Raw genomic sequence first — 141,313 nt, 5'->3', positions numbered from 1 at the left:
GAATCTTAGTAGATCATCTGCATTAATTGCATCTGCAATTTCATAGTCTGTAAAAGCAATTTAAAGCAACATCTTTAGCACCTCAGTAGATCAAGCCTTTAGTTTATATTGTATTCATTCAATAAAGTGCCTTCAAAAGGAGCAATGTTTATTAAACACTTTTCTCTTTTCCATCAATCCATCTTCTTCCCCGTATTCGGGATCAGGTCGCAGCAGTAGCAGCTTCAGTAGGGAGGCCTAGAAGTCCCTCCCCCCAGCCACTTAGGTCAGCTTCTGCGCTCTCAGGCCAGGCGAGAAACATACAAACATAGTCCCTCCAGGATATAATTGTCCGAGGTTTTGGCTCAACGACCAGCCGAGCCACCTGCCGCTTTGACTGCCGATACAAATCAGCTGTTTCTGGAGTCCCACAGGTCAATAAAGCCTGACAGGACTCCTTCTTCAGCTTGACAGCTTCACTCACCACTGGTGTCCACCAGCGTGTTCGAGGGTTGCCGCTGCAACATACACGGACAACCTTGCAGCCACAGAATCGGAGCCAACTCACCACCAGGTAGTGGTCAGTGGAGAGCTCCGCCCCTCTCTTCGCCCAAGAGTCCAAGACATGTGGCCGCAGGTTGGATAAAACAACAACAAAGTCGATCATCAAACTACGGCCTAGGGCAGGGGTGGGCAATTCCAGTTCCCGTGGGCCGGTATCCTGCAGCTTTTAGATGTGTCTTTGGTCAAACACACCTGAATCAAATGGCTGAATTACCACCTCAGTATGCTGTCAGTTACTTCAGTCCTCTTAATCATCTATTTACTTGATTCAGGTGTTTTGGACCAAGGACACATCTAAAAGTTGCAGGATAGTGGCCCCCAGGAGCTGGAATTGCCCACCCCTGTCCTAGGGTGTCCTGGTGCCAAGAACAGATATGGACACCCTTATGCTTGATCAGGGTGTTTGTTATGGACTATCTGTCCATAAGCACGACCAAAGAAGTGCAACAACAGAACACCATTAGAGTTCAGGTCAGGTGGGCCATTCTTCCCAGCCACGCCTCCCCAGGTCTCGCTGTCATTGCCCATTGAAGCTTTGAAGTCCCCTAGAAGAACAACAGGATTCCCTGTAGGGGCACTCTCCAGCACCCTTCCTAAGGACTCCAAAAAGGGTTGGTAATCTGAACTGCTGTTTGGCACATATGCACAAACAACAGTCAGAACCCTTCCCCCCCACACATATGCGCATGGAGGCCACCCTCTCATTCACCGGGGTGAACCCCAACATACATTCACCCACTCATGCTCGGCGCTGCAGAGCTATTCATTGGCTATTAATGGTTAAATTGAATCATTTAGCTATTTCTGCTTACTTTCTGTCTTTCTATTTATTGACCCTCACACTTCATATTTGCACATGCATTATCAATCTTTAGATGTAATTTGGGTCTCAAACAATTCAAAGATATGAAAGCCATTTGTTTTCATTAAATATTTCTCCCAAAGGACGTTACTTAAAGGGGATGAGAGAGCTTGATGAAACACAATAAGTGGGAATAATTAAGAGTGAAACTAAGCAAAAAAACTTATCAAAACAGCACACATCTGCCAACCAGCTGTTGACTTGTTTCTGCATGTCAGAAATGTGAGTCCTAGACTCTGAAGTAAAAACAAACAAACAAGTAAACCATCTTTATTTCCAGTCCTCTCTTATGCAAGACCCAGAAAAATTAAGGATTCTTTTAATCTTTCTGTAGCAATTGTATAGAAACAGCATTGTCCCAATGCTAACCTATGCTACAGGTGCTTTACATTTAGCAGGACACAATTTCAAACTTTGTAAAGCCCATAATCATCTTTAGCTTAGCATCTGTCTGCAGATGGCTGTGACAGTACAACATGTGCATATTGGAGTTTACTTGGAATTAGTTGTCATTTGAAATGTACAAACTATGTTTTTCCAGTTTGTCTATGGTTAATTCTACTTTTATGTGCAAAGAAAATTGATTTGCATCATTTGACTGCCACTCATTAAACATTACAAATTAGGAAAAAAGAGAAACTACTTTTAAAATCTAGATAGATACACCGTAGTAAAACGAAACAGAACCAAACAACCAATCGAGATCAAAATACACAGCATACAACATCTATACACAGCATGGTTTCACTTTACGAAGCGTAACAATAGCAGCAGGCACAATAGAGGCTATAGTTCTTGGTATACACTGTAGGCACTATAATGAGCTCAGAGAAGGAGGTAGAAATCTTTAAGGACAGGATGCTATAAACATTACGTGATAGGGTGGCCTTTCTTAGAACCTGTTTTCAAAAAAGCCCCTTTTTCTTTCAGAAGCCAGGGCTGTGTTTCAGTGCAAATTGTCTTAACTATGTATTGTATTCTTACGACCGAGGGGATTTACCTGGAGAGGAAGGTGGGCACTGACGTGGGACAAAACGGAGACGGCAGGGAGGGAGACCAACACGGCCCCGATCAGGTGACGGGACACCCAGCCAGAGACCAGTAAGGCCAGGGAGCGAGTAGACCTCTTCAGCTCTTTCAGGTAGAAGGTCATTCTGCAAAAACAGTTGATGTACAAATCGAGGATTTAATAAAGGTGATTGAAAAAAAAAAGTTGTAAAAATGTTGAGGTTTTCTTCTAATCTCAGTATTTATATTGGTATTTAGCGAAAGCAGCAACAGCTGACCCTCACTACACACACTAGGACAACAGTCCTGCTGTCTCACCAAGGGAAAACAGTTTATATAAAAATAGGAATGAGGGAAACCCGATTTCTCATGAATCAAGAGCAGTTTTAATAACCATATTATAATTTTTTGTTATTGGAAAATTCCACCACAATTTATCTTTGTGTTTTTCCTCCCAGAGATTTGAATTTAAACCTAGCGCCAACGATTCTTCATAACATTTCTGCCTATGAACTGATTTTTCTCCAGAAACTAGACTACACCCCAACTTAGCATGGTCCAAACCAGGGCCGTCACTAGGTTTGAGAGACATGGGTGGCTTAGCCCCTAGGTAAGATATTGCGCGCGCATAGCGCGCGCCGAAATTTTTTCAGTGCACTTTCTAAGGCGCTGTCTATAAATTCATTATTTTAAGAGCAACATACCTGGGAAACACTTCCCTCACTAATGCTACTTCACCAACTAAACTACACCAGTTAAAATGTGCTAAATTACAAAGAGTAAATGGTAGGTGCCATGCATTACTGCATAAATGGAAGAAGGCAAGTGGTTCGCCACTCATCATAATGGAAACCTTCTACAGAAGACAGTTGTCTAACCAACAGACTCCCAACATCTTCATAAACCCTTAACCTGGCCATTCATCTTTCCCCATCTCCCCTGCACCCACAACCTGTCAGGAACCCCTGTCTGCTTTGCAATAACCCTGTTTCTGTGTGTGTGCTTGGTGTGTGTGTGTGACCTGGACTTTGGCATGTCTTTCTCTACACCTGGCACAGAGAGAAACACATATATGTGAGGAACTTAACAATAAATGCAGCATTATCTTTGATAGATTTCTGCTTAATCTAAAGTTTAACCACAAAATACAAGTTGCATAAATGGACAGTAGGCAATAGGCAATAGCATCATTGCAAAGAAGGATATCCTTGAGACTTTTTCACATCAGTCTGACAAAGTTTTAATGCAAATAAAGGAAGTATTTTTAAGTACAATGTATTAATGAAAACACAAAATCAACAGTATATGAAACGTACAACTTAGAACTATAGTCAACCCAAGGAAGCACTACCATATCACACAGTGTCGCCCTATCAGACTGGTGGCACATAGATATGGGAGAATTATCCTGCCATAATGCAAGAGCACATAACTTCAATTAGAGAAAAGAATTTCATCTTCTTGCACTCAAAACTTATAATGCTCACACTCAAAACATGCGCTCTCTCTCAAATATTTTCTCTTCTCTCAAAAATCTTTGTTTCTTCTCTCAGATTTAAACAGATATTTTCTATATTATCACAGATATTTTTTCCTCTCGCTTGCCTCCATCTCCGCTCTGCACGGGTCTCAGTTACGCTCTGCTTGCGGATTTGTTTTGCTCTCTCAGACTGCAGTTGGATCGTTGCCTAGCAACCTTTCCAGCCAATAGAACGACAGCCTCGGAAAAGGTGCGCTTGTTTAACCCTACGGAGTGTGCCTGTGCTACTACGCCACTTATAAAGCGTCAGCTGAAACTGCTATTTACAGTAGTTTTGTGGCTGATTGTTGTTTAGAAATAGAAAACCTGGTTTCATTTCTTAGTTTTGCCCTGGATTTTGTAGCGTTTGTGGACGCTACGTCGCTACTTGATCAAAACAATAACGTCGCTACAGGAAAGTTACTTGATAAATAAAGCAGCGACGCTACGGTCAAGCTACTTGAAAATGTAGTTAAACTAATAGCTTCGCTACATGTAGCGGCGCTACTGCCCATCACTGCTCCTGTGACAAAACTATTATAATGATGCTAGTAGGCTACAACAACATCGTGTTTTCCCACACCACTGACTTTGTTCACCATGGTAACGTAATTCCTACTGAATCAGACAAGCTATTAGGCCTATATTGTCTCTTTCCTCACTCCAGGTAAAGTGAAGAAAATGTAAACCGCTGACATCAAATGGCAAACTCACCGTATGTATCTGCACGCAACCATAACTTTCCTAATCAAGCTCGATGACTGTGTGGAGATTCAAAGGGCGCGCTGTTGCTGCACTGCACAGCTGCTATGGTCCAGTTGATGGCCGTGTACCACGTGACGTGACGCTGGACGCGGAGCCAATGAAGGAAATGAATATCCTAACGATATTAATAATTGTATAAATAATTGTGTTTGTAAATAAACTAACAGGAACTTATCTTCAGATTAACTTGCCTTCTTGGTGGCTCGTTTTCAGTGCTTTACTGCAATTGTTTGGGGTTATATGGAAAAAAAATCAATAAATAAAAAAATAACAATAAAAATCGCAAAATAATTATGGGGTGGCTAATACCAACGAAGGGATGACTTCAGCCACCCTAAAATAGGTCTAGCCACGTCCCTGGTCCAAACAATGCAAATGTATTCACTGTGAGCTGGGACGCTAAAAACACTGATGTAAACATTGTGATTGACTTGCTAACCGTTTCACAGATAAAAGAAACAGCAGATTTCCAGACATCCAAACTACTGTTATGTTAACATAATCTGTCATTCAAGATTACACGGAAAACAAAAATAACAGCTTTTATTTGAGCTTATGTCTTCATTTCCTCTATTGACCTCGCTTAATGGGGTTTCTTCAAGATTTTGATCTGAGGAGACAGATGGCCATGGAAAGAGCATGTATCTGATGAACACTTTGTGTTGATTGGGCTCCATGTTTTAGATTAATAACCTAACAGCAGACCCAGTGATAAACACTATTTAAAGTGTCCACATATTTCACTGAGCGGGATGTTTGAAGAAAAACAAACTAAAACCATCAGGAGATGCTTTCTGCTGTTTACTTCCTATTTTTCACATCAGACCTTTTTACAGTCAGGTTCTCGGAAATAAAACCAACTAAGAAAATCATAAATTTAGTTTAATTTTTTTTTTTTTTTAGGGACGCCAATAATAAAATCGGCTATAAGGAAAAGTAACCCAGGATGATCTCAGCTCAAGCAAAGCAAGATAGTTGTGATGGAGTAGATAGGGAAGCTTATGGCTTTATCTGAGGCATAACAGCCTTTCTGGCCAATATTACAGGTAAAGATGACAAGTAGACAAATTACAGTTGCTGATCTGTTAGTCATAGACAACCCTACATGACAGATTGAAAACTTTTAAATTCAATTCTAATTAAAGCAAAGGGACATTTTCTGTTATTCAAATAATCTTAAATTCCAATATTAGATTATTTTATATAAAAAAATGTATGGATTTAAATGTATTTTATTATGCTGCTGAAATTAAAGATTTTTAAAAGGGTTTCTAAAAATTTTTATCAGACCAAGGAAAATTAATTTCTATCATCTGTTACTTAAAGTCGTAGGGAAGTGGCGGTTCCAACCGTCGCTTTTCCGAACTCTCCCGAGTGGTGCCCGACTTTACACGAGCGAATAAAGTGAATGTGATTTGTCGTTTATCAAGGGGGCGGGATTGTTGTGGCAGAAGGTTCGAAAGCAGGTTTGGTTCTGGCCAATTAGCAACTTAGTGCTAGTAGGTTCCCAATGGGAAATTACACTGGGACCAAGTAGGACTTGGAGGACCATCTGACACCGTGCATCTCTTCCTCCCAGACAGAGGAAGAGATGCACCAGAGATAGCGAGGCGGCAGAGGGGAGCTAACTAGCCAAAGAGAGATCCCCACAGACCACCGCTTCCATCAATCCTGCTCTCCAACATACACTCATAAAAAAGGAGATATGCAACTGCTGCACCATCATTCTGACGGGGTCTTGGCTGCATCCAGCAGTACCGAACGGTGCTGTTGGCCTGTGGGGGCTGATGCTGTCCCGCGACGATAAACACAAAGAGCTGTGCTTGAATGGAGGCTCCTCTGAGACTGTTTCCAGGCAATCTTTGGCATCTAGAGGGGAAGCACAGCCCTCTGCAGGTGAAAATGAGGAGAGCACTCTAGATGCTTCCCCAACAAATACTGAAACATCCCCAGCCGGCTCCTCCCGGCCCCCTCCGGCTTCCAAACCTTCTCTAGCATTGTCTGTTTCAACCACGTCAGCCTCTTCAACCCATAGGGCTACCAGCCTCACAGCATCATCATCATTGTCCTCTCCTCCCCTGAGCCAGGAGAAGCAAGTGCTTCAGGAGCTGGAGGCAGTAGTAGCAGCTCAACAACAACTGCTGCTGCTTACCTTATCAAGGCTGCACTTTAAAAAATGAAACTGTCTGGAGAGCTGTTCTAAATGAAATTTCTTTTTGTTTACACTTGTGTATACAAAATGAAAGTAAAACTGTCTAAGTCTACTTAGCGATGACACTGTCAAGGAACGCTATGGACAGCGGAAACATGCAAGAGGAAGAGAGTTTTGTGTTGGAGGTCTTGGATGAGTCTCCTCCTTCATGCATTATTTATTTAGAGGAGAAAGGCGGGGACGAAGTTGTTGTGGAAGAGGACACCAGGGCGGCAGAAGCTTGGTTTGGTGTAGAAGGCTTACAGCCGTACGTGTTTGAGCCCTTGCCTCGCAACACTGCCAGTTCTGTTAGCTCTACGCCTGCTGAAGACACAGACATCCATCCCCGTGAACACTGGGACGGAACTCAATGGGAAAGGAAATTTTTCTTATTTCTTATTTCAACCATTGCGTATATTAGCTTCGACATATGAATCAAGATGCTGTAACTGAAAAAATCTGATTGACAGATAACCGTTGATATATGATCGGCCAAATTTAGGTGTACAAGCTGACGTATAACTAACAGGCCCGCATAAGATAATGAAATAAAAAAAACACACAGATTTTAAGACAGGATTTAGAAATCTCCTAAATTTTTGAACAATATGGTCTGATAAAGAGTACATTTATATATATGTTTAAGCCAGAATGATTTGAAATTAAAATATGACTCCCCTACGACTTCAAAATGCTTCAAGACGAAACTCTGCTGGTGGCAGCAAGGAAAGCCATCATCAGGAACATGGAAAAGGAAACAATACCCACAGAATGGACTAAAACTGTAGAAGAAATTTTCCTGCCCGAAAAATGTACAGATAACAAGATAAAAATATAAGTAAATGGAAAATATGGACAATCTAAGAGATTCTAGGAAAAAATAACTAGAAAGAACAATTAGTTAATATGTTGATAACAGTGCTACAGATGCACTGAGCTTGACCTGGGCAGCTATTTGTTTAGATTATTTGGTGACTGTTGTTTTTCTTTAAAAAAAAAAAAGATTTAGGTGGGAAATAAAATGCTTGGAACAGGAGGTGCTTGAATTATTAATGATGTCAAGTTTATGAGCAGTCTGACCCCCATAAAACCACATCCACACCATCTGCTTAAACTGGCCTCACCGTACGGAGAACAGCAGCGAGGCCAGCTCCAACAAACCAGCCAGAGGCGCCAGGATCAGGGCAGCGAGCGCCGGGGGGCCCACCGTAGACTGGTTGACCAGAAACGGAAGGAAACAAGCCACGGTCAAGGCCAGGAAGACAAAGCAGCTGAGGAGAACATCCAGGAAGGAACTGAATGTGGGGCTGGCAAACGTCTGCACTGGAACCCGGTTCTTCACCTGGAGAGGAGATGAGACAGATTACGTTTCCCCCTGAGATGAAGGGAAGCAGGGATTTTACCCCAATGTTTCTGTGTAAGGATAGATGTCATCACATTTAAAAAAGTTTAAGAGGCCACACTATACATAAACAACATTTTAAAAATCGGCTATGAAATCAATGGGAAGGTGATAAGGAGATCATGTTGGTGAATTCTTGCATTTTGAGGCTGTAGTAACACTTATGTAACAGCAGAGGGCTGAAGACCTCCAGGGTCAGCAGAGGCCGCCTGGAAGAGCTCTACAGAAAGGGTGTCATGAAGTCATGACTTATTACAAAGAAACCATTTAAATGTTTATTCCCTTTTCTATTAGTGAAACATTCAGGTATCCGCAAAACAAGAGAAAAAACATGTAAAAGGAAAAAGGAAAGGTCCTGACAGGGACAAAAAAAGCAGAGAAAGTGCTTGATTTAAGGTGGTGGGGGTACATTTTTCTTTTTACCTCTACTTTGTAGCTGCTGCGATAAGCCTTCTCCAGTGGTCTCTCCAAAAAGTTCAAGCTGATCTTATTGATGGGTGGTTTGAAAAAGTAGTCCTTCATCAGGCTGGAAAGAAGTCAAATAAAGCAAATAAAGAGGTTTAAGGGGTAATAAAGGTTGGAGATGTTCATTGGTACAATAAATCTAGAGTAATTTGGCTCAATAATCTTATTTGTTTGAACCACGCTAGGAGCAAAAACACATTTGCAGAACCCCCCCCCCCCCCATGACAAATAATTTACACAGTAGATTAAGATCTGAGACGCTTGCCTTTAAGGTTATTATCCCACACCGTTCTGTGTAAGGTCAAATTACAACCAAAGGTTTTTATCTTCTTGTGTTATGTTATGTAACTAAATTTGGGTATCTTTTGTTTTGTGTGTGAAAATAAAAAAACAAAAAACTCAGACATCCCTGAATGAAAAAATAAATCAAATGCAACTTGTTTTTCTTTTAAGTGTATTATAATTTACGAATATGGAAAAGCCCCCACAAGCCACAAACATCAGACTGGATTAAAATGATGACAGAAACTGCTTCATATGAGAGACTGTTATCAAAAATTCACGACACTCAGGATAAAACAAGCCGGATTTGGACATATTTTTTTGAATTTGTAAAAGGATCTAACTCTGCTGAACTTACTGTAATCTAATTACAATGTGCCACTTTTATATTTTTGTTGTATTGTTCCTGAAAAAATAACAATAAAAACTTAAATGACAAAAAAGTGTATTATCATTATTATTAGAAAATAAATTCTATAGAAAAATCTGAGTTTAATTTAGAAATGTTTTACTATCAAATCCAAATAAGCGAAAATAAAAAGCAACAACAAGGAGTTTGCAGCTATTGGAGTATTGCAGCAAAGGGAGGTTTAAAGTTGTGTCAGTAAGATGAGAAAATATGAAAAAGTTAAAGGAAGTTGCTATATGACTTTTTTTTTTTTTACTGCTCGTCAGTTTGAAGGTTTTTAACTACCGGACCAGTTTATGAAAACCCTTATGATAGAATAGATTGCTTTATTACAAATAACAGTGTAATAAGGTCATAAACTTCACATTAAACCCTCCGGCTCACCTGTCCTCCCTGATAACCTCCACGAAGTGGGCGTCGCTCTTCTGTTTAAAGTTCTTGGCACGCAGCCGGATGAGGGCAGAGTGATCCATGCCCGTACCTGCCGCCGCCACCGAAGCAGCCATGCCGATGCTGGTGCCGGTCCCTGTGCTGGTGCTGGTCTTGTTTTCTTTCTGGGGGATGTCACACAGGGAACTCTGGCTGGCACGCACGGCGTCCTCCAGTGGGGGGCTCAGGAGACCGTTGACCGCAGCTCTGTGGCCTGGGAGAAACTTTGGGAGGAGAAAGAAGAAAAAAAAAAAAAGAAGTGGGAGGATTGTCGGGATTGGATGTTGAGTAGATTAAGTGGGAAATGCTTGGAGAAGGAGGCGATAAGAGTGGTGTTAATGTGGGATGTACCTTGGCAGAGCTTAGCTTGTGTTCCTCCTGGCAGCCGTTCAAAACAGCCACATCGTCGCCCTGCTCGGCCATGGATGGTCGCGCAGCTCCATGGAAAACACAGGGAGGCTGGAGAGAGGGAGAGAGAGTGGAGTTTCACCAGCTGTAACACACACATATAAGCTTGAGCACCAGAAGTACATATTTACAACTCACTGATATCTATGTACACTTTTGTAAAAATCAAGGCCATCCAAGGTTTTGTCCAAACAGACAAGCAAAAAGACACAAATAACAGTGAATCATAACCTTGGATGACAACATATCTTCAGCATTTCGCTGTAAAAAAAAATGATCTAATGCGTTTTTCTTTTGTGATAAATTTAAGAAAACTTGTCTCTCTTCTTTTCTTACCCAAACTTGACAGACTGCTGCACCCTAAATGCACCAGGGAGCGTTGTAACAGATCCTTCCTCCCAGCAGCTGTAAGACCTTATAACCATCACTGTTCCCAACAACCTCAATAAGTTGTTACATTCATGCTAATTTTTGCACCGTTTCTGTCTTAGTTAAGTAACTGTTGCTGCTGTCATTTTTTGCACATCTCTGTTGTTGCTCTGTGTCAGAGTATCATATTGTACTTTACAGTACAATACTTTGTTTTATTTTCTTGTCTTTTATTTGTATACTCTTGCTAAGGTGCACATTGTGTGATCACTTCTACTATAACCTTTTGCTGCTGTAAACACCACAATTTCCGCATTATGGGACAATAAAGGGATTTTCTATTTTATTCTATAGATTTTAAATATAGATGAGTGAGGAAATGAACCCCCACCCCTGACACTGATGCTGTACACTGTCTATCAGCTGTCTTAAAGAAACTTTTTATATTTGTTTGTTTCCATGTTCATGGGAAAGACCAAGACAACTGTAGAAACCACTCAAGTTTTCCTTATAACGGAGGTTTACAAAATTATGGCTATAGTAATCCTACAATACATTTTATTGTCATATGTTTACTACAATGAAAACCCCCCCAAAAAATCAGAGAATGTTGTGGATTTAGTGGATTTTCTGTAGTTGTAAATATCAGGGATCGGAGTTTTTTTTCTGATGACATAAAGCAGAGGACTCCTCCTGTTGCTGAGCACTGCTGGTCAGCTGGTTAAAAAAATAAATAAAATAAAATAAAGACCAGTAAGCAATGCAAAAAAAAAAAGGATGCAAACCAAGATATGATGGTTTTAAAACCAGGGTTTGTAGACCAATTTGAAGAACTACAGTTGATATATATTAAGCACCTTTATAATACTTGCAGGAATCGACATATTTAGCAGCAGTAGTATTTTTTCTAGCTCTGTTGATTAAATATGCTTGATTAGATCATATAAAACATTTTTATTATAATTTTTTGGTGTAAATACAGAAAACTCTTGTACTTGTACCTGTAGCTGTCATAAAGCCAGCTCCCCATGTTTCTAACTGAATAGCAAAGATCCTCTTGGAATGCTACATTTATTGGCTTTTATATTTAGTGTCACAAATTCATTTTTTGGATGCCATTAATAGTCATTCTATAAAATGGAGGCTCACTGTTGTAGAATCCAGACCTGACACAGATGAGGTTTAAAATTCATGAAAGTCCCAAATATTGCGTTGATGCGAATGGAAAAAATATTCTCACCACAGCTTTGTCCGATGGTTTTTGAGGCAGCAGGGATTCAGTAGCCTGCGCCGCTCCGTGGATGAGGTCAGGTGTACAAGGCTGAGGGCAGGAGGGAACATTGACGCCTACGAATTCCCCACCCTGAGAGCAGGCACATGGGACATCATGATCCAGCTTCCGTCCTGAGATCAGGTAGGTTTTCATTCCTGGGGAAAAGAAAAGCCGACAAACATTTCATTTTTTTAGTAATTCCCCCATAAGATAAAAATAAAAAAGCATTCAAGATTCAGCATCATACAAAAATAAAACGGATATGCATTCAAATAAATCCTACTCAGAAAGGGGCTAGGGGTGTCTTGATCCGATATCAATATTGGCTATATCGGTCAGATATTGGCTAAATAACTGATATCGGATTTAATCGGCCAGCATCTCAAACCTCTGGAATGTTTTTATTTTTTTCCCTGCGATTTATTCTCATTTCATTGTCACCACTACAGAGCAACAAAATGAACTCTCTGCATTTAACCCATCCCCTTTGGGAGCAGTGGGAGTGAGGCTCAAACTCAGAACCTCAGGATTCCAAGCACAATGCCCTACCCAATAGGCAGTGTTGTGCCTGAACACGTTCATTGAACGAAAGTTCATGAACTCGTTCATATTTTGGGCGAACGTGAACCGAACGTACTGTATTACTGCCTGATGAACGTTATTGTGAACTCGTTCATTCTGGTGTCTGTGAACGGCACGCTCTCTCAGTTCAACTCCGTTCAATAGGTTGCCAGATTTCTATAGAGCCCTCCAGGCGAAACCCCGGCTAAATCACACCGTGAACAGGCGTTAATATGTAGTGGGGAAAAGCAGCAGTATGATCACTTAAAAGAGGTTTATGACCAGGTGGTCGGTGAGGATGATGGCAACAATCTTACATTTCTCTGCAGACTTTGCCCGCCGGCTTTCAGTAAAAAAATCCGCACTTAAATCTTCCTGGTATAATTTTCCAGGATTCCAGTATTCCTTTTTAGTATGTACTGAAATGGGATTTCAAATGGAAAAATAATAATAATAAAAAAAAACATTTATACCTTAAAGACTACTTTCCTGTTTTTCTTTTAATAATTCCTCATAAAAAAGACCATTCAAGCAGCACATTTTTCCTGATGTTTTTGAGAATATACTGTAGGGGTGAAAGCTGCAGCTGCTACTAGTGTGAAGTGAATGGACAGCAACAAAGCGTTAAAGCAACAATGGGAAATGCTGTCCCCTCAATGCTAATGTAAATCCTGGTTGGATAAGGATTCAAAACTGGATATGAAGATGAAATCTGACGCACAGTTTCAGTGTTACAACTGATCAAATAATTGCTGTCTGTGGTTCTACAGTAGGCTATTGTGTAATGTGCAATATATGAAAAAAAAAAAAGAACTATGAACTAGTTAATTTTTTGGAACTGTGAACTTAGTTCAAAATTTTGAATTATGAACTATGAACTGAACTAGTTCATTTTAAAATGTGTGAACTGAACTTTGAACTAGTTCACGTAGAAAAAGAACTTTCCCAACACTGCCAATAGGCCACCACGCCACAAAGAGTCTACTGTCGCCAGAGGTGGAAAGTAACGAAATACATTTACTCAAGTTACTGTATTGAGTAGGTTTTTTGTGTATTTTGTATTTTTCAAGTAGTTTTTAAAATTGGTAATTAAAATTTTACTTGATTACGTTTTGAGTGAAGTACAGGTGCTGGTCATAAAATTAGAATATCATGAAAAAGTAGATTGATTTCAGTAATTCCATTTAAAAAGTGAAACTTGTATATTATATTCATACATTACATACAAACTCATATATTTCAGATGTTTATTTTGTTTAATTTTGATGATTACAAATGACAACAAATGAAAATCTCAAATTCATCATATCAGAAAATTAGAATATTACTGAAGACCAATAAAAACAAAGGATTTATAGAAATGTTGGCCAACTGAAAAGTATGAACATGAAAAGTATGAGCATGTACAGCACTCAGTATTTAGTTGGGCCTCCTTTGGCCTGTATTACTGCAGCAATGCGGCGTGGCATGGAGTCGATCAGTCTGTGGCACTGCTCAGGTGTTATGATAGCCCAGGTTGCTCTAATAGTGGCTTTTAGCTCTTCTGAATTGTTGGGTCTGGTGTATTGCATCTTCTTCTTCACAATACCCCATAGATTTTCTATGGGGTTAAGTTCAGGAGAGTTTGCTGGCCAATTAAGAACAGGGATACCATGGTCCTTCAACCAGGTACTGGTAGCTTTGGCACTGTGTGCAGGTGCCAAGTCCTGTTGGAAAATGAAATCTGCATCTCCAAAAAGTTGGTCAGCTGCAGGAAGCATGAAGTGCTCTAAAACTTCCTGGTATGTGGCTGCGTTGACCCTGGACCTCAGAAAACACAATGGACCAACACCAGCAGATGACATGGCACCCCAAACCATCACTGACTGTGGAAACTTTACACTGGACTTCAAGCAACGTGGATGAAGTGCCTCTCTTCTTTTCCTCCAGACTCTGGGACCTTGATTTCCAAAGGAAATGCAAAATTTACTTTCATCAGAGAACATGACTTTGGACCACTCACCAGCAGTCCAGTCCTGTTTCTCTTTAGCCCAGGCAAGACGCTTCTGACGCTGTCTGTGGTTCAAGAGTGGCTTGACACAAGGAATGCGACAGCAGAAACCCATGTCTTTCATACGTCTGTGTGTGGTGGTTCTTGAAGCACTCACTCCAGCTGCAGTCCACTCTTTGTGAATCTCCCCCACATTTTTGAATGGGTTTTGTTTCACAATCCTCTCCAGGGTGCGGTTATCTCTCTTGCTTGTACACTTTTTTCGACCACATCTTTTCCTTCCCTTCGCCTCTCTATTAATGTGCTTGGACACTGAGCTCTGTGAACAGCCAGCCTCTTAGCGATGACCTTTTGTGTCTTGCCCTCCTTGTGCAAGGTGTCGATGGTCGTCTTTTGGACAACTGTCAAGTCAGCAGTCTTCCCCATGATTGTGTAGCCTATAGAACTAGACTGAAAGACCATTTAAAGGCTTTTGCAGGTGGTTTGAGTTAATTAGCTGATTAGAGTGTGGCACCAGGGGCCATCAATTTTGAACCTTTTCACAATATTCTAATTTTCTGATATGATGAATTTGAGATTTTCATTTGTTGTCATTTGTAATCATCAAAATTAAACAAAATAAACATCTGAAATATATGAGTTTGTATGTAATGTATGAATATAATATACAAGTTTCACTTTTTAAATGGAATTACTGAAATCAATCTACTTTTTCATGATATTCTAATTTTATGACCAGCACCTGTATTGTATTTCGTTACATTACAAATCCCATCCGTTACCGAGTAAAAAAAAAAGGAAGACAAAAAATCGGGCCCGGAAGCACTACAGAGAACGTTTCATTAGAAATGCTAGCTAAAACATCGAATTCTGCTGCTCAAAATGACGAAAATCCTTGGCCACATTTGAAAGACTGCTTTTCATTTAAATTCAAGAGGGCCAACAGTATCATCATGCAATGCCAGATGTGTCTGCCAAAGGTGACTGAACTGACAGCATTCAATAACTCCACATCTAATCTGCGGAAGCATGTTTTGGTAAGTATTTAGTGCATATACATTTGTATAGATTTTTCTTTAATTAAAAACTAAATAGTTTTGGATTTATGACTCCTTGTCCTATTTTCACTACATGGGAGAGATCCCCTGCCCCGTTCAACATTTTTTTTATTTTTTAAATGTAACTAAGTAACTTTTACTTAAAATACATTTTAAATTAGATACTTATTACTTTTACTCGAGTAATTTTTCTGATGGGTAATTTTACTAGTACTTGAGTAATATTTCATCCAAGTATTGGTACTTTTACTTGAGTATGATATTTTAGTACTTTTTCCACCTCTGACTGTCGCTAATAGAAACTCTGCTTATGTTAAATGTTTCTGTAACTCATTAGTTCATTTTTACATGGGTCAGTTGTTTTCATTCTTTTTTTTGATGACTTTTGTTCCCCGTTTTAGTAACACTATTTCATAAATCATTTTCTATCAATCTACTGTATAAAATAAGTAATAAAAGCTGGTATGATTCATCCTGATATATCAGGACAATACGTCATCGGTCAATTCCCCAAGCTGTAATATTGGTATAATATCGAACCCTCATACTTCAGACATTAAGCTGATGTTACACATAAGTTGTTGGTCTTTAAATGAAATAAGAAAAGAACTTCTCTCTGTAACTCACATGGTGTGACGTCCCCTTTGGTCAAAATCTAATTGATTCATATTAAAACTTGGTTCATACGGCCCAAAAATATGCGGTTGGGCTGTGTTTGAATTTCCGCAGAAGAATTTGTAACTACGTGGACGGATCCATGAGGACACAGGGTGAGCGGGCAGCAAATGAAAACATCTAGAGACATCCAGTGATTTAGTTCAGAAATGTTTCCATAAACCGGATTCTTAAGATTTGTAGGTAAATATGATAAATAAGATGAATGATTTATTCAACAAGCAGGCAAAACAGCGACCCTATCAAGTACTAAGATTGATAAAACTGAAATATCTAGGGTGGCGTATCTACTACAATTTGGAAAGGAATCCAAGAAAGAATCACATCTCTTTTATAAAAGCATATGTCTTCTTGGTGGGGTTTCCTTTTAACAGGATTCACACGTCTGTTCTACAACATTTTACAAACAATTTTATATTTATGGTGAGAGCGATTTTCCAATGATGCTGCACTTGGTGCCATCTCTTTTTTTTTTTAACAGTGAGTGTTATCTTTCTTTTTTTTTTATCCAGGAAGTAGTTGATATAGAATTTTTATAATGGGAAATTCTCCACAAAATCTCTCTAGTTAATGGCTGGCAAGCTTGCTCGGTTAATATGTTACTCTAAACTCAAAAGAAGGCGAGAGATTAAAGTCTAATCCAAATGTGCTAAAAAGATAAGTCAATAAATAACTCACAAGTGTACTTTTATGAGTGGACATACTTCACCAGCTCCCATTTACTGCTGTTATTTTATTGAGCCATAATGATCAATGATTTACACTCAGTGACAAAAAGATTACAGTAGGATCCAAACTAAAATCGAATCTAACCATTGACTTATGGCTCCTTTAAAGGCCTTTAACACTATGGTCAGCTTGTTTCTCTTTTCATCTTAATAGTTTTGACCTTACCAAAACTGCACAAATATTCACTAAACAAAAAAAATAACATAGAGGCTGTTTGTTATATCAGTGATTAAAGTTTATATGTAGGACAGCAGGGCAGAAGTGAAAATGCAGCACTGTCCCACTCATGAGTGTACCAACTTCTGCTCAAATTGGACAAACTTCTCATGCCTAATTAAGTGCAAATTTTTGTACATTGTAGCAAAAAATAAAAGAAAAAAAAAGGTGCTATAACCATTTTAATTATACCTACATTTTTTTGTTTTTTTTTAATAAGTCTACCAGATGTCAGCTTTGATTCATTCTGGTGTGTTTTTCATCTAAGAATTTTAACTCACTTGCTTTATATCACCAGGTTTGTCACATTTGCAGTCCCCCCCCCCCCCCCCCCCCCCCCAAAGTGAATTTTGAAAGAAGACAGCCCCCCCCCCCTCTCTAAAAAAAAACACCCAGAAAAAAAAAAAGAGAAAAGCACTCTGAGCGCTCAGACCTTTTGCCCCTCATTTTTGATTTCAACTTACGGCTAAAACTCACACAATACCTTCATTACTGAACTTTAATTAATTGCTCCTTGGCATGAGGCACACCTCTGATAATATCCTTAAAATCCTTTTATAACTTTCTAAATAAGGCATTAAGGCACAGCGTGTGTCTGCAGCCTCTGGTGTCTGTTCTGCTCTCACCTTCATTCACTCTGCTTTCTACTTTGATCAGCAATCCGACACTTCGAGCGAGGCATGGCTCACCTTTGTATTCATTATAATACTTCTGGACTTTTTTGAATGTTGAAGCTGTCAATAGTCACTGTGCTGCCACTCTCTGGTTTAGGGGGGAACTGCTTGTTCCGTAAAATCTTTTTTTTTAATTCCTGCATCTGGATTCTTATGCGAATCATCACCAAACTTTAATGGATTGTTCCTTCGACTGAGGTGCACCTTTGCTAAAAGATTCATTAAAATCCGTTGATAGTTTTTCAAATGAACAAAACAGACAAACAAACAGACACAAACTTAACTAAAAACATAACATTTTGACACAGTCAGACTAAGCTTTCACCATGACTACATGCGTGCATATTCTCTGCAGGTCCTTTGGTTTCATATTCTTTTAATTTCCCATGAAGGCTTTGTTGTTCATCCACCGGCAACCTGTCCAGGGTGTTTCCCAATGACCAATGGAGAAAAAAGGCACTAGCCTTTACTTTAATCAGGAAGCCATGGTGATGCAGACGCATGCTGACAAGAAGACAGTAATGCAACACTGGGTGTTTCACCAACACTGTTTGCATATCAGCCCAAAGCTTTGGCCTGTTCACACTAGTGTAGAGCCAACAAGGAAATACACAAACAGAGGATTAGAGAGGTGGCACTAAGCCAGCTGTTATCAGCCTGTCCAAACACACAGTAACCCGGCTAGCTGGCCTCGGCTAACATATCTGTCCCTGACAGCTTATAGACAACCGGAGGAGCATCAGGAAAATATGGTGCAACCTTGATCAAAAATGTGAAAGGACAATACATCTAAAAAGGCTTATTCATTCATCCAGTCTCCCCTAAGATGAGCTTGTCAAAAAGAAAATGAAAATAAATGCAATTTGATTCAACAAGGTAACATTTTTATCACTTTTACTTTTAATTATTACCCCTAGCTTAGATAGCTTGAGTTTTCCTTACAAAATATTTAGGAACATAATTAAAGGGAAACTATGTTATTGGTGACACAATCATGGGTAAGACTGCTTATTTGACTGCAGTTTCGCTCACTGACATACTCCACATGGAGGGTAAATGTGGAGGTGGTAGAAAAACGAATATACATGCAGGACAGTGAATGGATATTTAGGAGTTGTATAGGTTTTTAAAATAGTAGGAAATTCCTTATATTCTGAAGTGTTGAGCCGAAGTCTGTTATTTAGCAGGATTATTATACAGAGTTATAACACAGGGTATACACATGGGGATTTATATAGATGGATATTTATATACATAGCTATTGCACTGGGTATTAAATATAAAAAACTGGTTATTGCACAGTGTATTAAGTAGTAATTGCATATTAGATAATGCACAAGTTATCATTATTGTGGTGTTGCTTTGCGGAGTCTGATGGCAGCAGGGATGAATGACCTGAGGTAGCGCTCCTTTTTTTTATTTGTGAATATTTTTATAATAATTTCATTTATAAATAGATGCCAAGTGACAAACAGCACTGCAACATAAAAGCAAAACCCTTTAGGGTTAGGATTGTTGTTCTGTTGCCCAAGAACAGCAAGAAAGCCACAGCAGCTCCAGGCATGCAGACACCAGGCAACCACACAGAGCAGCAAAAAGCTCGACATGGAGGCGTTTGGGCTGAAACACAGGATTAGCAACTCCCAGCTATCATAAGCTATCAGACGGCCTAAAGGGAGGTCAAGGCAGCAGGCCCCCCCAACAGAACAGGGAAGGAAGGAAGGAAGAGCAGGAACTCACCATAGTCCAACCCCAGGCAAACACCACTGACTGAATGAAATGACAAAATCTTTCTTTGCAAGATTTTGCCAGATTCTGCTGATTGTTTGGAGTTTATTTCTAAACAAGAGAATATTTCAAAATGCAGTAATGTTAAAGCATCTTTAGGAGCAACCAATAACCACCCCAACCTACGTGTATGTAAAACATTTGTGCGTCAATCTGACGCTTGCTGGGTGTATTTATATGTTAGTTTGTGTACTACAGAATATTTGCAGCATTTTTTGGACGGATCAAACACACACGCATCACATATTTTTCATTCCTTCACCGTCTGGTGGGTGAATACCTTCTAAATGTTGAGTAATAACAGAGTTACCTCTTCAATAAACACAGGGGCCCAAAATGCACAACTGTATTGGTGATAATGTTCCCCTCATAGAACTTAGTCTTGAAAACCTATCCAAATAGCATTATTGAGAGAAAAACTAGGATAAGTTGATGTAAAAAACCCCAGCAACTAGAATTTCCCACCCCTGATCTAGAGGCTAACTGCTGGACATTGATAGAGGATCACTGAGGATCAGGACATGGTTCATGTCACTGAAGTCTGACCATTAGATGTCCCTTAAAATTGCACAATGTAGATTTCAGCATAAAGTGAATCTTGTATTTTATTTTGAAATCAAGATCCCAGAGTTTCAATGATGTGATCCAGTGAGTCTCCACAGTCAGTAAGGATTATTTTTTATACTTTTGTATTAAAATGCTCTTTATTGATCTGGAGTAATTTCCTAGACTTCGAAAAAACAAAAAACAAAACAAAAAGTTTTATGCTTTAAAGAGAAAGAACATACCAAAACTTATACCTAAACACTTTCATGGGTAGAACATAAGCAGTTCAATTATTTAAAAAATAGGTAAACCAACAAGGGGCTTATCTGTGCTCTCGTTTCTTGATCTCTTGTAAAAATTATTGTAGAATATAAAATATAGAAACCTATAGCAAACCTTTTTCATAATGATTAACATTAAAGCAGCATTAAAGAGCAAAAGTGCTCTTACAGAGGGAGATTTATTCTATTTAATACCAAGTATGGCATCATTATTATGTAAATGTGCTGGAGGAATAGCCAGAGAGATGTTGATTTACTCTGGAAAGAAGAGGAATGAAGGTAAAGAGCAAGACAGAATACATGTGAGAACAAAAGCGGAGGGACCGTGGTCAACAGCGAAAAGCAAAGGAGACTTTGAAAAAGAAGTAAAGGAGTGGCTATCAGGGGTTTTGTATGATAAAACAAGTATTAGAGAAAATTCAAGGAAATGTGTACAGGACGAAGGTTAGACAGGCAATGTATCATGGTTTAGAGACAATGGTACTGATGAGGAGACAGGAGAGGCAGACAGGAGGTTGAAGAGATAAAGATGTTGGGGGTCTCTTAAGGAGTGATGAGAGGATAGCATCAGGAATGAGTAACTCAGAGGGTAGGCTTGTGTTACATGCTTTGAAGATAAAGCCAGAGAGGCCAGACTCAGTTTTTACAGGTACAAACTGGGGGTAATGAGTACATTAGTAGAAGGAGGCTGAGGCAGAAACTGCCAGACAGGTCTAGAGATAGACAAGGAGGAAATTTAAGGGTGGAACTGAATAGGGTATTAAGGGGGTTTGTGTGGCAGAGAAAGACGTAGATGACAGGTTTAGATGGGGATGGATGACTCGCTGTGGTGACCCCTGAAACGGGGAACCCAAAAGACAAAGATCCGACATAGCATCAAGGTATGCATGGTTTATGTACCAAAGCAGATAATTTCAGACTGCTTTCATCGTGTAAAACCAGAGAAAAGACCAGCAAGTTGTAGATACAAAGACAAGACAGTGGAAAGAAGCAGTGCAAAAAGGTTAACTGTTTGCAAAAGTGCATCTGTGCTTTAAAGGCCTTGGATTTCCTGCATGTCTTTTCATCTAGGTCTACTTCAACTTTCTTTATCAGCCATAAGTTTGGAAAACAAACCTTGACATGTGAAGGCATTTAACAGCTTCACAGAGCATGCAATAAAATGCCTTTCCAACAGTAAAGTGCAAGAAAAATTATTTTAGTTTGTCAAACATTAGTAACTATTACGTCTAAATTGTTTCTTTCGTCTCTATGACAGAACAAAGCTAGTACCTGTAGTTAGGAATTATCTCATCTATTTTAATGAAACTCCAATTTAATGTCCAACTAGACAAAATATTGATTTTGCATGTAGATTACATTCCACCTTTTTTGGTAAAACGGTAAATGGCCTGTAGACTTGACCAAAGTGCCTTAGGCTACGTTCACACAGCTCCCTGAAGTGACCCAAATCCGGGTTTTTTTTTGCCCATATTCGACCTGGATCTGATTTTTTCATGGCAGTCTGAACAACACAGATCCGATTTTTTCCAATGCGACCCAGGCCACTGGGATATGTGGTCCTAAATCCGATACGAATCTGACCTTTTCCAAATGAGACCTGTGTCTGAATGGCCAGGTTGCAATTATCCGACCTGAACGCAATTAATACCCAAAAAAAGGTCCCTATTCTGGGTCTTGCTATGAAGAAGCGGCAAGAAAAACAACAACCATGGCAGACGATGATGCGAAGAGCAATATTTATGGTTAACCATCTTGAAAAGATTGCGTGTTTATAGTTGGGAAAGATCGCTAGATGCTCTCCAGCACTACCATCCATGTTTACTTCCGTAAACAGAGAGCACGCTGACCTGTGATGTACGGTAATTGCGTCCCCTACAGCGCATGTCGGGCACTTGAGTTGCATGAATGGAGTTCACACAGGATATCACATAAAACTCGCATATATTTGGAAATATGAACGGCAAGGCAAAAAAATCGGATTTCACAAAAAAAATTGGAATTTAGGATCAAGGCCTGCAGTGTGAACGTAGGCTTAAACCACATTCAGTCATTCACCCATTCCCGCATACACTGATGATGGCAAACTACACTGTAGCAACAGCTAGTCTGGGGCTCACTGACAGAAGGGCCAACAGTAGGCAATGCAGGCGTATGTCTTGCTCAAGGACAAAATGACACTGAAATCCGGAGCTGGGCCTCAAACCGACAACTCTCCGATTGCAGGGCAAATTCCTGCACCCGACGCCACTTTTCCCCTTTGCTTTCTTAAAGGAGACTTGCTGTTTTACTGTGTTCCTCAATGCAAATGGTAGAAACACAAACTTGGATCATTGTCCGTCGTCTTTGTCACAATTCCAGTTTAAAACATTTTCATTGTTGATATGAATGTATATAGGTAAACATTTGAGAAAGAAGCGAGGCAAAGCTAGGCAAGGCTCCTGGTGTTAAGGTACACCGAGGCTTTAGGAAGTGAACAGAGACTTATGACACTGGATTTTTTAACAATAACTTGTAAAAAATGCAGTTTAGGCTGACGATAAAAAGTTACCCATGTCGAATTGATCCCTTTTCAAGTCACATTTTGCTTCCTCTTAGATCATTTAGGGAATCTACCACTCTAATGTCCACTTGATTGGAAAGTCTCCCATCACACAATATATTAGAATGGCATTCTTTCTTTCTAATGTTTTATATTCTCTAGAAAAGGAATTGATGTTGACATGAACAATACTTGGTAAGATCAAAAACATTAGTGATCACAAAAGCCAAACATGAACCAACCCTGACAACATTTTCTTGAATGCCACATGAGACTTTTACATCACAGTAACTTTTAGGGACTGCTGGCTGACATTTTACACCAGTACATTTCTTTTCTCTGATTCAGTGTGTGCAAATTAGTACAGTGAGCTCTGTCTAACAAGCTGAGCATCGATCTGTCATCCATGACTGTAGAGGCAGATTGGAAACTATGCAGAGGCATAACTTTTGTGCTGACCAAGGGACCCCAACAAGCCATCTTGTAATGGGTGACGGCATCAGCATTCGTTCTCTGGTTTTCTAGTTCTGTTATTTAAATAAGGGGAAAATAACAATACAATTTCTAACATAGACTTAGCCATTTTATTTTATTATCTTTTTTTGTGCTCCATCTTTTCTTCGCTATTTAAAGTTTCACTTGTTGCTGCTTTTTTGGATCAGCATCCTGCTCAATAGCACTTAAGCTTAAGGTCACAATGTGATACTTGAGCCTTTCTCTACTGTTCTTGCTGTCACACAGCATGATTTTTGGGACAATCACTAGGCAACAGTCATCCAGGCCCTGGCACAATAAAGCAGCCCCAGACCATCATACTATCACCACCTGTTTTACTCTCAGCAAACAGCTATGTTAATTTTACAGCAGAAATAAGAGGACACCCTCCCATCAGTTAGACATTTTTATTTGTAAAATATTTTACAAATTATAAATCTTGATTTACCCTCAGGATGTTTTTTTAGTAAAGGTTAGACATTTGTGTTCTTTTTTTCCCCAACAGCATTTTTTTCCCCCTTGAAATTCTCCCATGGATGTCATGTTTGCCCAGTCATTGCTGCAAGGTCTGTAGTTTAGTTTAGATGTTGCTCTAAGTTCTGTTCATCTCCTGGATAAATAAATCCACTCCTGGAGTCATTTTCTCAGACAGCCTACTTGTGGAAAGCTATCAAATGTGTCCTTAAAATGTAGAAAATGTTTTCTCTTATAATGTAGTTTAAACTACTTTGTGTTGTCCGACAGTCTCTAAGACATTTATCTATACTACAGATGTGTCAGTAATTATACCTGGATTATATTAATAAAAACAAACTAATAAAAGTTTTACAACAATTCATTTAAAATTTCTATCTATTAAGTTATATTTTAATGCAAAGTCAAGTTGTAGAGCCATTTTCATCTCCGAAAATTAATAATCTGAAAACTACTTGAACTAAGTCATCTTTGTCCAATGGCACTCGTGTGATACTGTATTGTCAGTAACAAAGGTGTACAAATACTATTCTCATAGGGTTATCCCTCTTTCTAATGGATTATATTACACAAGTCTTTCTGATTTGGGTCTACAATAGCTCTAAGATCTATCTGGGGTTTGATGACTACCACAAGAAATTGGGATACAATCATTTAAGCAGATGGACACTATGCATATTTTTCTACCTGCAGTAGGGGGAGTAGGAGAAGGTGGGTACTCAATATATCAATCCATCTATCTGTGTAAAAACTGAGAGGGAATGAGGAGGAAGTGCAGCTGAGTCGTCACATTCCACATGTACACTCAAAGACCATCCACTTACTGAACACAAACAGAGCAGAATAATGCTCCTCCACAACCACACTCCAAACTATCTATATATTTGTATAAAGCTTTGCTCAACTTTGACTACCTATGAGCATACGTAAACCAGGATAATGGCATTTGGAATAATTGTTTACTAAATCATACATTGTGTTTTTGAGATATACACAGCTCAAAAATGAGAGAAATGCTCAAAGCACTGCTTGAGGAGTAAATGCTTTCAGCTAAAAACTGATGTTTTAGCCGATCCCAAGAGGGTCATCCCATCTCCGACTACACTTCCGGAAAAATATCCCTTCACCGAGTGGCTGCTTACAATCCCAAGATCAAACCCATTCACAGTAATCCAGAGATCGCCGTCTCCCTTCTGGTCCCACAAAAAGAAATGTGAACTTGCATGTGAATATGAATAGAGGATAACCTCACCAACAGGAGCAAGGCAGTACTGGGTGTTATTTAAAAAGCCAACCTTTAGTTTAAGGAAAATTAGTTCATCCCCTAAAGCTGGAGAAAACTCAGCGGCTGAAAAATTGTTGGTGAAACAAATAATCCATCTAAAATCAAAATAATTCAGTCAATTTGGAATTTATCTACAAGTATTTATCTTTATCAAGGAACATTTTTCCATGTCTCCCTGTTTATCTTGGTAATAAAGATGGCGTAAGAGAGACCTAATTCGTTTTGACCCTGCCCACTAGGCAGTACAAAGAAATGCTTAGGCATAGTTAAGGAGATTGTAAGGATGTAATAAAATCTCCCAAGAGTCAAGAATGCTATCTCAGGATCATAACCATTAGACACTATTCATAACATGAATAACATGTAACTGTCAATTTTAGTGGAACTATGTATTTTGAATCAGTTAAGACAAAGAATGAGCTGTTTTGCAACAGACGTAGGTGTGTTTATATGAAACAAGGAATGAATATGAGGAAAAGTGTTAAGTAGAGGATCTGTGATCATGTGGGCTTATATTTCTTTTCCGCTATTTTTGAGCATCTTGCTGCAATGCATGGGGCCTTTCTAATTGTTGGACATTTTAAAGACCATAAACTTAAATATTGTTAAAACTCTATGAACATTGTTGGATTTTGTTGTTTGGCTAAGAGTGTACACCTGAGGATCCATTGACATAAAGGAAAGTTAATATGAAACCTCCCCAAGTGCCCAAAAGTGGTCAGATAATGATTAGTTGAATAATCAATAAGTTGGTGAAACTACCAACTTAAGTAATTTTCAAGCATTGGACATGACCTAGTAATGAGCAACATATGGATGAGGCTAGCCCAAATGCCTCAATGGTGTTAATTAAATCCAAATGTCATGTATTCCTTTAAAAAAGTTGAAACACATAAAGAGGATCAATGCAATGGGTGAGAATAGCCGCTGTTAACTGCTCAGAAACCAAGGCCAACATACAGCACAAGATGTTCCGACTGAATCATCAGTTTGTCCTCTCAAATCATGAGGAAACCTCCTCGTTGTGCGGCCACCGTCACTGAAAGGTCCTTAAATCTGTTTACCATTCAGCATTGAGCAGCCAGCTTCATGACCCCGCCCCTTCTCCATGGACCCCTAAGAGGTTTAGCTTCACAGGAGGTGATGTATTTTGTGGTGTCATCCAATCTTAGACACTTAGACAACTTTTATTGTAATTTGGTAGACAAAACAAAATTTAGTTTTGTCCAGCTTTCTGACATTTCCATTTCTTATAGTGCAGCAGTGATCAAGGGCTCTTTCTCTCTGCTTACCTCAATAAACTGATGATCAAACTTCAACGGGGATTTTTCATAGAGGCTGACAGGCATCGTCCTGCTGCTCAGTAGAGGGAAGCTCACGTCGGAGAGTGGAACAATGATGCGCGACACACTTAGGAAATTAGGTGCATTTTAGCGTATATATTTAATGCAGTTTAATGATGACAGTTATGAAGTTTGACAATGCATATTTTACGAATCATTTTACGAAATTTACTTGCAATCTATGAGAAATTGTCACTGGCTCAGGGTGAATGTTAAATACCCACCCTGTCAATCAGATCCTTTTCCAAATACTGCTCTGGTTGCATAGAGCAGTAGTTAGAAACTGAACTGATGGTTTCTCTTAACAACATCTTTGAGTCAATAGAATTCAAGTCAGTTTATGTATATAGCCCAAATTTATAAACACATATAATTTATAGAAACAACTTGATCAAATCATAAAGTCAGATTGGTTAAAGATTTCAATCTAAGGAGTCCCAGCTAACTGCATCGAGTCATAAACTTAGCAGCTAAGCAACACCTGATTTGTGTGAAATTAATCTGCTGATCCTGGACCATCTTTTTCAGTTAGATTACCTATAGATTATAAGTTCCCCTCACAATACAGAAATATGTGCATTTAAATTACCGAAACAAAAGAATATTTACAATAAATATCACTGTATAAGGCTAACTGGGTCCATTTTCATCACTCAGGGATAAATGACAAAAGCCCAAACTCATGGGGGAAAAAAATCAGGTTCAATGTTCCTTGGGTTTAAATAAACCAAATAGATTTCAATATATTTAAGTATTAGTACTTTTTAGTTTTTTTTTATTGTTGATTTAAAAAGCCACATACTTAATTTGTTTATTTTTGTACATCCTGCCTTATGCGTAAAAGATTGCCTGAAAGGCAGTGGTGTCAAAAGTACACACATTTGTTTCTTAAGTAGACGTATAGATACTCTGGTTTAAAAACACTCTGGTAAAAGTTGAAGTATCAACTTAACCTCTTTACTAAAGTAAAGGTGAAAATGTATGTGCTCCAAAAACTACTTAAAGTATCAAAGTATAAAGTAAACTTTAAAAAAAAAAAAAACAGCCAGATGCCACTATATGAATTGAAAGCTCAATTTTTCGACTATTTCGAAAAATTCTTAGAGATAGGGCCAAGGATGAGGGAGGTCTTGTTGGTCTCCGTCTCCCGATACGTTCTCGCCTGTGTCCAACCTTTCAGACATTTCAGCCTCTTTTTTCTAAATCCGACATTTTAGCATGGCATAGACAATTCACGTTTGCAGTTTGAAGAACACCTGCTTGCTTCTGATTATTTCCTTTAGCTAACCAATGAGTGTTTGCGTTATATGACTCATTCAACTACACTAGTTTTCACTAGATGTGGATGGTGGCAATGATCTGCATTGAATGGCACACATGATATGAAATAAATATTTAGAAACATTAAACCGAAGCAAAGAGTAACGAGTAACATTTGTTTTAAAAATGTAAGGAATAGAAAGTACAGATACTTGTGTGAAAATGTAATTAGTAGAAGTCAGAAGTAGGAAGAAGTAATAGAGTAAAGTATAGATACCTAAAAAGTGTACTTAAGTACAGTAACAAAGTATTTGTACTTCGTAACTGTACTTGCTGACAGGTTTAATGTGTGTGCATAAAAAATCCTACAAAATAATTTAAAGCTTTTAACATTGCACTGCAACTTTATACATGAGTCCCAAGGAGAGGCAATACGAATGTTGTCCTTTCATTCTGCACTTTCAACTTGCTGCTAATGAACGTCAGAAAATAAACAACTAACTAAAAATAGGCTTTTTTTCCTTTTTTACAAAGACCATCTGTGCAGCTTTCCTCTTTTTTTATTCACATAAGCTTACATTTCATTACTTTCACTCCTCATGTTATGTGTCTAGTTCTGTGCTCCTTGGCCATTTCACTCAAACTCTTCACTACTGTTAATGCTCTTCTTTTTTTTTGGTACACCCACACACCAGCTCCTTCCTCTCCAGTTTTCTCCCTGGTCGCTGGTGGGTCTTGAGAAAAAGGCTCAACAATAGCAGAAGCCTCCATATTTGGACACGCTGATGGAACCGAGGGACGAAACTCTCACACAGTCCCCCTTCAAGTGCCCTCCCATGTCTACATCAATCCCTCCTCCCTTCCCTCCTTTCTGCCATCAATTCAGCAGAGGGACTTCCTTACTAGCTTTGCCTCTGCCCCCTACCTCCTCTGGCTAATTCAAACAAAAACAGCAAGGATTTAAGTATCCATCTGTGTGGAGCCTGGTGCATGGCTTCTTGGGTTTTGGGTCAAACTTGAGACCCATCAGTCTGAGGGCATATAAGGATATCTATGATAAGATCTGACAGGGATATCAACCATACAGCCTCAGATTCACCCTCTTGAGCACTAACAGATCTGTGTACTCAGCGGGTCGTTCAAGCGTTTCTGTGGTGTGTAGCCAGTTCACAGGAGTGGTGACGCACACTCCGACTGCCACTGCGTCATAGTCGATAAATACACAGACATGCACACACAGCTGTTAAAAGCAATTCTCTGGGTTTCTGTAAGAGAGCCTTCGGCTCATCGACAGTGGACAGTGAAGGAGGAGGAAACCTCAAACCTGGGCTTGCTACAACACCAAAGTCTACAACCCATTGAATAACCGCAGATAGTCAACCTCATTAGGTGTTTGAGAGACATTTTCTTGATGAAATACACAACAAATGTACTACTGATTCAAGTTATACATTTGGTACATCATTCTGCAGTCTATTTTGGATGTCCAGTTCTCACACACAGTCACTGCCTAGAGTTAGGCTGTGGGAAATCCTTGGAAAAAGGTCATGACCAGAAAATATGCTCCCCCTTTCGCTGACTTCTCTCTCTTCCTTTTCTTTTCTTCCCTTGTGGTGCAACAGAGATCCCTCTTTCCACTGATCACAGGCCTTCCAGCCTATCCAGATTGAAGAATTAGATTGAAACAACAACCTCATGTGGTCTTGTAGACCATGCATTAACTGAAACCGAACAGAGAGCACTTGATTTGATGGATGCCAATGAAATAGCAGAAAATCAAAAGCCCATATGAGAATTCTTTAAGAGGCTGGTTAATATCAGTTAAAGGCGGAAATAATTCAGATGTAATTGCTCTTGAGCATTTCTCTAAGTTATCCTCTATAGATGGAGAGACTAAAAGATGCTGCAAGTTCAGCAAACAAGTTACAGAGCCTTGCAAAAGTTTTCACATTAGTGGGACTGTTTCACATTTCTCAGGTTACAACCATAACTCTATATTCTTTAGGCAACATATTTGATCCCGTTTATAGATAAAGGGGAAAGGAAGGTATTTCACATTTTTCCCAATTTTTTATTATATTTTTTCTTACAAATAAAAACCTGAACAGGATTGAAAGTATCTATTTCCTTTGTTTTGCACTTATCTGACCTGCTTTTACATTTTTGACACATGGCTCCTCATGAAACTGAGAATTAGACTCCTTATGGCTCCTTTGCTTTCAATGGCTTGCCAATCTTGTCATTTTGTATACACTCTGTGTATACAGACAGTAAATGAACATTTCCATTTCATAAAGTGCAGTAGTCATCAAATGTAAACAGTGTAGGAGAAAAAACATGGTGCAAAAATGCACTGATGGCGAAATTCGGAGCATTAATATATATGGTGCATATATGCAGTATTTTTGGTTTGGCGTTATAGAGGGATGCAGTCTAGGACATGATTTAGAGATTATTTCAACAGTTCAGTAGTCCGATGGCGTTGGCACCAGACTGCATTTTTGAATAATTGTCATGATTAGTTGTCCTGTTAACAGCTTCTCCCACCTAATTTCGATCACAAGATCTCCTCCATGGATACCAATGTTAAAGTGTCTAATTCAGTTTTAGGCTTATCGTTTAAAGACAAATACTACTGGGTGCTGCTATGTCATGAAGATAGAGCGTGTGACATATAAACTGGCTGTTGCAGGTTTCATTCCCAGGCCTGTGACAATAAAAAAAATAAAGGCCACTAGAACCTAAAAAATAATATTTAAAAAAAGAAAGACCAATACTACAGAAGTCCCATTGTTGTCTGCTCTCAGCAAACCTGAGAGTTGAAGGTCATTAACTGATTGTTAAAATAGTTCAATTATTTAAGGCCATATTTTAAATCTTAATTTTGGAGGTCTGACTGACAATGGATCGAATACAACACATTACATTTCTGTCTAAGGCTTCGATAAAAAAAAAAAAACAACAAAAAACTGCCAGCTATTGTATTTATTTGCAAGTCCTGACCCAGCTGGGTTATGATCTGAAATATCTCCAACATAGACTAAATACCTTCTCTGTTTTATGGCTGTAAAACCCTGCAAAGGGAAGGTTGAAGAAGCTCTTAACAGGCTTGAGGTCATGGACTGCATCTATTATTCAAGACAACCACTTAACACAACAGCATAACAGATAACATAAGCCAGTACACAAACACAGAGATATACTTAGAGAAAAACAGATTCTGTGTTTCACTTTTAAAGAAGTACATATTAAAAAAAAAATTAAAAAAAGCTGGAATGAAAAAACGCACAGAATTTATAAAAGCTGGATTTAACTAAAAGGTAAATTTGTGTTCTATAGCGGGCATTCACCAAAGATTACATAAACATGAACGTTTTTAACTCCCTGAGAGTTGCCAGTATGTGTGATCTGGTTGATCGCAGCAGAACAGCAGCCTTCAAGGATGAGGCATTGTCCCCAGGGAGTGGATTATTACAACTGTTCCAACATTTTAAAGGAACCAAGGCCAAGTCTACCAAACATGAAAAACAAGCTTTGTACATGAGGAGCTTCTTTTTTTGTTTTGTTTTTTCAGAATAACAGCAAAGTCGAAAAGCACAAAGCGTTCTGTATCATATAATTGCAAAGTGTGGTGCCTGCATTGGATCAGAAGGTTGGTATAGATGTCAAAAAGTTAACCTTAGAACTTTTTTTTTTTACATTTTTATTTAAAGACATCTCATTTAGCACATTTTTTTTTCTCTGAGGGGAAACAAAGATAAATTTAATGTTTGAGGCAGCATTTCTGTGTTTATTTGTTTTTTTATGTTTGGGATCATACAGCAGTGCAAGACCTGGTATTACACAGGATTCATAATGTTTGTTTTAGAAAGAAACGGACAACACGGCATCACAGGCCGTCACGCATACTTAATATGGAAAATGAGCTGTTGTTCCACTTATTTACCCACATCCACATGGAGTGTTGCCGAACACCTTAATCTCATTCTCATCCGACTATCCTGGTCCAAGTTATAGCAGCATTTAGCCAACTCCACACCTTTGTGTTTATGTGTGTAGGAAGGAAAAGGCTTTTCCATGGTCTGCAGATATAATCTAACGGTTGTTTTGATGAGTCGGTCACACTAAGCTGCTACTCTGCTGCTGTTCTGCACCAGTAAGCTGAAGATTTTTCCATCCGTCTTAGAATCGTGTTAATTGCCATCAGGGGGTGTAAAAAATGTGTTCTTCGTTCATCTTTATTTTTCATAGACTTTATAAGAACAATTGTAGGCAAGTAGCTGTTGCCTCATAAGAAAAAAAGAAAAAAAAAATCAACAAATGGCCCTCTTTTTGAACTGGGATGCACACTTGTCTTTCCCATCTTGTGACAAATAAAAAGAAAGCATATTTTTAAATGTATTAAATAGAATTTTGTTGTTAGAAAATTGCGTTTAATATGATTAAAGCTTAGTATGGCCTGCTAAACTTTACTTAAACTACATGACTCTCATACACTTATGAAACTATATAAAATGTTTAACACTACCAGTCATTATCAAGTGTTAAACATCAATAAGATTTTGTATAAAGTCCCTTTTATATGAAGGTATGCAGTTTACAAAGTAATAAAAGGTGTTTCTTTTTATTGTATTTGAAATGTTGCAGGGATGTGGATGATTCATCTAAAAGATCAATCGAAACTGTAAAATAAATAAGATCATATGTTATCATATGTAACTTAAAAACAACAGATGTGCACAAAGGATGAGGGGGGACCAATATTAATGCAACGGTTTCAAAGAACAAAAAATATGTACATCTTATTTTTTTTTTATCAAGGGAGGTTAGTGAAAGCTTTACACATGTGTAACCCCTTTTTTAATGAGAGAACAGAGAAGAACTGCTTCTTTCTCCGCCTGCAGGTATTGGATGCACAGCTGCGTCTCCTTGCTGAAGGAGACTGTTAAACTCAGAGCAATCACTGCTTTCATGTGTTGTCCCAAAAGTCTCCAACAACACTGCAAAAGTCACCACATTTTTCCCCCTGTCTTCCCTTTCTTCATTCGATCATCAGTTTTGTTGTTCTTTGTTTTTTTTTGGGTTTTTTTTCCGCTCTAAAAACTGTGGGGCTGAACAGGCTGTAGCAGCTTTAGAAGTTTGTTTTCCACAAGAACCACCTTTCTGACTTCAGGTATGAAGTGACCAATGAGAGACCAATGCACAGTCCCATTTAGATTTTCTCATTTTAAATTAATTTGAAATGAGCCCTGGATGCCATCCCATATAAGGGGCTTTTTATTCGATATTTTAGGCAGAAAAAGGAACTAGATGCTTTTAAGACTATGACACTACAGGGGCAACGCCATTTTTAAATCAGTGCAGCTAAAGTGGTAAGTCACCCGTCCTGCTCAAAGGAAGCCCAGGTTAGTATCCCAGCTGTGGGGAATGAGCTGCTGAGAACTTTTCAACTCCATACAGATATTAATGAAAATATTCGATACTCGATACCATTTTCGATGCCACAAGGATTAAAAACTCTAAATTTCAACAGAAATATTTGATTGATAATTAAAATACAATAAATAAATGCAATAAACAATAAGAACAATATTTTGAGGTTGTTTGCTGTGCACAGTATTAAGCAAGCTTGATAAAAAAACTTACAAAATTAAAATTAAGTTTTCCTTACTTGGCTATGCTTTGCACACATAGCAATGACACTAGCCAAACCGGTTAAGAAAAAAAATCATTCTCAGCAGCTCCACCTCTTACAAATAAAGTCTGAAACTAAGAATTATTAGATCACACAGTGTTCAGAAAGTCCATTTTCCTCTATTCTGCACTTTAGATGAATGACCGTTTAGGTGCCACTGGTGGTAGCACTGTATCGATACTTTTGAAAATGAGTATTGTAACCGGCTACAACGTTTCAGTATCTATACTTTTTTGAGTATCGATACTTTTGACAACCCTACAGTTTGGGTCCATAGGCTAGACCCTTCACGCTAATGCCTGCTTTGTTATTTGCTTTGGATAAAATACATCAACGCTAGATCTAGGTTTCTCTACCAATGTCAGCGTTAGCTCTGAAGTGAGGAGATGAACTAGAGATTGAAAACTTCTGGTGTGAAACAATTTTCTTCCTTTTTTGTTTTATTCTGATGAAAATATTTTAGCAAAAATATTGAATATCAAGTAGACAAAGAACCGTATTTCAACATCTCAATGGCCAAACAGCAGCTATGGACTATTTATAAATGAAACAAAAAAACTTGAATGAATTAAATAGCAGAATGAAAAAAATAAATAATTTTATTTCATTCAATCAATCCCAATCAAACTTCTTTACTGTCAACTACAATTTACATTGCAATGGAAATTTCAGTTTCAGTACAAAGTAGAGCAAATTAACATTCTTTCACTGTTGATTGTATAAATGGTGGCACCCTGCCCCAACAGTAGGGAGCCTCCTGATGTTTTGGTCAGTATATATATATATATATATTTTTGCATTCATATATAAATCAACTTCACACACACAGCTCAGATTTTCATTTGCCATAAGTATCTTTGCAATCTGCAATAACTGAAACTTTTCAAACTGCAGAAACCAGGTTTCTCCAGTTAAACATCATGTTCCAGCCTGATTTTTCACACAGTCACGTGGTAATCATTAAGCCTATTAGATAATCATGAAGCATCTTGTAAATACCACTAATGCCATGTATCACAACACTATGCATTTAGTAATGCTTAACCTAATGATTGATGACAGATGCACATAAACAGGTGGATCATATGTTTGAGAAACAATTGAAAAGCTTAACTTCTTGTCGAAATAGAAAAGATGCAACAACAAAAAAAGGGGTGAGAGAGAAAAGAGAAAAGGTTAATGTCTACATATCTTCTAAAGAAAAAGATCTGAAAATTCAAAACTACACCTTTAGGAGTATGTTTAAGAATTTTGCCTGCTGGACTGTAATACATTTTCCCTTTAACTACCATGTAACTACTATATGATAAACCTCTACTAATGTTGAGTAAAGTAAAATGACTCCTGGTTGTCAAAACGTTTTCCAAATAACACCCAGCCTTATGTAGCGTGCCCCTTATACACTTGCTGTTAGAACTCAGTCTCCTAATTAAACATGATCCACCTGAATGCACTTGATAAAAGCATCATGAATTCCAGCAAACACAGCAGAACGGTCGGGAAGAAGGGAGTGACCAGCCACCTATACTCACAGGCCAGGCAAGAAAAGCGTTAATCAGAGAAGCAGCCAAGAGAATCATGGTAACTCTGGAAGAGCTATAGAGATTCATAGCTCAGTACTATCCGTACTAGCCGTAGGAAAAGCCCTGTACAATGAAACATTGTACTTTGAAACAGGCCATTTAAGGTACACAGCAGTACAAAGAACATCTCTGCAACACCACAGTGGCAGCATCATGCTGTGGGAAAGTACTCGCTCAACAGTGGCAGGGAAGTATCATATCAGATAAGCTTAATGGAAAAAGCAAAACTAGAAAAAAAACTCCCTAAAATTCACTAAAATTGTTTTTTTTTACGCTGACTTGAGGTGGTTTTTGAATTTTCCAAAAAGGGTTGATATAAAAGACAGGAGATGGAAACACTTTTTTTTTTTTTTATGCTTGAAAACGTAATGTGGATGATGTAGAACGTCTTTGAGGTGCTCTGGTAATTCACTACAAAGCAAATGGAAACACCACAAATTTGCATTTCCTTTTTTCAAACCCTTAACCCTAACCCTAAGAATGCTTAAAAAAATTCAAGTGAAATGAAATGGTTCCAGTCTGGGGGATATATCTTTATATGCTGGAGAGATCCAATCAGAGCCAAGACCTAAATCCAATTGAAAATCTAACAAAAGATGTAAAGTTGTATAGTCACAAGCACTGGTCATCCAACCAGTGCTTGAAAAAAAAGCTCTGGCTTTTTTAAAAATAAAATAAATTGGGCTGCTCAGTGGAGAGTGGGTAGCACTGCTGCTTGCAGCAAGAAGGTTCTGGATTCGATTCCCGGCCTGGGGTCTTTCTGCATGGAGTTTGCATGTTCTCCCTGAGCATGTGTGGGTTTTCTCCTGGTACTCCGGCTTCCTCCCACAGTCCAAAAACATGACTGTTAGGTTAACTGGCTTCTCTAAATGTCCCCTTAGGTGTGAGCGAGTGTGTGTGAATTGTTGTTTGTCCTGTTTGTCTCTGTGTTGCCCTGTGATGGACTGGTGACCTGTCCAGGGTGTACCCCGCCTCTCGCCCGTAGACAGCTAGAGATAGGCACCAGCACCCCTCGCAACCCCACTGGGGATAAAGCGTGTCAGAAAATGGATGGATGGATGAATGGAAAATAAATTGGGTATTTTTCTGGTAATTCATTTAATAATCTGGATAAAAGACATTAAATTTGTGATAATTAAAAAGGTAACACATTTTATTGTTATTCAAAAGTCTTGTGAGTATAGGTGGGAGTAGAAACATGTGAGGCAGTGAGGGTGTGTTACATATCTGCAATCAGGCAGGGACGGGGCATGGCTTATCAACAGCCAACACACACACAAACAAACTTGACTCATGACATTCTCGAGCAACAGAAATGACAGCCCTCAATTGAAGTGTGTGGGATATATGAAAAGAGAAAAAAAAAACAGAGTTAATGAGGCAGCTATGTGGGAGACCAGATTCACTCAGGGAGATTCAGATGATGAGGGATGTTGTTAGGGGAGAGGCAGGTTCAGGAAAAATGAAAACAGTTACTGAATGTTTAATCAATGTTGCTATCAGGGCAAACAACATGAGCTACAGAGCTGATGACTGCCTGTATATAGGGCTGTTAGAAAAATGGTCAAACATCTTAAAAAAATAAAAATAACAGTTTATGGTAAGAAGTTAACATACAATCTTTGAAGATTGAATGTAAACTTGGATGTCTTAAAAACAGAGTCTTATTCATCTGACTGCTTTTACGGAGTAAAATGATTAAACCCCATTTAAGTGGAATACAACTCAGTTCTTCCATTTCTTTTTAGTAGGAATTTCCTTGAATAAATGCAGGTTGAAAATTAAACATACTGGCCAAAATATTTGCATAACTTTATCTCAATTTTTAACCTTAATTGTATTTTACTTTGCCGAGGCCTATTACCCTTTCTGGAAACCATGAAAGAGAGGCGCCAACGTACCATCGTCAAGTTTTTGAGCAAGTCCAAGTCAACTCAAGTTTTTTTTAGGGCACTAGTCAAACTCAAGTCTTTGCTGTTTTGTGATATCTGTCACTCAAGTCAAGCTCCAGTAGCAATCATGAAAAATGACTTCATGTGGTCTTCCATGACCCAGAGAGATTCATGAAAGACTAGATCAATATATACGTTTGCATTAAAAAAAAAAAAGATTAACAGCACTAACTTGACTGAGGGATGCTCAGAACAACTGTGAAAAACAAAAGGAAACATAAAATCTAGATTTTCAGAGTTTAGAAAAGTCTTATGACTGTTAGAAACTTCCCAGGAACACTAGTGTGGCAGTCCACAGGGAAGAGATGTTAAAATCACTATGAACTTAAGTCAAATCCTTCAAGCAGGTTTGAAATTCACAGCTGCACTCACACAAAAATTAGAAGACTTTTCAATAAAAAGGAGACAAAGGCTGACAACAAGGAGCCTGTTTGGTGTGGGGGTTTCACTGCAGCTTCTAACATTAGGGGAATCATGAAATAGGGTAAGAGAATATCTCAAATGATTGAAAACTGATGCTTAAAAACTGTAAACAACAAGTTTGGTTGCAGAACGAAGGAAAAAATCAACACTGCTTAAGAAATAAAATAAAATCACACCAACGTTCACCAAAACAAATATTTTAGGGGTCTATGTATGCATTTTATTTAATATACAGATAATAGTAATACATTGTTGATTAGGGAAGATATCCATAATACAATGAATCTTATGCTCCAATTTATATTTCTTTATGTAAACGATCTGCAAAACAATACCTTAAATAAAAAAAATAATAAAAAAATAAAATTCATAACCAGGATCAGCACATGTAAACTGCATGAGTAACAAACAGCTTCTCCAAGTTCCAAGAGTCCATGAATGGGCTTCGTCCTTTGAAAACCTTTTCAGTTCATTTAAAATGGAGCAGTGGCGGTTCTAGACCAAATGTACCGGGGGGCCGGGGGAGTGGGGGGCTGGAGGGGTGGCTAGGGGTGCAGCGTATTTTCATGGGGGCCCAGAAAAGCATGAAATTAAAAAACAGGGCAAGGGATTCAAATATATTAAGAGAGCTGCATGACGTGACATTTCTATTCAATTAGGTTTAATTGAAATTCTATTTCTCATTATGTTAATACACCTTCATAATTTATGAATTTTACATATTTTTTACTTAATTTAAGTTAAAATTACCTTTTTCTATAACATCTGAATTAGAATTCAAAAAATATTTTTTTTGTTTTTGTTTTGAAAAACACATTTAGCAGATGAAAACTGGGATCCTATCTCAATCCCACTGAAGCTATCACCTAATTGTTTTTAAATAATTAGTAAAACAGAATAATAATAAAAAAAGAAAATGAAATAGATCCACAGGACCTATCAGTAACCATATCTGTTCCAGTGCATATCATCATTAGAACTTCACTGAGTGTTATGTCTTCAGCACAGGGGCCATAACAGGGGCCAGGATATGATCTACAGGGGCACTGGGCCCCTTTGGTCCCTGACTAGAACCACCCGTGAAATGGAGTCTTTAGGTGTTTTCTTTTAAGTAGGCATTTCTGATTTGTTTTGAGTATTTAGCATTTTACTTACTGTAGAAAGCAGCTGGAGGGATTTCAGTTGGGAAACAAAGTGGGAAATTCTCCTTAAGAGTGAAGCTAAGTGCAGCGAAGAGCAAAATTGGATTAAGAAACTGTTTTAATAGACAGATTTTAACAGAAAAGATTTTCAGCATTTAGAATTTCTCTGCGAAGCATCATCCATTTTAAAGTATTACTAACATTACAATAAGTAAGTTTTCCTTATATTTAAAATAAATTGTTTTCCCTTTGCAAGGCAAGAATGAATTGCTAAAGAAATTACAGAAGTAAAGAAAAAAAACATGGTTAGAGTGAAACAAAACCAAGTGTCAACCCATGTGCAGAGTAAACAGCACAAAACACCATTAAACACTGTCAGGTATCCTGCCAGCAATAACTTTCTATGTAAACAACACGTGCGCATTCCAAAGTAATAAAGCACAAAGACTTTGATCAGACATGTTTTTTTATTTCCTATACACCTTATCTTTATTATAAAGCAGACACACCAAAGTGCGCACTGTTTGACAAGTTAATGCAAGAGTGCAGCTGGCAATCAGCGGGAAAGATAGGTTCAAATATAACAAATTTTTTGTGTTTTTATTTTCCTTTGACTTTGGCTCTGGTGATATAAAATATATTTAATTTGGACATGCTGTGTATGTTTTTTTTATTTTTATTTTTTACATGTATTCTAGGTTAATTTGAGCAATATGTGCTCCTTTGGAATCTTCTTAGCAACTAACAAGATTTTCAACATATGACAAATTTGTTGTATGTTTTTTCTTGAATAATATTAAAAAAAAAAAGAATAAAAATATTTGTTAAATAAAATCTAATGGTTTGTTTAGTTTTTTGTTATAAAAGGGAGATAGATTGTTTAATGACACAGGAATAAAAACATTTCAGAAAAATTGTCCACATTTGTTATATACAGTGAGAACTAAAGTTTTTGATATTGAATTGTACAGATGTTGAATATTTTTTCTTTCCAAGGAAATAGGAAAAGAACATATTTATTACAACACAATTTACATGAAACAAGCAACTGATAAGTATCAGTGTTTTTGCCAATTCTTTGTCATCCCTACCTCTGAGAAGATCAGGAATATTTTTTAACACATGACATGGCTTTTTTTATTCTAAGAATTTAAACTCTAGAAAAAAATGTGGATAGATAATATATTGATGGTAAACCTAAATAAGCTTTTTTGTGTGTCCAAGGATTTAAAGAAGCACCACATCTCCTTCATGTGGTTTGTATCAGTATTAAAATCCACAGAATAGAGATAAAATCATAATGGCTTTTTCAGAGCTAATGAAAATAACTTATCTAGTTAATGTTATTTTATTTCTGTATTGTTTAATTAATTTCTTTATTTTTGAAGTAATAAAATAACAAAAAGCTCTTTCTTAGGTCAATTATTTGCTTGTGTTTAACTTAAAACAGTGACTAAAGCCAAACACAGGGTAAAGAATAGCAAAGTCATGACATACTGGCTCTAGTTATGGTTGTAGTTCAGGATCGCTCATCTGCAGCTGCATATTTGGATGGCATGTTTGATTTAGCACAGACTAAGTGCCCTGAGGAAACGGATCGGGTTGCGTCTCACTGTAACGGTGGCAGAGATTGTCTGTATGCACATGGCTGTATGCACGCACACAAGAACAGAGAGAGACACGTGCATGCGAGGGCACACATGAATGAACACACACAGAGGTGGTACTTTTAGATGACACCAATGTAAATTGAAAATGAGTGTTTGCTTTGCCAGGAAAGCCTGAAAAAATTTCACAGTCCACCTTAAGTGACTGCAGAGTAAATTGTTGGGAAGCATGAAGAAGTGAAAGCTAAATAAAACACTTAGACATGTGATCTAAAAGCAGCTGGAAAGCACCCAGAATTTTATAAATGCACGCAGTTAAGTGAAGTTTAAAAACTATCAAGTTATTTAATATAGAAAAGCTATAATGGCTTAGTTGGAAAACAATGTAGAATATAAAAGTGAGATGGATAATAATGTGTTAGAAGCCAAAAAGATTATAAACGACAAGTTGAGCATAAGAACTTGGATAAAACTGATGCACAGCAGTCATTTAAACTAACCACTAATTAACAAGTAGTTAATAACCAATATACTACTATTAACAGAAGTATTTGCTTAGCTCCCAAATCAATGATCACAGATAACAGGGTTACAGTTATCTCAAGTTACCCCACTAGGAATCCACCTGTGAGACCATAGTTTTGCAACTACAAACTCAAAGGTCAATTTTAATATTCAACCAAAGTGGCAGTGATTGGAAACAATGGCCATGAAATGGCAGACCATATAGAATAACTGGTATCAGCAGAGTCTGAGGTCAAAATGCAGGTCAGGAAATTTCCTGGGAGACCCCCAAACTTCTAGCAGCCTTCAGCTTGGTTTAAGAGCGGTGTCCAGATAACTTCTTGGAATAGCTATCCATGGCTTAACAGCTCTTCTAAAACCTTATATAATCAGGTGCAGGGTTCCTCAATTCCATTCCTCAGTATCCTGTGTCTTGTACCTTTTATATGCATCTCTGCTTCGACATCTAAATCAATATAATCAGTGCCATGAGGCCCTCCTCTGCAAAGGAAATTACATATGATCCAGGTGGATTGAAGGCTCTAACTGAAAAACACAGGAGAAACCCCTGCATCCACATGCCATTTAATTAGTTAACATAGAAGTCATTTATTTGACTTCTCATTGCATATAGCATGCCCAATGAGAACCTATGCATGCATCTGTAGAAATAGCAAATTCTATGCAGAAAGACCTTAGGATAGGAAACAGGACCTTCTTGGTAACTTACAGCAGTGCCAACAACTGTGACACCGTAAAGCTGGCTACATAACGCTCAACAGAAAAATGGTCAGGAGTAGCCATCATGGTTTCTTCTTATGATCTAAGGACAATCAACTAACCAAGATGAGAAAAAATTAATAAAAGTGAGTTATACAGCTTCATAAGCTAATCTGTCACATGCAATTTCATTTTTTGTCTTTCTGTGTTGTTTTACACCAAAAAACAGTTAAGATCACATGAGTAACAACATCTGAAAATGTAAACGGAAAGTAAAAATTGTGCTTATGAGAAAAATAATATGAAATAGCTTGGTAATACAGTTACTTTGTAATAAAGTTCCCTGACAAACTGCAGTATAAAAATGAGCCTAGAGAAATGGATGGCTTCCGATTATGTTTGGGAATGTTTCAATAATGATATGGCTTAAGATCTAGATATCTTTGCATTTTGAGCATATTCACTTTGGTCCAAAATAGCACTGCAGTGAAACAGTTTATTATATTAAGAAGAAAACACAAAGGCAGCTGGGGACTAACAAAAAAGGACCCCAAACCTGACATTTGATGAGATCCATCCAGCACACAGGAAGATCTGGAGGGAAGATTTGACTAAAGACAGACGGACAAACGACATAAAAGCAGTGTTATACAACAGGCCCCGAAAACAGACATGGGTGTCAGGTGGGAGACGGAGGCGATGAGACAGAAAGCAAGAGTGAGGAAAAGAAAAGGAGAGGAAGCGATAATTCAAAGACCTATAGGAGATAAAGAAGTAGGATACTTTATTACTAATCCTGATGCATGTGGAGCTCAATATAAAGCACTAAAACACAAGTAGTGTGGGAAGTCAATATCTATATATTAGAGGCATTAATGTTATTTTTAAGGTGTGGGCTGTTCTTTGTTCAGAATGTAATGAATAAACCGCAAACAACTCCACAGAATATTACATACAAGTGTTTTGTGCACAGGTTTGAAATGATTACATATAATCTGTAATCTGTAATCCAATGGACAGGCTGGAATCTATATGCATGCACCTCTACAAATGTGATTAAATCTTCCTCGCCAAGTTGTAGACATAATGTTTGCCCCTAGTTGCCAGGTAATGCTAATGTTTAGGTTCAAATGGATACGGCTACCTCCGCTTGGCTTATGAGCCCCTTTGCTTGACCAATTCAGCATCAAATTTCAATCGTTTGATGGATGTTCACCCTGGTTTTTATTAGTTTTTTGGAGGAATGCAAAACATAATGTTAAGAAGAAGCAATTTCTCAGCTCTATCATGGAACACTAAGATCGGGCAACATCTGAGCTTGCTGTACCATGACAATAAGCAACCAGTAACTCCTATAGGAGCAGAATTTATTTTGTAAAAGTGAAAATGTATATAAAAATGATATATTTCTATCGATCGATTGATGTACTGTATATATAATTTTTAATACTTTAATACTTTTCTTACACGCCAAGCTAGGCATGCTATGGATGTTTTATTTTATAATTAATTTTTATTAAAAAGTTGTAGCCATGACCTTAAAAGTAGGATTTCCATCATTTTTGGAATCACTGGTATTGCAAAGTAACCATTAACCATTTGAGCCAATTTGAATGCTCAGGAACAAACCAGAAACCGTAAAATATCCCAGCACCAAACTCGGTACTTTCTGTGAATGCAGCTATACATGGTGATGGACTAAGAAGAGGTGAACCAAGACAGAAGCTCTTGCAAAAAAACATGACTCCTTCAAACTTCCAATGTGCAGCTCCCCGGGTGGATAATTTGAATCATGTGGCCCATTTAAAAGGATGAGGTATTTGGTCAAATTGTTGAACGTTATGAGGAATCAAAGTCAGGTTTTCAAGCTAAAGAACATTTTACCCTCTGTCAGGCATGGTGTGGGCAGCATCATGCTGTTATGATGCCAGCGGCACTAAAACACCAGGCAAAGAAGAGACACTGCAACTCTAAACTCTTTAACTTCACCTCAAACTAACCACCCGACTGTTTAAAAAAAGACAAGTAATTGTCCCGACAGAAAAGTGGCATCAAACACATCAAAGGCTGCATTGGGAATAAATAACAGAGGGGCAAACACACTTTAGGAATGATTGCAACCTCAACCTGACACTTTGTGGGCCATGTTAGAAAGCAGAGTCCATGTAAGAGAAGCAACCAGTAAGTTGATGAATTTAAGTCTGAGCACCGAGTTCTCGCTTTTAAATACCATTCAACCTCAGTGCTTTATTAGCAGTTGACTGAACTGTGTTATCAGTTACTAAAATACAAAAATAAATTATTTAAAAGCACCCAAATAAAAATTCAGACCCATTATGCTTGTAACATATGGTGTTCCATACATTCACTGCTGCATAAGAGAACAAAACTGCTAAAAATGATGATAGGGGAGATTTTTTTTGGCAGGGGAGCATTAAAATTTAAATAACGACCAGATGTGAATAATTCCTCTTAAAAATTGGAAACTTTGTTCTCTCAGAGGATTAATTAAAGATTCAAAAACAATCCTTTTTTAAAGTTTTTTTTTTATCATTTTAACAACTTGTAAAAAAATAAATAATATATATATATATATATATATATATATATATATATATATATATATATATATATATATATAAAAATAATTAGTTTGCAGAAAACACAATGCAGGCAAACTTCTAAATTTTGTTTTAAGTTTAGGACTTCAACTTAATTATTAATTACAACTTAAGTTCTACTTCTACCTTTGCCAAACTTTGATTTCTATGATGTTGTAACTTTTCCCAACCTATGTGAAAGTATATGACTGAAAGCAGAGGTCATTTAGCAAATGTACTGAATTAACTACTGTCAGTAAACTATATGTTTTAATACTAGGACTGTACTCTTGTAATAAAGTCGTAATGTTACGAGAATGAAGTCATGACAGAATAAAGTTGACAGATTATTAGTTCTTTCAAAAAAAAAAAATCCTATGTAACAGCCTAACAATGTGATGCTAATGGGCTAAATGTTTTAATATTTCCTTCTTTGTAAAACCGATATGAAGGTATAACTTCAACAGATTCTTAACAGTCCTCATTTCATTGCAGGGGATGACAGCTCAAGGGTTGTCATTTAATAATATTGACTTTATTCTTCTAATATTACGATTGATTTCATATTATTATGATATATGGTAATATTATGACCTTATTCTCATAATATTACGACTTTATAATGTTTCTTTATTCTCATAATACAAAGACCTGTAGTTCTACTACTTTATTCTCATAATATTAAATACTGTAAAAAACAAAATTCTCTTTAGTCCGGCCTGAAAAACTCTGTTGTAGTGTTTGGACCTTTGATCGCTGCGGTTTCTACAAAACTTTCAGCCAAACCTGATTATTGGTAACAAGTTTAAACTTAAACAGCAATTAAATAAATTGCTTTATTGTTATTATACAGAAACTGATATATTATTTCTATTGGGAGTATCTCTTTAGCAGCAATTTGTGCTGCTAAAATATAATATTATAAGAACATTAACTCAAAAGCCAACTCCAAAAGACGGTTTTCCTGGATTTCACAATTAAAATCAGGAAAGTTAGCCAAACTTCCACCTGTTGAAATAACCAAAAACTTCATAGGTATAAGAACTGGCCACTTAACCAATGACTACAACTTTATTTTCTGAACCAACCCAAATTATTATCCCTTTATTTAACACATTGTTTCAGCTGTACACAACTGGAAACAGTTTTTCCAGTACAAAAGAGGGAAGCTGTTCTTGTTACAGTGCAATTCATTAGTCTTACATGCATTTTTCTCATAATTAAACTGATAATCTCTTAAAAAGCTATTACAGCCCCTGAAAACAGATTCAATTATCCGGTTTCATCCCTCTCTCCGTCTCTCTGAACAGGAAACTGCTGCTCTGTGTTTCAGTGGAGTAACTAGATGCCATTCAATCCCCGCTTTTCTCCTGCACAACAATAGCTGCTTGTCAATATTTCACTCTTTCACTGTTTGCCAGCCTGGAAATAGAGAGTGATGGGACCATTTAGAGCCAAGAGTGAATACACTCTGACATAAGACCTGACAATAGAACAGACCATTTCTTTTCACCAGTGACCTAAGATTAGACATCCCACATGGAATTCCCTGCAGGAGAGATTAGTTTCTGTGATACTGGTTCACTGTGCTCTGTGTGTATTTTATGTGTGAGCTTCAATGAGACCTTACAGCATATCTATATTAATATGGGACATTTTTGTAGTTTCTAAGCTATGAACAGTAATCAAATGTTTTATTAAGATTGTTGAAAAAGCATATGCATGTCAAAATAAATTCAATAATTTATTAAAGAATAATTGCTGTATTAATATTTCATATTTATATCCTTTATATCAGCCTGTTGGGATAAAACTACTAAAGACTGAAATTACTCCTATGTATATATCAAATATTTATTGTTAAAATTTTATTTTTGAGTTTTCTTATTTTTCAGGAAGTCTCATATAATTGCTTAATTGAGTGTCCAGAATCCAACAATAAAAAATCTGCTATACTTTTTAAGTGATAATCATTTCTAAGTTTAACTCATTAATGCCTTTTAAAGGGACTTGACACAGACCTGTGTCTAAAGTTGTACCACTAGATCAAGTTAACAAAAATGGGCTTGTTTATATACTTATTTGTCAAGCAGATTCCAGTACACACACACCCACATGCTTTCACTTGCCTAAATTATCAGCCTTATGGAATGCTGTTATGTTATGATAATGATTTTTGTTATGCTAATGATTTTTAGCTATACTGCCACAGGTGTGGCAATAAATCGACCTCTGGAATAATATTTAAAAAAACTTGAAAAGGAAAAAAATTTCTATCCTTTCTCCACTTCTTAGCTAATGTGTGCTCAAAATGCTCTGCTTGAAAAGCCTTCCCCCTATGATGTCATAAGGGGAATTAAACTGTCCAGAGCAGTCTGTCTGTAGCTGCCAATTTGTCAAGCTCCAGCCTTCATCTAATGTATTATCCCCCACTTTTAGCTACAGTGCTACCTTTATGAACTCTGACTGGTTGTCATGGCAGCAGGTTGAGGGGGCACGGCCTTCTGGAGGAAGGGATGTCAGGAAAGCCAAGAGAAGTTGTCCAGATTAGGCTAAAGGGCAGATTAGACTTCTGCAACCGTACACATCAAATGTTGCTTGGGTCTGGAAGCGAACCAGTTTTGCTGGTATGCTTCTGCACCGTCGGTCTGGAATTTCTAGAGATGCACAGCAGTTTCCCGCCAAAGCAGAAGGGGGAGCCTATTCGAGAACTTTCAAGAACATCGACGGATTGTACTTCCAAACCTCCTCGATTAACCTTTCGTTGCAGTTGTCCATTGTATTTTTATTCTTAGGTTTTTAAAAATGGCACACCCTGGCACCAAATCGAGAAGGATGACCACACAGACAGCCAAAAGGACCAATAACAGCTGCTTTTTGTCTGCGCATGTTTGCGACCGTCCGACGCATAGTCAGGATTTTTTTGAGGTGTACGACGACGGTTGCAAAACCTCTGAGAGGGGGGCGTGGTCGTGCATAGAGACAGATTTGACGGTTGGTGAGACTGTGCGTCAGAAGCATAAATTGGCCTTAAACGAGGAGGTTTCTGGTACATGCCGTCTGCCTAATCTAAGAGGAATTTTCCTGCACAAATGACAAAAACCTGCTCTGGGGGCATTGTTAATATTTTACATTTTTAAAGGAAGAATAATATCAGAGTTTTGAATCCAATATAAATCAAATTTTCACTTCCACAAAATCCTATCCCAAATTGACAAAAAATGATGACTCCATGCATTCGAAGGCTGAACCATTGTAATCCTTAACTGTCAGGAAGTCCAAAAAAGGCTGTTCAAAGTCCTAAACTAGCATAAAAGAATTAAAAACAGTTGATCAATTTTAGACGGTTTCCATTGGCGCGATGTTGAATTCCTAATCCTCCATCTCACATCTAAACTGCCTAATAATCAAGTTACATCATACTTCAGACATGACTGTCTCATATGTTTCCAACGGACTGCTTTTCTCACAGGCTGCAGATTTAGAGATGATTTATAAAGTTTCTAAAAGAATGGTGGGCAGACTATATCTTATGTTTTGGAGGCTCCTCTCCTGTGGAACCTACTGGTTTTAAAGGAATAGTACACCCAAAACATGATTAGCCTTCATTTTCTACTCGACCCCATGCTGAACAACACTTTGGAGTACTTTTTTGATATCTCAAATGCATCTGGAGATCTGGGAGGCTTCTTGCTGTCTGCTGACATTCAAATAATGGAGGTCTGTGGCGCCCGAGGCAGAAAGGTCCATAAAAGTCCACAAAAAACGTGTCAATATTCCTCCATACTGATCGTCCAATGTATTCCAAGTGTCCTGAGTGGGTAGCATCCAGAATTTACTCGAAACGAAGTCATTTAGAATGTTTTTAGAGCATAAACAGTAGTGTAGTAATGGAGGAATATTGACACGTTTTTTGTGGACTTTTATGGACCTTTCTGTCTCGGTCACCATAGACCTCCATTATTTGAATGTCAGCAGACAGCAAGAAACCTCCCAGATCTCCAGATGCATTTGAGATATCAAAAAAGTACTCCAGAGTGTTGTTCAGCATGGGGGTGAGTAGAAAATGAAGGCTAATCATGTTTTGGGTGTACTATTCCTTTAATCCAGCTTGTCTACAATCATTTTCTTTTCCTTTCACCTATCCTCACCCTGCCATATTATCCTGCCTCTATCCAAATTGGGATCATCTGCTTTGTTTTTGATAAACCAATTCTTATTTTATCTCTGTTTCTTTCCCTCTCTTAATAGAAGCTACATCTATCCTAGTTTTCTGTTTAGCTCTGATATCTTCTGGGAGAGATCTGCTGCCAACAGCTTCCCTTTCTCATTCTATTAAAGATGTCCATGTATCTGTCTTTTAGCCATCAATGTCTCTCTTTTAGATATGCTAAAAGAAGGAGATATTCTGTAAATCAGATTCTCCTCCCAATGCTTTCACAACAAGCACATAGCTTATCTGATTAGCTGTGCTTCTCTCCTCGATGAGGCAAATAAAGGAGCTACTGCTAGTAACAAGTAACACAGAAACTGTGCTTCTGTGTTACTTGTGTGTTTTTCCAAGTGTTTCATAGCAGATTGCCGCTTGCACTGAGCTGGGTTCTGAAGGAGGTTTCTTTCTGTTAAAGGGGAGATTTCTTTCCCACTCTTAACATGTTGCTTAAAAGAGATTGCTGCAAAGTTAGGGGCTCAATGCAATCGACAGTGTACTGTTGCAACATGATTGCTGCCAAGTCTGTGGCTTGTTGAAATTGGTTGGGATTTCCATTCTTTCTGAATTTTTTGAGAAATAGATTAAACTTAACTTTAATGTCTATTTACTGGAACTGAACAGGGACGTTTATTGACTACAAATCAGTTTATAGGATTAAACTAAATTGACAATATAGTTATGTTTTGTGTAGTGAGAAGACATTTTTTGTGCATAATATTTATATATAATATTAAATAATAATATATAAATTTTATGTATATAATAAGAAATGGATCAATACATTGGCCTGTCTATATTTTGGGCTGATTAGCGGTTTCTTCTTGTAAAGGAATCAGCTGATGAATGCATGCATTCGCCGATTAATTAGTGCAATCAGCAGCCACGTCTACAGATAACTTGAAGTGCATGCACTGCAGGAACCTCCATTTGCTATTCCTTGCAAAAGTTTTTTTGGATTTGATATTAAATGTTTTCTTTTTCTTATCAGATAGACACTTGTGTAAACTATGGTATAATTTGTGTGTGGAGCTAAAAAAACCCCCAAAAACAATACTGACTTGAAAGAAAAAAAAATTGACAGCACATTGTGGATATCATTTAGACTGATACAATTATCGGTATCAGCATTAAAACCTGTATCGGCCAATTCTAATAGAAAAAAATGAATTGAATTGACTGAATTAATCCATTATTAATTAATAATAAATAAACGGTGTACATTTTTATTAGCTGTGAAAAGATTAACTCATTTGATTTAGAGTGTTATTTAAATTTTCAGGTTTAAAATATTTCACAGTTTATGTATTTACTATATTTTTGTACACAGCTCAACAACCTGAAGCATTTTTGTTTCTGTGCAATTTTAAAAAGCTTCTCATTTAAAATAAAAAGTCTAAAATGTAAACATTCAAGAACCTTTGGCATCTTCAGTTCATTCAAGAGTTTGACAGGTTTCCGAATCTAGACCAGTTTGTTTTTCTCTCCTGTCACTTTGCTGTCGGCGGTCTCTCTGGCCTCTGTAGCCTTTCGCACTAATGTTGGCAGGTACAATATGATGAGCACAAGTTTAATTCACTGGAGCCCAGTGAAATAGCTAATCTTGGAACAGTAAATCCAGTCAGTTCTCACCGAGAGCACAATCTCAACTCACACCACCCAGCTGCAGTATCAGAACACAAACACAGCCAAAGTAAGAGAGAAGAAGAGAGCTAAAACAAATCCTCGAGAGGGCCACAGCCTTGTTTGTCTACATCTAAACAAGATTATCAAACAGACCAGCTTTCTGTCAGTCACACATCTAAGCCCTCTCTCCCAAATGTAATTTTATCTCGCCATCCTTAAACCGCCGGTATCCACTGATGTTGTTATTATGCAAGTTGAAAACATTTGTCAGCAGCCAGGATTTCAAAATCTATTTGTCATATTCTGAGATTAAAGGTCCTAATCTCAGTGGCACAAGCATGCATGATTCAAAATACAAAGCAGTGCAGTGCCCTAGAATGTCACACCGCACAGATCCCATCAGAAGCAAGGTTTAGTGTAATTAAGACTTAAATAAAAAATGTGGTTTATGTTCTCCAAAAACATCTGTTGGCAGCTCCTAAAATAGATAATCTTATTTATATCTGGATGACAGGAAATGTGTAATGACACACAGCTGATCAAAAATAAAAATAACTAACTTTTAGGTGCTCTAATCTCTGCGTTTATTCAGATATATGCTTAATTTCAACTGGATTAGGGATCAGATAATATCTTGTAGCTTTGTCTAATCATACTTTGACCCCAGTCAGACCCGATCAGTGGAAACTGAATCATCAGTCTATATCAGGGGCCCCTAGGGCAGTTCTTGAGACATGTCCTGTAGCATTTAAATGGATTCCAGCTCCAAAACACTACAGTCAAATAGCTAAGATAGCCGCAAGGCATGTCATCAAGTAATTGGCTATTAATATGATTGACATGTTGGATCAGCAATACATTTAAAGTTGCAAGATAGAGTCTCTGAAGAAGTAAAGTTGAAGAAATGTAGTCTGTGATCTCTTAAAGTGTCCTTTTCTTGGAAGGTGACCTTTCAAGCCTTTTCAAGGATACCAGCACTTTTTTTTCTAATTAAGAAACAACTGTGGCTTGTCATTACAGGTCAATAATTAACTGAACTGTAAAAAGATAAAAGCTTCTTACCTTTCAGTTTCTCAATGGCGCTCTGCCCTGCTCTCTCGGCCACCTGCCCATCCTCCCGTTGATAACGGTCATCCAGGAACTGGGCAGTTGCTTCAGACAGATGGACCTTTCCTGCCACACCCAACTGCTCCATCAGGTTGGCCAGATTGACATCATTTGACCACACATCAAACTTGAACCTTTTTATTCCAAGGATCCCGCAAAGCACGGTGCCGGTGTGGACGCCGACTCGCATGTTGACAGTCTCGCAGGTCTCCTGGCAGAACTGTTCGATGGCCTGGATCATCCCTAATCCCATATCAACGCAGCAGTAAGCATGGTCTTCTCTGGGCTCAGGGCAGCCTGCCACACAGTAATAGCAGTCTCCTAGAGTGCTGATCTTCTCACAACAGGTTAATTCGCAGAGTCTGTCAAAACGTCCAAATAGGTCATTAAGGAGACCCACCAGAGCTGGTGCCTTCTTATTGGCTGACATTTTTGTGAAGCCAACAATATCGGCAAAGAGGATGCTCACAGGCTCCATGCGTTTCATGTTAAAGGGCCTGAATATTATTTGTCCTCTGGGTATGGAGGTCTTTTTGCGTCTGTGATTGCTATGAGGGTTATTCTTAGAACCTATTACACTTTGGCTTTGTAGGCCTCCTCCACTTCCTCCGCAGCCCACTGCCACAGCCGAGGCAGAGCAGGCACCAGAGGAATATCTCTTGCCAGAGCTCTCGCCGCCGCCCTCATCGTCCCCCTGCTTCATCAACTCATCTGCAACTCGTCTCGGCATGACCGAGTGGATCATTCGCTCCTTCAAGGCCTTCTCCACCTCCAAGTCTCTGCCATGCATTATGGCTTGGCCCACTTTGAGAAATGTGCTGCGGGAACGCACTTCGGACATGATAAAAAGGTGGATGCCAATGACGTGTGCACATAAGTGAAGCAGACCTTTGGCCGGACCAAGCCAGAGGAGCATGTTTTGCAAACCTGACACCTGTCCAGTAGCTTCATAGCTCCTTTGAAGCAATGGCAGCCATCCAAAAGCCTCAAATAAAACAGAATATAGGAGGCCCAGCATCACTGAGGCATACAGACGGATATGCAGGACGCTGTATACTAATAAAAGGACCTCCATGCAAAGGGAAAAGGTGCCGACAGGGGAGATGCACGACATCTGATGTGGAACCTCTTTGTTTAGAGAGATGTAAGAGGCGTTCACTTCAGCAGCCCAATCATATGTAGCCGTTTGCATCTGTGGAGCCAAAGTGATGGCAAATGTAAGGGCTATTAGCAGCAGGGAGGTCTGGTTGTACAGCCACATGTATGGCTTGGTGAAGGTGAACAGAAACAGGAGCAACAGCAACGTCAGGAAGGAGGCAGTGGGAGCAAGAAAAGTCACAGGGTGACAACGGCTACTGTTCACACCAAAGTACACCCCCCAGAGTAGAGAAGCCACTGCCAGGTAGAAGAGGACATAACGAAACCGCCTCTGTTTCTGAGGAAAGCACCTCTCCTGGCACGCCTCCTCCAGGACGGGGGAGTCGAACTTGGGGTCCCAGCACTGGGCAGCAGAGCGTTCAAACAGCTGAGGGGCCTTTGTCTGCACCTTGGGAGAGGAAGTTATGACCGGCCTGGAGTCCGCTGAGCTGCAGCTGGAGGAGATGCTGTACTTGTGGATGGTAGGGTTCACTTTACCCGAACCCCCTCCACCTCCTACACCCTTTGCAACTGGAAGTGGCTCATAATGCTGCTGCTGCATCTGTGTGGAATCATTTGCAATCCGCACCGTGATGGCGCCATCACCTCTGCCTGAGTCACAGATCACCTCCGTGCCGTGCATAAGAAGCTGCCTGTGATGTTGCAGAGTGGCCATGTTGACGAGCAGAGATGGAGAGAGGGGTGGAGGGTGGGAGGAAAGGGGAGGGGGGGTGCCACTGGGGTGTAAAAATCACTTAGTAATTTCTTCTGGTGGTTCTGGCAACACAGGAACGAAGAGGAGGAGAGACACTGGAAGGAAGGCAGCACAAAAAAAATGTGTTAGATGCAACAGTAAGACTGCAGGGGACAGAGGTGTCTGCTGCGAACACTCACTCACATTACGACGCGCCGTTCCACTTTCTACAGCACACCATTATCTGAGCAGTGGCTTTGCGTCAGCGCTCTTAATGCATGCATCCTCCTCAACAGAGAGACAGTCCAGCTTTCTCTCCAGCTGCGGCGCAAACATTGTCCTCACTGCCTCCTGGACCGAACATCCTTCTGGAAAAGGGACCGCCTGCGGTGGTGCAACAGATTTCCTCTCTTCAATCCGCGCGACCAGCAATCATTGCCACTGCAATTAACAAGTTTCTCCCATCATCCCTTAATTGGATTGTTTGATTGAGGAATAAATCTGTCAACACTTTGTTTGAAAATGTGGTAGGCTGTTGTTCTTATTGCAACATCCTGCATAACTGCTCTATTTATACACCAGTTTCATTACAAAATATTGTTTATGAGCAAAAAAAAAAAGAAATACATTGAGGTCGCACTAATTAGAAATGATGAGTAAATATATATATTTATGCATATTGTAATGCCACATAATAGCTTATTAAATATTTGAGAAGTCCTAATGCAGTTCATTAAAAAGTGTGCAAACTGTTATTACCTCCCACCGCCTCCACTAATGCACATTCTCCTGCCATCTTTATTGCAGCAGGCCCCCTTATTTTTATTTTTTTGCAACAGAAATTGAGTTTTTAAGTTGCTCCGAATCCCAGTGCAGGCCCCTGACAGCCAGGCCTATTCCCACGGATGCAGCCCCGTCCTTTCCTGAACTCCCCGCTCCGGATCTCCACTGTTTATTCCCTCCCCTCTCTCTTTCTCTCCGCTTTCCCAAGGAGAGGGGCCCTGGGTCTGCCCCCCGCTTCCCCTCTCAGACACGCATGATCCGCACTATCACTAGAAAAAAAACCTCCACGCACAGCCCCAGTTTTTTGGCGTGGATTTCCCCTCTGCTGGGAGTGTCTGCAACTTGTTGAGCGCAGTTGGCCAAACATATATGCAGCTACGGGGAACAGCCTCGGTCGGAACAGGCTGGGCTATAAATAGTGATGATTAAACTGTTGCAAATAACACCACCCGCAGATGGTAAAACAGGAATGCTTTTCTAGAACTTATTCCCAGAAGCGTGAGGATTGCTTCGGTTAAAGTGTTACAGTAAAGGCCCTCATCTCAAACTTTTCCCTTTTCTTCCAGGCCGTATTTCCTGCGTTTGGAGCGCAGACCCAGTTCTGGAGTCTCTGCTTATTTGGAGATGAGGCTGGATTCCCTCCTCTCGCATTCCCTTGGAGCAAAGAAAGGAGAAAAATCCACAGGGTGAGTTTGAGTCTTGGTGATCCTCGGTTGGATTATCTTGGGAAAAGGAGAGGAAGACACGCAAAAAACACGCTCCTTATCTCCTGATCACAAGCAATTCCTCAGGTCTTGGTAGCTCTAGTTTTCCCTGGCATGCATGCGTCCAACAAACACCAGGCTGTGCGCTCCGGCGGTGGTGCGTCCTCTTCCGTCCGTTCGGTGGCGCGTTGCCACCCTTTTCCCTTCCCTCTGAGACGGAGTTACTGTCTGACTGGAATGACAAACAGGTGTAGATGTATCTGTCTTATCCGGACGACAGTAGGCTCTCCACTCTTCTAACAGCCACCATCTTCGCTGAGAGTGGGTCGGGAATCCTTCCCCAGCTGTTGTGGCGGTGCTGCTTGACGAGACCAGGCAATCTGTGAAGTTCACCAAGTTGTCAAGAACACTACTTCCGGTTTTATTAAGCAAAAGACAGACATTGTAGAATAAAGAGTATTCCGAATCGAAACTATCAAAAACATAAGCAAATATCCCCATCAAAAGCCCCATAGACCTATTATTATAATATACATTCAGAATTTTAGGAATTTTACATATTTTTAACTTAATTGCAGTTAAAATAACAGTTTTCAGATTTCTATAAAATCTGAATTGGAACTCAAGAAAAACTGATAAATTCAGCTGTTTTTAAAATTTATTTTGAAATAAAACATTTAGCGGATGAAAAATTGGATCCTATCTCAATACCACTGAGGCTATCACGTTATTTTTTAGATAATTAGTAAAACACAATTTGTAAAAAAAAAATAAATAAATAAAATGGACCCAAAGGACCTATCAGTAACCATGTCTGTTCCAGCGCAGATCATCATTCAATTAGTATTATGTCTTCAGTACAAGGGCCAGGACATGAGCCAAATGGGCACTGGCCCACGTTGGCCCCTGTCTAGAACCAGCCGTGCATATAATTATTACATAAGACATTTAAAACCAATTTTTAGCAGTAAAGATATTTGTTAAGATTATCTTTCTTTCTTTCTTTCTTTCTTTCTTTCTTTCTTTCTTTCTTTCTTTCTTTCTTTCTTTCTTTCTTTCTTTCTTTCTTTCTTTCTTTCTTTCTTTCTTTCTTTCTTTCTTTCTTTCTTTCTTTCTTTCTTTCTTTCTTTCTTTCTTTCTTTTTTGTGATAATGTTTTTTTACGTAATTCAGTAACTGAGGAAAGTTGTAAATGTGGCGTGGAAAGTTTGGTGGAGGAATAACAAGTGTAGTACAGCAAGATGTCAGGCAGGTGACAGTTAACTGTCAGGTAGTTCTTCTGTCACAAGTAGCTATCTGTTTATTGATTAATTCAATTCAATTCAGTTTATTTATATAGCGCCAAATTCACAACACATGTCATCTCAAGGCACTTTACAGTTCAACCAGATCATACAGTCAAATTGATACAAAGTTTTCTATCTAAGGAAAACCAGTTGATTGCATTGACTCATTGACTCAAATACAATCCCTCACATCAAGCTATATGAATGTAAAATTGAATAGGAAGAAAAAGGGTGGTAGAGAAATTAAATAAATAAATAAATAATCGCTGCCAGCCATGGCCGTTGTAGATTTTTGATTTTCCAAGTCTGGAGTATTGGTGAAGTCAGAGCTTTAACAGCCATAACATATAGCCATGTACAGTCAAACACTGTACATGCCTGTACATGCTGTTAAATTTCTTGTTTTAACTTACTCCAGAACCTGGAACAATCAGAAGCATATGACGTCTGTAAAAACAAACAAACAAACAAACAAACAAAAAACCCCTACAGCAATAGATAGATTTGGGGGACTGTGGTAGGGGTGGGTTGCCAGTTTGAGCCCCACCTCTTTCCGTCTTGCACTTCACCCACTTGGCCTGCTGGTCCTGCTGTTTATGGCAACCTCAGGTCTGTCAGCGCGCCCCAGGGCAGCTGAGGGCCACCATCAGTGTGTCTGAATGACTGAATGCAGTGTAAACAGTTTTAGGGCTCCTTTGTCTTGATAAAGCATCATACGAGTAATTGCCAATTAGCTATTTATTTCAGCAGTTTAATTAAAAAATTTGAATTCCAGAAAACTTACAACAACAATAGTCATTTAAAAATTATTTACTGACTATGCTTGTGCCACTGCTTGGGTGATTAACTGAAGAAAAAAAAAATAATATATATATATATATATATATATATATATATATATATATATATATATATATATATATATACTCATACACATATATACATGTTGATTTGTTCTTGCTGAAACCTTTGGGAGAGAAGCTGAGGAGGAAATAGTTTGGAACAGCTGTAAATAACAGAATTTAATGTAAACCTTTCATGGTAGTTATCAGGTTTAAACATTCCTCGAATCTAACCTGAAGAGAATAATTATAAGTTACCCTTAAGAAAAAAGAAAAAAAGAAAAAAAAGCAAGTTAACCAGTGCTGACTAGTGGACTTTCAATAATTTGTTTCACCCACGTGCCATTAATTTGAAGGCAGAGCTCAACTTCCGGTCTCATCCTGTTTACCTGTGTTTACTTCACGTCCTGTCGTTATGACACCTGTAAATACTGCTTCGGGTATTTATATCGTTCAGTTTAACCATTTTCTGATGGTGTCACCCGCATTAACTGTAAGTGACTTTCAATAATAAAACTAACATAACAAAAGAGATGCATTTTAAGCTGCACTGGCCTTAGGTTAGACGATTTCAAGGAAACTTTTTCTCATTTATCGACCTCATAATCCCAGAAAAATACTTAAAAATAGTGTTAAAATAAGACAGTGACACACAATGTCTAAAAGAGATGTTTAATTCACCACTGATGCCTGATAAATCATCACATAAAAGCAGGATAAGGGAATGTGTTTGTTCACTTTTTTCTTCTTTTCCTCCCAAATATTTGGGTAGACCAGAGGCGTAGCCAGAAAATGTTTATAAGGGTGCCCAGGCAATAACCAATGTAGACTGAGGGGTGGCTGAAATTAGATAGTCACTAGAACCTCAGGGTCAATCTACACCGTTCCAACAGGAAAATTAACGAACAAAACATCCATATTTTCTAAATAAAGACAAACTATACTTTCCTATAGCCTTTGCTAACAAATAGACGCATATATTTAAACATCCACAATTTCTAAATAAAAGTTATAGTGGATAAAACTCAGTTTTGAGTTCTGGGGCGTTAATCAATCATCATTGTCATTACTTACCTACTTGTATCAATAAACATTCTGCATAAAATTGATATTTACAAGCACTAATATCTACATAAATTGATTATTTGATAAGTTTTTATTACCGTAAAATTGTTATTCATCTTTGATTTCACTGAAGACCCCAAGATGACTTGCAGAGAAAACACAAAATCTAGTTCTGTAAAGAGCATGAATTCTGTATTTACCATCTTTAATGTTAGTATATTGATCTGTATAATTAAACACAAAAAAATAAAAAATTTTTTGAATATTCCATTTGAGAGTATTACTGTTGCCACCATCTGTATTACAGGGGAAAAATGGTAGGGGTGTCCAAAGGGGTGGCCAATGATTGGCTAAGGGTGGCCATGGCCACCCCTGACTCCCCATCTAGCTCCTCCCCTGGGGTAGACACTATTCAAAACAGTTTTTAGTAATGATGTACAGCTGATTTAACCAATCAATCTAAACAATTTAAATGGAAGCAGAGCATCAGCCGATAGATAACAGAGCTATATTAGTATATTTTTTTTAACCATTACTCAATGGATACGTTGTATAAAAACTGTCATGACCTAGTATGATAATAAAAAGTTGAGTGGAAGGAAGAGATGTTGCAGGAAAAGTTGCACATTCAACAGGGATAAAGCTTTGAGAGACTGCATGCACTACTATACACAAGGGAGGCACCCAGAACTGCTATATATAACAGCTACATTACTTATACTAAATGGTTTGTTATTTAAAGACAACATAAGAGCATAAGACATCCTATTTTGGGCTCACCAATTCAGAGAGGCATATTTACTGACAGAAGTTCTTCTTTATTCATAGAAAGACAGACTGAGAAGCTGGAAAGCCTGAATGGAATAAATGACCCCAAGCCAGCCCCTAGATGTGGTGTTAGCTCATGGAAATGAATTTTATTGATAAAAAATTTATGGTTTAGCAAATTCTACATGAAAATAAAATTTTGCTTTTATGTTTTGTCTTTAAAAAAGGAATACGGAATAGATGAATAATTTGAAAAGAAAATCTTAAACTATACCAACATTGAGGGGCTATGATCTTGAGATTTATGAAGTATTAATTTTAACTTCCAAAAAGTTCCAAAGAGGTAAAGGTTCAATAAATAAATATATATATATATATATATATATATATATATATATATATATATATATATATATATATATATATATATATATATATATATATATATAAAGAATATGATGCATATGTATAAATGTTTCATTTTTTTTTGTATTTATATAGAAAACAAAATTTTAAGCATGAATCCAAACTTCTAAATGTTGCAATGTCCCATAATTTTTTGTAGGCATAAAAGAGGTTGTGGCTGAATTCTAGTCATATATTTGACAACTTTTTCAGATCAGAAATGGATCAATTAAATGTCTTGGTTTTCTGCCACACAGCATAATTATAGTATTGTAATACTACCTCAACTGTTTTTCAATTTTATTTTCAGACAAATGTCCTTTTTTTACCCGGACCACACAGTGTTTTAATCCATTACAAACTAAAGTATGAGATTCTTAGTGTTTTTAATGCTATAATATAGCTAAATATTTAAAAGGGTTATGAAACACATAAAACTTTAAAGTGCTGATTTAATTTAATGAAAGTCTCTCTAGAACACAGTATCTTTGTCTCTAAACCCTGAGCTGTCTAACCTCTATGCATTGTTTACGTGAGTGTGCTTGGCGTGTGGGCGGTATGCTTTGACCCCTTGCTCACACTGGCTCCGGTGCAGTTACCGAGCCGACGGAGACCGCAACTCCCGCACACCCCCTCTCACACCGCCCTTTTGACTACGGTGCGGTGCGGCTCTGCGGCTCCGGCAACAGGTCCGGAGATTTAACAGAAGTTCACTTGAGTTCACGTAACTTCACGCGATATCACGGCCCGAATAAAGGATTTTTGCGAGAGCTTGTTGCAGAGGGCTCCGGCACGCTGCAAGGATAGCTTTCTTGCGGAATTTTCTGCAGCGCCGGAGTATCTCGGTAACCGCAGCCGGACAGCTCAGCAGCCGGTGAGAGAGGTTTACGTCTTTTTAATGACTTGGAATCACTGCGGCGCCGCACCCACCGCACCGCAACGGTAAGACCGGAGTCGGTGTGAGCCTGGGGTTAGAGCTTACAAAGAGAGGTGTTGATAAAGGCTGTCTGATAAGTCGGCTGTGAAACTGTGAACCTCCTAAAGCAGGCCTCAGCTTAACAAACACAAAACAAGGACTGTAACGTGTGTTTTATTGTGCACATTTTATTTATGATTGCACAGGTAAGGTTCCAGCCTGACCTCTGCTGCGACCTTTGCTTCTAAATCCTTGTGTTTCCTGTCTTTCTACAGCAAAATTAAGATCAGTGGACTCATAACATTTTAAAATGAACACGGACACACTGTATATTCTGTATATGCTCCCATGCACACGGGCAGATTTACCATGAGGCAAAACTAGGCAGTTGCCTAAGGGCCCAAGTTCCTGTGAGCCCCATAAAACTCATTTTACATGTATGGTTAATGCAACTGTTACTTATTTATCGACATTAATTATGTTTTTGATAAAAATAATTTGCTAAAATGCTCTGTTTGGTGGCAACATGTAAAAGCAGCAAACTCTGTTCTCCAGAGCAAGTAGATTGGTAACCCTGCTTCCTGTACTGTACTGTACTGTACGGCGAAACTGCAGGGTTTCGTCGCAGTGTGAATTCACATCTCACGATGTATGTTCTCACACTGTGCGACCCAACGCTCTGATGAGATCTACCTGCTTGCACTGTACGTCCAAAAAACCACGTTGGACTCAGATCCGCAGTGAGATAGCGCTACTCGGACTCGTCTATCTGGATGCCAAATGAGTAGAAGAGAAATATGAAGCTCACTAGAGTGAGCAATTTGCCTTGGCAATTTGTGTAATTTTGTCCTGAAAGCCCTAAAAAGAAAAGGCAAAGTCGTATTTGGACAAAGACATGGCTGAGCAAACGTGGCTACTACGGTCTGTCAATTTTACAGAAAGAACTCCATTTCACTCGCACCCTTACCATACTTCTTTATTTACATCTGAGAGAAAGAAGAAGAATCCCTGTTTGTGCATGCCCACTGAGCGATTTGCCCACATCAGCAGACTGAATTTCAAACATTTTTGATTTTTTCCCCAACCTCACTATTCCTGATCTGGAGGTGGTCCTGAGAGCCTCATTAACCCCTGTAAACTACACGACGCACGATCAGGCTGAAAGTCGGCCCGATTGAAAAATTCGGCCTGAAAAAGCCAAAAAATTGTACAGTGTATGCCCGGCTTTATGTGTTGTCTTCTCAATTCAGAGGGCCCCATGCCTGCCTTTGCCTAGGGCCCCAAATTTCCTAAATCTGCCCCTGCATGCACCTTTTCTTCCTTAGATACCTTCTTCTTCTTTTTTACTATTTGAGCTGATGTTAGGAGTACATTTCTCCACTGTGAGATCAATAAAGTCAACCAATAAATCAGTTGTTTGGTACTTTGTATTTCAATATTCATTAAAAGAGTTTCCCTCTATTACATCCTCTGATTTTTTATATATTAGTCTAACAAGTATTTTGCATGCTTCACTAAACTTCAATCAGTTTAAACTCAGGAATTTCTCTCAGGGCAACTAAATATTTCACTCACATGCTGTATTTCCCCAGGTGAACTGCTTCCAGCACACTGGGATGTATAAATATGTATATCCAGTCTATGCCGCTGTTATTCTGTGTATAAACAATTAGATTCCACTTTCATCTTTTTTCACAGTAGGTGATCACTTTTAATATTTTAATGTCTTGTTGCATTTAAATATTAATCAACGCAACCCGAAATGTTATTTGCTTTATTTTGAAAAAGCTCATTTGAGTCCACACCTTGAACATAAGCGCCATCTGGCGTCTCTTTATAGGTCCTGCAGGAGATAATAAACCAACACACAGAAGGAAAGACTTTTTATTATAGTCCTATTCAGGGGAATATGTTGTTATTCAGCTGCTACACATCATTTTAACTTTTTTTTTTAATGTTTAAAAAAGATGAAAAAAATAAATTACAGTGTTGTTTCAAACTAAATAAATAGGTTAGGAAAAAGTTTGGATTCAGGGCCTCCTCATATGGAGAATTTACCCTTCGGTGGAAGTATTTAATTGAAAAACGTCCTATATTCACCTTCTAATATCATTCTTAGGAAACTTTGCCCCTCTTCTTATTTTCAGCTGTGAGATACGTTTAAAATATATCCAGATCTGGGCTTTGAATCAGTTCAGGAGTTTCCATTTCTTGACTTTTAGCCAGTCTCTGATGTATTTGCTGGTATTTTTGTGAACAACATCATGTTGCAGTGTCCAGATCTGCTTCATCTTTATCATTTTCAGAGATGGTGCCAGTTTTTTTCCAACAACTAATGATACAGAGCAGAATTCATGATGGGTTTCTATGTTGGTAAGCTGGCCTGAGGCTCTTTTCCTAGAAGGCTATGTTTAGTCTAAGCCAGGCATGTCCAAAGTTGGTCCACTGAGGCCGCTGTCCGGCAGAATTTGGAGGTTTTCCTGCTTCAGCACAGATGACTTTGATGATTTAAGTTCAGCAAAAGCCTGTTAATCAGCTATCAGTGGAAATTAGCTTTACTGAAGCAGGGAAACCTTTAAAACCTGCAGGACAGCAGCCCTCAAGAGCCGACTTTAGACATGCCTGGTCTAGGCCAAACGTCCCTTGTTATGGAAATAGAATTCAGTTTTAGTTATTCAAAGAAAATAATTTGAAAAATCCTGCACTTTGTTTTTGACCAATTATCTCTCTGGCAAACTTAAGTCTGACCTTTGTGGTTTAATTTGAGGCTAATGTGTCACGTCCTGTTGGTAACATTATGGTTTTGTTTTGGTTCTACATGGTTTGCCATTTTAGTTCAGTTCATTTCTTTTTGCCAGATGTTTTCCTGAGCCTCCTGCTATGAGTAATGGCCTCTAATATACCTGAAAAAAAGTAGTTCCGATAAAGAACTACTTTGCATAGAAAAACTACGCATTGGTTTTGTTAGGATATTTCAACAATTACAAAAAATAAATGCAGGGGCTATGTCAGACCTGCTGCTGGTTCAGTGAAAGTGTTTGGATGTTTTGGAGACCTCTTCTTGCATCTGGCAGTCTGAGGACACATTGAAAGGCTAAAGTTTATGAAAATAAAATATTACCCAGAGGGAAGTTACAATTCAGTATTTGTTAACATTGCAAAATACAACAACTGAACACGGGTAAGAATTTTATTCTACTAATTTATCACAATACTAAATTATAGCAGAACAGTTCAGATCTGGAAACATGAAGTAAAACAAAGTCAGCTTTTCTTTTAAACCCAAAGAGGAGTATAGTTCATTCCTGCTTAATCAATAAAAAATGAGGAACAATATGCTGAATAGAATCCCTCTTAAACCAAACATATGTACTGCTTTTATGGTTTAGACATTCATCAAAATTTGCAAACTATAATTGTTACGGAAAAGACTTTGAACATTTTAATAATCACAATGAGCTGAAATTATATGTTGCTGCCAAATACAAGAAAACCTCAACCAAATATATTGGAATACATCACCCTCCACAGTTACTGGCACCCCTGGTAAAAGTGGGGATAACCCTTGATAATGAACCCTTGGTTGCAGCAGGATTATGTATAGATGAATAATAATAAAAAAAAAAAGATTTAAGATTAAATGCATTTTACTGTGAAGAACTGGGAATTCCTGAAATTTCTCTAAAAAAACATGGGTTATTGAACTGTTTCCTTTTTATTTATATTTTCATTTTCATAACTTCCTGATTCCCTGAGATTAAAATATGATTTAACACAGACACCCATTTCTCTTAGCTAGTCATCAAAATGGAGAAAAACAAGATCATTCTAGTCGGACAAATGTTTGCTGTGTTTTTATAATTTATAAGCTAGAAAATAAATATCAATCTCTCCCTGTAGCTTTAATAAACAAAGCATTGTTCAACACAAAAAAGAAAGAAACAATTCAGGTATTCAGCTAGATCTAGCTGCACGCTTCCTCAATCATTCTGCTGTCTGCCTCTTTCTTGCCCCTCACCACCTAAACATCAACTCATGAACTCTGAGATTCCTAATCCTCTGTCATGCAGGGAGACCTCTTTAGAGGGTGGAGATAATCATTACATCATGATGCATTGACGTGATGAGATCAGAGCCTTGATGTTTATTGAATGTATCCTAACTCTTTATTAACATACATTCAGTATGATACCAAGTCTTTTGAGGATTTTAATACATCCTAGAATGTAATTCACCTGCAAGACTGAGCCTCAGCAACTGGAGTTAGATATTCCTGTATTAAATGCTATACCTAAATATAAACCAGTTGTTTGGAAGGCATAACATGCAAAATTTCTTTCTTTTTTTGTAGATTACATTAACTTATTCTTCATAAAATATATGTTGTCTGAGTCTCCTTGAACCCCAGTCGGCCACAGCAGATGGCTGCTCACAGTGAGCCTGGTTCTGCTGGATGTTTCTTCCTGTTAAAGAGAGTTTTTCCTCTCTACTGTCGCTACAAGCAAGCTTAGATGCAATCAGCTGATTTGCCTTAGATAGAAAACTTTGGATCACTCTGACTGTATGATCTGGTCGAATTGTCTCTGTAAAGTGCCTTTAGATGACATTTGTTGTGAATTGGTGCTATATAACTAACAGCTATTATTTTTGTTCAAAGCCAGGAATAGATTCTCACTGGAAAATATTCAAAAGCTATTTAAAAAAGAGGATGAATGTTTTAGCTTAAGGGACAAATGGGAATATAAAACCAGAAGAGAGAGCTTCTGTGGATCAGTATGTAAGGAGAAGCTGTGGAACAAGGCTGGAGATAAAGCAAACATAAAACGGTTTAAAATGTTATTAAAGAGGATTGTCATCGCTAAGAATATAGAGAATAATTACTCAATTATTACTGGTTATATTATTGTCATTGTTATAGCCTTTGAAATTTGTATTATTTCTTCATTATGCTTGTTTATAATGACATGCAAATAGGAAGGCATTGTGGTATTTATAGATATAGAATATTTTTTTTATAACCAACAGTGTTAGGAACAGATAGGTTAATGTTGCTGTTGTAGGTTTAAGAAAAATCATACTTCTATTTACTTTACAATTTTTCTTTTTTGTTTATTTATTTATTTTTTTTGTTAGATATTTTTTTCTTGTCTTTAAATAAATTGTATTTGTTTTCTACATACATTCAACAATCCCAAACCAAGCCAAATCCTGAAACCACAGTGTTGCTAACTCTACTGGGACTTTATTTTGAACTATTTGCTTCGGTCAGAGAAGAATAAAATTAATGCTTTTTGCAAAAAAAAAAAAAAAAAAAAAAGTAGAATGAATTTAAGTAAGCAACCCCTGCCTGCTGTTAAACACAGTGGAGGTTTTGTGTTGCTGTGGGCCTGGTTCTCTTCCTGCAAATCTGAGAATACATGAAATTATAAAAGATTTAACATACCAGACAGGTGTGATAGATTAGAAATAATAATAATAATAATAATAATAATAATAATAATAATAATAATAAAAAAAATCAAACTTCCTCCATGCATATTTCAATTCCTCAGACCTAAATGGAATTAAAAAAAACGAAGGGTGTGAGTCGTAAAAAAGTGAACAAAAGAGAGAAAGTGGGAAAAGTCAGGGAGATGCATAGTCTAAAAATTAAAAATAAATCTCTATATGCTTGAAATATAGAAGGAGCTGGTAATAAAAAATAGTTAAATCATTGGATTTTCTTTCTACCAATTATATAAACTATAAAAAAAAACATTGGCAATTATTCAAAATTAAATCTTAAGCGAATACATGGTTTTTTAGAGCTTTTTATAAAGGGTTCCAATAAATGTGGAGAGAGTTGTATTATTTTTTTCAGCATTCATATAAAATCTACAGAACATCCATTAGGAAAATATTCCTCCCATTTAAGTGGTAAACCAAAAATATTCTGAAGTCCGTTCTGCGTTAAACTTTTGGAACATTTCTCGCTTCTGTCTCCCAGCAGCTATTCCTGTCATCCACACCAGTGGACATTATTTCAGGAAACTCTCCAGCTGCTGTCTCTCTCCTCTGTCTGTCTTCTTTCCAACCATCTCACTGCTTCCTCCAGCGGTTTTTTGGCTTCTCCTCGCACTCAGGACCCTTGCAGGTGCCAGTGGGAGACGGCAGGGGAGCTTTTTCAGACGTGGCTGCCTCTGAGCCCTTGGTGATGCTGCTGAGCAGAGCTGGAAGCTCATGTGAGATAGCCCTCTCAATCTTCTCCAGGAGGCAGCCGTCAGTCCAGCTGCAGAGCTGGGAGAGCTGCTTAAAGTTGGAGATGGGGTTAACCCCAAAGAAGTCCTGGTAAGCCTCCTTGTCAGGGAGGTCGAACTTGCTGACATTGGTCTTGGCCAGAATGGACTTGAAGATGTAGAACTTGTCGGGGTCATTCACAATGTCTTGGAAGACCTCGTGGGGGTCCCCGAACCAGCCCAGCTTGTCTTGGTAGGTGTGAAGGTAGCGGTCCACCAGCAAAGCGTGGATGCGTACACGGATGGCATGCTGGCGAATGAAGGCGATTTTGTTCTCTATCTGATTCTCAATCACCTGTAGAGGAAAAGAAATAAAGCAATCATAAAAAGTATAACTTCAAGACCCAGTAATGGACTGATGGCCTGTCCAGAGTGAACCCCACATTCAGCTACTGGCAGCTGGAAAACCATGTATGGATTAACCGTGTATGGATTAAACTGTATGGATTACCCCGTATGGATTAACCCTGTATGGAAGGTCAAGGTGATCATCTTTCCACCTTGACCTTCACACACTGGCAGAAGGCAGCTTAAAGAAATGCAGGGTAAGGTATGTTTATTATATAGCACTATTCACAAAACCAGTTCAAAGTGCTTTACGGAAAAAACAAGCGAAGGTGCAGAATTATTGAAATAATCATCAACTAATTCCCTAATCGTTAACTGGAGTATAGAGTCACTAAAACATGCCTTTAGCTGAAAGAGAAATCGTTTCAGAGCAGTAAATATGCCAAGATTGTACAAAAAACATATGTAAATATTTTGAATTTCATCCATAAATTTTCTCTATCCTTAACTCCTCAAGTTTGATAGTTTCAGTTTCACCTGATTTAAATTCTGCAGAAAAACTTTAAGGTAGCTTTTGCTATCCGATAATTAGCAAATTAAAAAGAATATTTAACAGATGAATCAATTAACATAAAGATTTTTAGTTTAAGCCCTACTAAAGGTAATAAAAACCGGAAAAAAGAAACTGCGTTTTGATTTGACAGAATAATTAATTCTGTTGGAAATGAATCACTTAGCCCTGGATCAATGAAAACCTTCAGATTTTTGTCATTTTTGTGGCTCATTGAGTCTTTTAAATTCTTTTGTCTATGTTGCTTTAAAACAGAGGGATTCTGACCCATCTAGTCTGTTTCTGGAGACGCTAAGAAACCTAAAAATATTTAGTTCTGTTATGAATGCATGAATATGGTCACACGTATTGTAGTTCAGCATTTTCTGAGCTATGGAGGAGAAATTGACAGTGGTCCGATAAAGGTGCCTTGAGGAGCCCCATACTGTGGACACAAAGTCAACCCTTCATAGGATAATCTTGAGGTTACTGGGCAGAACAGAATGACTTATACCTGGTTAAGATCCTCCAGCAGCGAGATTTCCTCCTTCATAAAGAGCTCCCGGCTAGTGTCTGGAGCATAATCCTGAGGCCAGAAGGAGCTGACGTATACCCGAGGTGGCTCTGTGACATTGACCAGTGGTGCCATGCTCCAGAACAGGGCTCCATAGACCCTCATCAGATCCTGCGTAGAGAGGCTGTCGGCCTTGTTGAGGATAAGGCGGATCTGGGACTCTCGGCCCTTCATCTGCCGGAAGAGCATCTCTAACTCGCCTCCCACATCCAGTTTAGTCGGATCAAACACCAGAAAGATAAGATCGGCTCTATCAATGAACCACTGGCACACTTCGTTGTAAGGGTAACCTGTGAAGGCAAGGTAGGTTAGCTTCATGTGTCCTTCTATTAAGGAAAATGATCAAAGTCAAAATAGATTACAAGCATATTATTGAAATAAAAGAAAAAGATATAATCAATGTATAATGTGACTAGTATATGTTTTTGTCATATACTTGTTTTCCTTATTATAATTCAGCAAGATGTATTTTTTTAATCAGACCCATATAAAGCATATCAATTGCGTTTGAAGAAAAAATATACCCTGCACATCTACAGAGAAGCTGAAATCTAACCCCTTTTTCTTCACAAAATAGTCAAACTTTTTTTTTTAACTGTATGATTTATTTGTGACTCTGGCTCTTTTAGACTTTTACAGCTTTTTGTCATAAGGTTTTTTTATTTATTTATGCATCTTTCCATCAACTCCGTATAGCTTCCAGATCCCTACTGACGAAAATAATTCCCTATGCCATGACGCTTTCACCTCCGTGTTTCTTTGGAATGTGCAGAATAGAGGTTTTAAATTTTGGTGTCACCTCACCAAAACACATGTTTGCTGTCTCTTATAGCTTCTACTAAACTTCATTCTCTTTTAATGATAGCTCTCATCTGTCCACTCTTCCACAAAGGAATGATTCTAATATTACAAAACTAAAACGTGCCTCATCATCAGATGACCAAATTGGGATTTCCTCCAGATTTGCTATGTTCCTTTCTTGGCTTCCCTTCTGATTAATGGTCTCCTTTATAGTTCTGCTATTTTAGCTGGATGAATATGTCCTAGTGAGATGTTCAGTGCTTGCTCAGTAACCTAAACCTAAAAACCTAAATACATTTTATTCTGACCATTATTTTTTCAATAATTATCTCTTACAAACATCTATGGTATAAATAACCATGTGTTGAATCATGCCATACATCTAAATTCACATAATGATTTTTTTTTGTTTTTTTACAAGATACAGTGACAAAATTCTTTGACTTATCATCACCTCTCTCCTGCTGTTTGCGGTTTTCTATGATGCCTGGTGTATCAACAAAGGTGACCCTCTCCAGCAGCTTGTGAGGCATCTCAATGCCGACCAGTCGCTCCAGGAAGCTTTGACCAAACTTTTCCAGGGGTGAGAAGGATCTTGAACTGTCTGCCGCCATCACTATGCCCTCTATTGTCCGAAACCTCTCCCCATTCATGATGACGGTGTATTCAGACGTTGTTGGTTCAGCACCTGGTGCAGAGATGGACAGAGCTTTTTTTCTCCTGCACAGACGGCAAATAACAAACGGTTGGATTTTACCTTTGCTTACCTGTGTAAAGTTCCTGTGGCGTGCCGTGGAGTCCCAGAAGGTAGTTGATCATAGAGGACTTGCCGACGCTCCAGGGTCCCAAAAACAGAACCATAGGCTTTGAGGTGATTTCACCTTCTGTAGGTGGAGAAAAGGAAAAAAATCAGCCATAATGAAGTTACAATAGAAATACATGATATAGTCCATTTTACCGGATTTATCTGGGGAAAAACTCAAAACTCAAAGTCCATTGTTATGTAAGTTCCATGAAAGGTAATTAAAAGTACCAGTAAGTTCCATGAAAGCTACATTTAAAACTCTACTGGACGGGGTGCTGGATCAAAAAGGAGAAAAACATGTAAGATTCCCACCGTGTAAAGTTCTAATATCAATACTGATATAACTACTTTTAAAATTTGATTGTTGCTTTTTGAATCTTTAAAATGGTCTGTCTTGCATCAATGAACCTTAACATGAACACACTCCAAGCAGAACCCTGAGACCTGGTGACCAAATGTTTTTAGATGGCCAAGCTGTCTGGCTAGAGCTCCGAAACTCATGAAACAATCTCCCACTATTCATTAAGTTGGTTGGAACCTTTTATTTATTTTAGAGCAACTTTTTTCATTGTGTTTTGACTTGTACTTACATTAGGTCAGTGTATTTATGTCAAGTTTTATTATTGTACTTTTACATCAATTGTATTTCCTTTTTATCCCTTTTTTATGGGATAGTGTATTTTATTACTTATTCTTTTATATTTTATTATTTATTTCATCTATGAAGGACTTTGGTCACACAACTGTATGTAATAGTACTATAAAAAGATTGATTGATTAATTGATTGATTGATTGAGCTTCATGAAAGCTTCTTGGAACTATTAGTAAAAATGTGATCAAAAATTTAATCATTATAAAAGTATCTGTTAAGTTACAAGAATGTTCCTGGAAAGTTCATGTTAGGTAACTAGTAAGATCTGTGTTTGCATGCCCATTACGTTTCATGAGAATTCAAAGAAAAATGTATTGTAACAGGTAATTACTAAGATGGTACCCGATATCTATATAAGATCTTTGAAATTCACAGGAAAGTTGTAGAACGCTCTGGTAAAGTAACCCATAAGATGTATGACAATAGTACAATAGATAACGCCATGTAGTGCTATCAAATCTGCTTTTACCAACAACACCCCAAACGCTGCACATAGTTAATCTTAGCCAGCAATTGTCTTTATTTTACACAGAAAATATGTTGGAAAGTCAATATTCTCTTAGTCCATAAGTATCTTCAAGTTTTAGTGGGAACAAATATCTTACAAGTCAGGCTTGGTTTGCTCATTTGACCTTTAAATTACATTTGGTCCTCTATAAACATATTTACCTTCGTACTATTAACCATATTTTGATATTGTTCAGACAGATGGAATTTTGTGATTATCTGGCTTTGGGGAGCTGTTCTCTATGAGCTCATGATCAGAGGAGGTATGGTTATAGTCTAGCCTAAAGGACTTGATGTACCATCATCCAATCTCCGTTTAGCAAACAATGCCCTCCAATGATGACAAAACTATTTGAAAAAAACAAACCTAGAAACATAATAACTATCTACTCATACTAAGGCAAAAAAGAAAATATTGACTGTTCCAGCTACTTGAACATCTAAATGTAAATGTTTTGCTGTCAAAAAAGTATTTTGTAATGTTTAACTGAAAATCTGTCAATGCAAAGTTATAGTTTTGTAATGCAAATTTAAGCAAAGGGAAAAACACATCTGAACAGGTAACTTAAAGTAATTTGTAGTCAAACCTGTTCTGACCTCACCTTCCTTTCCATGAACTTTACAGATTTTTTTATGTTCTATTCTGCAATTAGCTGTACTTCTAGTCCTCACATCAATTTTCCTGAATGACATCATGTACTTTCATATGGCACCACAAGATGTCCTATTATACTGAGGTACAGTGTTAAACTTTCATTTAGCGATGTCTCTACTTCCATATGCCAGGGGAAAAAGTTGCACAATTCTCATTTTAATCCCTACAGAGATTCTCTTTGTTGTTCTTATCAAAGTACCACTCATAGTTCCAAAGTCCTATTTTCAATTATACTGTTTTTATTGTGTCAGATTATTGAAGAATATGGTCTTAAGCAACATGCTTTGATGGACATGCTACCTATTGCTTCTCTTATTGGTTACCTAACTTTTCCAAAATAGTTGAACTCCCTGAACTCCCTCCCTTTTTTTAATATTTGGTAACAAATCTCCACAAACCTGAATGTGTTTTATAAGAATGGTATACCATACATCTACACTAAATTGGAAATGACAAAATATTAATATTATAAAATGATTTTTTTTTTACAACTAGATCCCTGAAAAGTGTGAAGTGAAAAAACACAGCTCTTGCTGAGTGAATGCGTCTGCTGCTGAAGTTACAGCTACACATCCTTTAAATGTGTCTACCAGCTGTGCACCTCCAGAAACTAAAAGTTTGCAAATGTATTGCCAAGTAATTAAAGCTCAGATTAAATGCAGAGCATCTGTAAACACCAATTTTGAAGTTTTTTAACGTTTTTTTGGTTGAGTTAAAAAAACTCTGGGGGTATTTTTAAGGTAGACTACTGTTGGAGCCTACCGTCCTCTTTCGTTGTTAATGAGTTTTGGTCCAAGATTGCCTCGTTTTTAGGTTGATCAATCTCTCCATCAACTGATCAAGGACATGGTCCCACATCACATTGCTCTCACCACCACATTCAGTATGGGGCTGGTGTGTTGAGGTAGGTAGTGTTTTGCATGTATGCATAAATTTTGAACTGACTAGAGCACATTCTTCCATATTACTAACTTTTCTTTAGTGGCTTTCTTGTATTTAACTCCCTACATCCTTTAATCGTTTGTGACCAAAACCCTCCCAACAATACAATAGATTATTTATTTTTTTTAAACAAATTTTGTGTTTACTGTGGCATGAAATATTTATTATTCATACTTGTAGATGCAGTGAGACTCAATTGAATGTTTGGAGACTGAGTAGAACTGCTCTACAGATTGATCTTATGTGTAAAAGGTAATTTCATAATTTTGTTCAAACTGTTTCCTCAGTGAGGACCAGTGGTGGTTCTAGACTGTGGACTAAATTTAGCAGGGGGGGCAATAATTTCTAATGGGGCAAAAAACGAAAGAACAACACAGACACACAAAAGGACAGAGCAAGAGCATATTTTTTCAAGCAGGCTAAATTGTAAAGGAGAAACAGTACCTTTGTCTAACGGGCAAATGAGTTACAGTCTTGTTTATAGGCGTATATCATCATAAGAAACCAAATTAGTATCACACTGCAAAAAATAATAAAAAGATGTAAACATTTTTTTAAATCTGTGTATTTGCACTCGAATTTAGCAGATATGTCTGCTAAAGGAAGGAGGCCCGTGGGCCCTTTAAACTAGATACTATGCACTTGAAATAAACATAATTATCCTATTATCTTACCCACCTACTTTAATAAAGGTAATATATACCTTAAATATACACCATTAGTAAATACATTTAAAATTTTGCAGTTTATGCTTTCAGTACAGGAGCCATAACAGGAGCTACGGACAGATCTACAGGGACAATGGCCCCTTTTGGCCCCCATGTAGGGCCGCCCATGGAAAGGAGGTGTACCTACCTGTAACTTCATGTTGTCTGAGCTCATTGTACTTGTAGACTTGCTCCATGGGCTTGATGGCCTTATGGTAGATGTTCAACAGTCTCTTTATGGCACCTTCACAGAGAAAAACAGGGAGAGGCAGAGCAATAACAGCTAATGTCAAAATCTGCTCCGACTGGTGATGAATTAGCCTCATAAACTTTACTGTATAGCTGGGAGGTAATAAAAGGCCAGCTCTGTTGTAGCTCGTAAGTTTTCTAACAGGAAACGCTCTGATTCAACAGACCATAGAGTTTCATGCTGAGGACAGTAAATTTCCTCTGATTAATTACCCTCATTTGTCCACATGCAGTCATACGGCATATTGCTTACACACTTTGGCCCAGCCATCATGAAGCAATTATCAAAATAGTTGTAGCAGAATCCCCCACATCCACCCACCCAAAACTGCCTCAGACTCACTTTTATTTTCTTCCAAGCACATCTGGTTTTCTTTTGCATTGACAACGTAGGTGTAAACATTCAGAGGCCGTTTCTGTTTAAATCACGACTTCATTTCCGCAGCACCAGTCCAGGAGACATTACCAGCTAGAATTAGCAGGGTTTGTTTAAATGCTATTTAACATGAGGATATTTCAACTCTTCTTTTAGAGAACTCCTGTACCTCATAAAGATTTCTCATCATCAGTTTCCTCAGGCTGATATTTTGTTCCTTACCAGAGAACTCCCCTGATGATTCAGCGGTTGCCAGTCGCAGCATCTCCTCAATGTGGGAACGGTCTCTCAGGCCTGACCCGATGGTCTCACCCTCTGTGAGAGTGAACGGACACACGGTCAGAGGGCTGAGTTCCAGTCTAAATGCGAATGTAACTAGTAATGCTTCCCTAGTATGTAGCTTCATTTGCAATCCATCAGATTTCAGAACAAAAGGAAACTAATGGCATGCAACAGTCTGCAGAATGTATACCTGACAATATGAGCAATGTAGCAAAAATTACTGTATCAAAAAAAAATCTTAAAAGTTTCACTTTAAATTGACCTTAATGTCTTCCTATAATGTCTTCAAGCCTGTCGGGATAAACAATAAATCACTTCACCACACAATAAATTTTGGTTTTATTGTTTCTTCATGTCTCTCTCTTTTTAATAAAGACACTAGATGTCCAAAAGCTTAACTCTGGTGCTCTTTATTGACCCCTGATTGCTTTAACTGGTTTTTAGTGTGCTTGGGGCCCTGAAGGCTCACAGAAGAGCTCAAAGGAGAGGGTAAAGAAAAAGATAATACAACTGAAAAAAATATTTGATCATGCAGGGCCAAAAAGAAAAAGAAAGAATTACCTTTTGAAATGTGTGATTAGAAGAGGAATTTATAATTAGATTGATGAATTATGTATTTTAAATCTATATTAAGAAATATGATTTAAAAATAAATTTCAAAATTGTAGTATTCAATAATTAATAATACATACAATTTAGTTTTAAATTAATAACTAGAAAACCTTTTTAAAATTTAAATTGTTATTGTCTGATTTAAATGTTTAATTTGAAAGGGCGTTTTGTCTTTTTCAGTGATTCTCTCAGTTCTCCAGACAGCAAACAAAAGGACAGTGTAAAATAGCATAATTCACTTAATTAGAACTGGGTGATTACATATGGATGATGATGATTAATATCTAATTATCTTATTTTAGGAGCAAAAATACTTATTTTATTAGGTGATCATATAATTGACCTACTTAAATTAAGGGTATATCTACTAATTCTATTTTTTGTTTTGTTGTGATTTGTATAGATCAGTTGTTGCAGTGTAAACATTAAATCTGCAGTAGAACAACTTTTTAGTCCCTAAACTTGATTTTGTGTTTAGCCTCACCTGCAGGCAGCTCCTCCAATGTCACCTCTCCATCAGAACCCTGTTCAGACACTGGAGTGTCTGCTGTAGTTTCTTTACCTACATCATCTATAGTAGCTTCAACAGAAGGCTCCTGGCTTTCCTGATGAATGGCTTCTGGTTCTGGGCCCGGCTCAGGGATCGGCTCGGGCTCTGAGGTGACCTCCTGGTCTTCTTCAGTTTCAGGTTGTTCTGTCACTTCTGGTTCCTCCCCTGGATCTGATGTAACCTTTGGTAGCTCCTGTGATACTGGTTTGAGGTTTTCTGTCAAACTTGGGTTTCTTTCCTCTGGTTCAGGTACTGTTTCATCCTCCTCTGATCCTTCATCTTCTAATTGCTCAGCACTTTCTTTCTCAGCTGTAGATTCAGTTTCTTGACTAAAATCTTCTGCTTTTGCCTGAGATATGTCTGTTAGTGTTTCTTCCTGATCCTCCACAGGTGTCCCCTCTTCTTCCTCTGCCTCTTCCATTGCGATCTCCTCCTCTAGAGGAACTTCAGATGCTTGGTTTTCCTTGCTTTGAACCTCCGATATGATCTCTTTGTCCTCCTCTACAATCTCTTCTGGAACCCGTCCTTCAACTGCATCCCCCTCCGGTGGAGGTACTACTTCTACCTCATCCTCCAGCTCCTCTTCGTCATCTGACAGGGGTTTGCAGGGCTGGCACACGGCTCTCTCTGGAGCCGGAGTGTCATTGGATGAGGTCTGGCTAGCATCTGTTGTATCACATCCACAGGAGAAGAGGTCTCCTTCTGGCTGCTGGAGCTTAAGATGCACACGAGGCTCCTCATCATGGATGGAGGGCTCTGCCAGGAGATCTGGAAGTTTTAAAGAAAAACAAAAACTTGATCTCACAATCCTGTGCAATCCCAAAAAAAAAAAAACAAAAAAACAAAATCAATCCCTATAATGGTTAAGTGACATGGGATATTTTATGGTTGATAGTGAGAAGAAAAGAGGCTCAGGAGGCTTTTATCACATTAATTAAGAAACAGCTTTCAAATTAACATTTTATTTATGTGGTAATAATGTTTTATTAATTCCATCCATCCATCCATCCATCCATCCATCCATCCATCCATCCATCCATCCATCCATCCATCCATCCATCCATCCATCCATCCATCCATCCATCCATCCATCCATCCATCCAACATTCATATTTTTGGATTGTGGGAGAAATTCAGAGTACCCAGAGAGAACCCACCCATGCACAGGGAGAATATGCAAACTCCATACAGAAAGACCCTAGGTCAAGAGTTTAACTCAGTATCTTCTTGCTGCATGACAAGGGTGCCACAAACCACACCACTGTTTTAGCCCTGTTTTATTAATTGGTTAAATGTAATACTCTAGTTTTCTAAGGAATGCTATGCATTTTCCTTTGCTGTAAGCAGAAAGCCATTACAATTAGCACAAAAGAGCCTTGAAAACCTCTGTGTAAATTAAATTAATTTATTTGTAGTGAAATTTTGTTGCTAAAAATAAATACTTATTATTCTAATTGATAAGTTGCAACTTCATGCGTATGCCTTAGGCAGATGATTTTATCCAGAACAGTCTAAAGATATAGATGTAAAAAAGATTCATATCAAAACTAATAATGAGCTACTCCCTCTCCTGGAACTGTCCCTTTAGCTGCTGAAAGGCTTTCAGGGCTTGGGTAATAAAATGTCTATGTTGTCAGAGGCTTTGTAAGATCTCCCAAGCTAACAGGTTCCAGACAAATGTTCAGACAAAGAGTGGTTCAAAAAAGCCCTTATGAAAACGACAAAATTGAGGCAGGTGACGTTGGCCTGTACGGCAGAGCGGGGAGATCACACTGGAGACAGGCTTGGTGGTGCTTGGTGGTCCTCGGGACCAGCCCAGACTAAGCCCAAAGGAGTGACTGGGCCAAAGACCTGCAAGTGGACCCATGAGGGACTGGTGCTAGGAGGACTGGGCAGCAGTCAGAGGCCTTGGGGACCTGATCCACTGACATTTATACTGGCTCTGGGGATGTGAAATGTGAAACATTAACACCTATGTGGGAAACAACGGTGACACCTGGAGGGGTATGATAGTGAGGAAAGGACCCCCGGCTGTGAGCCGAGTAGTGTTTCATTCTTTGACTTCTGTGCAAGTCATACATTATGAGCAGCATCTTGGTCACTGGTCGATGATCGACTTTGTAGTAGGGCTGGGCGATATGGCTAAAAAAATCATCTTGGATAATTACGATTTCAATCGGTTTTAATTGAAGTATTAAAAACTCCATGCATATATTTTAAAATAGGTTTACTTAATGAAAAATATATATTTTGCAAAGTATACAAATATTTAGCCAACTATAAATGTATTCTAAAAAAAAATTAAAACTTAAATATTCATAACATAAATCTTCTGCAAGTAACATAAATGTTGACTCAACAATAATTGTACTGATTTTTTATCAGTAAATAATATACACCTATATATTCAGTACAAGTGCAAGAAAAAAGAGCTTAATTTGCTGAAATGTGCAATTTATCGAACAGTCAACAACTTGTATTGATCTTCTAGGAAGTAGGTGGTTTGTGAACAGGAGCTGTTGAGAGCCCAGTCCATGGCGATATAACAGTTTAACTCATGTACAGCTAACGAGATCGACTGGACCAAAGGTCTGTAGTAGTTGCAAATAACAAAGAAGAGTCCAACTTTTCACAGAGCGCTTGTTATGTTTAGTTGTACAGTTTTGGTAGCAGAACCTCCGCAAAATATTTGCAACTCGGTGGGTCATATTTTGGATCACACACTTTTCGCATGTGAAGGACGCCAGGCTTCTCTACTATGTAAATGGGCACCATGTCCATCCCAGCTACAGCGTCAGTAATCAGCTTCCACCACACACTACACTTGCCGGTCAGCACTGCTTTAGAAAATGAGGCGGCCAGAGTTTGTGGTCTTTTCTTGTCTTGGTCATGTTTGTCTTGGCCAGTGCTACTGACGCTGCACTCCCAAAGCTACGAGCGCTGCTTCCATTCTGTGGGGTGCCTTTGCATGAGATGCTGAAACAACTTGTTTGCACACTATTGTAGTCTGCTCCACATCGACCTGGTCAAAGCCGAACCACTTCCAAATAACTGACGAAACACGTGTCCCTTTTCTCAGTACCAACTCTTCAGATTGAGTGGCAGCGATGGCGTGAGTAAACAGAGCAGCAAATAAAAAATGCAGAAGAAGACACATCCTCAATTTTACGATTTAGCAAAATTTAAAATCGTGGACTTTTAAAAACATGAATTAATAAAATTGATTCGATTTATCGACCAGCTCTACTTCATAGTGGTATCTTGCAAACTTCTGCAAGGAAGGAAGGTGAACAGACTCGGCTGGTCCAAGTGAGTAATGAGGGTCTGCTGGGAATGTTTGTCAGAGTCCTCGTTAGGTACATATTCAATTTCCAACTTAAATTACATAAACTTTCCACAATAATCTAAAAGGGAAGTCCTTTCGGGGTTCTAGGGGAAGCTAGGGAGATGAAGTCTGAAAGGACCATGTTCTCTGCCTGTATTGTTAATGTGGCCACCCATAGCAGTGCCTGTAAGGCCTGCTGTGTCTGGTGCAGTAGCAACCCCTGAAGAACCAAGCTGAGGAAGCAGCTCACTTCAGCTTGGTTGACTTGTGGGACCCTTGAGGCAGCAGCAAGTACAGTGAGGCCAAGCATGTTGCTGCCAAAGCGGTCACATAGGGAAAAAATATGGGCCTTGGAGGAGTTTTGGGAGACAATGGAGAAAGACTTTACTGCCTCCGGTAACAGTGCTTGACTAATAATGCTTTTTTTTGGAATGGGTAGCTCCTCATCTTGAATAAGGACAGTGCGACACATTCCCTTGAAATTCTCTTAAACTGGGCTGACAACCTTTCGTGGCAGAAGAACAGATAGGGTTAGACTAGTTCATCATCCAGGCTGAAGGAAATTATTAAAAAACTCAACAATGGATAAGACCTGCCCTGAATACCTCAGAGCCCCATTTACACTACCCCTCTGAAACAGATCTCTGTCGAGTTCGGACTTAGCTTGGATCAGTTAACTGTGCAGAGCTGGGATCTCAAGACCATTTACACATCACACTAGGGCAGTTCTTGGCCTCCTATCGGTGGTCCATGATACTACAGCACTCAAGACAGGAATAACGCAATCAAAAATGGCGGCACCCATAACATTCAGGAACTTATGTGGCTGGATTGTATCCTCTGCCCAAATTTCAATAAGATCCTCGGTCTCTGCATGATTCCAGGTCACACCTCGCTCTTTTGATGCCATTTATTGTTGATAAGCTGAGAGGAAGTTTGTGTTGTGAACAGGTGAAGAGATATGTGAAGCCGGACACACCGGAAAAAATGCAAAATGAGTCAGCTGACTGTAAATAGGAAATGACGCAGTCTGCTTATGCGGTCTTTGTTATCAGAGAACCCAAGCCACAACTGAAGCATGCCTAGCCCTACTGTTGAACCAGTACTAGATTTGGCCCGGTTTGGTTGTGTCTGGAATAGTTCAGTTCAGTTGCGTTCCATTTACACTCCACAGGTTATCTCGGTTACAGGCTCTGACCTCCTTGGAAAGGTTTCAAAACGGTAGTGTAAATGCTGCTTAGGTCTCCAGATGTTGCCGGGCTGTCGTGGCAGACAGGAAGCTTTCCTGGAGAGGTGGCGAAATGTCTTCAAATCTTGGAAACCAAGTCCAGTGGATATATTTTTTGAATTTTTATGGAATGACTGGATAGTTTGTTCCAGCCTCACGGGGGTCACACTTCTCAGCCTTAGCCTATAGAGAGAAGAGTCCAGCTGATTGACGAAGAGGAGCACTGCGTCTTTCATCCTGGCAGTCAGACCTGTTCCCAGGGTACATTGTACTCCAGCAGGGCTGCCCTCTGTCACCGGTCCTGTTCATAACCTGTGAAACATCTTGAGTTTGGTCCAAGTAGCTACGGGTAGCCAGTGAAGTGCAATGAACAGAGGTACTGTGTGCTGGTTTTTGCTAATGGAAGACCACACACTCTTCGGTTTTCTAGACCGCCTGCAGAGGCTTTATACTAATGAATAAAGTAACATTGTTTTTATATTTAAAGATACACTTAAACTTTAACATTGTTACCATGCTTTTACAAATCACTTACAGCTGCTGAAATTCAGCCATTATGGCTTCTATAGGATAATATCTATAAGCAGGGGACTCCCCTGGCATTCCAACACATGGAGCTGTGCTGGATATCATTGACTGCCACGTTGTACAAAGAGCAAAAGTTGGTGACCTGCATTTAAATTTAACTGCTTGCGGTACAGAGTGTGATGTGAGATACTTAAACGAATGTCTACAGTTCATGTTACCAGATGGATTCACTATGAGGGGGGAGGAATACAAACTTTTGGCAGTTGTCAAAGATGTCAGATATGTTGTCAGTAGTATTTGGTTACTAATTCTTTGAGTTCGAATGGAAACCTTTTTTGTATATATACCTCTTTGTTGGCTACTCTTTATTGGCTACTCTTTATCAGATTACTGTTTACCATTTTCATGAAGTAAGACTCAACTGAGTCAAAGGGCCAAATGAACCACTGAAGAAACATCTTTTCTTGGTCTTTGTAATACTCCCTGGTATTTTTTTGTAAGTGGATGTGCGTAAATATGTACTGATAAATAAAATGTTCTTGAATATATACAAGAGTTTTAACCGTTTGGTTTTCTTGAGAACCAAATGTTAGGATACCAACATTCACGTTTCTTGGAATATGACAGTGTTCTATTAAGCCTCCTTAGAGTCCCTTCTTTTATAACAGTCATACAACCAGATTATACTGCTCTTTATTGGAGAAGTTCTGTATTTTAACCCTCAAAGCAGGACTAAATGCTCCCCCAGAAGTCAGGGAAGAGACCATTAGGACATCATGTACCTTCCGGCCCCCTGAGTGCTGTCCAGGTTGCTCTTCTTTCTGTCCCTAAATTAAAACACATCCAACGGGTTGCCATGATGTTGTCACCTCCTGTGGCTTAAAGGTTTTTGCCTTAGCATGTCCCTAAGGGGTAGTCAGCTTAAGCTGCAACTTAAAACTCGAACAAGTTCAAAAAGAAGATAGCTCTGCATTACTCTGATGTTGTTATTTTCTGAAGTATTTTTATTATACACGCCTTGCGGACAGTTCTAATAAAATGAATGCATTCTAAGTTCAAAGGGAAAGTCAGCAATACAATGATTTTGTTTCAGTGATATCTAGGACAGAAAATAGTGAATTTTCAAAGTTCTATCAGCAATATATATATATATATATATATATATATATATATATATATATATATATATATCCAGCATTTTTTGTCATTACACTGTCACAAGTACAGAGCAGCAAAATTAACTCTCTGCATTTAACCCATCCCCTTGGGGAGCAGTGGGCTGCCATTGTGCGGCGCCTGGGGAGCAGTGTGGGGTTAAGGGTCTTGCTCAGAGACCCAGAGTGGCGATCTTTGGGAGTGAGGATTCTTTTTTTTTTTTTTTTTTTTTTTATACAGTTTCCTGTCTGGCAATGTGGCTGTGATGATGGGTTCTCTTAGACTAAAGCCCAAGATGCAGAACACACACAGAGGCACTGGTAAAAAGTCCAAAGAGTTTATTTTAAGGCACAAGCACGTGAATAACAGTTCAGGCAGGGGGCTGGTTCACTGGGGTCTGAGCAGGGAAAGGGAGATGGCTGGTAGCTGAGCTTCCAGCTCACTGCAGGGAAACAACAGGGGAAATCCACATGGGAACCTCTTGGGGAAACTCCACAGGGAAGTCGACAGGTAGCATCCACGTAGGATTCTTGGGGTGGCTCACCAGGGCAGATTAGCTGGTTAACTCTCCTAGAGCTTTAGGCTTGAAACTGGTTTCCTGAGATGCAGCTCCTCCAGAGCTGCAGACCAGAGACTGGGTTCCAGTTAGGGTGCTCTTCCTGAGCTTCACAAGGAGACAGGAGGTTAAGCTCATCCAGAGCTTCACGAGGAGACAGGAGGTTTAGCTCATCCAGAGCTTCACGAGGAGACAGGAGGTTTAGCTCATCCAGAGCTTCACGAGGAGACAGGAGGTTTAGCTCATCCAGAGCTTCACGAGGAGACAGGAGGTTTAGCTCATCCAGAGCTTCACGAGGAGACAGGATTCCTGTGAGGCACAGATAAAGAGATATTAGAATCTGGTCTCGACCTAGGAACAACCAAGACTCAGTCAAGACCAGAAGGTTCAGGAAGCTAACCAACTAAGATCAACACTGCGGCGTGGGATCAAGGTCAGGCAGGAGCTTATAAAGGAGAGGTCTTCTAATGAGAGGATTAGGAACAGGTGTGCAGGAAAGTTCCAGCTCCAGAAGACCCACAGCGCATCCTGCTGGAGACAGAGGGTAATCTCCAGATCCCCACAGTAACTCCAAACCTAAGGGAAAACAAAGAGAGCAGAAGAGGATCCTCGGCGCCCTCTGGTGGGCAAGCCTGAGGATCCCAACAGAGCCCCCCCCTCAAGGACGGATTCCAGACGCCCCCTGAAAAAAAAAAAAAGTCCAAAAAACAACCCACTCAGGGTGGGCGGAGGGGGCACTAGGGTGAGGAGGGCCAGAGACAACAGAAAAAAAGGTCCAAAAAACAACCCACCCAGGGTGGGCGAAGGGGGAAACAGGCCAGGAGGGCAGAAAACAAAAACAGAGTCCAGAACAAAAAACGATCCACTTATGGTGGACGACAGCAAAAGAAAACCCAAAAACTTTCTTGGGCACAGTCTCTGGTGGCCGGCCGAGGGACCGGCAGCGGGACAGATTCTCAGGTGACCGGCTGTGGGGCCGGCTGCAGGACACAGTCCCAGGTGGCCTGCCGTGGGGCCGGCTGCAGGACACAGTCTCAGGTGGCCTGCCGTGGGGCCGGCAGCAGGACACAGTCTCAGGTGGCCTGCCGTGGGGCCGACGGTGGAGGCGTAGTTGCTGCTCAGGAGGTCGACCGTTGTGATTAAGGTGGAGCAGCGTCTTAGGGGGACCACTGCCGAGCCGGAGACAAGGTTGAGGTTCAGGAGGCCGGCAGCGGGGTCGAAGGCAACGCTGACACTCTGGGGGTCTGCCACGGGGTCGACGGTTAAGCTGACGCTCCGTGGGTCTGCCGCGGGGCCGGAAGCGAAGCTGACGCTCTGGAGGTCTGCCGCGGGGCCGGAGGCGAAGCTGACGCTCTGGAGGTCTGCCGCGGGGCCGGAGGCGAAGCAGCTTATCAGGAGGATGACGCCCAAGCTTCAACAGGTATCCCCACGGGGTACCCCGTCCCCTCCTCGGCAGCTCAGGAACAGTCTCAGAAACAGCCGCCGACTGCGGCTCAGGAGGAGGCTCTGAGGAGAAAGCCGACTGCTGCTCTGGTGGAGGCTCTAGGGAGACCGCTGAGTGCTGCTCTGAAGGAGGCTCTGGGGAGACCGTCGAGTGCGGCTCTGAAGGAGGCTCTGGGGAGACCGTCGAGTGCGGCTCTGAAGGAGGCTCTGGGGAGACCGTCGAGTGCGGCTCTGAAGGAGGCTCTGGGGAGACCGTCGAGTGCGGCTCTGAAGGAGGCTCTGGGGAGACCGTCGAGTGCGGCTCTGAAGGAGGCTCTGAGGAGGCCGCCGACTGCGGTTCAGGAGCAGGGGAGCCCGCCGATTGCGGCTCCCGATCAGGAGCAGGGGAGCCCGCCGATTGCGGCTCCCGATCAGGAGCAGGGGAGCCCGCCGATTGCGGCTCCCGATCAGGAGCAGGGGAGCCCGCCGATTGCGGCTCCCGATCAGGAGCAGGGGAGCCCGCCGATTGCGGCTCCCGATCAGGAACAGGGGAGCCCGCCGATTGCGGCTCCCGATCAGGAACAGGGGAGCCCGCCGATTGCGGCTCCCGATCAGGAACAGGGGAGCCCGCCGATTGCGGCTCCCGATCAGGAACAGGGGAGCCCGCCGATTGCGACTCCCGATCAGGAACAGGGGAGCCCGCCGATTGCGGCTCCCGGTCTGGAACAGGGGAGCCCGCCGATTGCGGCTCCCGGTCTGGAACAGGGGAGCCCGCCGATTGCGGCTCCCAATCAGGGACAGGGGAGGCCAACGACAGTGGCTCCAACTCAGGAATATGTGAACCCACCGACCGTGGATCCGTCTCAGGAGCAGGTGACACCACCGACTGTGGTTCACCCTCAGGAGCAGGAGGGACCACTGATTGCGGTACAGCCTCAGGAGCAGGGGGGACCACCGACTGTGGTTCCACCTCTGGAAACGAAGGGATCACCCATGGAGGCTCAAGTTCAGTCTCTGAGGTGGCTTGGGGCGTCAGTGGGGGTCCCTGGTGATTAGAGGCCTTCGCTGAGGGACTCTTGGAGGCACACTTTCACCAACACAAAATTCTGAAGTTCTCTTAAATGTATGCTCAAGGGTCTCTGGACGGCACAGTGTAGGCTCAGGGGTCTCAGGACAGCACAGGGCTAACTCAGGGGTCTCTGGACGGCACAGGGCTAACTCAGGGGTCTCTGGACGGCACAGGGCTAACTCAGGGGTCTCTGGACGGCACAGGGCTAACTCAGGGGTTTCTAGCCGGCTCAGAGCGTGCTTACGGCGACGCCGTCTCTTACATCGGGGGGTCTTAGAAGTTAAACTGACGGGTTCACTGATTGGATCTGGCGATAAATAAACCGGTTGAAACGTGAGGGTACCAGAATGAATAACATGATCAGAAGCTAAGGGATCAGGCACGGGGTCAGGTTTAAAACTATCCGGGTTAATTACTAGTTCAGGATCAGAATCTGGCTGGCGTGGAACTCTGACTGATGGACGTGAAACTGGTGGACTAATTTTGAGGTTTTTAACGGATGAACTTAAATGGTGGTCAAGAACATGGGAACTAAGGCTAAACCGGCGCGGAGAGGAGTTGAAACTAGTTTGAGATGCTAGATCTAATCCTATGGCTAGTTCAATTAGGTCTTCGAGGCTAGGTGGCTCGACGTAAAAGGAAAGCTCGGTTCTGACAGATTCATTAAGACCTAAGAGGAAAGCGGACTTGAGTGCAGACTCGTTCCGACCAGAAACGGCTGCTCTACCCAGGAACTCGGAAGAACATTCAGCTACGGACCCAATACCCTGTTTAAAATTCAGAAGGTAACTGGAAATGGAGAAACTAGAGGACTGGCTAAAGGTTCTTTCTAATTCTCGGATGAATCTCTCATATGTGTGGTTCTTTCTGGTTTTGAGCGGAAATTTGGTCTCTGCCCATTCAAGGGCCTCATCAGACAGAAAAGAAACTACAAAAGCAATCTTATCCTTATCATTAAGAAAGCTTGTAGAATGAAAACTGAAAAATTACCGACACTGAAATAGAAATCCCCTTAGCTTACGTGGGTTGCCAGAAAATCTCTCAGGAAGTGAAGGACCAGGTGACAAAAACGACGGACTGAGCTCAGAATAGAAAGGAGGGTTATCATCTTGACTCGGGGGTGACGTGCGGAATTCCGGAAGTGACGAAACCGGAACTTGAACTGGCGCCATCTTGTGATTCCCACGAAGCCTGTGGGATCTTGAAACGTGTGTTTTCTTAAAGTAAAACTGGGATTTTAACTCACGGAGGGACTGTGTGTGATCAGGAGTCAGAGCGTCCAGTTTCTCAGTTCTACGACGGAGGTGATCTGCTGGGCTTTGTGTGGCCGCAGTGTTCTGTGATGATGGGTTCTCTTAGAGTAAAGCCCAAGATGCAGAACACACACAGAGGCACTGGTAAAAAGTCCAAAGAGTTTATTTTAAGGCACAAGCACGTGAATAACAGTTCAGGCAGGGGGCTGGTTCACTGGGGTCTGAGCAGGGAAAGGGAGATGGCTGGTAGCTGAGCTTCCAGCTCACTGCAGGGAAACAACAGGGGAAATCCACATGGGAACCTCTTGGGGAAACTCCACAGGGAAGTCGACAGGTAGCATCCACGTAGACTTCTTGGGTTGGCTCACCAGGGCAGATTAGCTGGTTAACTCTCCTAGAGCTTTAGGCTTGAAACTGGTTTCCTGAGATGCAGCTCCTCCAGAGCTGCAGACCAGAGACTGGGTTCCAGTGAGGGTGCTCTTCCTGAGCTTCACGAGGAGACAGGAGGTTAAGCTCATCCAGAGCTTCACGAGGAGACAGGAGGTTAAGCTCATCCAGAGCTTCACGAGGAGACAGGAGGTTAAGCTCATCCAGAGCTTCACGAGGAGACAGGAGGTTAAGCTCATCCAGAGCTTCACGAGGAGACAGGAGGTTTAGCTCATCCAGAGCTTCGCGAGGAGACAGGAGGTTTAGCTCATCCAGAGCTTCACGAGGAGACAGGATTCCTGTGAGGCACAGATAAAGAGATATTAGAATCTGGTCTCGACCTAGGAACAACCAAGACTCAGTCAAGAGCAGAAGGTTCAGGAAGCTAACCAACTAAGATCAACACTGCGGCGTGGGATCAAGGTCAGGCAGGAGCTTATAAAGGAGAGGTCTTCTAATGAGAGGATTAGAAACAGGTGTGCAGGAAAGTTCCAGCTCCAGAAGACCCACAGCGCATCCTGCTGGAGACAGAGGGTAATCTCCAGATCCCCACAGTAACTCCAAACCTAAGGGAAAAACAAAGAGAGCAGAAGAGGATCATCGGCGCCCTCTGGTGGGCAAGCCTGAGGATCCCAACAGTGGCAATAAGAATAATTGTCTTGATGCCAAAAAGACCCCAACAGATTTACTTTCACAAGTGTAGCAGTATGGCAATTGCCATATTGCTCCACTTGTTTCATGCATATAAATTGCTTTATTATAATTATGCAGGGAGTTTTATAGTTAATATGGACACTGCAATGTAAATAGAGCAGAAAAACTGAAGAAGAAAAAGGCAAAAAGAAAAAATAAAGAGAAAAGATGGTAAGAAAGAGGAGATAGAAATAAGACAATGACAAAATATTTGGAGTGAGGATTCTAAGCGCAACGCCTTAACCATGAGGCCACCACTCCCCAAAGCAGGCATTACTTTGAAGGATCTTGCCTAAGGACCCACACTGGCAGCTCATTTCCCCCAGTTGGGATACTAACCCAGGCTTCCCGTTTGCACAGGTTTTGGGCTACAAGTAGATATAAAACTTCTGGTTAAACGCATTAAAGTGATAAACCAAAAAAGATTTATTGATATCCAGATGAGGTTCAGTGGAAGATGGGGTTGATCAAATAGGCTAGCGCATGATCATTTTTTTGGCTAAATTTGGCGAAACATACAGACTAAAAGTTTTATATCTTTCTGACCTTGAGTAGTGACAAAGGACACGTCCTTGAAGTGTGTTCTGAAAAATGACCTTATCTAGTCCAAAAAAATTGTAATGCCTACATTTCAATTTCCCAGAGACACATTGAATCTGTTAATATAGCCTTAAAAATAATCTTTAGTACAAGCCTTGAGTCATTCTTTTTTTAATATCTTGCTTTCCAGAGGAAACACTCTCTTGCCATCCTAAATAAATATATCTTCATCATTTCCAGAAAAATACCAGTCTACATTTTAGAGAAATATTTTTGCCTTATTCAGCCATTGAACTCTGATCTAAGACTCCTCCATTCATTGTTTATACCTGTGTAATCCTGCTTGGGCTGGTACCCTTTTTCCAACTGTCAATTGGCAGAAAACTTTCTAGATTTTTTTATCACCCAAATCCACTTTGAAATATTTCAGTAAACTCTGTTTAAATATGTAAAGAGGTACCAGGTGTTGAACAGAAATCCTTACAGGCTTCTCTGAGGTCTTATAAAGCTAATCCTAGGCAGTCTTAAGTGTACTGTAGGTACCTTTAATTGAATGAGTCAAGCGAGGTAAGGCAGCCAGTGAGCAGTAACCTGATCTTCGTTTGAACGGCATGCTTCAACCCTGATCTCTCTGGCCCACGTGAGAGGTTTGGAGAGAGTCCAGGCTGGTGCAATGGCATCATGTGCATGCTAACTTGATCCTGAGATTTCCCTAATGAACAAAAAGTTATAAGGTTTTACATACCAGTAGTTGCTGAAATTAATCTGCTCCTCTATTGTGTTGTTCCCCTCGTTACTCTTAATATTTCTTTGATCTGTCTATGTCACTGAGGGTAGAATGAAGTCAGAACTTAGATTTTCACAGCTGTTATACGCAGTATGATGAAGGTGTATGCTAAGGCTCCATGCTTCTCTGCAAATCGGACGTCTTGGTAGCAAGAAAGCTTTTAGTCAGCCGTGTTGACAGCTGTGGCGAAATCTAAATTAGTTCGAGAGGAAAATATGAGAGGGAATAATCCGTAACGCAGTACTGATTCTGTCCAGCGTCTGGGTTCAGTGAATGAGGACAATGCCTTTTTTATTTTTCTCTCCATCTCTGTTTTCTTACAGTTTGATTTATTTAACTGTGGCTAATCTTTTAAACTGCATCAAGCCCCACAATCTGTTCCTATACTAATCAATAATTAGGAGCATGAAGAGAGTTTTGTTTACAAGCGATTTCAGAGTTTTTAGCTGTATTTCAGAAGGAAAATATTGAGCATTTGCAGTCTCTTGCAAAAGTGCTCACACAAACTAAATGAAAATGAAGAGTGTAAGTATTCAAACCCCATTTGCTCTGATACAATCCTGTTTTTTCTATTCCAAATCATCCTTTTAGGGTATTCTTCTATTCAACCTTTACTGGGCAAGATGCAGGTTCAGGACTTGTCTGCGGCAAGGCAACATTACTGACATTACGTTACATACTATGATATTCCTAAATAAAATGAATTGTAAATAACTACCTTCAGAGGTCACCCAGTTAACATGACAGCATCATGTTGTGGGAATGCAATTCTAGAGTCTGCACCATACCTGAGAATGGCATGGAGGTTTACCCATCAGCTGGACAATAGCCATAATAATACAGTGAGGGCTGCAGCGGGAAAGTTTAAATGAAGGAATATTTGTGTTCACTGGAATGGTCCAGTACAGATGAAAAACATTGTATTGGTTTGTTACAGGAAATCTACAGAAGTACATTGTCTCTTGTTTTAATGAGATAGAATGTAAAAATGTTTATGGGAAGTGAATTCTTTTTAAGTTATGTAAAGCAGCTTAGAATAGTTTACTAAATAACATGGGTCCTCATTAAATAATTAGCCAGCTAATATATTGATGACTACCTGGTAACCACTTAGCTTTTTGATAAAATTTCAAAAATATACTTTTTGAATCTCCCTCAGAAGGCTCTTAACATCATATAACGAATAAAATGCAGTTTAAATAACATATGAATTAACAATGACAGATTTTTTTTCTTTAATAATATATGACAAACACTGAACAACATTTTCCAGGTAAAGCTAGTGATAACATTGTTTTGCCTAAAACAAGCCTAGGTTTAGATGGCTTTTCAAATAAATTTTGTTGGTAAACTAAGGTGAAAAAGATTTCATCTGTGATAAAGACTGTAGTATTGATGTCAGGTTTATCTATTTTTTTCATTAGTTTTATAGCTGGATGGACATTACTCTATTCGCATGGCGCAAAATAAAAATGATAATCGGAGGAAAATGTTTTTGTTTTCAGACACAACCTTATCGGACTTAGCGAGACATATTTAAAAAAAATCTGGGCAAATTATTACGTCTTAAGAAGCGGATAAACAGCTAAAGTGACTAACAAACTACCCAGACCTAAACCCAGTCATGAGACCTGCCAGCTCTTTCCCATTCAATTAGTCAAAAATCATCCTTGCATTCACTTCAAGAACCTTGAAATAAAATGCATGCATATGTAGTTGGTGCTGATCAGTTGCCTGAAATGCTGCCTGAGTTGCAGGCAGCACCCTAACATTGAGGCCTGGGTGCTGTCCTGACGCTATGTCCCGCAGGGCTGTGGGGACAGAGCGGGACAGGTGCCTGGGTACTGGATGCACAGAAATAGTCCCACAATGAGTCAGAGGGTGAAAAGAAGAAGGGATAATTCCATTTCTATTTACAGGAGGTGTGACGCTCTTCTGCTTGTCTGTGATTGTCATGAGGCCGGACTCCAATCCGACTGACCCGTTGCCTGCAGGAGCTGCAACCGTGAATGACTCAGAATCTCCTCCAAGAACAACAACCACATGGAGATTACATAAACTCTGCATATGGACACAATTAAACAAGCCACAGTGAAACAGAGTATGATTGAATATGAGTGCATGGCAGATTAGTTTTTCTGCAGGCAGAGCAGACAAAGCCCTATTGAGACATTATACAGAACACTAATTCGATGTAGGAAGTAAGTGCAGAGCTTGATGCTTGTCTTGTTTCTATAAAGGTGTCCCTGAAACAATCCTTTTCTCTTCATATAACGTGATGTCTATGGATAGGTTGGAAAGGACACATGTCAGTTTAAACGCTGTATCTGATGACGACTTAGTCTGACAGATTCCTGACACCTAACAGCAATGGTTTGTCGGGGTCAAAATGAATCTGTGCAAGGACATGCAAGGAGGTTCTCAGCTTCAGCCTTAAAGTACAAGCCAATAAAGTTCCAGATAAAAATGCATTAAAACAACCAAGGTGGACCATTTCTGAACACATTTATCCCGAATTCTTCCAAATCAAATGCAGGGCAGTTGCTAAGTATTTCCAAGACGCAAAACTGCAGATTTGAAGAGAGCATTCATTAAGAAAAATGATTTCAGCTTATGTTTTTCTTCTTTTTGTCTGATTCAATAAGCCACAAATTGAACCAAGCTGTTAGGAAGACATAGACAAATGGTGACATGCCAAATAAATTCAGAGGATATTTCATTTGAATCAGTTTAGAACATTCTGGTTGAACCAAGAGCATTACAAAAACCTAGTTTGTGTAAGTCTATATATCTCATCCAAGCGGCCTCCGTACCTGCAGCCGACAGAGCCAGGAGACACAGCAAGCAGCACGTAGTCACCTCAAGCTTCATTTTGGCTGCCAGAGGACTGCTGATCGTCTCCCTCAGATATATATACAACTGTGGCTAAAGGTCAGAGGGCACGCCAATGGAGAGGTCCTCAGCAGCTGCACTCATTGAGTGCTGGAACAGCTGCCTGGTCCAATCAGCAGTGTTGATGGGAGCAGAGCAGGAAGAGGCTAAGGGATTGTAGTTTAAAGAGAGTTTGAAGCCTCAGGATGTGTTTTTTTTCCCCCCGCATATGTGAGATTTTAATTTTGCTCAGCAAGGGTTAGGGAAGGGAAGCAACTTAATTATGGTCCCTCACTGGGGACATTTGTGCCTTGCATCTAAACAATCCCTTCTAACTCCTGGATCACCTTTCCTCCAGAGGTTTTAATTCAATTTGTGCCAATTTTTGCAGATATTTTCATCTAATATTGAATAATGAACTAATGAATGTGAAGTCCTTGATTTGCTCTTCAACTCATTTTGGTAGGTCAGTCATTCCTTGGATGGTTTGCCACTATTCCATGTTTTCTCCATTTGTGGATCTAACTGTAGTTCATGGCTCTTTAACCCTTTTTAGGCTAAAAGATACATTATTGTGCCTCGTAATTATTGTTAAATTTTAGACTGGGCCACAATGTGTCCCATTCTGACATCCTCTAGCTGACTTCCTGTTGTCACCCACGTTCATTTCAAGTGTTGTTTTGATTGTTTAATTCCCATTTATTTAATAGGCCAATGAAAACGTAGTTTAAAGATGTTTCAGTTCCCATCAGCCAATATTAACGTCATAATTACACACACACCTACAAAAAATGTAATATTGCAGAAAAAATGTTTCGTCATTCATTTAGGAAAGTGATACATATTCATTGCACATGGAGTGAAGTTTTTCAAGTCTTTATTTATTATCATTACACATTTTGATTACTATTGGATCCAGATAATGAAAACCAAAAGATTAGCATCTCAGAAAGTTGGAACATACATGGGATCAATGGGAAAAGAAAAGAAATTTCAAACAGAAATATAAGGCTCTTCAAAAGTTCCGTACAGTACATCCAACACGTGGCCGCCCTTCTTCTGAATAAGTTACTGCATCAGTGTGGCCGGAAATGGCAGCCTGTGGTCCTGCTGAGGGCTAACGGGGGCCCAGATTGGTTGATAGTGGACTCCAGGTCATCTGCACTGTTGGTTTGGTATCTTTCATCTTTCAGTACTCCATCTTTATTGGGTTCAGATCAGACGTGTTGGTCAGTCAAGTGAACAAGCTTTTGGTACCTTTGGCAGCATTAAACAGTTTAATGTCTTGTGGAAAAATGAAACCAGCATCTGGATAAAGCCAATCAGCAGAAGGAAGCATGAGGTTCACAAACTTTTCCTGGCAGATGGCTGCCTTGACTGTGGATGTCAGAAAACAGCGGAGGACAATGTGGTTCCTTTGTCTCTCTACACATTCCAGGACCTTTTTTTTTTTTTTTTTTTTTACAAATTGCATGTTAACTTTACTTTCATTTAAGTAGAGGATTTTGGATACAGTCTGCTTTTGATCCTATTGGACTGTAAGAGAGAAGTCTGGTTAAAAAGTGACTTGACACGAGGATTTCTGAGATTTGTAGCCCATATCTGTACATAGTTTCCCTTACCACACTCCCTCGTGTGCATGCTCTGAAAATTCCCAAATCTATAAATTATTTCTGTTTAACAGTGCTCTGAATGCTGTGGTTGTCATTTATGGGGCACATCTTCCTACAACACTTAGCTTTCTATGTAAAAGTATTAACTCACCTGCTGGGGCTCACAAATACACTCAGTTTACATCCCATTCCTAATCCACAGAGTTCAGTAATACGCTGGTCCACCCTTTGAAGCTATATCAGCTTTAACTCTTCTAGAAAAGCTCTCCCTAAGGTTTAGTAACAGGGTTCTTCGAATATTTAAACATTCCTCAAGAGACCTTTAAAGATGTTATAGATTGAAGCTGGACAAGAGGGCTTGACTCATCTCTAATTCATCCTTAAGATGTTATTTTGGGTTAAGGCCAGGACTTTGCTATGAAGTCTAGCCATGGTCATCCATATCTTTGAAAGACATGTTGGAAGAGAAAGGGGCCATCCCCAAACAGCATGGGAGCATGGATGTGTCTGATATCTCTCTGAATAATTTAGTTTTCTGTTCCCTGGAACTCGGCGATAAATCCCAGCTCCTGAAAAACAACTCCACAACGTAATCACAACATTCATGCAGTCAGACAAGAATTTTTCTTCTGGCAACCACCAAACCAAGACTTAAACATCAAATTGTCAGATAAAGAGGCGTGATTGAACCCTCCATAGAACACCCTCCATTGCTCTAGGGTCCAATGGCAGGTACTTTACACCAGCGGTCCCCAACCACCGGGCCGTGGACCGGTACCGGTCCATGGGTAATTTGGTACCGGGCCGCACAGAATAAAGTGTATATGTATATATATATATATATATATATATATATATATATATATATATATATATATATATATATATATATATATATATATATAAAATTTATTTTGAAAAAAATCAAAAATTGTGGTGTTCTCTCCCAATTACATCAGTCGGTGCATCTGTGCCTGTTGACACAGGTTAATTCAGTTCAAGATTCATCCTATCTATAACATCATATCTTTGTGAAGCGGGATTTTCTGCGGTTACAGTGACCAAAACAAAGCTACGGAGCAGACTGGACATCAGGAGCACACTTCGTCTGTCATTTTCTCCGATTACGCCTAGATAGATGGGACCGGCTGTTTGTATTTGATTTTATCATTTTACTTGATGGTATCACCCCGCCCCCCCCCGGCCGGTCCGTGAAAATATTTTCTGACATACAGCGGTCCGTGGTGCAAAAAAGGTTGGGGACCGCTGCTTTACACCACCTTGTAAAGTACCTGGCAATGTCATATTTGGATGCAGCGTCTGCTGCTCATGCTCATAGTTAATGTGGCATATCACTGTATGTAAGAACTGAAGTCATTCACAACCACATCCACCTAGTTACAATACCACTGACTGTACAGAGGGCTATTTAAGAGTAAGGAAACTTTACAGGTGACATCCGTATAAATTCAGACTGTGGAAGAACCACGGTGCTGGTGTTATTGGACCTAAAGGCAACGTTTGGTGCTGTTGATCACTTGATTGTACTAGAGAGCTTGGAAAACTGGGTCGGTCTTCTTTTTACCACACTGGACTGTTTATACATTAAGGATACATGAAGGATAGGGACTTCTATGTTTCCCCACATTCAACATCTACATGCTCCCACTGACTCAGATTAAAGCAAACAAGATTAGTTACCATACCTGTGCAGACGACACACGGCTTTACATCAGAATGTCACCAGGTGAAAATTATTTGGTTAGATGCTAAGAAAAGGTCAATATGTGGATACGCCGTCATTTTCTCCAACTTAATAAAAAACAAATCTGAGGTAATAATCTTCAAACCAGTTGAAGAGAGATCCAGAGTTATCTCACAGCTTCAGCTACTACTATGGCTGAAACCTTGGTGTCAGGATGGACTCAGACCTGAACCTTCAGAGGCAGATAAAAGCAGTTACTCTGTCAGCCTTTTTTCTGAAGATAATTTGCAGGATTAAAAGACTAATGTACAAGTAAGTTCTTGCATATGTCTTTAGTAGAATTGATCACTGCAACAGTGTCTTTATAGGTTTGCCTAAAACGTCCATCAGACAGCTGTAGCTGATCCAAAACGCTGCTGCCAGGGTTCTCACTAGAACTGAGAAAGTAGAGCACATCAGCTCGGTTCTGAAGTCCTTACACTGGCTCCCTGTAGCTCAGAGAATAGACTTTAAAATCCTTCTGTTAGTCTGTAAATCACTGAATGGATCAGCATCAAATAAATAACAGATTTGTTATCAGTGTATCAACCTCCCAGACCATTCATGTCTGCAAGTCAAAGTTAAAAAACAAATTTGTTTAGAGCTGACTTAACTGCTAACTGAGGTATTTTTAGTTTAAGGTTGTGGTCCAACTGTTACACTGCCTGCTTTGGTCATGCTTTTATCTTCGTTTGTTTTTATCCTGCTTTTATTTCCCTTTTATAATGCTTAATTAATGTAAAGCACTTTGAATTGTCCTTGTACTGAACCGAATTATACAAATAAACGTACACCTATGTATAGGTGATTTTATACAGCTGTGACCATGGAAGTGATTAAAACACCAGATATTGTTTATATTAATGGCTGGGCGGATACCTTTGACAAAAAAAAAATTTAAATGCATAATAAATAAATATTTGTAATTTATTGAATTTGTGGTTATTAACAGTAAGCCATAATCATACAAATGAAAATACAGAATTTAATGTTTGCAATCTTTTAGTGAGAAACAAAATAGAAAAAAGTACCAAGATGATAAAGATTTTAATGCAGCCATATGGTGTTGGTGAATATTGTTTCTTTTACATATGATTGAAATTAAATAAGGAAATTGAGACAGAGATGCTGTCATCTATTTTTTACTTATTTATTAATATTTAAACAACAATAATCAAGTGTAAAACCCAGAACTGTGCCTCTCCATACTATTAGTATTTCCTTAGATTGATAAAATTGATCAATTGATAGTGTTTACTAGTGCCACATTCACTCTTTTCTGTATTCTTCCCTCTCCATCTTCTTTTCTTTCTAGCTCTTCTGACTTCTGCCTGGTCTCTATTTAACTCTTTTAAGTAGATTTCTTTTTTTTGTGGCTTCTCTGCTCTCATTCAATCTTCTAATCTTCTTCGTCTCCTCTTCTATTAATCTTGCACTAATCTAAAACAGAGACATAATACAATCAAAATCCCTTTCAAACACATTAGTGTTTGAAAACACATGAAACCTTACAATTTAAAGTTAAAACAAGATTCTTGTTTCACACAACTGTTTGAAGTTGGCCATTTTTAGAAGAAATACTGGGGTTACTGCGATCATCTGATTTAATACTGAACAATATTTGGAGCAATAAATTAACAATATAATAAATGAGCATTAAACAAGTGGTTATCTCTTCCTCCATCATTCTCAGATCATGCAGATCTAATCTCATTCAGTTTTCCTTTTACGGCCTCTTATTGTTTTTATGAGGAACTTTCATATATCTAAACTGTGTGGTCCAAAAGCTGGAAGTCTATGCTCATAAATCACAACCATAAAACAGCAAAAAGCTTCTAACTCTACTTACAATAACTATCTGAATGTATAAACTAAAGGTCAGTTCTAAAAACAACTTTAGGCAAACCTTTGTTGATCCCTGCACCAGATTAGCACCTTACAAGGAGTTTTCAATCATTCTGTTTAATTTTATCAGAGTCTATCTTCCTCATTCCAGCTGCAGCCGATGGTCTGTTTTAATTTTTATTGATTAGTTTGGTTTATGTCACATTTTGGGTCCTCATCTTTAGTAAAACAAAACATCAAAGCCCTTTTTTTTTTATTAACCTGGGCGCAAACCAAACATTTATCACAGGGATCAGCCCAGTCCAAACCAAAATAACCAATTAGCACCCTCACCATAGAACAGGGCAGATCCCCATCAGTTGCAGCTTTTTTTTTTATTTTCATTACACTGTCACAAGTACAGATTAATGAAATTAACTGTCTAGATTTTAACCCATCCTCTTGGGGAACAGTGGGCTGCCATCGTGCAGCGTCCAACGTGGGGTTAAGGGTCTTGGTGAGGGACCCAGAGTGGCAGTCTGTGGGAGTGGGGCTCAAACACAGAAACTCAGGATTCCAATCAAAGAATTGGTGTCCCAGTCAGAAACACCTCTGTCATCTTTATTCATGCTGGACTTATTAGACACAAAAATGAATTTACAAAACATTTATGATAAATTGCTATTTCTCTTATATTAAACAAGGTTTTATATTGAGCGTTTTCGCTACATATCGTTTGTCCCTTGGCCAGAATTTGGACTGTCATTCCCTCATAACGCTGATATTTAAATGCTATTTAACAGTAACTTTATTGACAAAATGGCACAGAAATTCCTTATTTTAATAAGAAACATGTGTCTGAAATATATATTAGTATTTCATTTATTGATCACTGTAATTTGCACCAAAAAAAGAAGAACACAACTTTTTAAACCTTTTGTCTCCTTGCAAATCAGCTGTCTTGTGACAGGAGAGCTAATGGCAGGATAGCAGTGTTAGCTCTTTGGAATCAAGGAAAAAAAGTAATGTTTTGCAAAACCTAGATTAAGTTTATCTGTTCTTTGTAAACATCCCTTGAATGATGCATCTTATTAAAATGTAAAATTGTCACCACCTAGTGGACAGCATCATATGATTTAAAAAAAAGTCAAGAAAACCAAGAGTGTAATAAAAAAGTACAAAGTTTATTTTTTTTCATGTTTTTTTTTTTTTTTTTTTTTACAAAGGCCGGTTCACCCAATTTTTTTTAATAAACAAAATATAACAGCTTGGCATTGCCCTGGACTGATGAGAAAAAAAAAATTAAGTCACGCAAAATATAAAACGGCTTGTCACTATAATTTGGGAAACAGGAGACAAAATAAAAGTAAACAGCTGAACGACGACAGATGTTAAACTGCATCACAGAAAAGAGCTTAGAAAACATAAAATGTAGCAGAAAAAGAACAGAAAACAGGATTTAGGCAGTACAGAACAAGTGCTTCATATTCATAAAAAAATGTTAAAAATCCATCACAGAACAGCCGTGCTGCCAACAAATGTAGAGGAACAAAGGGTGAGGCGCTTCTCCGAATGGTAAGCTCACCAACATTTAGGCTGTGGATCACTGATCTGCACAACACTAAACCCTTTAACAAAGCTGTAGAGTAAAATATGTAATCCCCCTCCCCATGTTTGGCATGAAAAACTACTCTAACCAGCTGGTAAGTGAATGAATGAATAAAGTCCAAACATGCCAAACAAAACAAAAAACAAAAAAAAATCCCTACTTAAGACAAGGAAAAATAAGATGCATTTGGTTGGCAACAGAACACACAACATCAAAAGACAAAAACAGATCCAAACGAAGGAATGTTTACAGCATCAAATCAGCGGATCCAATCGAGTATGACAGGAGAGAGGCTCCTAACAGGGGTTTCCAGTTAGAGTCCCAGCAGAAACACGCGCAAAGTAACATGAGGTGCACAGACTTGGGGCATTTCAAAGAGAAACCCGGAGATATGGGGCTGTGAGGGTTTTAAGTGGCACATATGCAATTCTCTTCAGAGCTTTCCTGTGTGTTTCTGATGAGTGGAAATCAATCGCTGGGGGATCATCAGTTAAATTCAACAGTTAATTCATTTTTTTAATGAAACTAATCAAAGTGTCACATTATTTTTATGCTTGAAAAACAACAACCCAAACTGCTGCTCCAAGTAATAAATTTGGAAATGGCCAAAATGGAGGCACAACCTGGTTAAACTTGTATGAAGGAACAGACGTTTTAAAAGGAGTTAAGGCCACAAGACAGAATTTTTAAAAACATTTTTATAATATTTTTTACATAATTTCTGCCGTTTTCTAAATGAAAGCAAACGGGGATTTGGGATCTCCAACCTGTCCTAGCCTTGTGCTGATATTTAACTCCTACAGGAGGGGATTTCTACTCGTTTTAGTCTTACTAAACAATTTTTTAGACTTTGCAAATGTAGCACAGAATATACAGCAGTCCACCCCCACCCGTTTCTGTGCCCTGCCAGAAAGCTGGCATAAGGACAGCTTGCACATCTCAGCAGCAGGAATTGTTGCTGTTGTTAAAGAAAAGAAAATGTGCAAAAACTGTGACACTGTATCATTTTTAGCTAAATCAGATCACGAGAATCTATTGCTGGTTCTATCAAGTTATTGTATAAATTTTGCAATGTAAACCCCATAAATCTATTTCCTCTGTTGTTGAGTTCAAAGTAAAATTATTGAAATTAAATATGCAAGAAAGACCAAGAAAAAGGGACTTTTTGCAGGTATGTTTGGCCTCAGCTCGCTGCAGATCACCGTGGTGATGATTGAAAAATAAAACACCTCCTAAGTACTACATTCTTCCGTTTAAACGTGTCAAGTTTCAAACACGGTGCATTGAGAACTTTAGCCGTATGGATTAATGATGGCAACCACAAAAAAATAAAATAAAAGAAACAAGGACAGAAGTACAAAAGATGGAATTGCATAAATCCCAACATCTCTAGTGCATAGTCACTGAGACCAGATGGTGGATCCAGGCCTATTGGGGGAAATGCTGGAGAAGCGATTTATGCCCATCTGCTTCCAAATTTATTGGAAATATTTGCAGATTCAAAAGATGATTCAGTCAAACTGTCTTGGATTGATCCTATATTTACAAAAAAAAGGCTGCACCATAATGTTTTTAGACGATGCGCTGATATCAAGTTAAAAACATGTTGGTGCCCCCCCCTCCCCTTCTTATGAGAATAAAGAAAGAAGCTCTAAGTGGTAAAAAAAAAAAAAAAAGTCCTTTAAGTTGTTTTTTTAAATTATAAAAAATAGTAACCTTCAGCTTTTGGTGACCCTGACACAAAGCAAATAAACCACCAAACTGAAAGACCTGAAAAGGCATTCAGCTTATTTCCAAGGGCTTGTTTAGAGTTAGAAAAACAGCTTCTTTTTCAAGTAAATCAGAGTTTGTATATCTTCAAATTCTGAAATTTATACTAGCTTAATTAATTCACAGCCACTAAAAATATATTGAAACAAATAACAAATCCTTGTTTTGCATCTTAATAAGGTATCTCCTCGTTTACTTTACTGTTACCTTCAACTTTGTGATAAACCGACTCCATTAGATTGTAGTTACACTGTTATAGTGACAGAAGATGGGCTATGATGGCGCTGTGGCTGCATGAGAAGCACAAGGAATAAACATGATTGGCCGACAGCTTATTTTTTTTTTCTCCCTCACTAGAAAAACGTTGGATTATTCAAGTGGCTGCAGAGTGTAGAGATCCTACAGATCTTCCTCTGCACGCTGACCCTCCTACCTCTTCAATACTCAGAAAAATTACAGTACAAGACCTGACACAGAGCTTAAACCACTGGATTTAGGAGTTTAGGTAATGCCAAGGACAGATTTACGAGAGTAGTCAAGCTCCTGGAGGGAATCTTACAGTGAGTAGGTGTTTTAAGTGTTTGTGCGCGTGTGGTGGAGCGGGGGTGGCACGAGTTCATTGGGGCGGCTCAGTTCATCAAACAGTCTTCGCCCTCTGTGTCCGTGTCTGTGTCTGAGCAGGCGGTGTCCATGGCGACGTGGGTGGGGCTGACGATGACGGCTCTCCTCTGCTCGTCCTCCACGCTGGCCCTTCTCTCCTGAGTACGCTCGATGTGCTGGATGGCCTGAGAGGATGAGAACCCAACAGAATATCGTCACGATGGCGAACCATGATCACACAGGAGCAACGGCCGGCATCGACCGTATCGAACACTGACATTAACGACCTGAGGTACAACCCGGTTTTAAAGTTTAGAAAGAGAAACTGGAGCAGGCAAAAAAATTATCAATGGCTGATCCAAAGTTTAAGACCAAATCCCCTAAAAAGTCAACATCTGCTTATAAATCCAGTTTAATGTAACTTTTCTTTCATGACTCCCTGAAGGAAAAGGCAAACCTGTTTGCAATGCGGCGTAGCTAATGTTAGCTGCATTGAGAGTCGTGTTACATTTCTAAAGTGATTCTGAAGGTTACAGGAGAAAAACAGTCAAATGGTGACATTTTGTACGGGGATCTAATGACTTATTTATATTTTTCATTAATACAAAAAAGAAAAAAAGAGGTTCTCTAATTAAATTCCCATACATATAACAATTAAAAACCAGCACATTTTAAAAGCTCTGTAAGTAACACAATATGTAAAACCAAACCAAAGTTTAATGCCCAGAATCCGGCTCTAAATAAACAACAGTGTAAGTGTCAATTATTAGCAAAAGCTTCTAAATAGAAGATTTGTGTTATAGAACCTGAACCAAGTAAATCAAAATAATGTTCTATAAAGAGCATGCATGAAAAACAAAGGTTTTACATCTCATATAAAATTGTTTTATATTCTCTGGTACAGTTTCTGGTACATGTTTAGCAGTTTAAGAGTTAGTCAGAATGGATAACTAAATTAGCTGAATAGTTTTTTAAATAATTACGATTAATCAAGTATTAAAATGCTCAAAACGGATGACAGAATCGGAGCTCTTCAGGACTGTGTACTCTTTAAATGCGACTATCGTTTCTCTGGATCAGGTGAAACAGGATTTGGTTTAGGGCTGAAACGATTCATCGAGTAACTCGAGTAACTCGATTACAAAAAATCCTCGAGGAAATTTATCTGCCTCGAAGCTTCGCTAAATTTATTGTATTGTAATAAGCAATGCTGTTAAATACGCAGCACACTGGTCTAGCCGGAGGGTTTCTGTGTTGCACAACGCTACCACTTCCGTTAGCGCCTGGCGCGCTTGTGCTAAGTTTGTAGCTATGGAGGGAACCGGAGAAAGCTCAGAAGGAGAACCCCGAAAGCGACAAAAAATGTCCAAAGTTTGGGAACATTTTAGGCTAAACAGAAAGGACAACACAGCGCAATGCATCCACTGCAAAGCAGAATTGGCGTACCACAACAGCACGACATCAATGTTGCAGCATCTGAAGAGAAAACACCCGCTACATGCATCCAACTCGTACACGGTTGCCAACAGGTAACGTTTATGTTCTCTTTGCTAACTACGTTGTGTGATAATCTGCCATGTTATAGATGTAAATTGAGGCACATTATTTTGCTAACGTTACATCTAAACATAGCGGTTACTTAACCGGGTGTAGTGTAAATTGTATGTGAGGGTGGAACTGAGAGAAATTATGCAGGACTTAATGTAAGTTTGTTAATAAAAATACGCAGCAACAGATTACAGGCATAAGCTGAAAAGCATTTATTTATTGGTGTCTTTCCATCCTGAAAAGTTACAGTCTTTTCTTCTCGCTACTGTTATGTATGAATTAGAAATTTTTGATTAATATTTTTTGTAGTAATTCTATATTTGTTTATACCTAAGCAATCAAGAATAAATAATAGCATCGTTTTAATAAAAATAGCAACATTTTTGCATTTTATCATGACTAGTTAAGGCTGCAGAACTCTGTACAAACTCAAACCTTTACATTTAGACATTTTTATAAGCATATTTATGAGCCTGCCACTTTATTATTTGAATATAATTTAATATCTTATAACTTTTCTTCAAGTTAAAGCAAACTACTGTTACAAGTAAACTTTCTAAACTACAAACATTTAACTGTTAGGGATGCTCAAAAAGGAGATATTGGACTGATCTGGACTAACTGGTGTTATTGCAGATTTGCCAATAGTTTATTTTATAAATTTTTTTTATCCGATTACTCGATTAATCGTAAGAATAATCGATAGATTACTCGATTACTAAAATATTCGTTTACAACAGCCCTAATTTGGTTAGAACTTATTCTGGCTTTAAATGGGTTTCATAGATGTTTATCCCCAGTGTAAGGAGTCACCAGAGGACGAGACGAGCTGGAATCCTGATCCTGACCTGATTCTAAAGGGCAGGTTATACTCCTGCAGTGTGTCGCAGTGAGCTTGTTGACAGTATGAAGCAGATATTTTTGATTTATACCCAATATTGAAGCTTGGTCTGCGCTGTTATTCCACGCCACAACGCAAGAGAGACAATGAGGAACTAGCTGTGGGTCTAGATATGGCTGAGGAGGTGAGGAAGTGGGGGAAGGTTTGTGGGACAACGGAGGGACGTGAGGGCGAAAAAGAGCGGGGATCCAGGTGGAAAAAGGGTCCCGGCATTCTCGCGCACCTCGCTCTTTTAGCTGGTCCATCTTCACGAGTCGTTTTCCACAATGGCTGTCACACAAACAACAAGCCAGTAAGGTACCAAACAGGAAATACGCATAGTGTAAAGCGGATGCAATCAGATGCCTCCTGTCTTCAGCGACATACAATTTTGGAGAGGTGCAGCAGAGTGTCTGCAGAAGGGACGGGGGCGACACACAAAGACGACCTGGTTTCTGAGCATAAACCAGCCTTAAAGGATCCTCTCCTGCTCCTTCGGACCTGACCTTTGACCTGCTGGATTTCCTTTTTAAAGGGTAAAACAAGCTCTAACCTGCACAATGGTGTCCAGGTTCTGTCTGGAAGTGGACACCGTGCTGGTGTGGGCAGAAGGGCTCATGGTCACCACGGTGACGTGGTGGTGCTGGTTTAGTGTTGGAGCAGGGACGATGACCGTGGGGTGGTGGGTGGGGGCAGGCGGAGTGGGTGGAGCCAGCACCTGAAAGACAGAAGGTCACAATGAAACCAAATCTGAAGATCCTGGATTTTTAATTAAATAATTTTTTTATTCAGACCAGGAAGGATCTGTGGTTGGTTCATTTAGCCTGGACCAAATGTGGACTTTATTTATCAATAATACTTTGTAAACAAATCCATGTGAGACACAAAGGAAAATGGAGGACAGCTACAATGGAAACCCTGGGTGCTTTATTTCTGTGCAGTTATTACAGCTGCAGCTTCACTGTGAATGTCCAGATTAATCGTTCTCTTTCTAGTCTTTAAACAGCGCTGATGAACGCAGGCTGCCAGCAGCTTTAAGTAAAACACAACAGATCAGGAAGGACTTCAGTTTCAGTCCAACATTCACTGTCACTACAGGTCCCGGACTCATTAAGTCATGGAGGCTGGTCCACATTCACACAGAAGGAGACTTGCACCACAGTCTGATCTCAGAAAGTGGGTTCACTCTCTGGTCTGCTTAGGCAGAGGCTGTCAGGTGTGAATAGACGCCGCCTCATGTTGCCCTAAAGCTGAGTAATGTGCAGCATGCAGACCTAGAGGAGTGGGTTTCTGACCTGAGGACTGTGTGTCTGCCTTTCAGCAGCGGCGGCGTGGATCTGTTGTAGCCGCAGCAGCGTCTGGCTCTGGATGAGTGCCTGCTCCTCCTCCACCTGCTGGGTGATCACCTTCAGATGCTCCGGATGCAGCTGGCCATCCAGCGACCGCACCTGCAAGCAGCAATGACTGCTTTAGATTTCATTATAACAGATAAACCTGTATCTGAAATTGCGGGGGGCTAGACTAAAGATCTAAAGCTTTTATTAACGTTTTTATTTGAGACGCTGGCTGTGTCAGTATGATTAAACTCATACAGCCGTTAATGTTTACCCATCATTCTAACTGACTGTTTGACTTTCTGTTTGTGTGCAGCACCTGCTGCTTTAACCTGATGTTCAGGAAGATCCAGGATGTGATCCAATCAGCAGCCGGCTGCCGCTCTGATAAATGTGTCAGCACTACAATCTGTTTTATGTTCTGGTGTTTGCTTTTCTAAACCATGGGTTAAGAGCCTATTGTCTGAGCGGCTTTCATGCATGCACAGCTAGTTAAATATAGGGTGAGAGTGCAGAAGTTTAATAATTAAACGCACAGCTGAGATCACCTGCTCCTCCAGCTGCATGCGGGCAGATCGCTCCTTGTCCAACTGCTGCCGCAGCTCGATCATCTCCCTCCTCAGCTCTTCCACCTTCTCCTCCTCCAGCGTGTCCGGGGACCCGATCCCTTCATCCTTCTCCTCAGCACGCCTCCTTTTGGGTGACGAGCCGCTAAATTCCTGTGAAAACAATGAATCGTACATCAGTAAATTCTTCAGATAAATCCTGACCAAGCATTATGAACAAACCAACACAGAAATAAGGACTTTTAAAGGAATAACGGGACCTGAGAGGGAGGGAAAGATCAGATCTACCCAAATCCTTACCAAGGCTCATAACACACAGTCACACGCTCCAATAACAACACCTGCCAATCATCAAACCTCCAGCTGGATATGGGACATTTTTGTCAGACTAGTTCTGCTGCAGATCCTTTCTCGTCTAACCAGTTGGTGGCCTCTGGTGGAGGACTTTTTAAACTATATGGTTGTCAGTAATTCCAAACAATCAAAGGCATCAGATTGCTCCGTCTGGCTGAACGCTCAGAGGAAAAGAAACCAGCTCTGCATTTGATGTTGTTTGGAGAGTTCCCCTAAAATGTCTTTTTTCTCCTTGCTGTTTAAGCTAAATTCGGTTTCCATTTAAATTTGTTCATTAAGCAAACAAAAAAAAAAAAAACCCCAAAACAAAAAAAAATTGCTGTATATATGAATTCTCCCACTTCTCCTGGTTACTGACTTTTAAAGTATACCAAAGTTTATTAACCCCGCAGTTTGCGACCCCAAAATTCCTCCTTCCAATTTAAAACTCTCATGCAGATAAAAACCGCCAACCTGATCCAAGTTTCTCCATTTAATAATAAAACATAGAACCAAAGCCCTCGTCACACTGCCAGTCAGCTGGCTGAAAGATTTCTCCCTCTCTTACAAGAAAAGCCAGTTCACCAGTTGGGAAATATTTCTGACCGTCATGAAATCATCTCATGTTTATGGAAAGAGCAGAAACCTGAGTGGAGCGGACTCCCCTGTAAAAGCTGACAGAGGTCTGTGTTGTTAAAACTGGGACTTTGTCGTTACCCTGCTTGAGACTTAAAAGTCGATTTACTGAGAGAATCATTGGTTACAGCTTTAACTGCGGTTATTTTTTGCAACAGGAGCCTCAAACTCTGCTACAGTGGAAGGTGCCAATGGAGGAAGGAGAGAATATTCTAGAAAGATAATCTATATCATCTGTGGTGAAAGGAGCTGAGAGCAGATCTGAAGGCGATCATGAAAGGATTCCTACCAACTGTGAAAAACTATTTAGGTAAAAATAGAGCATAGACTGCCAAAATTTATTTAAGCAAATTTGTTTAATTTAAGCAGGAAAACAAAATAATGTGTTTTCCTCGTGCACTTTTATTTCAAGTGCATAAAATATTATGCACTTGAAATAAAATAACAGGGTTGATTTTTCCTCATTTTAAACTCAATCTCAAAATACATTCAACTCAAATTATTTTATTCCATTGACAAATTGCCTTACCTGTATAAAAACAATATCAAAAAATCTAGAACTAATGTTATAATCCTGACTTTAATCATGTTCCATTTTCAGGACAAGACTGAATTCAAACAAAACATCGAGTCTGACTTTTAAATGTGAAACAGTGAGAAGAAGATTGCAGTTCTGATGTGACCAGCTGGATCCAATGCATCTGTAATGGTGACAAACAAGCTGACTTTTTAATGTCTGATACCATTTTGTTCCATGTCACAGTGACTGCTTAGAGAGAAGCTCTGACTAGAGAGGATGAACAGATCTGTTCAGATCATTTTCACCTCTGTCTTTGTGGCACACAAATGAAACAATTTCCCAAATTTGACTTGGACAGATTCTGAATTTTTTTCAAAATAAATAAAAAATACATAAAAACGCAGACACATCCTATAATGCAAAGTTTCACTTAACAAGTCTTTGCAGCATCTCAAACCAGAACAGTTAGAGAATGTTCATATGCATACATCAAAAACACAAGAATTACGTCTAAAGAAAGGAAAAAAGGCAGCAACGAACACTGTGGGACAGTTTATATGTTGACTGAGGCAGAGAGAGCTGATTCTCAGAGAAAGATCTGAGAAGTTTGTTGAAGTTTTTGCTTTTCTTTTTCTTTTTATGAAGAGTGGAGAAAGATGAGCTTCATTTGCCTGCTCTCTCTGCACCTAGACATTTTGTTTTCCTTGCTCAAAGAGGATCCCTATTTTACTATATGAGGAGAGTGATAAACTGCACCTTCTGTCCTTTTTTTTTGCAAGGCTTAAAGGGAATCACTACTTTATCCGTTTTCTGTGCACCTAAACTCATATCATAGGTAAATTATTCTTTTTTAAATGTTTCATTGATTGTTTTTTTCGCACAAGTCTGTTTCCTTGGTGCTCTATGCGACTCCAAAACTGACTCTTCCTCCGTGCGATTAACAGATTATATTTTGTATTTTCCTCCTAAAGCAGATGTGTTTTACTTTGTAACCACGTCTTTCTTCCTGTTAGACCCATGAAATCACCACTGAATTGCTGCGTAATTCAACTAAAACAGTCCTAAGCTCCATCTCAGTCTGATTTATGCAAGCCGCTTGTGTAAAACCGTGTTGGTTGTGATCATCCCCACTGACTTTCAATGAGTGCTAAACACCACGACCTCGTCTGACGCAATTTTCTGTGGGATTGGATGCAAAAATTGATTCTGTGCTATAAGTTTGGCTCAAACGTTGTACATGCCGCTACCTGGATGAAGCGCTTCAGCTGGTTGTTCTGGGTTAGAAGCTGGGTTTTCTCCTGCTCCAAGGTAAAGATGTAGTCTGCTGTTTGTTGCAGGATGGCCGCCTGGCAGAGAGAGAACCCGTGAGCATTAGGAAGGTTAAATACATTTCTAACACCAAACGTTAAAAGTAAAATCCACCAACTGGCATTTAGAGTGCAGCTTCTCATCTTTAGCAGAGCAGTAAAACACACCTTGCTGAGTTTCTCGCCGTCAGTGTGTGGCAGCAGCGTCTTGAGCGACTGAAATCCAGCGTTGATGCTCTGCATACGCCGCCGCTCGTTGCTGTTGGCGATTTCCCGGCGGATCCGTCTCTCCTGGTCCTGGGCTGTCTCAGGACTGAGGGGGATGTTTGCTAAGCTGTAAGAAATCAAAGGAAGATTAAAACCATAAAGTGACAGAGGTCTCTGTTAATCACAGGCAGACTTGAATCAGGTTGACCGTTTCAAAACTTTCTCAGATCAATTTAATCTATTCCATTTGTCTTTTTTTGTCATAAAACAATAAGTAGAGCATAAATGTTAAGTTGAAAGAAAAGGGTGTATAAATTAAAACTACACACACAAAAATGATGGGATAGGTGCATTTCTGCTCAGCCCCCCCATAACTGATGCCCCTAAATAAAAATCTATAAGAAGTTAGTCAACAGAGTCCACCTCTGAACCCTAACAGTGTAAATCACTGTTTTCATGGCAGCGTCCCGCTGCAGGGAAGCTTTTCTTTAAACGAACAGGAAGCTGGTCTAGATGGGTGGAAGATAGAGCTGAATACAGGCTTAAACTAAAGGGAAGCAGCTGCAGACGACCAGGTTCAAGTGTTCTGCCAAAAGTCAAACTACATTTGCAAAGTTCTATAAAAAAGCGCATCACTTTTTTCACCCCTCAAAGTCAGTGATGGTGACAACCAAGTTTCCTCAAGTAAAAACTGGAGCAGATTCCAAGTTACATTATGTGGACATTAAAAGAGCAAATGGAAAAATTGTGGCATGCAAGATTAGTATAACTGCATGTTTATATATATATATATATATATATATATTTTTTTTTTTTTTTTTAATTAATTATATATTTTTGCAGGTGCCGTTTTTCATTACTTTTATAAGAGCTGTAGTTATTTATACCCATAATAAATACAAAAAAACAAAAACAAAAAAACACAGCTTTCAAAGAAAAGGTCCTTTAAAAAAAACAAACAAAAAAAACTGAAAAGCAGATTAGTGTGCAGCTGATAGTGTCTGCAGCCTGACGGCCATGTTTGGAACCTTAAACCTGCAGCTTTGATGGTGACCACCTTGCAATCCTGACGTCTATCTCCACACAGGCTGATCTCTGTCACCCTCACAACATCAGACACTATGCTTGTAAAATGCTCACTCTTACTTACAATGAAGGGGGCGGGGGCACCATTAACGACATAAACGGTCAGACCAAACCTGAAGAACAGGATCTGCAAGGCTTCAGTCAGAAGGTCAGACACAACACGGTTCACGTAGCCACAAACGCTCCCTGTCACAGAGGACACCCAACAGCTCTTCTACGCTGTTTAAACTAAACATACGTTTAAACTAGACATGTTTTGGATTCAGTGCTTGATCACAGCTGAAAAAAACCCTGTAATACCACAAATCACATATATATATATATATTGCAACTAAGCAAAATTTTGGAAACTGATTTAACTCAACAGAATCTGTTGACAGAACAAAAACTTTAATTTTAAAAGCAAATTGGTTAGATATATATTTTTTGCTATTTTGCTATAATTACAGTACCACTTGTTTTGCTCTGTCAGCTAAGGGCATGTTTTATAGCCTTTATACTACAGTTAACGATTAATCAATTACTAAATGAGTTGATTGATCAGGATTAATGGTTTCAGCCCTAATATAACATAGCATTGATGGGATGTATTTGTTAGTTTCTGGCTCACCAAGTTTCAAACAAAGACTTGACAGAAAAACAGCACGAAGCCGGATTTGCATTTGTTTGTTTGAATTTTTGAAAAGCAAACTGGTGTAAAATCTTTAAACGATGAAGCCCCACCTGCTCCAACATTCACTGGGAGACATCTGATTTCTGAAACTAATAAAAAAAATCTTTTTGTCATGTTATGTCACTTTTATCATTTACTTATGGGACATTTCATAGTCCTATCCTCCTAAACTGCATAAATCATATTTAATATCTTTTATTTGTGGTTTAAAAAAACAAAAACAAATCAGCAAACCAAAGTGTTTCTGTAAATCAAACCTTAACCCTTAAACTCCTGAGTTTAATGTCATTCTCCAATCCAAGCATCAGTGACATTTGTACCAGTTTTGAGAAACACGACATAATTAAATGCAAATTGTATTATGTATTAAAAGTTCAGACCTATTTCATTTATTTAAAATAACTACCTGCTCTCAGTACCATTTAGAAAAATAAAAACAGCTTCAAGACAACATAAGTAAATCATGTTAATATATCCAAAGATACTAAAGAATTAGTCTCCAAGACAATGTGTTCATTGCAGAATACAGTTTTTTAAGGCCCATTATTTCAATCAATCAGTCTAACCGATCGCTGATTTTTGCTTCTATTTTTTGAAAATTGCATATATATATTTTTTCTTACTCTGTTTACATGATAAAAAAAGAAGTTCAGAAACCATTAGTGACTTGAAATAATTGTATGGCTTCATTGGACTAAACAGTTTCATCAGGAAAAAACATTCACTTTGTGCATATTTGTTTTAAAGCAGAATGCTCTCTGTTGTTTTATTAGTCTATAAAATTAAACCAATACAGTCCAATAATCGGATCCATTCTAAACCCTTAAATGGGCAGAATTTTGATGCTCAACATCATGGCAATGCCTACATTCATCATAAAGCTTGGGCCACAAAGCTCAGATGAAAAACAAGCCAGCTGTGGGATGACATCACATTTACAAGCGAGGTGCCTCCTTTCATTACTGCCGCCAGGGGGCGTTACATTGAACGGTAGCGGTTAGTGAAACGTGACACCAGCAGCAGAAGCAACAGCAGGCCCCCCTCTTGGCACAGAGAACAATGCTGTTCGCCATTAGCGCCGAGCTAACGCGCTGTCTGCGGCCAGTTAGAAGCAAAAAACGCTTGTGTTCACCACGGCTTGCGTCAGGCGACGCAGTTAAATCCAGAGCAAGGTGTGAACACGGATAGAAAAAGGTCAAACCACAGTCCATTCTGTTGCTACACAAGTGCGCAGCGACACAGACCTGCTAGCCACGCTAAGCTAATTTTAGCACATGACGACGTACGCTGCAGGGAGCAGCTGTTCAAACACAGAAATGCCAAAGCTGAAAACCTAACGATTGATCCAAAGCTTTACGTGTCTATCCAGAAATAAACTGTTGGTGTTCAGCAGTGGGGAAACGTTAGATTTTAAAAAACATAGAGTTGTTTAGTGCGACAGTAGCAATCACGGTATCCACCACGTGGTTGGCGTCCATCTGGACATCAATGCGTCCACTCCACCTCGCTCCTTCAAACAAATCCTATCCATATGGTTTCACCTATTTAAATAAATCGCATTGAGTGAAAAAATGTAAATAGCATAGTTATTGGCTGCCATTTTTTTAGCAGATTCCAGCTGTAAGTAGCTAACAGCTAGCATGCGATAACCCCCTCCATACCGCGCGCGCACACATCCACACACGCTGCGGCCACATGAAACAAATCATTCATGCTCATGGCATCGCTGTATCAAAAATAACCATTCATTTCTCGCGGTTACGCACCTGCACAGTCCTCCGATAACATCCTTCTCCGTCCGTTTGAAGTGCTGCAGGGATGTTATCTTCTCTGTCGGCATCCTGACATAGTCCATGCTTTCAAAGCCACCTTCTGTAGTCCGCTTTTACTGTTTTCTCCCCCTTCCTATTCGCGTCCCCGTTTAAACTATTTTGGTTTCTCCTTTGTATCACAACACTCTGAACGCGTCCTTCGCTCTTTGAAACTCCTAAACACCCGATATATGGATTCCAGTCTGAGAACGAGGGAAAGAGAAGCGAAAAGTAAATTCGAGCTGTGTTTCTTTCCACAGCTGATGGGGTTTCCTCTAGCGCGCGCGCGTGTGTGTGTGTGTTGCTTCCAGCCTCCGCCTACTACGTCCGAGTGTGTGTGTGTGTGTGTGTGCAGCTGATCTGTGTGAGGCGGGAAACAGCTGTTTGGAATCAGAGCTGGTTTTCCGGAAAGCCGAACAAGCAGGGCTCTGTTGTTGAAGCTCTGCAGCAGGGGCTGCAGTTCTGCAAATTAGCCGTCACTGAACAAACAGTACTGCGGATCAGAACCGCACGAGACACACTGCGTGGAAACCGTCTGGGGGACAAAGAGAGAAGCGAAAACAAAGGAGAAGAGAGACTTTTAAACTAATTATTAAAAATATGAATAAAAGGTGATTTTTAAAAAATATTCTAAAGAAAAATTCTAGTCTTTTAATAATTAAATGTTTTTTATATCAGCTGCAAACTAAATTATAAATGATAAGAGCTTGAAATTATTAGGTGCCCTGCAGTGACATAAATCAGAATTAACTTCCATATACACATATTAAATTAAACTCTTCCATATAGTATACTGAAAAATGTACATAAAGACTAGTGAAAAGCTTTAACATATTCTAGGAAAACATTTACCTCTTGTATAACTTACTCAGAAGCTCTCATACAAAGTAGTGAGAACTGTTCATATAAATTGGTGAAAAGCTTAGTAAAACGTAAAAGCATAGTTTTAGTAGTCTGTATGAAAGCTTTTTAGTAGTGTATATGAACGCATTTCAGTAGTGTGTATGAAAGCTTTTCAGTAGTGTATATGAACACTTCAGTAGTGTATATGAACGCATTTCAGTAGTGTATATGAAAGCTTTTTAGTAGTGTATATGAACGCGTTTCAGTAGTGTATATGAACGCCTTTCAGTAGTGTATATGAACGTTTTTCAGTAGTGTATATGAAAGCTTTTTAGTAGTGTGTATGAACACTTTTCAGTAGTGTGTATGAAAGCTTTTCAGTAGTGTATATGAAAGCTTTTTAGTAGTGTATATGAATGTTTTTCAGTAGTGTGTATGAAAGCTTTTCAGTAGTGTGTATTAAAGCTTTTCAGTAGTGTGTATGAAAGCTTTTGAGTAGGTTAAATAAGAGGTAAATGTTTTGTCTAGTTTATGTGAGAGGTTTTCACTAGTGTTTGCAGGACACTTTTTGTTGTCCTGCAAACACTAAGGACATTTTTTGTTGTTGTTTTTAAACCTTTCCAAAATCTTGTTTATGTAAAGAGCAAATCTTATTGTTTAACAACCAGAAAATAGGGGAAACATACAAGATTCATTTATTTAGATCTTTATTTTTCCCTAACAATAAGTGCTTATTTTTGAAAAAGTATAATTTGGTTGCCAACAGGTATTTGGTTGTAAAATGCCTAACAGAACATTCCCAACATCTGTTTGCAAAGCAGCACATTAATAAAAACCCATGAAAGTAGAGGTGATAAAGGTTTAACAAATGTTGCTTTTCTTTGAAGAAACTGCACCATGTAAGTGTAACAATAGAGTCATTATCAGGAAAGTTTCAAGCTCAAAAGAAACCCTGGAAAAAAACAAAAAAACAAACAAAAAAGCAGTAATAATAATAATAATAATAATAATAAGGCCCTAGAACAGTAAATGGAAATAGGCAATAGGTAAAGATCTGTAGTGTTCTTTTTTTCAGACTCAAATACATCAGCAAAATCTCTACATGTAAAATAAAATAAATGCTATAGATGTTTACTTGAAACTATTAAGATATACATAATTACATCCTTCTCCCAGTAAAGTTAAACAACCAGGATTTCTCTTTTCTTAGGAAAGAAGCAACACAATTCCACAAACTGTTTCTTATACTGAACAAACATGAGAACAAAATGGCTTAGATCTCCTACATAATAGATTCAACATATGGACCTAGAAGTAACAATGGTTATCATTCATTTTCACCCTTCATAAAGTTGTTACCTCATAAAATCCCATACAAAAAAATACAGTAAAGTAACAGAAATTGTTTAACATTGCAACAAAATTGTGAGGATCAATGTGCGGTTTATTTTGAAACGGATGGTCGGATCCTCTTCGCTGCAGATTCCTCCACAGCAAACGTGTAGTTGTACTAAGAGGCAAAGTGGAAAAAAATATATATTTATGGTGCATTTGAGGAGGTCTTTAAACTCACGTATCAGATTTGAACCTACCTCATTTTCAATATCTTTGACAGACTTTATGCGGATGTCGTTTAGCTGGGAATTCATCTGAAGAGCCTTAAAGAAACACGGTAAACACACAGTAAGCGTGATTATATGGTTTCAATGCTGTGCAAACATCAATAAATGACAGAGGATAATTCGTTGTAATAACTGGAAGAGAGGGAAAAATAGCTTTCAAAACTGTTTATACAAAAACAGGTGGAGAAGCCATCTTTCTATCTGTGCCAGCTGCTTCTAACCAAATGTTGATGTTTCCCTGAACAATTGATCTACGTATCACTTTATGAATAAGTGCATATTTATCAGTGCTACATGGATCTCCTACACCTTAGACGGTCCTCTCTAAGCAAGTTTTTCCATCCATGTAATTTTCAATGGAATTTTGGTTGCAGCAGAGACAAATATAAGCTAAATGGGCAGCTGCATATTCTCACCCCTTGATCCACAGGATAATGTTGGTCATTGAACTCATACTTCAACAATAAAACGATCAGCAAAACAATGACCTTAGTAGTTTCTACTACAGGTTTGACAAGCAGCTCTTCACACGTCCCACTAATTAGTCTACATTTCAAACAAATGCTCCCCATCAACCAACTGGCCTCCTATCTTCACTAAGATATTCTCTCAGGCTGTCTGAGATACCACCATGCTTCCAGCATTACAGAATTAAACTACCAAAGGCCGGTCACCCTGGTGTCTGTATTCATAAAATCTTTAGAGAAACTGGCGTTAAAGCTTCTACATGAATAATAAAAAAAAAATCCTGGCTGGAAATCGTGTAGTTGACTTTCTAAGCAAATAGCTTGGCTGATGAAGTGGTCAACCTGAGACTACACTTCCTTCTGAGGGCGTACACCATGGCTTAACGTTTTATTTAGATTACAAAAATAAATCGTAATAAAAATAATCCTATTTATGATGTTTTAAAAATTAAGACCTACGAAAGACTGATTTAAGACATTTTAATACCAATTAAGGCCTTAGTTTTATTTTGAAGAATTCAATGCCTTTTAAGACTTTTTAAGGACCTGCGGGAACCCTGAACCACCAGTAAGTACTGACATAATATGGATGCAACTAAATGATTCTAAAACACTTTTAATTTTGATCCACTCTAGAAGTTCTGTAGATGTATTATTATAAAAGGCTGTGACCTTTTATGCCGTCTAATGCTCTCCCTTCTGTCACTATCTGTAGCTGCTACATACGGTGGCCCTGAAGTGCAAACTGTAACTACAAATCTAAAAGCACAACTACATTAAGGAAAACAAAACTACATAAAGCAAAGCGCAACTACATTAAGGAAAACACAATTACGTTAACCTACCGGAAAAGGTAGGTACCAGTGGGAAACATGAGACATCTCTGATTGGACGACGGGGCCGTTTGACCCTTGAACCGGAAGTCATTCTGCCTGCTGCGGCTTTTGAAAAAATGGATATTGTCGGCGCCCCAAACATAGCTGCTGTTATCCAGGAATATTTTGAATCAGGACATACGTACGAGGTGATACTGGATATGCTCAGGACTAATCACGGAATTTCAGTTAGCACCCATGTTTCCTTAATGTAGTTGCGCTTTGCTTTAAGTAGTTTTGTTTTTCTTAATGTAGTTGCGCTATGCTTTATGTAGTTGCGCTTTTAGATTTGTAGTTGCAGTTTGCACTTCAGGGCCACCGTAGCTACATTTAAAAGTGTGCCACACATTTCAGACTTTGTCAAAAATCTGTAAAGAATAACTACTTAATGCTGGTTTGTTACCTCTCGGTTCCACTGTAAGTGGCAATAGGCGTGTGCACCGCAGTGGTGCACTGCCAGGCTTGTCACGACTGATCGAAGCGATTCTAGCCAATCAGAGTGGTTTCACTGGAAGGGTCATGGCGTTCTATAATAATTCTCTATTTTAGCTGTTTGTCAAATCCACGTTATTCTGGAGCAGAGTGGATTGTTCAGGCATGAATTCAGTTGATGAGGTAAAGCGGATGCGGTCAAGATTAGAAGTAAAACACAACATGTGCAGACTTTGGATTGCATTTCCCTGACCTCTATGTAATGAACAATTACGTTACTACAGGTAAACGACAGCCGTCATAAATATGACCAAGAAATCAAAAGAAAAACCCTACATATGTGAACTCACCTAACATTAAAAACATTAAATAAAGAGCAGGCATGAAAGACTTTGGTAGAGCTACTTTTCTAATTAATTGTTCTTTTTAAATACTACAAGTACACTACTATAGTGCAGTGATGCAATCCTGACTAATCAGAGTCCAACCATGCAGTCGCTCCATTTTGAAAACGCTCCTTGTGGAAGATGGTGTCTGTGAAATGCTGCAGCGTAGTTGAAATCCACATCCAGTGGAACCGAGAGGTTACATAAAAAGATAGAGTATAAGTTTGTACTTGTTATATGACAGAATATGGTAAGGTCCAAGGGGTTTAAATATTTGTGCAAAGCTCTGTTATATGCAAGAGAGAAAGAAAATCTAGCAAAGACACAGAATTTTCAATCTATATCTTGTTTTTTTAAATATTTCAAGAAAGAGAAAACCATACCATGCCGTTTGCTTGCAGATCAAAATCTGGGTTGAGGCTGAAGGGAACTCCATCTAGAGCTGCACGTAAAAAGGATAAGGAAGTGTTAGAGTAGCTGTTAATCAGCAATGAACAAATAACACCAAGAAAACATTCACAGATCACTTCCAGTGAGCTCTGGGCAGAAATTATGCTGCTAAATAAGCAAGGTTAAGTTATGGTTAAGAATTATACAAAAAAAAGCATGCGGTCATTGGTCAGAGCACCAGATAACAAAGAGCTGTAGCTGAAATAACATAAGAGGAACTTCACTGTAAGCTTAGATGGACACAACGTTTGATGCATAAAAATATTACATGTAAAATCAACTGATCCCTCAGGATGCCTCCTACAGTCAGCAGTCAAGATGACTACTTTTGATCTAGTTATCCAATGAATAAGTTGGAGTCACATGTGAAGGTATTTGCTGACAATAATGCTGCTCTTCCACATCACCTGTTATTGCCTGAAGACTGCTGTCCCCAGAGGTCTCCTTGACATTCCTAGGCTGCAGACTGTGCCGGCGACTGCTCAGCCGGCTTGGCTGTGGAGCAGAAGGAAGGTTCCTGCAACAAAAATAAGGGTGATGCTGAGCCAAATGAGTAATGCCTCTGGGATCCAAGCGGTGTTGCTTGCACCTTTCTTTGGTAGTTTACCTGGGTCGGAGAGGAAGAGGAGGAGGAGAGTCCGTTGCTTCGTCCAGAGAGAGACCGCGGAGTTCCAAGCTGACACTACGAGGTTTGACTTTGGGGACGGGGCTGGAAAAGGGTCCCTTTCTGCACCACAGCACATAGCCATGGATGTCGCTGCACAGATTGATTAGAACCTTTAATGATGTATTGTCTTGAGGAAATACTTACAATTTCATTTCAATAGATCAGAATATTACCCATTTAATACCCTGTGCAATAATCCTTTTACTGAACTTCAGTTTTACTGAACTTCAGTTGAGACTTCAGTTGTTTATATATATATATATATATATATATATATATATATATACAGGTGCTGGTCATAAAATTAGAATATCATGAAAAAGTAGATTGATTTCAGTAATTCCATTTAAAAAGTGAAACTTGTATATTATATTCATACATTACATACAAACTCATATATTTCAGATGTTTATTTTGTTTAATTTTGATGATTACAAATGACAACAAATGAAAATCTCAAATTCATCATATCAGAAAATTTGAATATTACTGAAGACCAATAAAAACAAAGGATTTATAGAAATGTTGGCCAACTGAAAAGTATGAACATGAAAAGTATGAGCATGTACAGCACTCAGTATTTAGTTGGGCCTCCTTTGGCCTGTATTACTGCAGCAATGCGGCGTGGCATGGAGTCGATCAGTCTGTGGCACTGCTCAGGTGTTATGATAGCCCAGGTTGCTCTAATAGTGGCTTTTAGCTCTTCTGAATTGTTGGGTCTGGTGTATTGCATCTTCTTCTTCACAATACCCCATAGATTTTCTATGGGGTTAAGGTCAGGAGAGTTTGCTGGCCAATTAAGAACAGGGATACCATGGTCCTTCAACCAGGTACTGGTAGCTTTGGCACTGTGTGCAGGTGCCAAGTCCTGTTGGAAAATGAAATCTGCATCTCCAAAAAGTTGGTCAGCTGCAGGAAGCATGAAGTGCTCTAAAACTTCCTGGTATGTGGCTGCGTTGACCCTGGACCTCAGAAAACACAATGGACCAACACCAGCAGATGACATGGCACCCCAAACCATCACTGACTGTGGAAACTTTACACTGGACTTCAAGCAACGTGGATGAAGTGCCTCTCTTCTTTTCCTCCAGACTCTGGGACCTTGATTTCCAAAGGAAATGCAAAATTTACTTTCATCAGAGAACATGACTTTGGACCACTCACCAGCAGTCCAGTCCTGTTTCTCTTTAGCCCAGGCAAGACGCTTTTGACGCTGTCTGTGGTTCAAGAGTGGCTTGACACAAGGAATGCGACAGCAGAAACCCATGTCTTTCATACGTCTGTGTGTGGTGGTTCTTGAAGCACTCACTCCAGCTGCAGTCCACTCTTTGTGAATCTCCCCCACATTTTTGAATGGGTTTTGTTTCACAATCCTCTCCAGGGTGCGGTTATCTCTCTTGCTTGTACACTTTTTTCGACCATATCTTTTCCTTCCCTTCGCCTCTCTATTAATGTGCTTGGACACTGAGCTCTGTGAACAGCCAGCCTCTTTAGCGATGACCTTTTGTGTCTTGCCCTCCTTGTGCAAGGTGTCGATGGTCGTCTTTTGGACAACTGTCAAGTCAGCAGTCTTCCCCATGATTGTGTAGCCTATAGAACTAGACTGAAAGACCATTTAAAGGCTTTTGCAGGTGGTTTGAGTTAATTAGCTGATTAGAGTGTGGCACCAGGGGCCATCAATTTTGAACCTTTTCACAATATTCTAATTTTCTGATATGATGAATTTGAGATTTTCATTTGTTGTCATTTGTAATCATCAAAATTAAACAAAATAAACATCTGAAATATATGAGTTTGTATGTAATGTATGAATATAATATACAAGTTTCACTTTTTAAATGGAATTACTGAAATCAATCTACTTTTTCATGATATTCTAATTTTATGACCAGCACCTGTATATACCCCATGCAACTTTTTCTCTTTTTGGCACCTTCTTTTTGACTATTGAGCTGATGCAACAAGTACATTTCTCCACTGTGAGATCAATAAAGTCAATCAATCAATAAGTTAAATAAAAACGTATTTATTTTGGGCTTTTTAAACACATTGATATAGGTTCGATTTTAGTTTATTGTAATATGGATTTACAATATCAATGAAGCATGCCATGGAGGTGCGCCGCATGTGGATCTAATGAGAAGTTGAGTAGAGTTTGGTTTGTAGGCCAATCAAGTACTATGATATAAATTCAACTGAATAATAATAATAATAATTCAACTGAATAAAAAAAAAAAAAAAAAGAGTACATTCTGCAATAGAATGTTTTATCAACCATGCCACATTTTTTCCTTCCACTTAACTTTCCATTTTATTTGTTTGAACTTGATAAATGTTAGAGGACACACATCAGCAAAGGACATGGCTCTTCAAAAAGTTTTTATAATTCTATTCCTCTCCACTCCTTCTCCAGGTCCAGACTAAAGAACCTTGATTTCCCAATACAATTTAAAATGTACTTTTATTTAACAAACAGAATCACTGAGTCTTTTTTTTTTCTACTTATCCCAGGAGATTTGCTTATACTGTTGTCCTTAGACTGGAGTTACTTAATCCGATTGTTGCGGCAGTTCTAGTTAATGTCTGTTTGTGTCGGCTCCTTAAACCTGCTGACGATAGTTATAGACCTCATCTTGTAAAGATCCTCCAACCTTCTGGACCTTCCCTTTAAAATCTTCTTAAAGCTTCAGTTATTCCTCTTGCTTGTCCGATTATTTTCCTTCCACTAAACTTTCCATTGAGATGCTCATGCATCATCAGTGTCAAAGAAACATTGAAATAATTGATACTTAATCAAGAGATCTTACATATTATACAAAATGCGTGCCCAATTGTGTCTTGATTTGAGGAATTCAACAAACTTTAAAGAAATAACCACCTGAAATATATCCCTGTATCTCTAAAAAATTTACAGTTTCTTTTTTAAACCAAAAAAAAAATGACATAAAACTTTTCAAATGAATATTTTTCCCAAGGCCTTCCTGTTCGTATGTAGGTTTGCCCACAGGAACATTACTAACCCAACATAAGTGTAGTGCTGCAGCAACATTTTGCTTCTGGCTGTCAGTTTGATATCCAACACAGCCGTCTCCACGCTGGCCACTGGGGACGTGCGAACGATCACCCGCTTCTTCTTTGACACCGAGGTCTCTGAACACACATTAAGTAAACAGTTAGCAATAACTCAAAAACTTGAATTGATAAAACAACCAAAAACTTGATTATCGTACAAAATCTGAAACAATCTAGGCACTTCTATACATACTTGGATCAAGGTACTCTGGGATATAACTGTAGCCGTGAGGAATGGAGTCCTTGTCTGAAATAATCTGAATGTCTGAAAGCACCTCACCACGTTTCAGGTCCTGAAGGAGAACAATATGGTTCATTATGGAGGATAAGAGACCATTGGCCGCTGAGGGGAGCTGGAATACACCAAAATCTGCTTAACATCTCTCTGTTAGTCACCTTGCTGAAGCAGAGGTAGTATCCAGACTTCATAGCAAAGCTGCGAGTGAAGTTTGCTGCTGATCCATCTTCTGTGATACTGATCTGCAGAAAGTTGGGATTTAGAAGATAAACGCATAAGGCAAGCTAAATAAACCAATAGGTCAGTTCCAATGGTTAAAAAAGAAAATATAATCTTAAGAGAAATATCTGCCTTTAAATCAATGAGAAGGGATTAAATCTGCGTGGGAAGAGTATATTGTCCCTCAGCACAAGATTTCATTAGGTTTTGTTAACAGTGTCATTATACTGTTGCTGTTATGTGCCAATAACTCATTTCAGACACATATTTTAAAAGGGCCCTATCACATATTGCACCTACATGCTTTTTTTTCCCTACTTGCTTTGATTCTGTTTTATTTTCCTATATTTTAATCATGTAAAGCACTTTGCATTGTCTTTGTACTGAATTGTGCTATACAAATAAATTTGCCTTGCCTTGCCTATAAAAACCTCACCAAAAAACAAATGTTCATGTTAATATGAAGGAATACATGCCAAGCATCGGTCCAGATAACGCTCACTTTGTTACTTTTGAGCCAGAAAATAATGATTTTACATGGTGTGATCAGCAGACATCGCACGCTGTCGCCAACTGCTGTCAGTACTTACTCATGCATCCATCAACTTGGCAGTTTCCTTCTGTTTAGCTCCTATTTCAGCGAAAAACACCAACATTTCTAATGTTTTTCAAGCATAGATAGACTGAGACAGTATTTTTGGCCAATTATTATTATATTTTTCTTTATTTGCTGATACTTTCTTGTGTTCTCCAATTCATTAGTGCATTCAGCAGCTGTGCCTTGCAATCAGCATCAGAGCTGCCACTAACGACTAATCTTCTAGTGACTAATCTTTCGAATATTTTTTTAATTAGTCGACTAATGTTAATTTAATTTAATTCAATCCAATTCAATTCAGTTTATTTCTATAGTGCCAATTCACAACACATGTCATCTCAAGGCACTTTACAGTTCAACCAGATCATCCAGTCAAATTGATACAAAGTTTTCTATCTAAGGAAAACCAGTTGATTGCATCGACTCATTGACTCTAATGCAATCCCTCACAATAAGCATGCTTGTAGCGACAGTGGAGAGGAAAAACTCTCTTTAACAGGAAGAAACCTCCAGGAGAACCAGGCTCAGTGTGAGCGGCCATTTGCAAAGGCCGACTGGGGTTCAAGGAGACAGAAGAGGAGATACAAAAGGTATGACTAATTTCCCCCCTAAAAAAATCCCCACTGCACGGGGTTGGAAAAGCAGATGCAGTGTGGTGAAGCCAAGTTAAAAAAAAAGAAAAATTGGTTTGCTTCATAGAAAAAAAAAGCTGATAAACAGGCTGACAAAAAATAATCAGCGACGAAAAAAAAAATCTGTAGATGAATTTTACGACTAAGCCGACTAATCATGGCAGCACTAAAGAGCATGCATTGCCACTCCCTCCATTTGATATCCAATAAATTTTGTTTAAATTTTCTAGTAAATGTTAATATTTTTGAGTAAGTTGATGTTTTTGTAACATTTGTTATTATTATTCCATTTTATAATGAACATAGAAGAAAACGCAATATCAGCTTAAGAAATGGGAAAGAGAGAATGGTTGCACACGTAGGGGATCGATTCAATTTCTTTTTTACTTTTCATACTTGGACCTTTTCTCTCTTTTACTCATACCCACACCTGCAATATGTCAGGTGGTCTCTTTTATGCTAAACACTAAAAAAACTTAAGTTTACTTTGAAATTGACCAAAAACAAAGTGTAAAACAACAAGGTGCCATAACTGATATTAACCAGATGGAGAAATGGTGGAGAAATGTGTAAAATCATAATATGTGAATGGAGAGAAGTTTACTTACTGGTTTTCAAAAATGCAATCTTGATGAGTTTTAAAGAATACTCCAAAGGAGGACTAAGTGATATTAAATGTAGAAACCAGATCCATTAGTTTTAAGTCATAAAACCCTTCTAACCTTACAGTATTCAGCTTATTGTGACTTTCTTGGAGCCATATTTTGAGCTAAAGAGAAAAAAAATCTTATAAGACTATAAATGTGTTTTCCTACCAAGGTGAACTCTTTGGGACAGTAACTGGTGCTGGAGGTCCAGGCCACTGCTGTCAATGGCAGGACTTTCCCCTGCAGATTCAAGGACATCTATAAAAGAAATAATGAAAATTACAAAAACAGAATGCACTTATTTTTCCTAAGAGACCTACTTAAAAGCTGCCGCCTAAACAAAAAGTCCCTTATTTTGTGTAAACATGAAAACAATCTAAATTAGCTAACAATCCTCAGGGTTTAGCTTTTAATTTAGAATGATTATTTTATGTTTAAATCATTGTTTCTCCAATGAGGACTGATCTTTACAGCTAATGTTTATCGAAGCTGAATAATCAGACGTACAGCGTTTTCTGGACATTCAGTCAAAGAACTGATGAGGGACATCAGATTGGAGGGTCAAGATCAGTGCGTTTGTGGGCGCGTCCTCCTATTTGGTACTGAAGGAACATTATTTGTGTCCATAAGACAACAAGTGGCCAACAGGCTTCATTGTTTCAGACAGCCAGGTCACATTGATCACTAAACAATGACCAACAGAAAGAAACTATTCAGTGAAAGACATTCTGCTGGTGCAGCAGGAGAAGCTCAATAAACAGAGAGCCCACACCAGAGCCCGCCTTTGCATGTTAGAATGTATTGTCTTGGAGTTTTTATTGCTCTTTAAAATATTAATGCTGTTTGGTCATTTTTTTCTTTTCTTATCAGAGTTCTAGCATTTGGAAAACCTATTTGGTCTTATTTACATTCATGCATCATTTTTTTTTTTTTCAATTATTAAGTATTTTTGTTTTCTTTGACCTGCTCTAGAATTTTGAAATTTGATATTAATCCCTTTAACAGAGCATAAGCTGGTTTTATTTTGTGACCCACTTCACCTTATCAGGAGCCAGGAAGCCCAACAGAACCATAGATACACAATGCTTCAACGATACACAGCGCTTATAAATATATATATATGAGTTCTGGATAGAGCTACGGAAAGGGATTAGGGACACTGAAAAAAATAAAAAAAGTTTACATGTTTTTTAAAATATTATTTCAGTTTAATATGTTCTCAGAAATCTGACTTTTTTTCTCAGAAATCTGACTTTTTTTTCTCAGAATTCTTTTTTTCCCCAGAATTCTGACTTTTTTCCTCATAAATATGTCTTTAATTCCAGAATTCTGACTTTAATCTCAGAAATCTGACTTTAATCTCAGAAATTTGACTTTTTTTTCCTCAGAATTCTGACTTTTTCCCTCAGAAATATGACTTTAATCTCAGAATTCTGAATTTAATATCAGAAATCTGACTTTAATCTTTTTTTATCAGAATTCAGCCTTTAATATAAATAATAAAGAAATTCTGATTCTAAATGTGATCAATGAATAATCATGTTTTCAGCCACAATTTGCTTTTACCTTTAATTTCTGGAAACTAGCAGCAGCTGAACATTTTGCCCTGTGAGAGGCTTCTAGAACAGGAATACATCTCCCATTCTTACCTCCTTACCAAACAGCAATATGTCAATATATATGAGCTTTAACAAAAAGTTAAGAAACGAAGGAAACAATAATTATTATCATCATCATCATTATCAATTCTGTTTTATATGTGTACAGGAATCGCTATTCTCATTCAGTTTGTCTATAAAGATCTCATTGTCATTAAGTGAACATTATGTTTTAACAGCGGAGGAACAATAATAACCTGTTGCTCTCAGGTACATTAACTCTTTATTAACTTATCTCAAAGGCTAGAAGCCGCGATCACATCAGATCTTTGGTATCTTAAACCATTAGGAAACTAAACTTAATGGTTGTCCTATTAAAATTTCACATTATATATCATATATCATATATCACAGAATGTGGCGATATTCCAACTAATATAAACAATACAAGCTGAGTTAACCATAGGCTCGATTCTTCAGTTGACAAACTTCCCTGTTCCCAACTCAAAATAAACCAAATGCTGCTTGTTTCACATTAAGGCAAATACAGGAAATAAAGGTGGAAATTCTTACTCTGTCTGTAAAGTTGTCAGTTTTTCCCGGTGAATAAAGAACTTGTGAGCTCCTAGCCCAAATGTTCCAATCGCTGTCGTGGAAGCAGGAAGTTCTCAATTAATTTAAACTACATTTCCCATGAGCCTCGGACCTTACGTCATTGCAAGGAAGCAATTATTTCAATATGAACCACAAGGTGGCAGCAGTAGCTCTATTTATTGTGAATTTAATTGTATTTTTGTTCGTTCTTGTTGATATTTGGTTCCTATTTTAGATAAAGCCTTCTGAGTTCAAATGTAAAATAATAATAATAATAATAATAATAATAATAATAATAATAATAATAATAATAAATAAAACACACTCACAGACACACACAAAAATTACAATACATAAAAATGTCAGCACAGACAAACTACCTAACAATCAAACTTCTCTAGAGGGATGAACCGTGACAGTACATTTGAAATTATCTTTGCAATTATTATTTTTTTTTTTTACGGGCTTTTTGACCAACTATGTGCAGTAGAGGTGGGGAGAAAATTAGTTAATTCTATGAGAATGTTTGCTGATCATTCCCTAAACTGGAATGATTAATGTTTGGGTTGGTAAAAGGCTGATTTTAGAAGTACTAAAAATGATCTTTTAGAAATTAAGAATGCTTTAAAAAAATATCTACGCTTTGGATATCTAATTGTCACTTCATTGCAATAATTTTTTTTCTACATTCTAGAGTAAGAAATTGTTTATGAATAGATTATACTTTTTAGACTTTTTTTCTATATCTAGGTTTGTATTCATAACCATATTTAATTTGTTTTGTTAGCGATTTTTCTGTTGGACAATCTACCTTCCCTCGGGTTATTAGCTTACATTTTTTTCTCATCTGCTCATCAATTTGTTTGTCTGGCACTCCATATATTCTTCCTAATTTGAAAAACACACCAGTATATAACACTTAACATGTAAAAAATAAATATGGTGTAGGATAATTTTGGTTTGGTTTTCTGAGTTGAAGGACTGTATGAGCTTCTCTGATCTATAGATTACAAAAAGGGGATGAAACTGCTGATTTTCAGCATGCATTTATAATTTTAACCTTATTTTCCAAAATGGTTGGTGGGTACATTTTTAATGTAAGATTCACATGCATCACTTTTTACTTTATTTTAGATTCTCATAGTATAACTGAGCATTTTTAATAAATGTATCTAGTGGCTATTTATTGATTTCCTACAAGGAAAGTGGAGTGAATCTATGAAAACTAAAAAAAGACTGATTTACTTTTCCTCAACACAACAATACAAACATTCTCAAACAACCATTCAAATAGAAAGGAAATCAGACAATCATTAGCTTAAAAGCAGGAGGAATATGTTATAATCAGCTTCTGGTACGTGACTGGCCCCCGCAGACAGTATTTGGAAAAGGGGGTCAGCAAGGAGGAAGGATTAAAGGTCAAAAGTGATAACAGGGGAGGTTGTGTAGAGCAGTGACAGTGAGTTCGTTCTTTGCTCATCATGGATTCATCTGCTGCAGCTCTTATATTCTGCTCCTTGATATGTTTAGGTAAGAATTACAGTTCTATTCACACAAAAAAGGGTTTTTATATGATTTTAAAGAACCAAAAAAAGATTACTATATTTTTTCACTGTTTTTTCCCCCAATTGGTTTAAAATCTAAGGTAAAACAAGACTGTATCTTTTGGCAAAAAAAGTTCTTTAACTCTGTTGGAAGGGTAATTTTTTGTCACTTTATGAAGCATTTGACTCGTGTTTTAGTGCTGTACATATTACTTAATAAAGAAAACAAAAAGTAAATCTTTTTTTGCAACATATATATATATATATATTTTTATTAGGAAGCAATGCACATTACAGTAGAGATGTGTCCATGTGCACATTGTGTAACAGTAATTAACAATATGTGCATATTGGCATCGTAAAAATATTTTGCAGCTCGAAGAGTTGAGAATAAGGCGTACAATAGACCTCCTAGGAAGTTTTTGTTAATTAAATGGTACGGACAGTATAGCACACAACTGAAAATAAATAAATAAAATTTAAAAAGTACGTTAAATTAAAAAATAATTATAGAGCGAAATAATAAATGCAACATATTTTTTGGTTTAATGGTGCAGTTATACAATTTGTTGTTTTTAAGTTTTCTTTTAGATAAGGGTTGCTATTTTGCCACCAAAGCGTCTATTTTTTTTAAGATATATTTGCTTTGGGGTGATTGTTTATTTACACTTTGTTTCTCTCGGTCTCTGTTTAAAGATTCACAGAGTTGATTTGTACTTGTTTTCGTCCTCACATGTGACAGCTGTAACTCTCTCTGTCTCTGTTAGGGACGACTCAGGCTCCAGTTGTCTCTGTGGAGCCTCGAACCGCCACTGTCCTTCAAGGAGAGTCTGTCAGCTACAGTTGCCAGGTAAAAAGCACCGTCCAACCAGTTCAGCTGGAGTGGAGAAAAGGCAATAATCAAGCTTTGCCAGGTCAGAAGTACTGACACTTAAACACAGTTTGTATAATATAGCAAAAATCTGTGAGGATACACTGAATGGTCTCTTTTTTCCGGACCAGACAATGTAAAGATTGGTCGTGATGGATCTGTGCTGACGATTGCAAATGTTCGTCCTGGAAACCATGGCCAGTATCGCTGTGTGGCCATTAGTGCCGCTGGTCGCAGCTTTGCCAACGCTGTGCTTAATGTCAAATGTAAGTGTGACCCGCGCTATAAGCACCACTAGTAATAACCACAGCAGCCTTTCATTCCACCAGACTTTCACTCATGCAAACAAGTTTTATTAGGTTCACACTTTATAGAAAATATCCTGAACGCAAAGTAACGTTGCGTACAAGTTTACAAAGAAATAATACTAGATTATTTAATGTTAAAACAATGGCTAACACAGGGGACTATGCTTACCTTGTGTAACATTTAATTAATAATTCTTGAAAATATTCAGATGCTTGAAAAAAAACATGAAATAAAACACATAAATAAAATGACTTAAATGCTCCCAAAGCAAATACATACACAAATAGCAGGTGAATATGCAGGACTAATTAAAAACAAAAAAAAGCCTAGACACTTTGGTTTGTGGTGGCCCAACATGACTGTTATATTTTGTTGGGAGACAACCAGCATATCAGAGGACTTATGTGCATGTTGAATGATTAAAAAAAAAGTGCTAAAGAAATTAAATTACTATTTGGTGAAAAAGGGTCCTTATAATACTGAGTAACTGATAGTATCATCTGATTGGTAATATAATATTTTAGACTAATTCTGGTATTGTAAAGACCAAAACAGAAAATATACAAACCTATACATTTTTTTTATTCTCATTATTAATTATATGCAGCAGATTGTCCAATAGTCTAAAAAGCAAAGACAATTTTTCTTGCAACAGTCATTCAGCATGCTGCCTTATGTTATTATCTATTGCACTGTAAATTCTCAGAGGGGAAAAAATATTTATTTGCGCATGTTTTCAAGAAATGAAATTCCCTAAGATGAGCAAAGCAATCTAAAGGATTTCTGTTTTGACATTGCCCCCTAAGCAATCTCTGTAGAGTAGCATATTTATGCACCTCCATATCTCTTAGTTCCTCCTAAGGTAAAGCTGACACCTGTGGGGCCCCTGCAGATCACGACAGGGGACCCTGTGACCGTGGAGTGTAGTGCTACTGGCAGGCCACGCCCCACACTTACCTGGAAACGCAGAGGATCCACACTTCAATTAGTATCTCAGGAGATAAATGACGTCAAGATAATAAAGGTAAAACAAGATAAAAAGAAAGGTTGCACTTGAATCTTTTTTTAAATTTCAGATAAGTGAAATAAAATGTTCGACTGTTCTCCCAGTGGCCTTCCACACGCCCAGAAGACTCGGGAGTGTACGTCTGCCAGGCTGTTAACGTTTTAGGGGAATCTGAGGCTGCAGTGGAGATCACTGTGGTGGGTCCCCCTGGGGCTCCAGTGGCCTCAGTGAATCCTGGAGAGATGACAGTTATTGAGGGACAAACTGTAACAATGGAGTGTAAGGCTACAGGTAGGATGTCTGTTAGTGTTTTCTAAAAACAAAAACCCCAGAACATTCCAGCTGTGATCCTGGTTCTTTAATGTATCCTCCCTAGGATCCCCTCCTCCAGTCATAACCTGGTCCAAGCTACGAGCACCCCTGCCCTGGAAGCACACTGTTGCTGATGGAGTTCTGACTCTAAATGGGGTGGGGCGCCAAGACTCAGGACAATACATCTGCAATGCAACCAACATAAACGGCTATAGTGAGGCATACACTGACATGGAGGTGGAAAGTGAGTTCATGGTTTTGGTGCTTTCTATTCTAAAATTATTATACCAGTCACAATACTAATATCACAAAGGGCTATGTTAAAATACAATACTACTGCATAAAATGTTACAAGGGCTATTCTGTTTTATTCTGTTTTCGATATAGTGGCAATTAGCAACATGTCATCTCAGGGCACTTTAGAGAGACAATTCAAACAGATCATACTACTATAACGTAGTAGATGCACTATACAGTTTTATATCTAAGGAAAACCAGAAGGTTGCATCGACTCAATGACTCGAAGGCAAACCCTCACACCAATCATGCTTGTAGCGACAGTGGAGAGAAAAACTCTGTTTTAACAGGAAGAAACCTCCAACGGAACCAGGTTCAGTATGAGCGGCCATCTACCGAGGCCGACTGGTGTTTAAGGAGACAGAAGCAGACATACAGAAAGAGATACAAAAGTCAACTGTCAACCAGCTCCACCGGTGGCCCCTTCCAGGAAACACACAGCCAGGCAGAATAGCTCTGAGCCACCTCAGAGGATTCAGAGAGCACATCCAATTAGTCACAGTAAGAGAAACAGGACTACAGTGAGAGACAGGCCGAGCTCCAACATCTATAAACAAAGGTGTTGATGGCAGCAGCACAGCTGATATTTCTCTCCAGGATGGAGTCACAGCCAAACAGGAACAGACCAGCTGAAGCTACTACAAGAAGCAAGAAAAAGCAGAGAGAGAATAACATTAGAGGTTGAACTATCAAATTCTGCAGAGTGGGAGTATAGAGAGAGAATGAAGCAGAATGATGAAAAAGGGTCCCTATGTCCTCCAGCAGTCTAAGCCTATAGCAGTATAACTATAGAGATAGCTCAGGATTATCTGAGCCACTCTAACCATGAGCTTTGTCCAAAAAGATAAGGGCAATAAACACATTATTTACTGATATGATAAGATATACTTTCACTGGAAATATTTCCACATAAAAACCTATAGCATCTAAGTTGTGGTCCCAGGGAGTGAAATGGTTGCAAAAATGAGTAAATGTGATTTATGGCATCTAATATAACTATTACAATATTAGTTTTTTGTTTGTACCTAAAGATTAAAAATATAAACTTAATACAGACTAACAGTAAGGCAGTGGTAAAATCAATAACAAAGCATCGTGTTTCACACAGAAAAAAAATCAATAATAATGCACCCATTTCTACCTCTTTTTCCTCTGTTAATGATCATCTTAATTAAATCCAGCAATGTTTATCTTTCAGTAAAAAAAACTAATTTTAAGACGGCTTCTTTTTTACTCCTCTCAAACTAGCCACCACCTCCAGTCTATCAGACTGTAAACAAACCAAGAAAGCTGTCTGTCCCTAACCTTTACACAGTCCCTCTCCTCAAAACAATAATCATGTATTTTTTCCCCAAAATGCAGCTCCTCCATACGCCACTTGCCTCCCTGACCAGGTACGCCTTCAGCCTGGAAACTCTCTCATAATCCAGTGCCTCGCCCACGGCTCTCATCCAATCCAGTTCACCTGGAGCCGTGTGGGAAGAGGTAATTTACCTGCTGGAGTAGAAACCACCAAGGATGGGAAACTGATAATAGCCAGCGTTAAACTAAGTGACAGTGGAACGTACAAATGTGTGGCTACCAACCACATCGGCTCCAGTGAGGCCACTGCAAAAATTATCATAAAAGGTAAGATGAGCTTTTGAAAGACTCCAAATCAATGATTCTCATTTTTTGTAATATTCTTAATTCTCTCTCTCTCTTTTTTGTCATTACAGCCTAAATAAGGATGGAAATCCAAGTTTCTCACTGGAATACAAATGTATGCAGTAAAAATGATATTTAATATATAAATGTATTGCAGAGAATGAATGCCAAGATTTCTAATTAGAATTCTTGTTCAAGAATTACAATACCGCTTTGATTGTTTGCTCTTATTGGGAATTAAAGCTAAGAAAAATATTTGATTTGAAAATGTTAAAGTATATTAATATATGTTTTACTTTAGATCTTTAAACCAAGGGCATTAACCAAACAAGTACAAAATTCTGTTTTATAAAGTGAATCATTTAGATTGATTAGTACTATAATATGTAAAAATATCTTTTTATTCTACATATTTGTTCTAAAGACTGAAAAATAAGGGTAAAATTGAAACAATATTGAAAAAGAAATGTAGCTCAACATCTTGCTATGAAAAAGAATGTATCCCCTTACAGATTTCTTCTATTTTTGCTTTTTTTCATGCTTAATTGTTCAGTTTAAAGACATTTTAATACAGAAATTACTTCAAAAAATACAAGTTCACAAAGAACACGGAACAACACCTAAAGCAATGTAAGCCTACTTTGCTTCATTTCATGATTCAATAGGAAGAATCTCATTTGGCACAAATGGCATTTCAGGGCGAGATCCAAAGTGAAAAACACAAATGCCCATTAATCATTGACCGAGAAATTGGAAAAACTTTCTAAGGATTAGATAGTTTATGAACTTTTTTGAAAATGTATTTGAATTAAATTAACACTGTAAGAGCAGCAGGAAAAAATACTGTGCAGTGGTAAAAAAAAAGGGACAACCAGTTATCACAAATGGAAATGTATGTAAGTATATGCAGTATTTAACTATGTTTGAAGGTTTCTACTACAAGGAATTGTGTAGCCTCTTTACTTAAAGGACACAAAACAAGTATAATTTATATTAAAATTAAGTCTTCGTCAAATTTGGTAGGAAATGACTGAAAGGACAGAAATCCTGCCAGAGAAAAGGAAAGGAAATGGGCTTCAAACATATCAAAATATATGCATCAGGAAGAAATATTTTTTTTTCACAATATAGTCATAGATGTGCAAAAATACCTTAATGAATCTGGTTTGAGAGAGAGAGAAAAGTTAGAGAAAAGGTTCCCCTACGTGGCTACAAATCACTGGGTTTTTATCTTGATCTGACTGATTGCCGACAGTTGAAATGCAAACAAAAAATAACAGTCCAGGGTGCACTGAAAGTTCAGAGTATGAGGCCTGCCTGTAAGAAAAAAGGGCAATGAAACAAACCAGCAGTGGAATAAATAGAGATACTGATGACATATTACAAAGGGTTAAGCATACTGTTTTATCTTTAAATAATCTTACTAGCTGCATTAGCAGCAATTTTATAAAATCTCCAGGAACATGGCCACATTCTGCACCCCAACCCTAAAAAGCTGAATGAAACCATGGCCAAAGTACCACCTTCTACCCTTTGAACTTCAGGACCAGTGAAATAAGAGGAAGTTACAGAGGTGTAAAGTGCAGAACAGCGTCTTCTGATGGATCAAAACACCTGGTTTTTAAGTATAGGATGTGAATAAAGCAGGTGTAATTGTTGTAGGAAAAAAAAAAAAAAAAAAAAAAAAAAAAATATATATATATATATATATACATATATATATATATATATATATATATATATATATATATATATATATATATATATATATATATATATATATATATATATATATAGTTTCATATAATGATGAGCTGTCAATATAGACAAGTTGACTGACTCCTCTGAGAAATGTAAAATTGAGTTAAAAGTTATACATAATAAAATAATTAGGTGGGTTCCTAAAAATAAGAAGTAAACTTGTCATTTCAGTTCAAATTAAACAAACAAAAAAAACAACAACAAAAAAACAACAACAGAACATTATGCATGTTACCTCAGGATTTCAGAGCAGAAAACCATCTAGTTTGATCAGAGGGTCAATAGAAGGATGTGCTGTGTTTGTTAACACAAGGCCTGGGCGGAAAGTCAGCAGGAATGACCACAGAAAACAGCTACTGCTGCTTCTTATCAGACCAGGTTGACGTATAAGCTGATTCCCAAATTATTTCCAGTGCGTCATTCTACAGAGAGACAGTTTTCCCAAATATTTTCCAAGTTTTTCAGGAAAGGAGGTTTCAACTAATTCACTCTCTGGCCAGACTCTGCAACACACACACACACAAAAAGCAAGATAACCATCTGCCTCAGTCAAAGTGAATTTCATACATCATTTAATGACAACTGGAAAAGACTAAATAAGAACTTTTTGAAATGATTGGAAAGAGAAAAATTTTTCTTAAAAGTATGGAAAGTTGCATCAGAATGAGCAATGTCTGAAACGACTGGAATAGTTTCCTTATGACAGATGGGACCAAAGTAGAGATGGGATACCCAACATACACATCAATGTCCTGAAAACTAAGTACAGTAAGGTGTTGGAGGGGTGATCGTTTACGTCTGCACTAACACAACTAACCCAGAGGGCCCCTGTGCTCTAAAGGGGCCATCCGTCCTGCAGATAAAAACATACGGCAGGAAACTGATCCCAGATACAGCAGCACACTCAAAGTCCAGACTTCAAACCTAGCCATAAGGCTATCCTTGGACATCAATGAGCTGAAACTATGTTATGTAGAAAAGTGGGCCAGAGCTTCTAAGCAACACTCAAAATGAGAGAAATATTCAATCTTCAATCTAAAAATAATTCCTGTCTCAGCTGACGCTGCAGGTACTAAGTGATAAATCTGTCTTTTTTTTGCACAGGTGTGGTTAGATTTAGATAATTTTAGAACCCATATGATGATGATATCAATATACGTTTCATCTAACTGTGACCTCATATCGATAATATTTAATCAGAAGTGTGAGATTCACTCCACTGTTACAGGACACATCTCTTCAAGTTTCAAACAAAAAACATAAAATGTACACAATGTGCATCGCAAAATATCACACATTTCTGCTGTTGTTCTAGTATAAAGTTTCCTTTAGTCTGCATAAACACAATGTCACAAAGATTCTGATAAACCCTTTTAACAGATGTATCTTTCACCATATGCAAGTGTCAACATAAATGTACAGCAGTGTTCACACTTTAACCACGTGCCGAATGTTCTTTCTTCTTTCTGTTTTTGGTATTCACAATGTAGGCTTTAGAGAGAAATACGCCTGAGAATGTCCTGCTCTTTGCTTTCACACATTAGCATGTTTTTCTTTCTGCCATGAAAGTACTTAAAATCCAGCTGAACATTATTCAGTCTTTAACCACATGATGGCAGTATGGAGCCTACAATTCACATATTGCCCTCTGGCCAAAGAAGCATTCTGAGCTGTTGCATGCTTAACAAATGGAGGGACAGATGCACTGAGCATATGTGGTAAAATTTTTCCAAATGACTTGCTGTAATACAAACATTCACAAAAGACAGAGCGCTGATCTGTCTTTCACTGGTCTTAACAGCTGTCTGTCTACATGGGGATTATCTCCGCCCACTGAACAAAGTTTTATTTGACCAGATCCACATGTTGCAACATGCAAGCACCACTGGATCAGCTGCTGAAAGTAGCTCTGCTTATATTAGGCTTAAGGTGAATGTTTAGGTTTTTTTTAATCGCAGCAGAGATTGAAACTGTGTGGCGTTCAGAACCGCTGCTAAAACAAACACTGCATCAGCTGAGAGTGATGGTGGCCTCCCTCTTAAAACTCTCTGTGGCTTTATCCTTTCCACTATCTGTATCTTTACAAGCACTTCAAAACTAGAGAGGAAACATCTGCCCTCTGTCACCGTTCCGCCACCCCCTCACTTCACAAAGACGTAGAAAAAGTATGAGAGTCGAGGATCAGAGAAGGATGCATCATTTTTATGCAGTGTTGTTTAAAAGTCTTGAACAATTTGGCTTATATTGTGCTTTATTATTGTGGCATAATGGTGCTTTACCAAAGTATTCATATTTATTAAACTTCCAACGTTTTGTCAAGTTACAACTAATGTGCATCTTTACAGCACTCCATCCTAGTAGGATTTTAGTGGGTTTCAAAGTTACGGACGTTTATGATTTATGTCTTGTTTTGGTTCATAACAACACTTTGTTTTATTGCATTTAACACATGAATTATTTTTTACCTTGAAGTGGAAGTAAAATAAAACAGTTACTGCAAAAGTAGGGTGGGGAGCTATAGATGCAGAAGCATCTTTCACTGCAGCTGCAGCTTTGGGGTTATGTCTCTATCAGGTTTGTAAAATACCAGAACTGACATATAACTTTATATTTTTGTCTGCACGTGTCATGATCTGCCCTGATAGCTGACCTTTATTGTTCACTTCATTCACCTGCCTAACTCTGCCTGGTTCCTAATCATTCCTCATCTTATCAACCTGTGTATGTTCCTTTATATTCAGTTCAGCCCAGCTATTGGGGCCAGATCATTGTTTGTTTGTTTTGTTACTTTAAGTTAACAAAGCAAATGTTTTAAGTTTGTTTTAAGTCCCCCGTAATCCTGGCTCCTGGAGACGTTCTGCAGTAATTCCAGTACCATGTATTGTCCCTCAACCACTGAGCCCGCCTGTCTGCATCGGTGTGTTTCTGTTTGAGCTTGTTGCTTGATGCATGGAACTCTGAACCCACATTCACACTCTGTGTATTCCTGGAACCCTGGACCTGTCTGTTCCTGTGTGGAACCCCTGACCAGGCTGCAGACTCCTGGATTCCAGAACTGTTCCTGTCTGCTCTATATTCTGGCCTTGATTGGATTCCAGCCTGCTCATAGGGGTTGCTGGATTGGTGGACACTCTGGGCGGCTGTGAGTCGCATCTCCACTGGCTGGATTCTGCTTTTCTCGGAGAGGATGGACTGAACTGTTAAACCAGGTAAGTGACTCACAACTCTGATCATCTCCGTCAGATGATCGTGGTCACGTACCTATGTTTCTCCCTCCAGAGTGTCAGTGATTGGGCGTTGCCCCCCCTCCCCCCTGCAGTCGCTGCAATCCTAAGATCCACAGCTCTGCGCTTCTGTCTGTTTATTTTTTGTTTTATTCTAATGTTTTTTACTTTCCCACTGTCTCTCACCTTGAATACTGGGTCATCTAATCATCAAATGTTGTAAACCTCTGAGTAGTGGCTAGGAACATCAGGGGATCCTAATGCTAAATGAATGGGTGCTTCCTGGTCCTAGCTCCTTGCTTACTAACAGCACTATTTGTATAACACAATGTCAGCCATCAACACATTTCCATCCTGGCTTAAGTGTCCTTATCAATTTAAGGCAGACCTATTCAGATGAAGCCTTACTTTTGTACAGTAAGGGTTGACTCTAGGATAATGCATCTGTACCTACTATAGTTGGATTTTAAACATTTTAACTGCTTCTGGTCCACTTTCCCAACTTTTTAACTGTAAATTAAAGCAGTAAAAGACAATCAGAAAGTTATTTTAACATTTTTGTAAAAGTTAAAGCACTTCGTTATGAAACTTTTTTTTTTTTTTTACTTTTCATTTCTGGGACTTGGCCTGATGTAAGCAAAGCTCTGACGGCCTCCAGATGACGTCCAAGTTATGAGACCTACGCACACACTCAGGCAGGCTGTCACACCTTCACAAACATTGCATAAGTTCATTCAGCTGCAAGATCTATCAGCAGTGACAGCAGTGCACAGAATAACTAGTTGCTTAAGCAGAAGAAAAAAAAAGGCGAGTAAAACACTTTCTCTACCTGTGACTTCTAATCCCCTAGAACTTCCTCTAGTTTTAATGTGGGCTTCATGAATCCTGTTAAAGTGGTTCATTCAGGAAGTAGCCAATGAGGGGAGAACTTCCCCAGGAAGTGATAGGTGGGCTGCTAGTGTGGGTGTGGGTGGATTTTGAGTCTGTTGCCATGGGTTACCACCTAGTAAGTTTGAATAAGCTGTGTTAGGGATCTTTATTGAATCAAAAGTGTCCTCAGGTCGGAGGAAGGCAGTCAAATTCCTGTACTGCCTCGTATGCAGAGCTGTGATGAATACCAGGGCTGAATATCTGAGGTCTGCCTGATCTCACATTGTGTCAGTGTTCCTGTTCCTACCTTGTACAACAGGAAGCAGCAGCAATGTGTGCCTCCCCAGCTAATCTCTAAACATGCTTTCATGTAAATGAAGTGAATTATTGGGAAGAGGAAGGGTCGGCAATTCCTTCTTTTTCTGGGGAAAATGCCTTGAGCGTGAGAAATTCCTGCATGTATTTTCATTGTTTGATGAATGCTAACTCTAAACCTCTAAAAAATTATGATTATTGTGGTGAGATTAACATTTATGAAAAGTGGTTTCAGAGCTCCAGTAATTTAGTGTAATATCTTATCTAACTTTCACTCTAGTTTGTAGAGCTGGGAGTCTCTTTTTTTTTTTTTTTTTTTTTTACTTTTTTTAAACATTACAAATCAAATCAAGTTACAAAATTAATTGCAGGTAGCATTCCTGTATGTTTTTTAAAAGTTTGAAGACTTTTAAAAACAAATTTAATCTTGTTCAAGCTGCACTTAATGTGTGTTTACTGTATTTGAACTATAGAGTAGAGCATTTTTTAAACAAAATTATGGCTTAATTTAGCAGATTAAGAAACCAAGTACAGGTGCTGGTCATAAAATTAGAATATCATGAAAAAGTAGATTGATTTCAGTAATTCCATTTAAAAAGTGAAACTTGTATATTATATTCATACATTACATACAAACTCATATATTTCAGATGTTTATTTTGTTTAATTTTGATGATTACAAATGACAACAAATGAAAATCTCAAATTCATCATATCAGAAAATTAGAATATTACTGAAGACCAATAAAAACAAAGGATTTATAGAAATGTTGGCCAACTGAAAAGTATGAACATGAAAAGTATGAGCATGTACAGCACTCAGTATTTAGTTGGGCCTCCTTTGGCCTGTATTACTGCAGCAATGCGGCGTGGCATGGAGTCGATCAGTCTGTGGCACTGCTCAGGTGTTATGATAGCCCAGGTTGCTCTAATAGTGGCTTTTAGCTCTTCTGAATTGTTGGGTCTGGTGTATTGCATCTTCTTCTTCACAATACCCCATAGATTTTCTATGGGGTTAAGGTCAGGAGAGTTTGCTGGCCAATTAAGAACAGGGATACCATGGTCCTTCAACCAGGTACTGGTAGCTTTGGCACTGTGTGCAGGTGCCAAGTCCTGTTGGAAAATGAAATCTGCATCTCCAAAAAGTTGGTCAGCTGCAGGAAGCATGAAGTGCTCTAAAACTTCCTGGTATGTGGCTGCGTTGACCCTGGACCTCAGAAAACACAATGGACCAACACCAGCAGATGACATGGCACCCCAAACCATCACTGACTGTGGAAACTTTACACTGGACTTCAAGCAACGTGGATGAAGTGCCTCTCTTCTTTTCCTCCAGACTCTGGGACCTTGATTTCCAAAGGAAATGCAAAATTTACTTTCATCAGAGAACATGACTTTGGACCACTCACCAGCAGTCCAGTCCTGTTTCTCTTTAGCCCAGGCAAGACGCTTCTGACGCTGTCTGTGGTTCAAGAGTGGCTTGACACAAGGAATGCGACAGCAGAAACCCATGTCTTTCATACGTCTGTGTGTGGTGGTTCTTGAAGCACTCACTCCAGCTGCAGTCCACTCTTTGTGAATCTCCCCCACATTTTTGAATGGGTTTTGTTTCACAATCCTCTCCAGGGTGCGGTTATCTCTCTTGCTTGTACACTTTTTTCGACCACATCTTTTCCTTCCCTTCGCCTCTCTATTAATGTGCTTGGACACTGAGCTCTGTGAACAGCCAGCCTCTTTAGCGATGACCTTTTGTGTCTTGCCCTCCTTGTGCAAGGTGTCGATGGTCGTCTTTTGGACAACTGTCAAGTCAGCAGTCTTCCCCATGATTGTGTAGCCTATAGAACTAGACTGAAAGACCATTTAAAGGCTTTTGCAGGTGGTTTGAGTTAATTAGCTGATTAGAGTGTGGCACCAGGGGCCATCAATTTTGAACCTTTTCACAATATTCTAATTTTCTGATATGATGAATTTGAGATTTTCATTTGTTGTCATTTGTAATCATCAAAATTAAACAAAATAAACATCTGAAATATATGAGTTTGTATGTAATGTATGAATATAATATACAAGTTTCACTTTTTAAATGGAATTACTGAAATCAATCTACTTTTTCATGATATTCTAATTTTATGACCAGCACCTGTAAGGTTTTAAATTGTCATGTCCTTCTATCCTGTGGCATCTGAAGTCTAGCCTTTGTTTGAACCATATAGATTACTGGTGATGATAAATGTTGTATTTAGATGATTATTGTTATCAATTGATATAATAGCCTATAGATCAGAATGGCAAGGAAATCTCTGACTGTGCATGTAGCAGAGGCCAGACACCCCAAATGTTTAAAAAGGAACAGGCAAACTGATTTTATTTTATAGAAATACAACAATAGCCAAATCAACCATTTTACAATCATGGTACACATAATACTGTCTTGTAATGCTCAACCAACCTTGAAGCAGATGGGCTACAGCAGCAGAAGACCACAATGGGGGACACCTCAGCTGAGAACTTGAAGCTGAGGCTGTTCATTACAGAGATACATCAAAAAGTGACCATAATACGTTGCAAAGGTCTGATAACTCTTGATTTTAACTGAAATGTACAAATGATGCGTTCAGAATTTGGTGTAAAAAAAAAAAAAAAAAAAAAAAGAGAATGGATCCACTCTACCTTGTATTAATGGTTTAGGCTGCTGGTGGATGTATCATGGTAACACAGCCCATCTTCATCCATTTATGAGCACTACTTTACTCTGATGACTAAGTCCTGGATAATTAGGCATCATTTCACAATGGCTCTACCTTTCTTATGTCTCATCCAAAATAGTTATGTTATCCTGGGATAGTTTCTGTCATGATCTGGCCTGTTTGCTCTCCCTTAATTAGTCATTCCTTTCACCTGTCGTTTTTCCCTCCCTGCCTCAATTATAATTCCTCTTACCTGCTTCCTCTAGTTTATATTCAGATCAGCCTGAGCATTCAGTTCCAGATCATTACTTGTCTTTCTGTTAGTCTGTCTGTTCAGTTTTATTTCATGGTTCATGTCCTGGATCCTAGCAGCCAGTGGAAAGAGGGTTTTTGTGTTTGTCTCGTCTCCTGATCGTCCACTGTTCCTCCCCCGCGGAGTCCTCTGGGTTTTTGGCTCAATATGTGGGGAGGTTCAGTTTCTATCCAGTAAGCCTGGCTCCAGGGAGGAGACCAGTTTAAAGTCCTACTTCAAGTTCCGGTTCCTCTTCCTGTCTCGGCTACCCTCTTCCACTGAGCCTGCCTGTCTGCACCTGATCCTGTCTGCTCCTGTGCGTGACCACCTGGTCATGCTTCTGGACCCTGTCAGACTCTGAACCCGCCTGGGAGCTTGTGTATGCCTGGAAGTCTGGATCCTGCCACCTGTTCTGTTCTGGATCCCTGACCAGGATCGGCTTCCAGCATGACCTCTGGGACTGCAGCCTTTGGGGACATTCTTGGTCTGGACTGTTAAACCACGTAAGTGAACAACTCAGATAATCTTCTGTCAGATGATCGTGGTCACTTACCTGTGTTTCTCCCACTACAGAGTGTCTGAGATTGGGGGGTACCCCGCCCCCGTGCCTGCAGTGTCCGCGAGCCACAGCTCCACTTTAGTTTCTTTTATTTAACTTTTTGAACTTTCCTACTGGCTGTTACTCCTTGAATACTGGGTCCATCTGTACTCGTTTCATGACAGTTTCTATATGTATGCTGCTATATGATTAGGCTGCTGGAGGACATAGGGACCACTTTTCCTAATTCTGCTTCATTCTACCTCTGTCCTCCCCTTTCTACAGTATTTAAGTTCCACCCATAGCTTTATGTCCTCTTTGCTTTTGCTTGCATAGTAGCTTCATCTAGTCTGTTCCTGTTCAGATGCAACACCATCATGGATTGAAATATCAGCTATGCTGCTGTCATCAACATTTTTATAGATAGTTGATAGATGTTGGAGCTTGGTTTGTTCTACACTGTAGTCCTGTTCCTGTTACTATGACCAATTGTATGTGGGCTCTTTCATCCTCTGACATGAGAACAGGCTAAGAGCTTGTCTGCGTCATTCCTGGACAGGGCCATCTGTGGAGCTATGTAACAGTTACCTTTTGTATCTCTGCTTTCTTTTGTATCTCTGCTTCTGTCTCCTTGAACCCCAGTTGGCCTCAGCAGATTGCCACCCACACTGAGCCTGGTTCTGCTGGAGGTTTACTCCTGTTAAACAGAAGACTTGCCTCTCCACTGTTGTTACATGTATGATCAGTGTGAGGGATTGCTGAAGAGTCAACAAACAAATGCAAGCTAAAATCGTCAAGCTCAACCAGGAGGAGCATGTCTTGCAAGTCAATAACTCGATGCAAGTCAATGACTCAGCTTTTTTTAACAGACACTTTTAACAAATTGGAGTGTATCGTCTCTGTAAAGTGCCTAGAGATTACATGTGTTGTGAATTGGCGCTGTATATGTAAACTGAATTGAACTGAAAGCTAGATTTCTTTTAAACATCCCCCTTAAACAGGGTAATGTGTTTTCTGCTCTTTAGTGGCTTCCACAGTCATCAAATGTCCATGTGGTAGAGCTAATAAATATATGGAAGAATGGTAGATTCTCGTGATGAACATAAATCTGTGCTGTACAAGTTTCTTGTCTGTATGGACGAAATCTCAGTAGAAATAAATCTTGCAACACTGATAAAGGTGCGTTTTTCACTAGGGACAAAATATCCAATCAAACTTTAATAATTTATATAAGTTGTAATTGATATGATTGTGTGCTACTTTATTTGTAATTCATGCATTAAGTCTATCAACACCCCACTAAGCTTCACACATCTGAAATCATTTGAAAACATCCAAAAACCTAAAAGAAACAGATGAGTTTTCTGTTTGCTTGCCTGCTTTTTTTCTTCAAATTTGATAGCGATCTCCAAATAATTTTTAAATTTCAGTTTGCGAGCATGTTCAGCTGCAGCAGCATCCATTGCAAACTTCAGTACTTTGATGCACCTGCTTTTTCAGTTCTCAGTTGAGACAGTGCTGTAATGACAAATATGATCACAGGTTTGCAGACGAAGCATAAAAAGCTTGGTTTTAGTAGGTTAAAGGTTTAATAGTTGAGTATGGTACAGATAGCTGTGAACAGTTGGAAACAGGAAAAAAGGCTTGATAACATGGTGTAATCAGCTTGATGTAAAGAAGATAACAATATGTGGTGCTGTTTTTTAAATGCAAAAATAAAACAAGCAATTTTCTCGATATCCTGTAATTACTGTTTGCTGCTAAAGTTTGAACTGACAAACCACAGAGAAAGTCTGATTAGCAATATAGGTACTGAGAGCCTACTTCACTGATTCTGTCACCATGTGCCCCTTCTTCCTGTAACATAACACAGCATAAAACATTTGAAAAAAATCACACTTTCAAAAACTTTTGAAACTAACGCACAGAACTGAGCAACCTTTCAGAACT

At 38.9% G+C, this 141,313-nt stretch overlaps 5 protein-coding genes across 9 annotated transcripts in view; 1 reads left to right on the top strand and 4 right to left on the bottom strand.

The window, feature by feature from the left end:
- Positions 1-54,711, bottom strand: part of LOC119798032 (adenylate cyclase type 9-like) — a 62,757-nt gene extending 8,046 nt beyond the window's left edge. The window contains exons 1-9 of one of the 4 annotated variants that reach the window (XM_038307362.1): positions 53,602-54,711; positions 53,047-53,283; positions 50,967-52,958; positions 11,893-12,080; positions 10,227-10,334; positions 9,831-10,099; positions 8,714-8,816; positions 8,013-8,230; positions 2,406-2,559 (exon numbers count right to left, since the gene is read on the bottom strand). In XM_038307362.1, coding sequence (XP_038163290.1) covers positions 2,406-2,559; positions 8,013-8,230; positions 8,714-8,816; positions 9,831-10,099; positions 10,227-10,334; positions 11,893-12,080; positions 50,967-52,824 — 2,898 coding nt within the window. In that variant the 5' untranslated portion in view covers positions 52,825-52,958; positions 53,047-53,283; positions 53,602-54,711. Of the gene's footprint in view, positions 1-2,405; positions 2,560-8,012; positions 8,231-8,713; positions 8,817-9,830; positions 10,100-10,226; positions 10,335-11,892; positions 12,081-50,966; positions 52,959-53,042 lie in introns of all 4 variants that reach the window. The other 3 variants (XM_038307361.1, XM_038307360.1, XM_038307363.1) reach the window with 3 other exon arrangements.
- A 10,063-nt stretch (positions 54,712-64,774) lies between these two features.
- On the bottom strand, positions 64,775-90,361 carry LOC119798031 (sarcalumenin-like). Its single transcript, XM_038307359.1, has 8 exons — positions 90,232-90,361; positions 74,371-75,204; positions 73,215-73,307; positions 72,516-72,611; positions 68,866-68,982; positions 68,553-68,786; positions 67,238-67,587; positions 64,775-66,180 (listed from the first exon to the last, which is right to left on the bottom strand). Exons 1-8 carry the CDS (start codon positions 90,287-90,289, stop codon positions 65,689-65,691), a joined length of 2,274 nt encoding a protein of 757 aa, XP_038163287.1. The 5' UTR covers positions 90,290-90,361; the 3' UTR covers positions 64,775-65,688.
- A 6,358-nt stretch (positions 90,362-96,719) lies between these two features.
- Positions 96,720-110,662, bottom strand: LOC119798036 (transcription factor AP-4-like). 2 transcript variants are annotated; one of them, XM_038307372.1, is made up of 7 exons: positions 110,306-110,662; positions 106,742-106,907; positions 106,514-106,612; positions 103,760-103,930; positions 103,173-103,325; positions 102,431-102,595; positions 96,720-99,634 (listed from the first exon to the last, which is right to left on the bottom strand). In XM_038307372.1, exons 1-7 carry the CDS (start codon positions 110,392-110,394, stop codon positions 99,479-99,481), a joined length of 999 nt encoding a protein of 332 aa, XP_038163300.1. In that variant the 5' UTR covers positions 110,395-110,662; the 3' UTR covers positions 96,720-99,478. The 2 variants fall into 2 exon arrangements, with proteins under 2 accessions (XP_038163300.1, XP_038163298.1); XM_038307370.1 differs by having other exon boundaries at positions 103,748-103,930; positions 110,306-110,661.
- A 1,221-nt stretch (positions 110,663-111,883) lies between these two features.
- Positions 111,884-123,795, bottom strand: mvb12a (multivesicular body subunit 12A). The gene is made up of 10 exons (XM_038307344.1): positions 123,670-123,795; positions 121,667-121,756; positions 119,561-119,644; positions 119,358-119,457; positions 119,113-119,242; positions 116,033-116,182; positions 115,833-115,942; positions 115,359-115,417; positions 112,786-112,851; positions 111,884-112,703 (listed from the first exon to the last, which is right to left on the bottom strand). Exons 2-10 carry the CDS (start codon positions 121,754-121,756, stop codon positions 112,638-112,640), a joined length of 855 nt encoding a protein of 284 aa, XP_038163272.1. The 5' UTR covers positions 123,670-123,795; the 3' UTR covers positions 111,884-112,637.
- Positions 123,796-125,064: 1,269 nt separating this feature from the next.
- LOC119798053 (basement membrane-specific heparan sulfate proteoglycan core protein-like) lies at positions 125,065-129,944 on the top strand. The gene is made up of 8 exons (XM_038307395.1): positions 125,065-125,220; positions 126,002-126,148; positions 126,237-126,371; positions 127,266-127,438; positions 127,525-127,711; positions 127,797-127,976; positions 129,392-129,658; positions 129,748-129,944. Exons 1-8 carry the CDS (start codon positions 125,172-125,174, stop codon positions 129,750-129,752), a joined length of 1,143 nt encoding a protein of 380 aa, XP_038163323.1. The 5' UTR covers positions 125,065-125,171; the 3' UTR covers positions 129,753-129,944.
- The last annotated feature ends 11,369 nt before the right edge of the window (positions 129,945-141,313 follow it).

The sequence above is a fragment of the Cyprinodon tularosa genome, unplaced genomic scaffold (assembly GCF_016077235.1).
Source record: "Cyprinodon tularosa strain WSP-4 unplaced genomic scaffold, ASM1607723v1 ctg608, whole genome shotgun sequence".
Lineage (NCBI taxonomy): Eukaryota > Metazoa > Chordata > Actinopteri > Cyprinodontiformes > Cyprinodontidae > Cyprinodon > Cyprinodon tularosa.
Note: the sequence above shows the minus strand (reverse complement) of the source record. Positions and strands in the feature narration are given on the sequence as shown.

Coding starts and splice junctions, on each gene's coding strand:
- LOC119798031 (XM_038307359.1), bottom strand. CDS start 90,289: ATGAAGCTTGAGGTGACTACGTGCTGCTTGCTGTGTCTCCTGGCTCTG. Junction 75,205..90,231: donor CCTGGCTCTGTCGGCTGCAG/GTACGGAGGCCG, acceptor TAAAACTTCCAG/ATCTCCTGGCAGAGCCCTCC. Junction 68,983..72,515: donor CAGACAACATGAAGTTACAG/GTAGGTACACCT, acceptor CTCCACCTACAG/AAGGTGAAATCACCTCAAAG.
- LOC119798036 (XM_038307370.1), bottom strand. CDS start 110,394: ATGGACTATGTCAGGATGCCGACAGAGAAGATAACATCCCTGCAGCAC. Junction 106,908..110,305: donor GTTATCGGAGGACTGTGCAG/GTGCGTAACCGC, acceptor GATTTCTTACAG/CTTAGCAAACATCCCCCTCA. Junction 102,596..103,172: donor GGCAGACACACAGTCCTCAG/GTCAGAAACCCA, acceptor TCTGTCTTTCAG/GTGCTGGCTCCACCCACTCC.
- mvb12a (XM_038307344.1), bottom strand. CDS start 121,756: ATGTCCTTGAATCTGCAGGGGAAAGTCCTGCCATTGACAGCAGTGGCC. Junction 116,183..119,112: donor CAGCACTACACTTATGTTGG/GTTAGTAATGTT, acceptor CAATCTGTGCAG/CGACATCCATGGCTATGTGC. Junction 112,852..115,358: donor ATCTGCAAGCAAACGGCATG/GTATGGTTTTCT, acceptor TGTTTCTTTAAG/GCTCTTCAGATGAATTCCCA.
- LOC119798053 (XM_038307395.1), top strand. CDS start 125,172: ATGGATTCATCTGCTGCAGCTCTTATATTCTGCTCCTTGATATGTTTA. Junction 127,712..127,796: donor AATGGAGTGTAAGGCTACAG/GTAGGATGTCTG, acceptor TATCCTCCCTAG/GATCCCCTCCTCCAGTCATA. Junction 127,977..129,391: donor CACTGACATGGAGGTGGAAA/GTGAGTTCATGG, acceptor CCCAAAATGCAG/CTCCTCCATACGCCACTTGC.